This window comes from Malania oleifera, chromosome 1, assembly GCF_029873635.1.
Source record: "Malania oleifera isolate guangnan ecotype guangnan chromosome 1, ASM2987363v1, whole genome shotgun sequence".
NCBI classification, from domain to species: domain Eukaryota; kingdom Viridiplantae; phylum Streptophyta; class Magnoliopsida; order Santalales; family Ximeniaceae; genus Malania; species Malania oleifera.
Genome location: NC_080417.1, coordinates 81,672,347 through 81,816,525, shown reverse-complemented (window position 1 = coordinate 81,816,525; position 144,179 = coordinate 81,672,347). Strand labels below are relative to the sequence as shown.

The 144,179-nt window shown below is 36.9% G+C and overlaps 2 protein-coding genes across 5 annotated transcripts; one reads left to right on the top strand and one right to left on the bottom strand.

Annotated features, from left to right (window-relative positions):
* The first annotated feature begins 32,537 nt into the window (after positions 1–32,537).
* Positions 32,538–41,721, top strand: LOC131157904 (RHOMBOID-like protein 9, chloroplastic). 2 transcript variants are annotated; one of them, XM_058112753.1, is made up of 7 exons: positions 32,538–32,800; positions 32,977–33,504; positions 34,615–34,831; positions 34,931–35,096; positions 35,378–35,548; positions 35,687–35,841; positions 41,391–41,721. In XM_058112753.1, exons 2-7 carry the CDS (start codon positions 32,991–32,993, stop codon positions 41,623–41,625), a joined length of 1,458 nt encoding a protein of 485 aa, XP_057968736.1. In that variant the 5' UTR covers positions 32,538–32,800; positions 32,977–32,990; the 3' UTR covers positions 41,626–41,721. The 2 variants fall into 2 exon arrangements, with proteins under 2 accessions (XP_057968736.1, XP_057969431.1); XM_058113448.1 differs by having other exon boundaries at positions 32,539–32,800; positions 34,934–35,096.
* Positions 41,163–76,499, bottom strand: LOC131159208 (ultraviolet-B receptor UVR8-like). 3 transcript variants are annotated; one of them, XM_058115129.1, is made up of 12 exons: positions 76,273–76,499; positions 76,037–76,181; positions 75,738–75,848; positions 75,585–75,645; positions 75,215–75,333; positions 63,786–63,871; positions 63,116–63,317; positions 60,860–60,913; positions 46,040–46,150; positions 44,277–44,333; positions 43,706–43,922; positions 41,163–41,448 (listed from the first exon to the last, which is right to left on the bottom strand). In XM_058115129.1, the coding sequence occupies exons 1-11, from the start codon at positions 76,299–76,301 to the stop codon at positions 43,713–43,715; spliced, it is 1,185 nt and encodes a 394-aa protein (XP_057971112.1). In that variant the 5' UTR covers positions 76,302–76,499; the 3' UTR covers positions 41,163–41,448; positions 43,706–43,712. The 3 variants fall into 3 exon arrangements, with proteins under 3 accessions (XP_057971112.1, XP_057970310.1, XP_057971904.1); XM_058114327.1 differs by lacking the exon at positions 41,163–41,448 and adding an exon at positions 42,337–42,613 and having other exon boundaries at positions 76,273–76,439; XM_058115921.1 differs by lacking the exon at positions 41,163–41,448 and having other exon boundaries at positions 43,515–43,922.
* Between the last annotated feature and the right edge of the window lie 67,680 nt (positions 76,500–144,179).

Genomic DNA, 144,179 nt, shown 5'->3' with positions numbered 1-144,179 from the left:
AGAGAGAGAGAGAGAGTTGCGTGAGATAGGGGGGCTCTGGATTCCTTAATCTTGAAGGAATTTCATTCCTTCGGGTTATGTTATATTATATATATATATATATAAAATATTATATTATATTAATATATTATTATATATTATTATATATTATTATTATTATTATTATTATTATTATTATTATTATTTTTAGGATCACTACACAACTGCTATAAAACGACTATTTTTCAAAGTATTTAATTATTTTATAACCCAAAGACCATATAACAGTTAGTTCTTCCATTTGCCTATAAATACAAGCTACTAGCAATAAATATACACCCTTTACAATTAGTGAATATCAATCTTGCATTTTGTGCATCATTTATTGCTCAAAAATCTCTTTTACTCTTTATACTTATAAAGATTCATCATAAAGAGATTAGTGTGAGGATTTGCTTTGTGTTGTAATCAACTCATAGAAGGAGCATCACTTGTGTCAACCACATCTTCTCTACTTCTATTTGTTGTAAAAGGGTTCTTAATGAACCGATTTTGAGGGGTTCTTTGTGAACCTTGCTGAAAGGCTCTTGGTGAGCGAAAGGGGATTTGTATTGTTGTTAGCTTTATTGTAATCCCAAGAGGGGGGTGAATTGGTATTTTTAAAAATTTCTCCCCTAGGTTAATCTACTAGCAGCAGTATTACACAATCTTAAGGTCAATCTAGTGCAGATAAAATAAATCAATATATATTCAGCGAAAATTAAACTTCACAAGTAAACTAATTAACCATGCACAATAAAGCAGTAAAGAGAGATAACACCAGATATGTTATCGAGGTTCGGCAATAGTGCCTACGTCCTCGCCTTGGCTCACAAGTACAAAGATTACACTAAGGCTCACTTAATGGGTGGAGCGGCACCTAAATACAATCAGGTCAATTAGCACAGAGCTGATCTTAACCTTTACAACCAATCCTTCCGGGTTGGATTAACGCCCCCTCAGGCCACGCCTGGAATACAACAAAATCACAATACAATTTGCTTATAAATATTATGCTTCTCAATTAAACATATTTGCACTTGTAATATCAAACACACTACAGTATAATAGGATATGATAAACTCAATGTAGTCTCAATGTCTACTCTCAAAGATAATGCTAGTATATCAATCAGAATGTGAGTGTATGTGTTACGATCTTTGTGTCACGATAATAATATCAATCACAAGATGTAGCAACAAAGATCTTTAGCACACAAGCAAATATCTCAAAAATATTTTTCTTAAAAATAAGCACAAGAGATATTTAAAATCGGTTTGTAAAAATTTATTTTAGAAACAAAATACAATACAAGTTTTTGAGTATTGCAATGATAATGCAAAACTCACAAGCTCTAAGGAGTTTTCCTAAGGAAGACTTATTGACAAAGTCTCCAAGAAAAACTTTAAGCTTACTCTCAAATAAAAATAAATCTCAATCAAATAGAGCAGATGAGAGTGTAAGCCTTATAGGATAATCACAAGAGCACTCTTACTAAACAATTTTTGCAATGAGGATGAGTAAGAATGGAAGAGGAGAGCTCGAATATGAGAAATAGGGTTTTTAAATTTCAGAGAGAATTTGCTAATTGTATTTGCTAATTGGTTACTAATCCATGCAAATGAGGGGGTATATATAGACACCCTAAGAATTATAACCGTTTGGGACCTATCTGGTATTTTTGGAAAAATTTAAATAGGGTTAATAAAAATTAACCTTGTTTTAACCTTGGTAAAATTCGAGCAACCCGAGAGGGTCGGTTGACCATTTTTATGGTTCAGTCAACCAGGCTACTCAGTTCGGTTGACCAGGGAGTTTTTGAACTAAAGTGTTGGTCGATCAGCTTTGAGGCGATTTTGGAACCTTCGAGGTTCGGTCGACTAGGCTAAGTTTGGTTGATCGAAGTTGAACGTTCGATCAACCGGGCCATTTTTCAACTAGGAATTTTGTCGACCAAGGCATTGGGATTTCCCCACGTGCCAGTTCGATCGACCAGGACGTTGACGCTTATTTTAAGGATGGTCAACCGACGGGTCAAACTTTTGACCTTGGGGAAGTTCGGTTAACTGAAGTGCTCTGTGTGTTAAGGTTCAGTCGACCGAACACACCAACTTTGTGCATTTCAGTGCTATTCTTCTTATGAAGTCACCCCTATTCACATGATACTTAATTCTAAGATTATGAGGGACTTTTCATGCAATATTTTGGATCCTATGGTTAGTCTGAGGTCTTTAAGCTTTTTAATTTGTCCCAAAAATTCGGCTTCGGTCAACTGAAGGGTGATCCCTAAGGTCTATCTATGGTCTTGAGCTTATTTGTCCTATCATGCATGCAATGCATTAATTATTATAGACCATTATTATTTAAATATTACAGACCCTTAATAAAATGAAATATAAATTACAACAAAAACTTTGGGTCTTCATTTTCTTTCAACTTCATGTGCATCATATGATACTTCCAATTGATCCTGCACACAAACTCACCAGACATTAAATAGTAAAGTATTTGTCATAATCAAAACGGGATATGACCTATAAGGTCAACAATTGTGTAAAGGCTTCTCCTTCTTTGAAGGAGATTATTTAGTGGATTTTGGAATCCTTGAGTGTGTCTCAAGGCGTGGACATAGGCAAGAGGCCAAACCACGTTAACTTCTGTGTTAAACTTTTCTCCCTTGCACTTCTTATATTGTTATTCATCTTATTTATATTGTGATATAGTTGCTTGAATCTTGCCAAGTCTCATTATTTTGTAGAAAAGAATAATAATCCACAAAAGAGTCTATTCACTCCCCTTTAGACACAACTCTAGGGCCAACAAGTGGTATCAGAGCAAGATGCTTGAATTATCAGAGTAAATTCCAGAGTGTAAAGATCAAATAGTGGATATGATAGATGCACCACTCACCCAGGGACAATCTGTTGATTGTCCACCAAGGTTCAATGGAAATAACTACCCAACATGGAAAAATAGAATGACCATCTTCATTCAGTCATATGATCTTGAGATGTGGCATGTCATCACAAAAAGAGACTTCAACTTCACCAAGAACAATGATAAAGACGAAGAAGAACCAAAGTCCATAGAAGAGTTGTCAACCACAAAAAGGAGGTTAGTACAACTTAATTTTAAGACAAATAATTTTCTTTATTGTGCACTGAGAGGAATAGTGTATTCCCAAGAGGGAAGGGGTGAATTAGGAGTTAAAAACCTTTTGCTAATTAAATTTTTTGATTCACCAAATCATATCCCAATTAATATTAAAGGCTTGCATGCAAAATGATCACAACCGTAAATGACAGGCATACACGTGCAGAGATTAAAGCGCGGAAATATAAAGAGTTAGAGAGAGAGAGAGAGAGAGAGAGAGAGAGAAAGAGAGAGAGAGAGAGAGAGAGAGAGAGAGAGAGAGAGAGAGAGTGTGTGTGTGTGTGTGAGTGATACAAAGATTTTAAAGAGGTTTGACTATACTTACCTATGTCCTCGCCTTAGGCAAACCCCCAAGGATTTCACTAACTAGCTTGACGGAGCCAAACCGTTTACACTTCTTACAGGGTGGAGCCCCCTTTTACAACACTCCTTCAATAGGATGGAGCCTTCCTCTCCAGGCGATACCCCACGCCTGGTAAACCAGTCTTTCTAGGCAGACCAACCTCTCCAAGTGATGTCCCCTCACTTGGTCTACTCCTTCAGTAGGGTAGAGCCCTCCTTTCCAAGTTAAGTACCCTCACTTTGCCACAATTCACAACCCGAACTGCGAAGAGCTTGTTTCGAAAAACAATTTGTGTACAATTGAAAATGCTTCTTAAAAGCTGATTTGTACAATTTAAAAATATAAATGCACTCTCAAATGATTTATAAAATGAAGCTTAGTAAAGTATAGGTTTTCTCTCAAAAATATTTTCCAATCAAAAGAGTGAGAGTATGGAAAATGATTTTCTTCAAAAATGACCTTTTAAACTTTAAATACTAAAAAATTTCCAAGAAAAATATATGAAAGTGAATATATGCTCTAGCCTTTCTCAAGAAGTTTTCTAAAAATATTTTCAAATAAAAGAATAGGAGAAACTAGGGTTTTCTTTTTCAATATGATTGACCTTATAAAATTGCAAGAAGGTTCTCAAACAATATATATATATATATATGAATGTGAAATATATGCTCAAGCCTTACTTGAATAACTAAAAGATTTCTCCAAAAAGAATTTTCAGAATAAGAGCGTAGGAGAAATTTGATTTTTGAAAAACATAACAACAATAAATGAAAAGGCCTTTAAGCAATATATATGAAGGATGATATAAGCTCAAGCCTTTTCAAATAAAACCCTCAAAAATATTTTCTCCAAAAATTATTTTCAAGAAGAGTAGAAGAAATAGGAATTATAACGCCCTAAACCCTAAAACCCGATTTGGTACGTTATACCTGAATAAATTGTGCTTCGTGGTGCCTCAAACTCGCCTAGTGAGACTCGGGTGCCACGTAATTCATTTTCCTGTATCTTTTATTCCATTTACAATTACGCAACAGAAAACATAACTACAATCCTCAATCAATATAATACCAGAGTTTTTTTACATCTATCTACATTCCAATATAAACCATTCATCAACCTGTATCTACATATATACATATCTCCAAAAACATAATCTACAACTTCTAGTATTCGCAACTCAAAAGACTTAAAACATAAAACATAAAACATAAAACATAAATTTTTACATCCCAAAAATATCCTCAAAGTATCATCAAGTTTATACCCTTTTCCTTTCTATAACCCATAAATGCTATAATAACCCTGAACTCTCTAAGCTCAATCCCGTGGAGGTCCTGAAAAAGATAAATTGGGTGAGACATATCTCAGTAAAGGAAGAAATAATATATTAAATCAGTGTGTGGCCAACATGAGGTTTGTAAATAACATATGTATATATATTCATCATTTGCAAATCATCGTCATAATTTCTGAAATCATTTTCTGAGTCTGATCAAACACATGCAATGTATTTTACCCACGAGAATACCTAAGAATTGGGGTGATTACCCGCCCATACAAGTAGCACCCCTCTGCTATGATACTTTAGGCAACCAATGGTTACAACTGAAGCATATTAGGGCACTTACAAAGGTTTACCAACAAAGGCTCCCGAGAATAATAAAATTTACCCGCCCATACAAGTAATTTCCCTCTACCCTAATATGTTATGCAGCCAAAAGCTACATTTGATACCTACTAGGGCACTCACCTTTCTTAGCAAGCCCTCGGACGAAGAGTTTGCCCCGTCCATAACATGTACCCATGTTATTCTAGTATGCATACTGATACTACTATAATACATTATTCTGTCTATTATTATTCTGTATCTCTCATCTGTTCATGTTCTTAACTTTGAACTTTCATAATATTTCACTTTACGTGGCTCTTTCCCATTTTACATTGTTCACATTTCACATTTCATTTCCATTTCATTTCATTCTTTTCATTTCATTTCATGCATTCGTACTACAAATCCTTTTAACTGTACATCAGTTAGTCCACATAGATATGCGCTAAATCTGCTACTACAACTCCTTTTAGCTGTTCATTAGCTAGTCTACAGCTCCTTTTAGCAATTTATCATTTACATGGTTGCATTAACAATCACATGCAACATAATCCATATAACATTTTCATTTTCATTGCATTTCTTGTATAACCTGTTTCTCATACACATAACATAATTCAACACCAAAATTTTATTTTACTCATGCCACACAATTTAGCAATATATATATTTCAAACATTTTCTATAAAATAAGCCAACCCTCATTTATCATTCTTATATAAAAAATTTACCTTTAATTTCTTACACAATTGTCTTGAAAATTATTTCACTTTCATCAGTCCATTTTTACACATACATATCTAATAAAACAACCCTAGGCTCAGAAATCATAATTTAAATGATTGACATTTTAAACCCATATGAAAACATATACCTATATACATAACAAAATCCATTTATCCATTTAATTCATAAAATTTGGTTTAATATATATTCCCCCTTACCTGCTTTCTTGAACTACGGCAACAGGAACCCCAGAAGATGCATGTGGTGCTCACCCGAACCCTGAATCAAAAACCCTAGTTTAATCATATAAGCCCCAAATAATCTACTATTTCTGCTTTTCCTTAACCTATAAACCTTTAATAAGCATTTAAAACCCCAAAACTAAGAATCCAAATCCTTACCTCAACTTTGGAGCGTTTCCCGAAAAGTCCAGCTTAGAAATCTACTCCACTAGATGTGTAGAGAATCTTCCCTAGAACACCATAGCGGTCTCTGTTTGTTGATTCAAGCTAAATCTAGACTGGATTTGAAGAGAGAAGGCAGAGAGGATATTTTAGAGAGAGAAAATTAGAGGAAAATAAGTTTTCTTCGCCAAAAAGCTTCCCCAAATCCTTTCATACATGGTGTTGCCACGTGGCCTTGTCGACGAGAGGGTGCATTCGTCGACGAAACTTAAAATCTAAAATTCATTCATTCGGGATCTCTTCGTCGACAAGGGACTGAACTTCATCGATGATTTCTAAAAGAGCACTCGTCGATGAAAACAGGATATTCGTCGGCGAGGTATGTTGTTCTCCCACTTTTAAATCTTCCTCTTTCCCTTATTCTTTATTTATCTATTCCACTTATTATCTTCCTAATTATTTTAATCATTATAATTTTTCAGGTCGTTACAGGAATTTTGGTGCACAAAAGGGTATAAAAATATGAGGGAGAATCAAAAGATGCTCAAATAAGTTTCAAGGTGATTCTCTAACCTTCTCCAAGTGATTTGGGTTGGTATTTATAGGCAAAAATCAATTATAGTCGTTAACTGATTGTTGGGCATTTTAATAATATTTTAAATTCAAAAATTATGACCATTGGAGGCCAAAATGCCTTGAACCCGAGAGGATCGATCAACTGGCCAAAGATCTAGTCGACTAGCGCTAGGGCAATTTTCCTTTTCGCAAGAAACAGTTTGCCATGCTCAAGATCCGGTCGACTGGGCTTCAAACGCTTTAAAGGCCGATCGACTGGGATTTAGACGTTTTAATGATGCCGGTTGGCTAGGCCTTTGCGGAATTAAAAATTTTGGCCATTTAGCATACTTCGGTCGACTAGGCTATTAGCCAATCGACTGGGCCTTTTGTAAAAATGATTTTCTAGCCAAATGCACTATCCGGTTGACTGGGCCTAAAAGGTCGGTCGACTGACCCTTTTGAAAAATAGAGTTTTTGTCTTCTTTTAAGTTAAAAAAACATTTCAAAAACTTTTATAATTTTAGCATTTTGAATAAAAATGTTTTTTATGAAAACTTGGAGTCCTAAGGTTGTTAGCCTTGGTGTATTCCCAAGAGGAGGGGTGAATTGGAATTTTAAAATTTATCTCCTAGGTTAAACGAGATAGTTGTATAACACAACCTAGGATCTTTCTAATCATTCTCCAATTGCGCAGATAATGACATGCGAAAATTAAATCATGCGCAGCATTCACAATATAACATACACGTGCGGTAAATATAAAATGCGGAAATATAAATAGACACATGATGTGTTATCGGGGTTCTACCAATATTGCCTACGTCCCCGCCTCTAGCTTACAAGCCCGAGGATTCCACTAATACTCACTTAATGGGTAGAGCGATATCGGTTACAACCAGGTCAATTAGCGGGGTGACCTCAACCTATTCCTCACCAGGATGGTGCACCTACCTTTCCTAATCGGGTCTAAGCCAATCCGAGACTATTCAATAGGGCTAGTTTCCCTCTTCAGGCCCATGCCTGGAATACAACAAATGATATAAAATTTTTCGTACAAATAAACACTTCTTACATAAGCAAATATGTACCACTACGCACAATATAATCAATGCACCTCAATGATGTGAGAACTATAAGCTCGGTGCTCTACGTGTGTAATCAACACTTAGAATAATGACTTTATCTAATCAAGCACAAGAGTGTATATCAAAGCAAGATTTGAAATACAATATTTGAATATCAAAGTATCATATTAAGGTTTCAAATATGCTAGCTAGATGATTCAAACAACCTTAATAAGATGTTTTCAATGTACTATGCACAATGGATGTTTGAATGCAAGTTTTGAAAATTATTTTTGCACATAAAAATTATAGGCTAAGGTAACTTGCAATGACAATGCAAAAATCACAAGCCACTAAGTCTTCCCATACAAGATTTATCAAATAAAATTGATGGGAGAACTTAAAATTTTACTCTCAACAAAAATCAAACAGTCAATGTAGAAAATGAGAGTATGGGCTAGTGAGATTCAGCACAAGCACTTTAGAAATACTCACAACACTTGAAGGATTAAGAAGAATGAAGTGTATAAGTGTTTGGGAGTAGTATGGGCTAAAAAGGGATTTTTGATTTTGAGAGAATTTTGGCCCTAATAAATTTGCTAATCCTTGCTAATTATTGCAAATGAACATGTATATATAGGCAAGGAGGAATTTTTGACCATTGGGGACTCAATGGGGACAATTAGAAAAGGTTTAAAATAGGTTTAGAAGAATTAACCCAGTTTACCCCTTTTAATTTTTAGTAAAAATTAATTTACTCCGCGAGACTCGGGTGCCCAATCTGAGGTTCGGGTGCCCAAATAGACTCACTCAAAAATTCACTTTTTAAAGGTTTGGGTGCTTGAAATTAGAGTCGCTTGGTTGAACCAAAGTCAGTAGCATTTTGTCCGAGGTTCGGGTGCCTGAAGCTAAGTTCGGTGAACTGAACTAACCAATTTGGTCACCCAAGGCCATAATGAACATGAAGGTTCGGGTGCTCGAGTAGTTGAAAAGTGTTTTGACACAGGTTTGGGTGCCCGAGGGAGATACGCTTAAAATGGTTCGAGTGCCTAAACACAAGTCAACAGTTTGACTTGTCTAGGGATTAGTTATAATAACCCAAGAAATTAATCAGGGCTTCGTCGATGAACACAAGGGTTTCGTCGACAAAGGTTTATGAGGGTCTCGTCGACGAGAAGATACCGAGAGAGGGTTTGTGGCAGTATGAAACTCGTCAACGAGGGGTGCAGGTTCATCGACAAACTCTCTACAGAACTCATCAATGAGATGACGTGTCTCGTCGACGAATCTGAGGCTATAAGTATCTAAAACCCAGATTTTTGAAAGATATTCAGCGTAGGAATCTCATTTTCTCTTTCTAAAATGTTCCCCTCCCCTTCTCTCTTCGATCCCAGCTCCGTTACTCGCCGGATCGAAGATCTGAGGCCACCATGACACTCCTAGTGAAATTCTCTGCAAGTCTGCCTAAGCAGATCGTTGGTGGAGCTGGTTTGAAATTCGTCCCAATATTAGGGTAAAGCAATTTATTTAGTGTTTGCTTTCCCCATAGTTATAAGAAATGTAGTATGCAAAGAAATATTGATGTTTGGTTCTGGGGGATATTGTTTTTAGGGTGTTGAGCGGGAAACCCTGCGATTATAAAGCCAAGATACAATAGGGACTTTTCAGAATCTAGGTAAGGGAAATATGCTATGCTAGAGATTTCTAATATGTATATCAGAGGATTTTGAATGTGTATTTACAAGCATGTAGATCAGATTATTTTTTCAGAATATCATGAATACTATTTTTACGACAGAATTATAGAATCGAAGCATGAGATTTTAAGTATACAATTATGTGGCTTGAGTTTATTATAGTTTAATATGTTGATTGCGAAATTTTATAGATATCCAGATGTACAGTTTATTAACAGAAAGCATGATTTACAGTATTATTCAGAATAACATGATTCTAAACCATAACACTCAGGCAGATATTTCAGATACTATACACATATATTACATGTAGATATTACTGATAGTACAAACAGATATTACAGATATTATACACAGATATTACAGATATTACAAAAATTTTTTACAAACAGATTATACAGATAGATTATATTGTTAGATATACAGTTATAGCACCAAGATGCTACAATTATGTTATTCAGATATTACAGTATTTACAATACATAATTATAGTGTTATGGTTGTTTTGAAATCATGTTAAAAGTAGCAAGATAAGTATATTTGTATATGTAGTATTATATAGTATCGGATCCCTGTGGATATTACAGACAGATACAGACAGCAGAGCATGGTACCGTTACTATTTCAGACACGTGCAACCACATAACTTAGATAGTATGTGGATTCCGTCTAACCGTGCGAGGAGAGATTGCAGTCTCCCCATCATGTTGGGTTCAGGTAGCCGGTTAGACGAGATAGATGTACGATTGGTCCGGAGTGATTGTAGTGGGCTAGATTTATACAGATTGGCAGATGTTAGGGATACAGATCGACTTGCCTAGTAGGCCAACCAGAGTAAGTCCAGCCTATGGCTGCACAACCCTATTATGAGGGGATATATCATGATATGTAGATCCCAGGGTAAAGCAGAAGTTCCTATGTACAGATATATCACACAACAACAATTATATTATTATATTAGCAGTATGCACAGATAGCAAGTTCAGATACACAAATATATATTTTAAACTACATTATATGTGTTTTGTACAGTATACAAGCCTATTCATTTTTTTTTTTTACAGTATCAGTGTTATTTTAGTTATTATATGTACAACTCAGCCGTCATACACTAGTGATAGCATATTTCCTCTTACTGAGCGTTGTCTCATCCCAGTGACTTATTATTTTTCAAGAGATCTAGCTAGGCAAGCAGATCAGGCTTGCGGGTAGAGGTTGCTTTGGTGTTGCCCTTGTTGAGAGGGTAGGTGTATTTTGGTGCCAGTGAGTTGGGGGTAGATCCTAGGTTTTTGATGTTGTCATAGGGTATTACGTGTTGTAAATATACTTCAGAATATTATAGTTTTCTGGTATTGTGTATAGTAGTTCCCAGTTTTAGTATACTGCTGCATAGATATGTACGATGTACAAAGTTTCCTTAGTGCTTCTTTGAGCCTGAGGTGTTATCAGTAGTATTTCAGACAGATGATATTTATGTTATATGTATATAGATGGAAAAAAAAGTTAAATAAATAGCAGTTTGTTACAGTTTGGTATCAAAGCCTAGGTTGCTAGGTTCTGTAGACTCTAGAATGTAGCGGGAACAATACCAGAATATAGGAAAAGAATTTGAGGTTTTATTCTGTGGTCTAAATAGAGGATTTTCGTGGTGATTTCTGTGTTTTTCCTGAGGTGACGATTTCAGGAAAATCATAGTAAACTATTGATGAGTCGTGTGTTTGGGTTGTAGGATTAGATTTTGGGTTAGGAGAAGGGGAGTTGTTAATAGAGAAACTAGAGTTTCATTTGATGAATAGATTAGATCTGTGCGAGAATAGGATTTTAAAACGATGTTTTGTGTATTTTCAAGATGGATCCAGGGAGTTGTGGTACGAATGCTGAAGGTGATAGGCCAGGACCCTCCAGTATGGGAGGTGGAGATACAGATGTCGTTTTATGCAGTGTCACTTAGCAGGTGATGGCTGAGATGGCCAGGAGCGGAGGAGAGCGTGACTGCACGATCGAGCAGTTTATGCGGATGAAGCCTCCTTCTTTTGCTGGAGGACCTGACCCGATTATAGCTGAGAATTGGGTTTAGGATGTTGAGGAGATATTAGCAGTGCTGACATGTACAGACGAGCAGAAAGTGGCATTTGCGACGTTTAAACTAATAGGAGAAGCAAAGCGCTGGTGGAGATCAGCGCGAATGATTGAGAAGCAGAGGTCGGATCCAGTGCTAGTGTCATGGAGTAGATTCAAGGAATTATTCTTCGAGCAATATTTCCTTGCCATCGTTTGGAGCACGAAGGTTGCAGAATTCCTGCATTTGACTTAGGGTTGATGACAGTGACACAGTATGCCGCACGATTTGTTGAGTTGTACCGTTTCGCCCCATATTTGGCACTCAACGAAGAAAAAAAGGCAAGAAAGTTTGAAGAAGGTCTGAAGTAGAGTTTGTTTGAGCAAGTTATCGGCTTTCAGGCTCAAACGTTTGTAGAGGTGGTGGATAGAGCTGCTATTATTGAGAGTGGTATGCAAAGGAGTGCTGCAGCTCAGAGTTAGAGGAAGAGGTCCGCACCTCAGGATCTTCAGGCGAGCTCTAGCCGAGGGCCATGGGAAGGAGATTGTTATGGAGGTGGTTAGGGACGGATGATGAGCCGCGGTGGTTCTTAGGGTCGATAAGCTATTCCTACCTATGCTAGATGTGGCCGAAGACATCCAGGTGAATGTAGGATGGGGGAGGACGTCTGCTACTGATGCGGGGGACCTGGGCACAGATCTTGGTCATGTCAGGGATTACTAGCTCAGGCACCAGCTCCCAGATCGTATCGGGGTGGTTATTAGGCGCCCCGTGGGGGCTAGCAGAGGAATACTGCATCGGCGAGAGTGTTCGCATTGACGCTGGGTGACGCCGATGCAGCTGGAGACATAGTGATAGGTACCCTTACTGCTTTTTCATATAAAGCTGTTGTCTTATTTGATACAGATGCCACCCACTCTTTCATTTCATCGTTATATGCAAAATTAACAGGGTTTGAGGCACAGTTGTTGGATATTGGATGGTTGTAGCTGCGCTGACTAGAATAGTGGTGAGATGTAAGAGGGTACTCAGGGACTTTCCAGTGACTATTCAGGGAAAGATATTACTAGCTGATTTGGTGATATTAGATATGCAGGGGTTTGATATAATTCTAGGTAAGGATTGGTTGGTAGTTAATCACGCTAGTGTTGACTGTCATTTGAAAGAAGTGATTTTCAGACCTCCAGGTGAGCAAGAATATAGGTTTCTTGGTTCATGGGTTCGTTCTTCGCCACAACTTGCTTCATCTATTCAGGCGAGAAAATTAATTCAAGAAGGCTGCCAGGGATTTGTCGCCTATGTAAAAGAATTGTCAAAAGAAGAACTGAAACAAGCTGATATCCCTGTGGTTAGAGAATATTCAGACGTATTTCCAGAAGAATTACCTGGCTTGCCACTAGACCGTGAAGTTGAGTTTACTATGGATCTCCTACTAGGGTTGGCACCAGTATCTAAAGCTCCTTACCGAATGGCCCCAATCGAGTTAAAAGAATTAAAAGATCAATTGCAAGAATTGCTGAATAAGGGATTTATCAGGCCCAGCGTGTCGCCTTGAGGAGCACTAGTTTTATTTGTGAAGAAGAAAGATGAGACCATGAGGATGTATATAGATTACAGGGAGATAAATAAACTGACAATTAAGAATAAATATCCTCTTCCCAGGATCGACGACTTGTTTGGCCAGCTCCAGGGGACTTAGGTCTACTCTAAAATCAACCTGCGGTCAGGTTATCATCAGGTGAAAGTGAGGGCAGAAGATGTCTCAAAAACGGCATTTTGGACGAGATATGGGCATTACGAGTTCCTAATGATGACATTTGGGTTGGCTAATGCACCAGCGGTATTCATGGATTTAATGAACCGAGTGTTCCATTAGTATTTGGACCAATTTGTGGTCGTCTTCATTGATGATATATTGGTATACTCGAAAAGTTTTGAGGAGCATGAACATCATTTGAGGATGGTATTGCAGACATTGAAAGAGAGAAAGTTGTACACGAAGTTCAAGAAATGTGAATTCTAGCTGAGGCAGGTTTCTTTTCTTGGCCATGTGATATCTGAGGCATGTGTATCTATTGACCCGAGTAAGATAGAGGTAGTGGTAAATTGGGTAAGGCCTAGAAATGTTCAAGAGGTTAGGAGTTTTCTGGGTTTAGCAGACTATTATCGACGCTTTGTGGGTGGTTTCTCTAGTTTATCAGGTTCATTGACGCGACTCACGAGCAAAAATGTAAGGTTTGAATGGACTGATGACAGCAAGCAGAGTTTTCAGGAATTGAAACAGAGGTTGGTGACTGCCCTAGTGTTGGCTATCCCATCAGGGGAGGATGAATTTGTGATATACAGTGATGCGTCCCTGAAAGGACTCGAGTGCATACTGATGCAGCACTGCAGGGTTATTGCGTACGCTTCTAGATAGCTTAAAGAATATGAGAAGAATTATCTTGTTCTTGATTTGGAGTTAGTTGCAGTGGTGTACGCTCTTAAAATCTGGAGACATTATCTATATGGTGGAAAGTGCGAAATATTCACGGATCATAAGAGTTTGAAAAATTTCTTTACCCAAAAAGAGCTGAATATGAGGCAAAGAAGGTGGCTAGAACTTATTAAGATTATGATTGCACTATTAGTTACCACTCAGGGAAAGCGAATATGGTAGCAGATGCCCTGAGCAGGAAATCAATAGGACTAGCACTGGTAGCCATAAAGATTCAGCACCCGATCCTGATGGATTTGGAGAGACTTAGCATAGAATTAGTAGAAGATAATCCTCAGGCGTTTGTTGCCAACCTAGTCGCACAACCTACACTATATGAGAAGATAAAGGCCGCTCAGGGTGATGACGCCGAATTGGCAGAGGTAATGGCTAGAGTGCGGGATGGTCAGGGAGAAGAGTTCAGTATCGATGATGACGAAGCTCTGAGATTTCGCACCATACTATGTGTGCCGGCAGATGATGATACTAGAAGAACGATTTTAGAGGAAGCTTAAAAATCACTATATACAGTCCATCCTGATAGTACTAAAATGTATAGGGATCTGCAAGAGTACTTTTGGTGGAGTGAAATGAAAAGAGAAATTGCCAAATTTGTACAATAGTGTTTAACGTGCCAGTAGGTTAAGACTGAGAACCAGAGATCAGCAGGGCAGTTGCAGCCATTGTTCATTCCAGAGTGGAAGTGAGACCACGTTTCTATGGATTTCGTTACGGGGTAACCACAAGTGCAATAGGGATTGAATGCAATTCGGGTGATTGTTGATCGTTTGACGAAGACCGCCTATTTCATCCCTATTAAAGTCGGCCATTCCATGGACATACTGGCAGAAATATATGTTTAGGAGATAGTTCGTGTCCATGGTGTACCAGTATCCATAGTCTTAGACCGAGATCCTTGGTTTACTTCACGATTTTGGAAAAATTTTCAGGAGGCTATGGGTACACGATTAGCATTTAGCACTGCTTTTCACCCCCAAACAGATGGTCAAACTGAGAGGACGATCCAAACATTAGAAGATATGCTTCGTGCATGCGTGCTAGATTTTGGGTGTAGCTGGACACAGTTTATACTGTTGGTTGAATTTGCTTATAATAACAGCTATCAGACTAGCATTGGCATGACACCATACGAGGCATTCTATGGTAGGAGATGTCGTTCTCCTCTTTTCTGGGATGAAGTAGGCGAGAGGCGAGTTTTGGGTCTAGAGATTGTACAACAAGCGTATGAAAAGGTCTGACTAATTAAAGGACGAATTAGTACCACACAGAGTTGGTATAAAAGTTATGCAGACACTCGCCGCCGAGAGTTGGAGTTTGATGTGGGAGATCGAGTATTCATAAGGGTAGCTCCTCTGAGAGGAGTTATGAGGTTTGGAAAGAAGGGCAAGTTGAACCCTAGGTAGATTGGCCCTTTTGAGATACTAGAAAGAGTAGGGTCAGATGCTTACAGGTTAGCTCTGCCACCAGTTTTATCCAGAATACACAACGTGTTTCATGTTGCTATGTTGAAGAAATACGTCTCAGATCCATCCCATATAATTAACTATGCAGAAATAGAGCTTAAAGATTCATTAGCTTATGAAGAAGCACCAGTATAGATATTAGACAGAAAGACACAAACACTGCGCACTAAAGAAATTCAGCTAATAAAAGTTTTGTGGAGTAATCACGCTATAGAGGAAACTTCTTGGGAGCTCGAGGAGCAAATAAGACAGAGATACCCGCAGTTGTTCCAAGAGGTTTAGTGGTAAATAGGTAAAATATAAGTAGTTAGGTAAAGTTCTTTTGTAGGTACATGTATTAATCATGTTAGTAAGTAGTCTTTTAGTTCTATATATGTAATTTCCTAGAACTTAGAATGTAACCACGGTATTCCTCCGCCATAAGTGAGGCTAAGTAATAAAATAAGTAGACCATTTTCCTCAGAGAATGATGTATGATATAAATAGTAAATTTCGAGAATGAAATTTTATAAGGAGGGCAGAATGTAATAACCCAAGAAATTAATAAAGCTTTGTCGACGAACACAAGGGTTTTGTCGACGAAGGTTCATGAGGGTCTCGTCGACGAAGACACGTCTCGTCGACGAGAAGATACCGAGAAAGGGTTTGTGGCAGTCCGAAACTCGTCGATGAGGGGTGCAGGTTCGTCGACAAACTCTCTACAGGACTCGTCGACGAGATGACGTGTCTCGTCGACGAATCTGAGGCTATAAGTAGCTAAAACCCAGATTTTTGAAAGATATTCAGCGTAGGAATCTCATTTTCTCTTTCTAAAATATTCCCCTCCCCTTCTCTCTTCGATCCCAGCTCCGTTACTCGCCAGATCGAAGATCTGAGGCCACCACGACGCTCCTAGTGAAGTTCTTTGCAAGTCTGCCGGAGCGGATCATTGGTGGAGCTGGTGTGAAATTCATCCCAATATTAGGGTAAGACAATTTATTCAGTGTTTGCTTTCCCTATAGTTATAAGAAATGTAGTATGCAAAGAAATATTGATGTTTGGTTCTGGGGGATATTGTTTCTAGGGTGTTGAGCACGAAACCCTGCGAGTATAAAGCCAGGATATAGTAGGGACTTTTCAGAATCTAGGTAAGGGAAATATGCTATGCTAGAGATTTCTAATATGTATATCAGAGGATTTTGAATGTGTATTTACAAGAATGTAGATCAGATTATTTTTCCAGAATATCATGAATACTATTTTTACGGCAGAATTACAAAAAACAAAGCATAAGATTTTAATTATACAGTCGTGTGGCCTAAGTTTATTATAGTTTAATATGTTGATTGCGAAATTTTACAGATATCTAGATATACAATTTATTAACAGAAAGCATGATTTACAATATTATTCAGAATAACATGATTCTAAACCATAACACTCAGATAGATATTACAGATACTATACACAGATATTACATGTAGATATTACCGATAGTACAAACAGATATTACAGATATTATACACAGATATTACAGATACTACAGAAAGTTTTTACAAACAGATTATACAGACAGATTTTATAGTCAGATATACAGTTATAGTATCAAGATGCTACAATTATGTTATTCAGATATTACAGTATTTACAGTACAGAATTATAGTGTTATGGTTGTTTTGAAATCATGTTAAAAGCAGCAAGATAAGTATATTTGTATATATAGTATTACACAGTATCGGATCCCTGTGGATATTATAGACAGATATAGACAGCAGAGCATGGTATCGTTGCTATTTCAGACACGTGCAACCACATAACTTAGATAGTATGTGGATTTCGTCTAACTGTGCGAGGAGAGATTGCAATCTCCTCAGCATGTTCGGTTGAGGTAGTCGGTTAGACGAGATAGAGGTACGATTGGTCTGGAGTGATTGCAATGGGTCAGATTTATACAGATTGACGGATGTTAGAGATACAGATTGACTTCCCTGGTAGGCCAACAAGAGTAAGTCCAGCCTATGCCCGCACAACCCTATCATGAGGGGATATATCATGATATATAGATCCCAGGGTATAGCAGAAGTTCTTATGTACAGATATATCACACAAAAGCAATTATATTATTATATTAGCAGTATGCACAGATAGCAAGTTCAGACACACAGATATATATATTTTAAACTACATTACATGTGTTTTGTACAGTATACAAGCCTATTCATTTTTTTACAGTATTAGTGTTATTTCAGTTATTATATGTACAACTCAGCCGTCATACACTAGTGATAGCATATTTACTCTTACTGAGCGTCGTCTCATCCCAGTGACTTATTATTTTTCAAAAGATCCAGCTAGGCGAGCAGATCAGGCTCGCGAGTAGAGGTTGCTTTGGTGTTGCGCTTGTTGAGAGGGTAGGTGTATTTTGGTGCCAGTGAGTTGGGGGTAGATCCCAGGTTTTTGATGTTGTCACTGGGTATTGCGTGTTGTGAATATACTTAAGAATATTATAGTTTTCTGGTATTGTGTATAATAGTTCCTAGTTTTAGTATACCGCTGCTTAGATATGTACGATGTACAAAGTTTCCTTAGTACTTCTTTGAGCTTGAGGTGTTATCATTAGTATTTCAGACAGATGATATTTATGTTATATGTATATAGATGGAAAAAAAAGTTAAATAAATAGCAGGTCGTTACATCGGTCTCCTGAAGCATTTTAAACGCAGTGGTTTGATCGCTCGAGCACTCTCAACATTTTCAATTTAAGTTCAATTTTATCCTAATTTAATTCCCTTGATATAGTGAGTGATGTTGAGGACTATAAGCACAAAGTGTGGTGTAAGGACCTAGGGTCATTTCTAAGGCCATTTTTCTTGCTGAAAAATTTCGGCATCGGTTGACCGAAGGTCGACCAAAGGGTTATCCCTAAGGTCTTGAGCTTTATAGTTCCTATATGCATGCCATGCAATGATTATTATAGACCTTTCCTACTTAAATATTATAGACCCAATAATAGTGAGATGAATTACAACATGAAAATAGTCTTTAGGGTCTTCAGTCTTCAAGTTTTCACGTGCTATAAAATGATCTTCTTATTATGAACCTACACACAAACTTGACAGACATTAAATACCAAGGTATTTGTCATGATCAAAACGGGATGTGACCAATAGGGTCAACAAAGGTCAATTTAAGGTCATCATTGAGCTTCAATTTAAATTATGTAAGCATGCATGCACAATTAAACCTAATTATTATTACAACTCAAAAAATAAACAAAGTCTTCAAGCTTTGCTCTCATGATGTTCATGGAATGCACCGAGGTATGTTCGTTTAGGTACTTTCACGGCTTCCATTTTGCATTTGTCATTCATGCTTAGAGAACTATAAACCTATTCAAACACTCAATGCACAAATGAGATGTTATGGTTTGTCATAATCAAAAAGGGGATCGGACTCAAAAAGTCAACATGCACTAAGCGATGATGAGTATAAACGCATTTGTGGATGCGAAACCGCAAAAGAAATTTGGGATAAGCTCAAGGTTATCTATGAAGGTATGTCCCATGTTAAAAAGCCTAAAATTTACATGTTTGTAAGAGAATATGAAATGTTTAAAATGGATGAAGGAGAAATAATCACATCCATGTTTACTCTCTTTACTCACATTTCAAATGGATTAAAAGCACTTGATAGGGTCTATTCTATGGAGAATAATGTGCAGAAAGTTCTTCGATCATTGCCAGAGTCATGGCATGCCAAATCAACAGCCATCGAAGAAGCAAAAGATCTCTCCAAGGTATCCCATGATGAACTGATCGGGTCTCTCATGACCTATGAGATTAAAAAGAAAAATATAGCATTAGAGCAGGAAAAGCCCAAGAAGGTAGTGGGTATCACCTTGAAGTCATCAAGTCAAAAAGAAATAGTTGAGGAGGACAAGAGTGAGAGTGAAGATGACATTACTCTGCTCACAAGAAGATTCAAAAGATTCCTGATGAAAAAGAAGTCGAGCAAGTAAAAATGAAAGCATGAGATGCTATAATTGCAAGAAAGTTGGACATAAGATAGCCAATTATCCTGTGTTAAAAAACAAAGGTAACTATCGATAGGGAGACAACAAGAAACACAAAGCCATGAATGCAACAACATGGGGAAAATTAGACAGACTTTCAACCAATGAAGAAATTGAAGAAGAAGTGGCTCATTTTTGTCTCATGGTGGAGGATCAAGAAGAGGTAAGTTTTGATGATGATTAGCTCCTTCATATAATGAATTAAGAAGTACTTGTAGAAAATTATATGATGAATTAGTAGTGATCAAAAGAAAAAATAAACATCTTGAAGATAAACATTCAAAATGTAAACAAAAGGAAACTTGTCTTTGTTCTATTTTAAAAGAAGAAAATGCCTCTTTCAAAATAAAAAATGAGGAGCTTATTAAATGTGCTCAAGAAGATCATGAACTTTTCCAAATAAAAGTTGAAAATATGAAAAGTCAAATTGATAAATTTTAGAAGAAAATATGCTTTTGAAAAAGAAAATTGAGGATTACTACAAAATTATTTATAAATTCACAAATGGAAAAGAAAATTTTGACAAGTTATTAGGAGCTTAGAGAATTGGAATCTACAAAAAAAGGTTTGGGTTATGGATTATCCTCATATAAATCTATTGGTTTTGCTAACCTTTGTGTCAAAAGAAGCTCCTAACCAAATAAAAATAAGGCACCCAAACTAAACCCTTTGCATGTAAATAGAACTTGTTTATATTGTAAAAGAAAAGGACATATTCGTTACTCTTATCCTTTTAGAGGTGATAGAGGAAAAGAAAGTAAGTATAAATGGGTTATTAAGAAAAGTAACGCCTTAGGACCCAAGAGAGAATGGGTACCAAAACATGCTACTTAATTTTTTTTTTTTGTAGGTATGCTTGAAGACCACATCCCAGAGGAATATGTGGTTTCTTGATAGTGGTTGTTCAAGACACATGACAGGTGATACTGGTAAATTTGTCTCTCTCACCTTAAAAAAAAAGGATTCATGACATTTGGAGGCAATGCCAAAGGTAGAATTATTGGCAAAGGAAAAATAGGCAACTCATCATTTACTGTTGATAATGTAGTACTTGTTGATATTTGAAGCGTAACTTATTGAGTATTTGTTGAAAGTTAAGGTGTAATCCCAAGAGGGGGGTGAATTGGGTATTTTAAAATTAATGCATGGAAGCTTAACCAATTTATCTTAATTTGTTTTTGCCAAGTGATCTAAATATTCTTATCACCACAAAACTATTTTTCAGCTAACGACTATACCAATTTTGATATTCCTAAATATGAAACCAAATCACAAGATTTATAATATTTTCAGCAAATTAATATTTATAACAATATGTTCGGCTACACAAAAGTTGATGCTAGAATTTGAGTGATTAGTGTATTAATACAAAGCAATTCCAGAAGATTAAATTTAATTTAAATCCATAGCTACAACAAAGTTTGATTAGTATAGGTATTCAAATCATTCAAGGCATTCACAACTCAAGGTAAAACATTCATAGCATTCACAGCAGATATATCTCAAAATAAATATGCGTGAAAAGTAAAAGAGATGAGGGAAAAAGTGACACCAGTATTTTTACAAGGTTTGGCAACCGTGCCTACGTCCTTGCCTCTTGCAACCTGCAATGAGGATTTTACTATCCCTCCTAGGCGGAAATGCCTCTCTCTTTTAGTAGGCGGAGATGCCTTTACAAAAACTCCTTCAATAGGTGGAGACTTCTCTCTTCTTTACGTAGGTGAAGTTTCCTCTCTCCTTTGCATGGGCGGAGCACCTCACTCCTTCACTAGGCCGAGTCGCCTCTCTCCATTCAATAGGTGGAGCACCTTTTAACAAATAACAACCCTCTTTCTTGCCAATGATCCACAACTGAACCATCAGTTTACAAATAAATCGATAACATATTTTGTACAATAAAGAACTCTCTCAAAAAGTAAATTTGTACATGTAAAAATACTATGATACTCTCAAAAATATCTTTGCTACAAAGCTCAAGAGATTGCTCGGTTTTCTGAATTGAAAGCTATGAACTTTGAAGTATAAAGCCTAAAAAGTATTTTTAGAGAAGGGAAACGGCGCTCAATAGTTTTTCAAACAATAAATCAATGTGCTTGCTTGCCTTAACACGATTAGGGTTAGCCTTTTATAGTTAGGTTTGAAATTTGTATGTTTGCCCAAGTTTTGGTAACAATATATTTCAAAATCGGAAAGATATCGTGCTGTTTGCAAAATATATCGCATGCTTCAGTTGGCTGAACTAGGAGTTCGGTCGCCCGAACCAATTAAAATTATGAATTTTGAAACAGGCAGTAGCCTTTCGGTGAATTGAACTCTAGGTTCGGTCACCTAAACCTGTTTGATCGACTGAACTCTCAGTTCGGTTATCGGAACCAACACTGTCTGGACTTAACAATGGTAATAGCCATTCAGTCGACTGAACCATAGGTTCGGTCGCCCGAATTCTCTGATGCCAGATCAGGTTGTTCAAATTCTTGCATTCGGTTGACTGAGCATAAGCCTCAGGCACCCGAACACCCTAAAATTCAATGTTCTTTATCTTTTTGATTCCAAAACTTATTTGTATCCTTTTTAAATGATATTTGGACTTTGAAAAAATATTTTCCAAGTTATTTAAACAAGTCTCTAAGTCCAATAATTAATCCTAAGAGCTTCACAACAAACATACGTTTATGAAGTACTTACATGAGACTTATGTTACAATAAATATGGAACACTATCTAAGTCTTCATCTCTTTAAGCTTGATCATCATTCAAGCTCATCGTCAATAGCTGTTCTTCATTTTACTTGTGTTATTCGTGGCTTTATATCGTTCATTGTGCTCGTAAGCTGTAATATCTGTAAGTACACTTGATCGCACATAGATTCCTTAGTTTGTCATTATCAAAATGAGATTAAACCTTGTTAGGCCAACATTAGTCAATTATGTGATAAGGGACTTAATATTGTCTTTCAATATACTCCATGTCTCATAAATGATTTAAATGGAAAAACTATTCTAGTAGGACAACGAGAATCAAATATTTACACTATTGGGTTTGATGACATTGAAACTAGCGATATTAAATGCTTGGCTGCAACTAATGAATCTAGTTGTTTGTGGCATAAGAGACTTGGTCATGCTAGCATAGACCTATTGCAAAAATTATCCTCTAAATATTTAGTTAATGGTCTACAAAAAGATAATTATGTCAAAAACAAAGTCTGTGATGCATGTCAGTATGGTAAACAAATCAAGTCATCATTTAGGACCAGAAAGGAAACTTCCATATGTAGACCCTTGGAGTTAATTCATCTGGATTTATTTGGGCCCAATGACATTGCAAGCATTGGTGGAAAACTATACGCATTTTTAATAGTTGATGATTACTCTAGATTTTCTTAGGTAATATTTTTGGCAAATAAAAGCGAAACTTCTAATGCTTTTATAAAATTTTGTAGCAAAATTCAAAATGAGAATGGGCTATCTATTGTTAACATTAGGAGCGATAGAGGACGAGCATTTAGAAATAAAGAAATAGAAATTTTTTGTGATGAACATGGTTATTCACACAACTTCTTTGCACCAAAAACTCCACAACAAAATGGAGTAGTCGAAAGAAAAAATCGAACACTTCAAGAGATAGCTAGAACAATGTTGAATGAACATAATCTTCCCAAGTACTTTTGGGCTGAAGTGGTAAATACTACGTGCTATGTAAGTAATCATGTAGTCGTAAGATCTAAAATTGGTATAACTCTTTACGAAATTTGGAAGGGTCAAAGACCCAACATCTCTCACTTCAAGGTTTTTGGATGCAAATGTTTTATTCTAAATGATAGAGATTATCTAGAAAAATTTGATCCAAAGTCATAAAGGAATTTTCCTAGGATATGATATGAACAACAAAGCCTATAAAGTTTTTAAGAAAAAACCTAAATTGTTCAAAATTCAACTCATGTGGTTTTTGATGAAGCTAATCCTTTCATCCCAAAAACCATAGCTCATATAGATGAGGATGATCAAGTAAATACTTTGAGAATCGAGAAAGAACTTGAATAACTTAAAATAAACAATGAACAAAAGGAAAATTCCCAAAATAATGTGACTGGACATCAAGAATCAAAGTCACAACTTCAAAAAGAAGTTCAGAAGCCAGATGAAGAAGATCAAGAGCTTCCTAAAGCATGGAAATTCATCAAAAATCATCCAACTGATCTCATCATAGGAAATCCATCTAGAGGAGTTAGCACTAGATCTCATCTTAAGAATGGATTCAATTACATAGCATTTGTATCCCAAATTGAACCAAAGAATTTCAAGAGGCTGAAAATAATGAAAGTTGGATCATGGCTATGTAGGAAGAACTTAATAAATTTGAAAGGAACAAAGTATGGGAACTAGTCCCAAGACCCAAGAATACTTCCATAATTGGTACAAAATAGGTATTTAGGAATAAGAAAGATGAAGATGGTAATGTAGTAAGAAATAAAGCAAGACTAGTTACATAAGGGTACAATCAATAAGAGGGTATTGATTATGATGAAACCTATGGTCCAATAGCTAGACTAGAAGCTATTAGAATGTTGCTTGCCTTTGCTTGCTACAAAAATTTCAAATTATTTCAATGGATGTCAAAAGTGCTTTTCTAAATGGATACATAACTGAAGAAGCTTATGTTAAACAACCCCCTAGATTTAACAGTCATGTATATCCCGATTACGTATTCAAACTCTCAAAAGAACTTTATGGATTAAAACAAGCACCTAGAGCATGGTATGATTGGTTAAGTAAATATCTCTTGGAAAATTATTTTTCAAGAGGCCAGTTTGAAACTACCTTGTTCTTAAAGTACAAAAAGGATGACATGTTAATAGTTCAAATTTATGTAGATGATATCATTTTTCGTTCTACAAATGAAATCATGTGTGAGGAATTCACTAAGTCTATGCAAGAGACTTTTGAAATGAGTATGATGGGTGAATTAATCTTCTTCCATGGATTACAAATTAAACAAATGAAAAATGGTATTTTCATCAATCAAGCCAAGTAGGTAAAAAAAAATGCTCAAAAAATTTGGATTAGAAGACGAAAAGTCCAAATCAACTCCAATGTGCATAACAATCAAGCTTGACATAGATGAAAACAGTAAGAAGGTTGATCCAAAACTCTATAGAGGAATGATTGGTAGTTTACTATACTTAACATCTAGTAGGCCATATATCATGTTTAGCGTAAGTCTATGCGCTAGATTCCAATCATGCCCTAAAGAATCTCATTTGAGTGTTGTTAAGAGAATATTCAAATATCTCACTGGAACTTGTGACTTAGGCCTATTTTACCCCAAAAATGAATTCCGTGTACTACATCATATGATTAGTTATAACGTCTTGCCAAGACACGGTGGACGTGACATGGTGGACGTGACACGGTGATACATGGATATATCTTCACCATGTATTGCGTATGGCATTATCATAGGATTGATCTACCCTCCATTATTGTGCAAATTATGCAAGACAATATGCGAAAGAAGAATGGGTGCCTACTGTTTGGACGACTCCTTACATACATATTCTCCCACTATGATGTACTATTCACAAGTATTGAGAAGGTAAGTCCAAAATTTGATTATGAATATTCCGAGTTCACCCTGCGCTGGATGCACTTTGTCCAAAATGAGTGATCATTGATCTGGATTGAGGAGGTAGAAGAAACAATTCAAGAGGAGGACATCAGACCAAGACCATCTTATATCCCTGATGAATATATGGACGAACTTGAGGGTAGTAGACCGGCTAATGACTCCATTAGGCAGCGCTTTGATAGGATAGATGCACGCATCAGTTCATTAGAACTGGGTTTTGATTCAAGTTCCAATTCTCTGGAATAGGGAGTTAATGCATGCCTCAGTTCACTAGAGTAAGGGATGACCACTTGCTTTGACAACATGGAATCTAGTTTAGCTAGGATATTCGATTTTTTTAGGTGAGACAACTAGAACCTCTCTTTTTTATGATGATCAAAGGGGGAGAAGTAAATTGGTGGTGTGTTGTTTTTTTGTGGTGATTTGTTAGTTTTTGTTTGGTGTATTTGTCTTTGTAGTATATTACGAACAAATCTGTAATGTTGCTCAAAATGTTATTAATAAAATGTTCAGATTTGTTATTGATTCTATTTTGATTGAAGTTTAGTTCATTTGTTGTTTTGTCTTAACATAACATGAACTTTCTAGTTTGAATAAATTGCATAGCTCCAATAAAATATCAAGTTGAATGATTTATTTATGCCTTATATACATATAGTAAGGGGGAGTAAAATTTTTATCTTATTAAGGGGAGCTTGAAATTATATCCTGAAAGAATACCAATGATTTGTCATCATCAAAAAGGGAGAGATTGTTAGCCTTAGTGGCTACATAATCCTAATTGTCATATTTTGATGATAATAATCCATTAGTGATTCTAAGTTAAACTAATCTTTGCACATCAAGTTAGTACAGGTACAACATGAAGGTACTAGATTAAATGCAAAAATCAAGTGAACATTTAAGTAAGAAAGATCAAAGCAGACACTCACTCGGAAGAACTCAAGCACAACCAACTAAAGCAAATGAAAGTCATAATGTAAATGGGAATGTTTGAGGTAGGAATTGATTGTAACTCTTGTAGTTCTAATTCGTGCAAGTTTCTTTAGCAAGAGTAGAGCAATTGCATGAGCATGCTAGTATATAGGATATCACCAAATTCTTAGAACAAAACTTAATGAGTTTTCAAATGCATTTCATAAAGAATATCCTATAATCAAAAGTATTTTCATAAGGAACGAGTTTTTCATGATCTTAGTATTATAATTTTTCATATACTTGGTCCCGGTTAAGTTTAAACATAGATTAAACATCCAAGTAAAGAAATAGGACAAACCGTTCTTAGTATTATAATTTTTCATATACTTTGTCCTGGTTAAGTTTAAACCAAGATTAAGCACCGAAGTAAAGAAATAGGGCAAAGCGTTGACAGTTTGGCCAAATGCTTCGACGGTTTTAGGCAGTAAGTTAAATGAAATTTGGCTTGAATGAAACCGTCTATGGTTTGGGGGAATCCATCGACGGTTTGCGTTGGATTCTGAACCCAATGGCCATAAAACAACTAGTTTTCAAAGTATTTAATCATTTTATAAGCCCAACGACCATATAATGGCTAGTTCTTTCATTTGTATATAAATACAAACTACTAGCAATAAATATACACCTTTGACAATTAGTGAATATCAATATTGCATTTAGTGCCTTATTTATTGCTCAAAAATCTCTTTTACTCTTTATACTTGTGAAGATTCATTACTAGAGAGATTAGTGTGAGGATTTGCTTTGTGTTGTAATCAGCTCATAAAAGGAGCATCACTTGTATCAACCACATCTTCTCTACTTCCATTTGTTGTAAAAGGGTTCTTGGTGAACCTATTTTGAGGGGTTCTTGGTGAACCTTGTTGAAAGGCTCTTGGTGAGCGAAAGGGGATTTGTTCTCCGATTTTGTAAAGGCTTCTCCATCCTTGAAGGAGATTGTTTAGTGGATTTTGGAATCCTTGAGTGTGTCTCAAGGCGTGGAAGTAGGTAAGAGGCCGAAGCATGCTAACTTTGGTGTTAAGCTTTTCTCCCTTGCACTTCTTATATTTATTGTGTTATTCATCTTACTTATATTGTGATATAATTGCTTGAATCTTGCCAAGTCTTATTATTTTGTAGAAAAGAATAATAATCCGCACAAAAGTCTATTCGCTGCCCCCCTCTAGGCACGACTCTAGGGCCAACACAATTGATAAACTATTTTCCAATACAAAATATCACATAATGCATAAATTGTTTTCAAATTTGAGTGGAATCTTAATCAATGCACCAAAATGAAACTGAATGCTTGAAGTAGAGATGCATGTTCTTTTGAATTCTAACTTAATTTATCTTTTGTGAAGTTTGGAAGGTCATTTCGGTTCATTTTGATCAATCTAAGGAAAAATTTTGAAAAGGGTCAGATCTAGACTTGGGATTCGCTTAGTTTTGAGTATAGGATCCATTTTGATATGAGTCAACTTGGTTATGATTTGAATCCAAGGTCTAGATTGAATTCAAGTCAACTTGATTAAGAACTAAACCATCGATCCATTTTTGAATTCGAGGTGAACTTGAATTGAATCGGGATGCAAAAAAATAAAATAAAATAAAAGAACAAAAGAAGGATTCCCTATTTGAACCCTACGTCTAAATAAAGATAAAAAAGCATAAACACACCCGCTACACAACAACTAGAACCTAACCACATACGGATCAAAGAGATTGTGCGCACAGATGCAAGGAAGCACATAGATGCACGCACATAAGGAGATCTATAGAGATTCAGGGACACATACAAATACATGTGGTGTTAAAATAAAAAATAAAGGAACAAATGTAGAGGGTAGGGGGAGAGAGGGCTTACCTCTATAGCTTTTGAAATCACGTTCTCACCAAGTGGAGGGGAAGATGGAAATCGTGCATAACAGAGTTGGAGTTGGCCATGACTACTTATGAGAATTAGGGTTTTACTTTTTGAGAAGAGGGTTTCAAAAGGGAGAAGGTAAGGGTTTGAGAGAATGGTGCGCACGAGGGTTTCCCCCCATGTTTGGGTATTGGCTTGAAAGCCAATACTGATTTATTCGATATTAATCGACTGGTAAGATTGCCACAATCTGGGCATGCCATGTTTTTTCCACTAAAATCCCTACCCAATCTAGATATGTCACGTGTCCTACACTAAAAAGTCCTCATCCACTCACCTTATGGTAGTTGTCCACCATTAAAGGGCACCCCACTAGGTTTTGTGCCAATGGCATGAATCTAACATCCCTTTAGTGGATAGTTGAGTCTCTACGACGTGGCCTTTATCAAAACCATTGATACTAAGCCATTCGATTTGGTGACACATTTCACAATCTAGACTTCAAAATCTAGCTATCAAATCATGGACATGTTTCATAATCCAAACCTTTCTCGTAATGTTTGACACGTGGCCCAATTTAGTCTTGATGAGTCACCAACTTATACATTTTGCTTTGTGGCTAAGGTTAGGATGACATCGTCATCATTAGATGATATCATCTTTATGTTAGCTATACTGGGTGTGACTTTCCCAGTATGTCACGCATCCCTATTTCTTTTTGAAATAAGAATTTTAAAATCCCATTATAAAAAAATAATTTTAAAACACCAAAAAATCATTAAATAATTTAAAATGCCAAAAAATTAAAAATATAAAATTTTTTGGGTTAGGAAATTCATAAAAATTAAGCTTAATAAATAGAGAAATTTTGAGAAGAATCCTTTAAAAATCACAAAATGGTGGAAATTTTTTTTAGGGAAAATTCCAAGAAATTTCTTGACCCCTTTTGACAATTCTAAAGTGTATTTTGATATTTGTTTGATTCTTCTTACATGATTTCTTTTAGACCTTACATATTTTTTACATACTTTTCTTTACCTTGCTTGTGCATGTGTGTGTGTGAGTCTCTCATGAAGAAAAACCAATAATTAGGATTTTTAGACCTCACTTACACTCTGAGGGGTGATTATCTAACAAAATCACCTAAAGTCCAATCAGTGATCTTGTTAGACTTTTTGATTATGCTCGTTATTCTTTTATTGAGTCTACTCATCTTGTTTACCTTTGTTTCATGTTTTCTTGTATATCTCGCATATTCTTTGCATGTTTTTATTTATCTTGCTTGCGCATGTATGTTCGTGAGTCCCTTATGATGCATACTTCCTATTCAAGGTATGTAGACCCCACTTTACAATCAAAGGGACAATTAGTTTAGCATAATCACATTGAGTTACTTGGTGATTTTGTTAGACTTTTTTATTTTGCATATAACAACACTAAACTTTTTTTTTTTTATTTTTTATAATTTGTTCGTCGCCCATATTTGCAAATAATCCTATGTTGGACCTTGGGGACTATGTTCGTGCATGTCCTTGGGAATCTTGAGGTGAGGGTGGTCTCTATCTTGTGCATATCCACCAATAAGTCAATGACTAGGTAATTCCTTCCAAGAAATTGGAAACAAACATGTTAAAATCAATCCTATGATGGACCTTAGAGGATATGCTTGTAACATGCCTTTGGGGATTGAGGTGAGTATAGTCTTTGTCTTCTACAAATCGACCCAATATTAAAAGGATGGTAAATGAGCAAAAAACAAAAAAACAAAAACAAAAACAAAAACAAAAAAACAAAAAAAAAACAAAGTATTAATTAGTGGAATTCAAAGGTAATCTTATGTTAATTAGGTACCATTCGTGGAACGAGTGCGTAGAGGGCTCTAGTGCCTTTCCCTCACGTAACTATGCTCCTAAACCTGATTTTAATGATTTAGGCCTTGACTATCAATTTCATTTGCCTTGGGTATAGCTTAGAGACCAACTAATTGATAATAGTTGGGTAAAATAAAAGGTTGGTGATGACTTCATGGATTTTATTTCCCAGCCACCATAATTCCCAACACCTATTACATTTTTCAAATAAGGATTGTCATTCCCTGAGTTGATGTGATTGAACCCTCTCCTTACGATCTAGGACATGTCGACAACCTCCATTTGTGAAGCAAACTCTTTGTCCTCACTTCTAATACCTTCATTTATAATTTGAATTTTTCATGCCTAATGACATGCATTTTCTTTTGGTAAGTTCAATCATTTGCTCTTAATTATTGTTTTAAACTTATTATTGATCATTTTGAACTTTTCTTATATCATTGAGGAGTAATTTATAGCTACACCTATTTTAACGAAACGCTCAATCATCGTCAATTGTGGTTATTAAGGGATGATATACATTGTTGGCCACAACTAGTTTAAACATTTAGGTAAATTGATATTCTAACATAATATTAGAGCCAAGTTGCTAAGAGTCTCTACATTTTAGTCTTGTTATCTACATTTATTGTTTGTTTATTTGGAAATAAGAATTATCTTGCTCCTTTTATGGGTTTTGCCTATCGTTTGTTCATCTCTTCGCATGTTGTTGAGTTGTACATGTGGGCAAGTGTTAATGCATGATATACGCTTGTTGGCCCACAACCTATTAGCTCAAGCTTTTAAGTAAAGTGGTAATCTAACAATGGTTATAATTGATCAATTTGAAGTTCTCTTTGGTTATTGAGTGATCTACGATTTCGTTGGTTCCAACAAAATCTTTGTTCAAAGGATCATCAAGAGGTGCTTATGGCATGCTAGATAATGCAACAATTGCCTTCACCATTATACATACCTAATTTTGTCTGACCCTACTTCAAGTCCTTAGAAACATTATTCAAGGTCTCTCTATCCCTTTCTAAGGGGCAGGTGAGTCATTTTTCTTAAATAAGGTCTCTCCCCCATTTTCATTGCATTTTCTTTACATTCTTGCATCTTTTTCCTCTCTAGTAAAGTAGTTTCTTTCTAGTTGAAAAAAGAACTTTCAAAACCCCCTTATTTGTTTTCATTTAAGTCTTAAGAGATTAGAAAAGAAAAATAAAAAATGTTCTCCCTTGAGTACCATAATACAAAAAAAATTCCTTTTTTCTTTTCTAATTTCCCCTATTTCCCTTTGTTTTGGTGGAATCTTAACTTCTTTTTAGAGCTTTTACACACTCAATCTCCCTCAAAGCTTCATTCTCTTCATTCATCCTCCCATTTCTCCTATTTTTCCAAAAATCAAAACACAAAGGGGTGAGGTGCATGTGCTACACCCATACTACCATCAGGACATTCTCACCTTCATAACACGCATAAAATTGTCAAATTTCAATCACAAAACATCACAGAGAACACAAAAACATGGCAAATTCACACAAACATCAAACTCAAGGCACAAAATGTCACTTTCACCAAACTTGATTCAATTTTTTAAAAATTGCAACTCAATTAAGTTCTAAATTTTAAATTGTAGCCCAAATGAACCTCAATTTTCACAATTAGGGCTCAATTGACCATTTTTATTTATTTTTAATTAAATCTAACATTGTATTATGCTATTATTCTATAATTTGTAGCAAGAAACTTAATGTAATCATTAAATCAATATTATAATTTGAGTGAAATAATAAGTTGTCTTTTTAATTTCTATACTTTTAGTTTATACCATTAAGGACTTAATGGAAGGCCATTTTATCCATGGAGATTAGTCGGTTCATTTGAGACCTAGATAATATTAATTGTGAAAAAAGTATATATTAATTTTAAATTATTTTATATTAATTATAAACATGAAGACATAACTACTTCAAAATAAAAATTCTTGAAATTTCTTTTAGTACTGAGCTTGTGATGAATAATAGTTATACAATGTGTAATATCAATTCAACATTTTATTTATGTAAACAATTTTAATTTAATTCACTAATATTTTTAGAGTCAATTAGCATGAAAGAAACAATTGGATGAAACCAATAAGTACAAGTCCTTAATTGTGTTAATTAGATGTATACATATAAAAATAGATTTTGATTAATAGTATAGAGACCAAGTTTTGGTTAATCAAGCCAAGATTTAAAGTAGGATTACTTTGACCTTTTCAAATTACAAGTTTTATTTGGCCCATTTTGCAAACCAAGTATATTAAAAACTTCGCTTTGACAACAATTTTTTTTTTTTTTAGAATTTTTCTTCTTCGAAACATGACTAAGAAATTAGGGATTAAAATTAAATTATAAAATTCTAAACCTATATGAGGTGGTTTGATGAGGATAGAGTACTGTTAAAGTGGAGTTGGTCCTAGGCAGCCTAAAATATTTCCGTTTTTCCACGAGGTTGGTGGTGAAATCGGGTGCGTGACGCGTGGCAAAGACCCAATGGGCCAACGAGGATAACGCTACCATTAATAGGATTTCATGGGCGAGCGTCATCTGTTTGCGCTAATATCCTCCCATGTAGTAGTTAGCGGACAACTGTTTGGTGATTATAACATAATGCCCAGACGTAATTGCTAACAATCTGCCTCTTCCCACCCCTGGTTCTCTGCAACTGCAAGCCCCCCGGTCCTCTCAGAATCACATTACCGTTTAAACTACGCATCTTCCCCTCCAAAAACACCTCTCTCTCCCTGCGCCTATAGTGTGGGGCTCGTCAGTTGCACGGAGGCACAATAAACTTGGTAGTCTGCCTGTCAAGGTAAGAGATTTATATATATGCGTGTATTAATCAAAACTTGCAGATTCTATATATATATATATATATATATATATATATAGAGAGAGAGAGAGAGAGAGAGAGCAACAAAACGTTTGTGTTGTCTTCCTTTGAACATATGTACGTAGCTTGTGATACCATGTTTTCTAATGCTTCAGACGTACGTGAGTCCATGGCTGCGACTTCCTTATGCTTCAGAATGTCCTATGACAAGGATCAAACTCATTCCAATATGCCCACCAAAATTAGACAGAAAAAGAGAGGCTTCATCTCCCAATTATGCAGTAATGCCAACTTGCAGGGGGATGTTTCCAGCAGGTGCCTTCTTTCAGTTTCCAGCAGGGACCCAGGATGGTCCACGGCCTTCCAGATCATGAGTGGATTACCCTTTCCTCACAGGGTGGTTGGGGCACAAGGCCATCCCATTAGGCCCACTTCGGAAGCAGCTTCCCAATCCCCCACACAAGTTCTATGCATGCTCCGCTCTGCAAGGCGGAAACCCAACCCCAATGAGAAGCAACTCAGGTCACTAGATTCTTATTTTGAAAAACTTCAGAATGAGGCCGATCAGGCCTCTTCTGATTCATTAAGCAAGACGCCGGTGGAGTTTCATAGCAGAGGTGGTCAATTCAAATCCAACATGGATCTAGGCTCTCTAGACCATTCTCTGGAAAAAACTAATGCAGGTAATATTTCATATGCGAGTGTTTATGCGCGCGCGCGCACATATATAGGAAATTGATAACCTTCTTGAAAAATCAGTCCCAGAATTATCCTGGTGAGACACACCTGCATATAAAGCCCATTCACATCCTATATCTTTCCGAGATACTTTCAGAATTGATTTTTTTCGGAAAGCCTATGTATGTGTGTGTAGGCGCTGTTCATTTATTTATCTACTAAGAGGAAGACTTTATGTTCTACTGTTGATTCAAATTCCTTGCCTGCAAAATAAAATTGGCTGTGAAGGAATTCTGGTTACACCGCTGCCTAAGTCAGCCCCCAAGGAATTTCCCGATTCACCAGAACTAGCACAAAACTATTTTTGCAACTTTCTTGAGTTCAAAATTTGCACAAACAGATTCCAATGACTTTTGTTTTTAACTGTTGGCATTTCAAGAACAAGGTGAATACCTGATCCCATAAGGCAAGAATTTAAATCTATGGTTGAAGTAATTACCACAATAGTCCTCACCTGAACACAGGCATGTGTGTCATCTAGGAAACCCAGTCCAGTGTGGCTTCCAAGTGTGTTTGGAAGAGATCATTTTTGGGACACTCATCAGGAAATTCTAATTCTAGGAATTCACAACAAAATCTAATTTTTATAAGGACCTGCAAGGCCATGTGTCCTCCATCCAATAAAGCGGTGCCATGTAAGCAGTGTGACTTAATACAAGCTTATTTGGTGTCATTTTGTTGGCCGGGGACATATACTTCAGGACATAAAAGTTTTTCACATAAATTAAGGTTTATTTACCCGAAGATTCTGAACCTCCTTACATAGGGTGATAAAACTGCATTTTACATGTGCTTCTGTTACTTGTCTCTGTTCAACCATGACAGATAAGAGTACAAATATCCATAATCTTTATTTTTTTACTTTGAAACATTAGCTAATTTTTGTCACATATATCTTTCAATGTCACCTTCAACAAAGATTTTCGTAACAATTAACATTCTTAGAAATACCAAGTGAGACTTCTTTTTCTTTCCCTCTCAAGAAGCAAGCGATTTTCTCCTCAAATAAAATGAGTTTTTCTTGTTTAATATCACTAAATATTTTTCCATTTCAGATGCAGAACCAGAAAATTATGCGCTATCTAGTTTAGAGGAAGAAATTATCGATGACTGCAATCCAGCAGAAGTGCCATTTTCTGTCAGTGATGATTCTAAGAGAGCCAATGTGGGGGTATTGAAAAGTCAGATGAAGTTAAGAAACAAGAATGGTGAGAGAGCAGAGAATTCTGAAGATCAACAGGCATATGATGACCCCTCTGAGTTTTACCTAATGTAAATTATCTACCTTTAACTTGAAAAACCTGTGCATGCGCGCATATGTTGTAGCATGACTTCTCTGGCAACTGATGCTTCTGTATCTTGTGGGTGCAGAAGTGTACTGGCGGCTATAAACATAGCAGTTTGTATTTTTGAAATGGCAAGTCCTGTAAGGAGCTCTGATTTAGAGTTGTTATCAATCCCATTGATATATGGAGCAAAGATAAACGAGTTGATCCTGGTTGGAGAGTGGTGGAGGCTACTCACGCCAATGTTTCTGGTACAAGATTAACGACTGGGTCCGTGTTTCTATTCTATTTCTTTTTCAGCGCTTAAATTATGCCAAGTCACACTAACCCAGTGTTCAGGAGATTGGAGTTCCAACATTCAATTTGGATTTAGATTTGTCCAACACAAAATTGCATTTTGTACATATCTAAAATCCAAATCAATGCTTCAAACTCATGTATCAAAGTCTCTGTAAAAACAGTTATTTCATCAGGATTTGTAACTACTCATTTCTTTCCATTGTCCTCTAAAAAACATATTTGGTGCATGCAGCACTCTGGAGTTTTCCATGTGACCCTAGGTAGCTGGGTGCTTCTTACATTTGGCCCAAAAGTTTGTAAAGGATATGGGTTATTCACATTTTACCTGATTTATATTCTTGGAGGAATTTCGGGCAACCTGACTAGCTTTTTTCACACCCCAGACCCAACTGTTGGTGGCACGGTACGTTGCATTGCACCCTTTCTGCCTCTCCATGAGTTTTCTCCCTCCACAAGTTTGCATGAGGTTCATAAGCACAGCATCATATAGTCTCTATAATTTATGTTCTTCATGTGTTTAATGGACTATTTATTTGTTCAGGGGCCGACATTTGCGGTAATTGGAGCTTGGCTCATTTATCAAATTCAGAACAAAGATGTAATTGCAAAGGATGTTTCAGAGAGTTTGTTCCAAAAGGCAATGATCGCTACAGCAGCTAGCTTCATATTAAGTCACTTTGGGCCAATTGATGACTGGTTAGTTTTCTTCTACTTCAATCATAGCTACTATTCTTGCTAATAATTCTCTGCTCTTTTAAGGTGAAAATTTGAATTTTAAAACAACAGGAAGCCACAGCATAATATTGCAGCAAACCATAGAAAAATAACAAATATCTGGAACACTGCTAGAAAAAAACAAACACAAAAAGGAGCAGCAATAAAAACAATAAATAGCTTTATAATGACACCACTATATGGTCAACAATCATCTACTTTAAATCCCCCGTGTTACTCTGCCCCAGAGCAGCTCTGCAATACATCAAACCTCATCTTCTCATCTTCAACCTCCCTAAAATGCTCACCTTAAATTTAAATATACTGTTTCTTTCCATCCAAATACAATAAACAGAAACATTTTCAGAAAAAGCACAAGATATCCATCAACCTACACCCTGAGTTTTATTTTATTATCTTCTTTATTTTCTACTCAAACTCAGTTTTCAAAAAAAAATCACTAATAGAGAAGAAAATACAAAGAGGATGAGAAATCCTCACATTACAAAATACAAGGATAAAAACTATTACAGAACAGAGAAACTAAGTTAAAAGGGCCAACCAATCCCGCTGCAATCAGGGATGGTTGTATTACCAAACCATCCAAATTGAAGACCTTCAATGGTGCAGAAGAAACAACCCTCTCCCAGATAAGATCTATAAATTTTGGGACTCGGATTTGGATTTTTGTCAATTTGGATAAAATATAGCACAAAATTGTATTGACTTTTTTCCAAATCCACACATCCAAATATAAGCCCTGAAATCCATACTCCAAACAGTACCTATTTTTATTTTCTCCTAACATGTTCATTTCCATTAAAATTTAGTGCAAAAGGCACTCACCTCTCCTAAGGTTTGCCAAAAAGACAAGGACCACCCTTAAGGTTTTTAAATCCCTCAGACTTCCCCTCAAGTTTGAATCTATGGACATCCATACCCCCGTCATATCAACTTTTGTTTATATTCAAACAGAAATTAAAAAAATAATATACATTTGCTAGCTTCCTACACATGATGTGGGTTAAAAAAAAATTTTCTTCTATTTCTGCCCTTATTAAGCCTTTAAAAATATTTTTTTCCCCTATTTTCCTCTTAATTATATGCTGCTAGCATGGTACAATTTGGCTTTGAAAATGTTTAACCCCCCTTATTTGCCCTTATTAAGCTCATTTTATGTTGCCTACCTTCAAAACAAAAGAGACATCTCTAATCTCTATTCAATTTTACATCCGTATCAAATTGAAATAAAAATAATAAATTTTTGGCTCTCATTGATTCAATATTTACAACCCCCATCAAATTTCCTACAATTTTACCTATGATCATAACAAAATATTTTAAGTATATTTCAAATAATAGAGTAAAAATTCCAGCAACTTGTGGGTTGAGGGTTGAAGGCATAACTGGAAAAAAAAAAAATTCACATGTAGGAAGCTAGTGATTCCTGAGGGTTGAGGGCATAATTGAAAAAAAAATAGAAATTTCTTTTTTTAAATTTCTGTTTGAATACTAACAAAAAGTTGACATAAGGGGGTTTGAGTGTTCACAAATTCAAAGTTGAGGGAAGGTTTGTGAGATTTTTACAACTTCAAGGGAGGTTCTTGTCTTTTTAGCAAACCTCGGAGAGGTAAGTGTCTTTTGCCCTAAAATTTAAAATAAGTAATACGATTAGTATAAGCCATGGTTTAATCTTTTATATCTAGTATAAAGTATTACAAATTCTAGGAATAACCAAAGTCTCATTTTGATATGGGATGATTTAGGATGGTTGATTTCTTAATGAAATGTGGATAAACAAGATCTTTCTTATCAATTTTTCAATTATTTAACTATTAGTCCCCATTTTAGTATTTTTTATTAATATTGGTATCGAAATGGATTGACTTTTTTCTCAATATTTACTATATATATTTTAATATTCATAATTTATTCAAATGAACATAAAGTAAATATTGAATATAATTTCATAGTTTTTTTTTGTCCATTCTATTATGCATTAATTGGAGGAAAAAGCTGGAAAATAAAGGACAAATCCAACACCCTCCCAACAAACAAAAAAGCTTAATACACAAACACGAAGCCACAGATCACTGAAGAAATAAATGTGCATGATCCTCACTATTAGAATACACATAACACACGAGGGAAATGGGACACAAATGGCCTACCAACCTGCAACAGATTGTTACTGTTAACTCTACTAAGAATAGCAATCTACACAAAACCCTAGTGTAAACTCTATTAAGAATAGCAATCCACACAAAACACTTTACCTTCAAAGGAACTTTAGCTCTCCACAAATGATTAGCCCGAGGAAAAGAGTGAAGCAAACGGTTTAAATCAAAAGCTATGTTTTAAAAGTCTCAATCGAGGTTTGCCTTCAAGCTTGCCTCAATGCAAGACACGCCTAAAATGCCTTGAGGCTCAATCTAAAATACCAAATTCCAAAAAGACTTGACACATTACATGTTGAGACTTACACATTTCTACAAAAGGCACACTTTTTCCACTTTTTTAATTGACGTTTAAGCATTTTGAATGTGTGATTCTCAAGTTAGATTTGACTATAAAAAACTATATGTTTATGCAAAATGAATGTCATACTATTGAGTTGATTTCTAAACTCTTGAACCTCAACATTTCCATCCAAAATAATTGAGTCGTATTATAGATCATGAAAATAATTCGAACTTTGCAAAAACTCACAAGCTTAAGAAAGTTTTTCCAAAATAAATTTATGAATTAAATCACAAGGGAAAACTCTAGCTTACTCTCTATAAAATCAATATCAAACAAGTATATGCAATGAGAGTGTAAGCTTCAAGAATGATGTATGAATATATGCAAAATAATATGAAAACTCCCTTCTCAAGTTGCAATCAATTTGCAAACAATGAGTATAACAAATGATTCTCCTCAAAATGATTTTTCAAATAAGAGTGTAAGGAGAATGAGTAATATGCTTTAAAGATTTGAAAGAGTATGAGCAATGGGAGTATAAAAATTTCAAAGGATTTTTTGCTAATCAATATGTTAATTGCTTGCTAATTAGGACAAATGAAAGGATATATATAATTTTTGCCAAAAATCTAATTGCTGGGGACATCGAGGGTATTTTGGAAATTGTTTAATTATGTTTAATGAAAATTAACCTTGTTTAACCCGAGAGGTTCAGTCGACCATATACAAGGTTCGGTCAACCACTTTAATAAGTTCGGTCGACCGTGGCAATTTTGAACTACAGGTATAGTCGACCGTCTCAGGGCGATTTTGAACCCTTCGTGGGTTCGGTCGACCAAGACAAGGGACGGTCGGCTACTCATCTAGGTTCATTCGACCCAGGGCTAAAATGAACTACACATTTGGTCGACCGAGCAGTTGGGGTATCAGACACTTTATGGTTTGGTAGACCCAGGACGATACGTTCAATTCAAAACAGTCGACCGAGTGAAGTCAACATGTTGACTTCTGGCCGGTTATGTCAACCAAGACATTTAAAACATCTAGTGGTCGATTGACCGAGGCTTGGTCAACATATTGACTTCAACTTGGTTTGGTCGACCGAAGCGTTTATAACGCAAATCGGTCGGTCGACTGAGGCTACTTAAAAATGAGCATTTGTGCCTTGTTTAGCCCCTGTGCTTTTTAAACCTTGGTGAACAAGCTTATGACATTTTCCCTATGGTCAAACTATGGCCTCTTAAGCTTATACATTCCATCATACATGCAATGCAATTATTACAAACCAAAATGCAATACAATGAAACACAACATGTCTTCTTCTTTTACTCTTCATTTTCCCATGGAATATGCCAGGAGTATGTGCTCTTTAAGGTCTTTTAGGCATCTACTTCACTTTCATGTGTGTGTTCTAAATGATTAACCTGTTCAAGTACTTAGGCACACACATTAGTAACTTGCGGTTTGACATTATCAAAACTATGCATCGGACTCAAAAAGTCAACAATCCTCTTCCCAAAACCTTTGTTTGCAGTCAACATATGGTGATATATCATAAGATGAATCGATGATCCCTTCGATACTTGGTCCATGCATGAGGATTTGGCTTGAAAAGCCCCACACACCCTTTGATGGTCGTTAAGCTACTGTTCTCTTGCACCTGGTTGATACAATTCCCTCCAATAGGGCAATCACTCGTGGGCTTGTAAAAGCCTAATTTCTTGACCCAAACTTCACCAACCCAAGAATCTATTCACGTGCGAAAGCAGGCCTTACCAAAAATCCTTTAGGCCCAAATCTTGTAACAACCTTGGGATCAAGCCCAACCCCTTTTGGTCCAAGAGACCCCAAATTCCCCTTTAGCCCATTCAATAAGTCACTTGAGAGTTGAAAAAATATATGTTCCTCATTCTGGGTCGTAATATCCTCCCTTGAAATCCACGGTAACGACATTTATGTTGTCCTCCATGTCCTTTCTCCATAAGAAAACCTATGTGCTTGACAGCCCTAACCATGAGAAGCACAAGGCTTCACCACATCTACATAATTAGTCTTGTGGTTCAGCATATTGGATAGTCTGTCCTATCCTATCTCCCCTGATGAACCTTCTTCAGAAGTATTGTGAGCTCCAAAATTAGTACAAACCCAATTAACTCCAGACTTATCCCCTTGTGTTCTCATTGACCTCCTCAAAAGCACATCTTCCAAAGATTTAAAAAGAATCACAATCCCGAAACCTCCAATTCATCCAGAATATTCGCAAAAAAAAATAAAAAACCCAATTACCCTATAACTTTTCAATGACTATGGAACATCCCCATTTGTTCATTTAGTGCTTCACCAATGGAGAACCTCCATGATTTCTAAGCATTCAATACCATGCGTGATTAGTTTTTATAGATCAAAATTCTCTTAATTGCTCGCAAACCCATGCACACTTGTTCCATGGAAGAGTCCTAAAGAACCACCTATTTCAAGCAAACTTCAATATGCGCACACTCGAAGCACCCCCCTACTCAAACTACAATTTTTTCCTTATATGCAGTAGAAGATCAATCCCAAATGGAAGCTTAGCTTTCATGAAGACAACATAGAGCCCCTTTGTTGAAATGAGACAAGGAAAAATTTTATGTGGTGTTCCTCAAAATAGATGCATTGGATGATCCTATGCAAACAAAGTTTGAACTCTAGTTCTCAAAGAAAGTCACTAAATAAAATTTTGTCTCTGCAAATACTGTTTATTTCAAACCAAATTCTCCATGGAACCAAAGGCAAGCATAGAAGAACTTTCTGCTTTAAATGAGCAAGTGAATAAATATAAAAACATTTGGAGAGAAAAATGAAGGGACATGAGCATGTCTTGATTTCTAGATAACTTGAATGTACAAGTTCATCATGTAAATTGGAGTAATCACAAAAAATTATATACATTTTTAGGAGACTCATTGCAATTAAATGGTTCGACAAACAACACAAGACTTCTTAGTACTCCTGTGGTTTTCATTTGATAAACTAACAATCACAACCTATCTGAACTTCAACCGTTTGTTACTGGCTGCATGTTGCAGGGCACACGTTGGTGCAGCTTTTACAGGTGTAGCTTATGGGTTCTTCACATGCCCAGCTCTGCAGATGGATAAAGCATCGTCAAAAACAGGACAACAAGAAGGAACCCTTGGACAAGCTAATCCTTGCAAATCACTCACCATATTTGCCCTCTTCATTCTTGCTTTTAGTTCCTTAGTTTTCTTACAGGAACCTCCTCTTATCACAATAGTGTCCAACAACTTTGAATTCAAATGACATCAATAAGAAATGTACTAGCATTCCGAAAATTCATGCAACACGAGTGTAACTAAAATTCAGTGAGAAAGATATAATGTAGGTATGTTTGGATCAGATTTCTCTTTAATGGCTTGTTTTCCTAGCGTTATCATTTTACAGACAATTTTTCCAATTTGGAAACTAACTCAGAAACTTATTTAGGACTTCTGTATGAAAATTTCATAAATGTGCAACAACAAAAAATGAAATGGAAATACAGTCATGCACACACAAATTTCATACCAACCCCAAAACTCATTCTCTGCAAGGTGGTTATGCTGACTGTTCAAAACATAATCTTTGAAAGCAGAGTTCAAAAATGGAATAATTTTTTTGTTAGTTTTCGCTACGAGATCTGAAATTTTAGAACTCTGTTTTAGTAGCTCAAAACATTTCTAGGGTTACAGTCTATCATATCATCTAATTGCATTAACCGCATTGCTATTAAAACAAGACAAAGACTTAACTAGCTTGCAGAAATTCTCAAAAAAACCAACTAGAACTTAAAAGGTTAAAAAACTAGGAACCTTGGCTTTGTATCTTTCAACATTATGCGCTTAGGCAAAGGTGTGAACATAGGCCAGCACTATAAATAAAAATAAGTGGTCTGACATCCCTTGCTCGAGATCAGCCATAGAAATATAAAAATTTATATAATGATCAAATTTAATGCTAATTAAATATAAATCATTAGATATAAAAATATTTTATTATATAAAACTAATATAGACTACCTTCATCAAGAATGCTTAGTTTCAGGCCTTAAGTTTGATTGCACAACATTTGAAATGGAAATATAAATTATGACCAAACCCATCCCAACAAGAATACAGAACCAAGCCCGTCTGATTACCAGGCAGAGCAGCGTAACTGGGAATAATCAGTTACAGCTGTTAGAAGAAAAGTTTGTCAATTTTCTCTCCAAACGCATAACACGATTATCAGGGCACTGATAATTTTCATTTTCCTGCCACAAATGGAAGTTCATAAGCATGTGTGTGCATGCATACATGTGTGTATGAGAGAGATACAAATGTTTACAACAGATCCCATTATGCAGAAAGTTTGCATATTGAGTGTTTTTAGACCTCCTAATAATTAGGATGCAAGAATGTACTTTTCCAGCAATGCTTGACTCAAAGGTTGAGCTTATGATTATTCAATTATTTTGACATGTATCCAATTAATAATGCTGCTAGCTAGTACTGTGGCACAAAGATTGGTGATGACAGCTATTGTCCAAGTGTTCTCTTCCTGCCACAAGGAGCTTTATAAGCACGTGCACAAACATGCATGTGTGTGTGTGTGTGTGTGTGTGAGAGAGAGAGAGAGAGAGAGAGAGAGAGAGGGAGATGTTTACTAGAGATCCCATTATGCAATAAGTTTGCATATTGAGTGTCTTTAGACCTCCAAATACTTCAGATGCAAGGATTCACTTTTCTAGCAATGCCCGACTCAAAGGTTGAGTTTATGCTTAATTCAATTAAATCAATACAAGTAGAGATCAGTGTGGAAACAGTGGCAAGGCATGAACTAGCTGCCTCAAAAGCTAATGAAACTAAAAAGGGGATTCTAATTACTAACTTCTGCAAGGGCCACATGCCTCAAAAGCTCATGAAACACAAAGGGGATTCCAATTGATAACTTCTACAAGGAAGGGCCACCAACCACTGTCTGTCCAAGTAGTTGGATTCTCTCATGTTATTTACTTTGCATTCTTTCTTGGTTTGGTTTTTCACTTGATTATTCCTTTAAAATATTTAACCATCCACTTACTTTCACTTAGAGAACACAACCTCTTTTGTGATTCTATAACAAGAAAAGATCCAAATCCTCTTTCCAATACCCAACAGGACAATACAAAAATCTAATCAAATTGTCATTTATACATTAATACAAAATGACCTTATATCAAAATGTACAGTTTTACATGATAATTGAGAACAATGTCCATAAGTTTGTGTTTACCATACTTCAAAGCTACTGTTTATATTCATTGGCAATTCAAAATGCAGTACTACATAATTCTTGAGAAATAGGTTTGTGAGTAGGGGCTTACCATTACTTCAAAGCAACTGTTCAGATTCATTGGTCTGCCATTCTACTACTGCTAGAGTATGGCGGCCACCACAAGCAACAAGTTTAGCACACCAACATCCTTCAGCTCCACTACCACTAAGATTCATCAGAGGAGGGAGGTTGATGGGAACTTCATTTGGATGACCAGTTGTCACTTTTTTACCATATCCAAGACGCCCATGGTCACCCCGTCCAAACTGCCAAATTGCAGACGGAAAGCAGTAAGCATTTTTTGTGATGTACCTGCTTTTGATAGTGACAATCATGTCACCAATTAACTGATCCAAAAACACAAAGCTCAGACAATACCCTGATTTTACTGGAGGAAAATCATACGGGTAATAATGACACGATCAAAATAGCATAAACAAGTTCAAACTTGATAACAAAAGATGCCATCAAAAAATTTGGACAGACCACAACCTACTTTAGGACAACATTTTATAAGGCACATGACAAGTAGAAAAAGGCAAAAGGATAGGACAGTTTCTTATTCATTCAATAAACTTCCAGGTCAAAATTCTTTCCATTTCATGCAGTTAGTGACTCACAGAGAACATGTGTCCATCACGCGTTAATGCAACTGAGTGTGTACCTCCACAAGACACCTGAATCACAAGATGAGTCAATTTCAGGCCATTCAAAAGAAGCAATAATAATCAGTGTTGTTAAAAATTTCATGGCTATAGAAACAGAAGGATGGCCCAGAGAATAGGGCTCATCCCATCCTGTTTTTTAGCAGAGTTTTAAACCTCACTATCCACCTCCCCAGTTAAAACAAAAAACAGAAAAAAACAACAAAAGAATTGAAAAACAGATGGAGGGAGGGAGGGAGAGCTAATCACTAACAAAAAGTAAGAGGTATCACTCCAAATCATATACAAAATGTCATTTACAGTGCAAAAAATTATCTATGTTTTGTGAAAAATGACATTTGTTTGACGGTACTAAAGATGATCCATGTTTTGTGACAGAAAAGGCTGAAAGCCGACATAAATGCGATTTATAGAGAACAGACTCATTTTCAACATAATTCAAAACATGATGAATAAGGATTTATTCCAAAAGCTGTTCATACTAACGCTTATCAAAATGCATAAATGTCTTGTACATGGTTCTAAATAGAAGTAGCAAGTAGCGTAGCATAATGATAACAGTTGTGGCAGGAAGCGTGTGTAATTCAAGCACAATCAATCTTATATTCATATGTATATTGGTTTATTTGCATCTTTTAAGCTCTCAGCCCTTTTTTAAAAGAGTTCTTGAGCATTTTGGATCCTCTAGTTCAACTCAATAAAGTTGTTTACCATTAGTTTTAAACTGCTATTGATAGAGAAAATGTGCATTTTTTTTTTCACTTTTCATTGATCATGTGGTAAGTTTAATAATTTAATAAAAGAAAATACATTATACATGCCATTAATCTATTAGGCACATAAGAAATGCAAATAATGCCATTATATACCTACAACTTAAGCTTTAAAATTAAAATACATATATATGTAAATATAAATATATATATATATATATATAAAAGGGCAGCCCGCTGCACAAAGCTCCTGCATATGCAAGGTCCGGGGAAGGGGTAGACCACAATGGATCTATAGTACGCAACCTTACCTTACATTTTTGCAAGAGGTTGTTTCAACACCTCGAACCAGTGACCTCTAAGTCACACGGCGACAACCTTACCGTTGTGCCTAAGTTCCCCTTCTAAAATTATAATATATAAATTTATCATTAAATAAATAAAGTACTAACTTGAACGGAACAAAACTAGAAAGAAAAGGAAGTTGAAGTTGAAAAATATAGAAAAGAAATATCAAATTACAAATATTATCAAAATAAATATTTTTTTTAAAACAAAATAATGTTCATATCAAATTGTTAATTAATATATATATCTTGTAAATATTAATAAAAAATAAATAATTGTTGTAGCATCATCCTCATTATAATCTTCCCCACTCCCTCTTCACATATCCTATTGAGAAACTTAAAATTAAAAAAAAATGTCGTAAAAATCCTATGGTTATGTAACGATCGTCGTGGCTGTTACGCAACGGTAGCAGCCCGTTAGCTCTGTAGGTCTGGGAGATGAGCCACCAGGTAAAAGCCTAATGCTCCATAGACTTTTGTAAGATGACATGAAAGCCATTTCTTTTATCATAAATAGTGATAATACCTCCAGCTAGTGTAATGGCTGAAGGAAATATTAAACTCTTTTTTTTTAACTAAATGTTGGCCAAATCCCTAAATTTAACATAGCCATTCCAATTGTTGACATGGTCTAGTCTACAGATAGTGATAGTACCTGGACTATGTCCTCCCCAACAAGAAGTTGGACTTTTTGAGGAACCATTTTACTGCTCTTGTCATCTCCAAATCCAAGCCTCCCATGTTCTCCCCTACCCCAACCATATACCTGTGATCAATGAATCAAGCAAAGAAACAAAAATATTATATCAATCAATAAAATAGAGATACATAAAATCAATTTTATGCCCCTCAAATTCATAGCACATGCTCAGAAGGAAAAGTTGTTTCCACAAACTTCATCACTTCAGAATTTAATTCCGGCAGTTCGTGAGCTTTAATGTTTCTCATACAGCCAAAAGTCTTAAGCATAATAAGCATCCTCCTAATACACAAATGCATATTTTTCTTTATTTTTTTAGCATTCTAACGGGTGAAGTTATTAGCACTGATAGATTTCCATACCTTGTGTTAGATTACCATATTACTTAAAAGCTTAAGTTGTCAAGTTGTGAGCCAACAATATATATCAAGCTTTAACACTCGCCCCGCATGTACATCACATGGAGAGATAATTACAAGGCATATAATTTTTTAAACACGAAACAATAAATGCGGACAACAAGACTAGAACCCAAGACCTCTTGGTAACCAGCTCTGATACTATGTCAGATTACCAGTTTACCTAAAAGCTTAAGTTGTTAGGTTGTGGGCCAACAATGTATATCAAGTGTTAACACCTTGGAACTCTTACGCAAGTTGAAGAAAAAATTAAGGAAGATGTAATGTATAAGTTAAAGTAGATTGGGTAAAATAGAGAAGTGCTTTAGGTGTACTGTGTTGATTGTAGAACACCGTTATATTTGAAAGGAAAGTTATAGACTACTATAAGACCAGCTATGTTATATGGATCAAAATGATGGGCAATTAGAAACAACATTTCCAAAAAGTAAAGTTTCAGAAATAAGAATGCTAAGGTGGATGAGTTGTGTAACTCTTAAATATAAATTACTGGTCATTCGGTATCACTCAAAAAGTATAATAATAATAATAATAATAATAATAATAATAATAATCAAAAACTAAAACTAAAAACAGAAAACCAACAACCTATTTGGTTAATATTTCTAAAACTAAAAAAAAAAATTTAAAAACTTGACTAAACAAATGCTTATTTTTGTCCTTGAATCAAATAACAATTAAAAATATGATTAAAACAATAAAAAGTACAAAATAATACAACTGAAAACTATAATAAAAATAAAAATTATTAAAAGTATTTTATTTGATTATTAGATTTCAAAATTCACTTTACAAGAATAATCTTATTGTCCATGACCGTTAAAAAATAGTTAAAGAAAAACCATAATTGGCTTTTATTATTTTTAATTTTTTTGGGGTTATTTTTATTGACATTTTTATTTTAATCATATGATTATTTTATTTTTAGTTTAATTAAGAAATATGTGTAAAATGAATGACTAAATCCAAAAAAAGTTAATTTTGGATATTAAATATTATGGAAACAAGTGACTACTAGTTTTTGGCTAAAAAAAAAAGGGGAGTGTTGGGTTTTGTCTTTTTCCCTCTCATGTGAACTTCTTTCTCCCCTTTGTGCACTCGATGCCAGGGAAGCTTCTGCAGTAGCCAATACTGAATCGTTCGATCTACCATTATATAAGATCAGAGGGTTTGCATCCTTACTCGTGGTCGAGAACAATATCTCTCATAGCGAGTGGGTTAGGTTTTCCAGAGAGGCTGTGTCATGCAGGGGCAGCATCAAGGATCTACAGCCATGGAGAAATTAGAAGGGAGGAATGAAAGGGAAGGGAGGAGAGAAGAGATACTAGGGGGGAACTTGCATTCAATTAGCAATTCAAATTCCTCAATAACTGCCTACATCATGGTTTTCACACACTATTTATAAGAAAGCCTCTTTACATAAATTACACAAACCCCTAAAACTACATTACATTACAAACATACCTCTACTTTACACAAATATCACAAACAGCCCCCAAATACACATAATCCTATACTAATTAATACTAAACACACATAATAAACTGCTAACTTAACCTTACAATTCCTTAACCCTACTCTTCTTAATTATTCTCCAGCAAGGATCCTCCCATGGTCTTGCTTCTTGTCCTACATCATTGCTTTGGTTCGCTATTGGCATATCTATTATCAGTCGCACGCAAAGGGGGTTTCGATCGGTTCGATTGGGTATCACAAAGCTCGGTGTCCATTAAATGGATGAAGGTAGGAAAGCTTTTGGAAGTAGCGTTGGGATGGAAAGGGAAGAAGATTTCAATCTTTATTCCTCGAGGTGTAAAAGGAGAAGGTTAGCAAAGATTCACAAGTGCCTTTTGCGAAATATCAAAGGGTTTTCTTGAGGAAATTGGGAGTGTTGGTGCAGATAACTCTTCACGACGTAGATCCTGGAGTCAGGTGGTGTTGGAAGGCAAAAATAGCATGGATGATGGATGTTGTAAACAAGCCTATTCCATAAAGAAAGGTATGAAGGTTGGGAAACAAGAGCTGTGCGGCTAACATGGAGACAAGTTGCATCGAAATGAACCTAAGGCAATTGCTAATCAGTTGGCTTCGATTGATAGGAGCGAGAAGGAAGACAGGGTTTGCGATCGAGTAGAAACGATCAAAGAGGTGGCTAGGGCTGCATTCAGGAAGGAGGCAATGAGGAGATTTGGGCCAGGTTGCATGTTTCTCATTTTGGACCAGGGCCACGCAATTCAAATGGATTAAAATAGAAGCTCAAATTATTTTGGATAAAATGGATTTAAAGCCGAGTAATATTGGAGGAAACAAGGTGCATTTGGATGATGGCATAAGTCAAAAGGTGAAGGGCCAAAAGGAATTACCAAGTTTGAAGAGTTCGGTAGATTATGATGAAAAAAGTTTTAAAAGCGGGTTTCTTGGTTAATTTCATTTAGTTCTACTTTGTGATCTTGTATTTTTTTGTTTTCTTTTTTCTTTTAACTTGGTGGACTTCTTGTCACCCACATGTTGTACCTTCTCCTCTTTCTATCTAATATACTTTCTTTTGTTATCAATATATACATATATATATGTGTGTTTGTGTATGTATTCTGGCAACAAGTTGCCAAAACAACAAAAACCATAAAATCTAGTTTCATTTTTTTACAAACAGCTAAAAACAGAAACAGAAATAGAAACTGAAAACTAGCAACATAAACAAATACATTTTCTTAATTTGTTACTTCACTGAACAGAATTGAAAAAAAAAAAAAAAACAGCAACAGTACCAAACAGACCCTTAACAAAATGAACATATTCGCAATAAGTTAAGCATAGAATTTGTAGAAGATAAGGGAAGCATGGTTAAGATGGTTTGGGCACTTGCAAACTAGACCAAATAATGCACCAATGGAGAGAAGCAAGCTGGTAAATGTTAGTAGCAGTTGAAAGGAGAACAGAACTATAACAACTTGCGCTAAGATAGCAAGGAACTGTCATCCCTTCAATTGTCAGAGGTTATTGCCCAAGATCGTGCAAAATGGTGGAAAGGAATTCATGTAACCGACCCTACCTATTAAGACTTGAGGCGTGGTTGTTATTGTTGTTGTTTTCTTAAATTTTGAGGTAAAACATGTCTTAAAACACTACAATTGATTGCCAAGTACAATGTGAGAAGAAATACTGAATATTATGACAGAATCGAAGGCAGCAGTGGCTGCTTTAAGGTTACAGTTTCTCCTTTCTTTCACTATGAATTATTGGGAATCAATCAACACCGAAAATAACATGGGCACCATCATATATTTACCATACGAGCTAAACTATGAATCATTAAGGAAAACATATGAGATGTCATTTCACTTTAAAAAAAAAAAAAAGAAACTAATTAGGGAAAGAGAAGATTTAAGAGTCTTGTAATGATCGACATAAATTTGAATGAGCTGACTTGATATTTTGGCGTTATCCCAACAAAGAAGAGCTTTTAGATTTTAATTTCTTCAAATCTCTATAACATACTAACATACATAAGAATTTCAAGAATGCGACATCAAACAAAGGATTGTTAGACCATCGCAACTACTGAATCATAGGATGATTATGAGGATGTAATTCATGCTAATAATTTCACTAGTTAAGTAACTCAAACATCATGGCTAATTTTTGCTACCCATAAGATTATATATCAAGGAATTTTACAAGTTACATGGGAAATGAAGCAAATTGTCCATTTCAATGGTTTCTTACTTGCATTAGATGGAATCAAAATTATTACACTCATGTTATCCTTTTAAATAGTGCATTAAATAACATAGCGAGTATGCATGAAGTTTTAAAAAGAATGAAATAGTTAGCCATGTTTCTACAATGAAGAAAGGTTTTTTCTCATGCTAGGGCTAGGTGCATTAACCAATTTATGTTATCACCTGACTTTTGGAAAACAATTTGAATGGTTCGCAGTCACGAATAAACATCTCAACTATGCTTACACAACAGAAATCCTTCAAAGAGAGGCAAGGAAAGCAGAGAGTATCAAGTGTACAATCCTAAGATCACTCTCAAGACCTCTCAAACAGCCATCTGGCAAGGGCAGATTCCACCAAAAAGTGATTATTTGAAATAAACATAAACCATTTGGAGAGTTTTTGAATTATTCCAAAACTAAATACAAGGGGGTACATCCAAGCCTAGCTGACACAATTACAGCAGCGATGGGATATTCGCTAAACCTCTCTAGCGAAGGCTTGACGATGATACTCCAACAACAGCCTGTGATAGAGACGCCTCTGTTTTAAGTTCCGTATGGTTCTCCTTGAGGATGAAAAAAAAATAGGAGCTTGTTCTGAGTTTTAGCCATGTCTTCTTATATTAAAATTGAAAACTCCTACTACCCTTGGGTAAAAACGACGAGAAACTCGAGAGATTTCTCGATCATATGTTTGGTGTCCAATAAATTCAGACACATGATTGTCATCAAGAAACTATTATGTTCCAGGAAAGGAGTTTCAATGAGGATTCCAGAGGGGAAGGATGCTTTGGGCTGGTGGTTTTTTTTGCAAATAGCTGATAGAGCATGAAGGTAAATTATAACAATACTCCACAAAAGACCCTAGTTTTTTTCTTGAAAAAACTGTGGATCAAGAGATGCACTGAAGGGCAAAAGTCTTGATATAACAAACTCCTAAATGAGCGATGTTATGCGAAGATGGTGAAGAAAGGAGGTTCTAGTAGTCTGAGTTGGGACAATTCCACCAATACCAGCCGTGAAACGCAGCAAGGGAAGTCACTAAAATTGGAAAACGTGAAGTTGGGAGGTAGTGATTCTCAGGCAATATCCAGGCCCAAATCTGATTTAAATTTTAAAAATTATTCTCCTAAAGGAAATGGATAAAGATATGGGTTGAAAGTCATTAAACTTGACAATAACCTTTATATTACACAGTCTGGGGCAGGAGGCCTACGCTTGAAGCCTGTCTTCCTAACCAGACCAAGGATGGGTAAATGGGCTGGCTTAGTTTAGGTGGAAAAGGAAAAGGCCACAACAACTAAAAGCCCAAACCAATCGACACTAACTGACCACCTGTCAACTGGCACTCCCCATTTGTACTTGAGACATGAAGAAGCACTTGCCTTGAGTATACGTCACCTTACACCTTCATTGACTAGCTTTATCCTGCCATACTTCACTTTTTCGTTTAAAGGGGCTCTTTTGAAGGATGGGGACCTAGATGTAAAAAATTTGGAGAAGATGAGAGCAGCTATAGCAGGGATATCAGAGGTGCAGACGAAACTAAATGAGGACGATTACACTTTGTCCATCTTGAAAGATTTACTAGCTTTGCAAGAGAAGAAAAGTGTTGGCCTACCAAGGCTTAGAATCGTGTTCTGATGATAAGAAATCAAGGGTACTTAACATTTTTTGTTTAAGTAAAGTTTCAGGGCTCCAATGCTTTCATAAAGATCAAGATAAAGTGCTTGAAGAGTTTCAACAAAGCTTGTAAGCTATAAGGACTGATGAAGTTAAAGCTTAATGAAGATAGAAAGCTTCAAGTTGGATATAGAGAGCAAGCCAAAGCATGGAGACTTAGTTCTTAAGATAGTTTGATCATATATAAGTCTCATGTAAGTACTTCAAAAATTCAATATTGATGCATGAAACTCTTAGGAAATTTCAAGTGACTTAGAGACCTGATTTTAAGTCATGGAAAATATTTTCATAAAGTCTCACTTACATTTTCCAAGATCAAAGTAAAGTTTTTGAAATCAAATTTTGAAAAACATAAAGAGTTGCAAGCGAGACAGGCGACTGACATTTTTATGCTGATAATTTTAAGCAATCAAAGCCGAGACAGACGAATGACCATTTAGAGCACAGTCGACTGACTCTAACACTGAGTTTTCAAAATACGCTAAACTTAAAAGGCTCAGGCGACTGACCCTCTGGTCACAGTCGACTGAAGCTTATGTTTTAACTTTAAAAAGTGTTGGGAAAGTTTTCAAAACTGATTTCTTGACTCCCAAACTTGGAGAATACTTGGGAAATACGGCAAGAAACTTGGGAAAACGGTAATATGCTTTATTACTCTATAAATACTTCTTATTTTCACAAATTACACACAGCAATCAAGCACATACGAATTACATATTCAGAGTTATCTTGCTGAAATCTTTTCAAAAGTATTGGTGTGCTATTGCTTAACGAATCCACGAATCTCTGATCTATTCTACTGAGATTTTCAAATCTAATCAGAACCTTAATGGTATTTATCTGAGCTTCATATTCTATATTGTTTATTCATTGAAGTATATTGATTTCAATTGTACAAATCTGCTCTAACTGAGAATGCTTTCAGCACGAACAAAGTTGTTCCTTGGTTTCTTGTTTGTTTGATGATTCAGGATTGTTGAATTGTTGCCTAGCGAGAGGGGATTCTCATTAGAGAGGCAAACTCCACCTTTGAGGGAGAGAGGTTGTAACTTCACCTAGTAACGAAGTTGGAAAGGAATCCTCACAGCGTGTTGCTTGGGGCAAGGACAAAGGCCGCTAGCTGAACCTTGTAAAAAATCTGGTCTTCAGCTCTTCTTCCCTTAATCTCTTTACTTTATTGCAAACATATAATCTGCGTGTATGATTATTTGGTTGTTGAGAATTTGCTGCATATTGGAAGTTTTGCTGAAATACTAATTTAGTTCATATTTGAAATCAACAAACGTTATTGGTTGTTTGATTGGTTAAATTCTGAATATTGAAATTTGAAAACACAGCTGGGATAAACATTGTGAATTTAAATTAATTTATTGAAGATAAAATACAGAGCACTTTTAAGATCAAATTTCTGAAAATCTATCTTGATATTTTTCATTAGAAGTTGGATAGTGATATTGCTGGTATTGTGATTGTAATCAAGTTAAATTGAAAAGGGCTTGTGTGACTATTGGAAATTAATTTGAAAAGGGTAATACTTAATTGAGGTATTTGTAAACCAAAGTTTAAAAAGAAATTTTAAAAACCTAATTCGCCTCCCTCTTGGGAATACATCTTAATTCTCAATTGGTATCAGAGCCCTAGGTTGTAGTAAATCTTAAACTAGAAGCTACATAAAGATCCCTATGGCACACCTAGGTGTATCCCCTTTTGGCGAAGGTCAATCCTCATCTAGACCACCTATCTTTTGTGGTGTTAATTACACCTTCTGGAAACAGCGAATGAGAATATTTTTGCAAACCATGGATTAGAAGGTCTGGAAAGTAGTCACACATGGCAACCTCATCCCCACTAAAAATGTAGACAACAAAGGCATACCTAAGGAAGAAAAAGAGATGATTGACAATGACTTAAAAATGCTGCAGATAAACTCTAGTGCAATGAATGCACTATATTGTGCCTTAGATGTCAATGAATTCAATAGGATCATGGGATGTAAATCAGTTAAAGAAATATGGGATAAACTTGAAGTAACTTATGAAGGAACGGTTGACGTAAGGGATAGTAGAATTGACATGCTTACCAGTGAGTATGAGGCGTTTAGGATGAACCCTAAAGAGACCATTACTAGTATGTATACTAGGTTCACCCACATAATAAATTCTCTTAGTTCATTAGGGAAAAGCTACTCTACTTATGAGATGATTCGAAAAATTCTTAGAGGACTTCTGCAGATTTGGGAACCTAAGGCCACTGCCATAACGGAAGGCAAAAATCTTAAGAATACCTCCTTAGATGAATTGACAGGATCGCTCCTCACATATGAGATGGCGATAAATGAAAGAAACATTGAAGGTATCAAACAAAAGAAGTCAATAGCTCTAAAAGCTGCAAAAGAAAGCTTTAGTTAAGATGAAGACAACGAATTAGATGATGACGATATAGTCTTATTCACTAGAAGACTAGGAAAATTCTTCAAAAAGAACAAGAAATTTACTCGAAAATTCAGAGGCTCGAAATATGATAAAGGAGAAACTAGCAAGAAAGAAACAAAGAATGAACCTCCTACATGTTATAATTGCAAGAAAGTTGGACATATAAAACCTAATTGTCCATAGCTAAAGAAAGACGCTAAGAAGAAAAAGAAGGTAATGAAAGCAACTACGTGGGATGAATCAAGTTCGAGTGAATCAGAAAATGAATCAAGTGATCAAGACGTAGCAAACCTTTGCTTCATGGTGAAAGACGACGATGTAAATTCCTACTCTAGCTCATTTGAAGATTCTAGAGATGAATCGTGTAGTGACTCATGTGAAAGCATGCCTTCATATAGAGAAATTCAAGCTGAACTATTTTCCTTGCATAATAGGTTCATAAAAGTAACCAAAAGAAACATAGCATTGAAAGAACAAAATGAAAAACTAATGAACCAACTAGACACATCAACATCAGCTGAAAAAGAAAAAGGACTCACTTATTGATGAACTCATGAGTAAAATCAACAACATGTCTCAAGATCTAGTAAACTTGCAAGTAAATGGTAAATATATAAATGACTTAGAAAACTGTGATCTCAAGAGTAGAATTGAGGATCAAACTAAAATCATCTGCAATTTTACTAGAGGAAAGGAAAACTTTGATAAACTAGTTGAATCACAAAGAATGTCTTTGGATAAAGAAGGTATAGGATTCAATGGAGTTGAAAACAAGAAGAAAAAGAACCTCTACATGGGCCACTTCATAAAAGCCTCAAAACATTTGGCAAGCACATCTTCCTCAAATGCATATGAAAACACTATGTGTTTCTTGTGCTAGAAAAAGGAGCACATAAAATTTGAATGTCCTTACAAGAGAGAAAAATGTTAAAATCAAAAAAGAATGGAGAGTCAAAACTAAAACTAAAACTGAATCAAAAAGAGCTAAGAAGGTTTGGGTACCAAAAGTAACACCTTGAAACCCTTCTTGTAGGTATGCTTTAGGTCCACCCCATCAAAAGACAAATGGTACATGGATAGTGGATGTTCAAGACATGACTGGAGACAAATCCAAGTTTACCTTATTAAAACTAAAATATGGTGGACATGTCACCTTCAAAGACAATGCTAAAGGCAGGATAATCGGCATCGGAAAAGTCGGTAAGGAACCCTCTTTAATAATTGATGATGTTTTATTGGTAAATGAGTTGAAACATAATCTGCATAGCATTAGTCAATTCAGTGACAAAGGTTTTGATGTAACCTTCAAACAAGATAATGCATAGTTGAACAAAGGGAAAAACATGACAACTTGTTCATTGCAAATAGGGTTGACAACGTATACAGCATAAATTTTGAAAAATTGATTTCTTGGGAAGTCACATGCTTCACAGTTGTGAATGAAGCCAGCTGGCTATGGCATAGGATATTAGGACACGCTAGTATGGATCTATTATCCAAATTAGCTAAAAGGAATTTAGTCAAAGGACTACCCAGAACTAAGTTTGTAAAAGACAAGGTATGTGATGCTTGTCAGCTTGGAATGCAAACTAAGACAAGTTTTAAAAGGAAGAAACACATCTCCACTTGTAGGCCTTTAGAACTTATTCACTTAGACTTATTTGGCCCCACCAGAACACAAAGTCCAGGAGGAAAGCAATACGCATTCGTCATTGTTGATGACTACTCCAGGTTTACCTGGGTACTTTTCTTATCCTCTAAAGACAAAGTGTGTAAGATGTTAATCAACTTATGCAAGAAGCTTCAAAACGAAAAAGGGTACGGAGTTTTAAACATTAGAAGTGATTGAGGTAGAGAATTCAAAAATAAAGACATTGAGAAATTTTGTGATAAATATGGAATAACTCACAACTTTTCGGCACCTCGCACTCAACAAAATGGAGTTGTTGAAAGGAAATAGGTCACTTCAAGAAATGGCTAGAACCATGCTAAATGAGCATAACTTACCTAAGTATTTTTGGGTTAAAGCGGTAAATACTACATGTTATGTGATGAATAGAGTCTCCATTAGAACTAGCCTAGAGAAGACGCCCTATCAACTTTGGAAAGGAAGAAGACCAAATATATCTTACTTTCACATATTTGGGTGTAAATGCTTCGTATTGAATGATAAAGAGGACTCAGGAAAATTTGACGCAAAATCAAACAAAAAAATTTTCTTAGGATATGCATTGAATAGTAAAGCCTTTAGAGTCTACAACAAGAGGACCCTTTTCAATCATAGAATCAGTCCATGTAGCTTTTGATGAGGCAAATCCATTCTTTAAACCATCTGATATTGAAGAAGCTGAAATAAAACAAGGAGTAGAAGACTTAAAAATTCAAGAAGTAAAGGATGAGAATAAGGAATCAAGCTCATCTTTAGATAATAGCCCACTAGATCAATTAGAATTACCTAAAGAATGGAAATTCGTAAGGAATCACCCAAAGGATCAAATCATCGGTGAACCTTCACGAGGAGTATCCACTAGGCTTTCATTGAAGAACATGTGTAATCATTGTGTGTTTCTATCTCAGGAGGAACCTAAGAATTTCCATTCTTTAGATAATTCTGATTGATCTAGGGCTATTATCTAAAGTTGAGCTTGATTCCTTACTCTCATCTTTTACTTCTTGAAGGAACCCATGAGCCACAAGAGGGCAAAACACATCGAGCGCAAGTATCCCCTGATACGAGATATCGTGCAGAGAGGTGATGTAATGGTGATCAAGATTGCATCGGCAAGCAACTTGGCAGACCCGTTTACAAAGAGCTTACCAGCTAGGACTTTTGATAATCATGTAGAGGGAATGGGAGTGAGATGTATGGCAGCATGGCTTTGAGTTTAAGTGGGAGATTGTATGGGATTTATACTGAAAGACATGCTTTATGTAATCGGTTTTAGTATTTATTAATAACTTCAGTTATTCCATTTTAATGAGAATCTTTGTGAGCAATGTTTGTCTGAAATTATTTATTTAATGATTATGCATGTGTGTTTTTTATTCTATATAGTAGGTGATCTAGTGTGTAGAGTACGGCTTATATACAGAAGATTAGATCATCAGTTCTTATAGAATATAAGTTTATTGTTCACAGTCTTAAATGAAATTGGACACACTATGGCAGGATTGTAGCACAAGGTTTTAATAGGTTTGTCTTGACTATTAGGAATGATACAGTTCCAACTCCTTGTGCTAGTACACTTTGTGTGTATTCAACAGGATCATCTTGGGATAATTGTTTTTATACTGACTATTAATACCTCATGGTTATTATGAGTGCTTATACTCTTAATCCTGATGTGATTATTGGACATATGCATATAGTGTTTATTACTTTGATTCATAGAAGAGTGAGATTCTTTATGGGTCAAAAAACTCAGTGAGTTGGGTGATGACATTATGTGTATGGTGAACATTAATTACTGATGGAATCCACGTCCCAGTATTGGGATTGATGATATCCCCTTGAGGAAGCTTATAAGTTTTGATTGTGTCAAACCCTGCAGGTGGATTTTGAATCCAACACATCAAATAAGTTAAGTGGAACGTCTCAGGGAATTAATATGTCAATTAATTAAATTTTCAATAATTTAATTTAATAGACGGGTATCTGTAATCTTTATGTGAGGAGATAAATAAGAATTTAATAATAGGAGCTCAAAATTTAATTTCGAATATGACAGCGAGTGCAATTATAATTCTTTAGTGGCATGAATTATAATTAATGTAATTAAAGATGAATTCGGCTCGGATTAGGAATTCTTAATTATGTGAGAAGCCCTAATCATATTTGCCCAGAGGTCCCTGTTGTAGCCTATATACACGCGCTCCATTCAACAGCTAGGGTGAGACGAGCGAACTCTCACAGAGGCAGACATTATCGTGAGAGAAGAAAACCCTAGCAGCCGCTTACGAGCCCACTCTCTCAGGAGCAAGGCGTGTTCAAGGAATACAGTAGAAGATTCCTGGTCGTCTTCAAGAGCTCGTTTTCGTACTTGGAATCTCATAGTTATAATCCTAATCACGTAATTAGGGTTTGCATGATCAGATTATTTTTTTTATCCGTATGCACTAAAGCCGGATCTTAGGGCTATTCCGCAAGTCCCTTCAAGATTGGCGCTGGATTGAAATGCCTCCAGGTGGTTTGAAGGAGCCGAAATTAAGGTTAAAACAGTGGCATAAGCTTGCAATAATGAAGGCCCTGAATCTGGATCCTTCTCAGCATTGCTATAAACCAAGACCTGGGAGAGGCCAAAGGTTTGCCCAGACCTATGCTGTTATTCTCAACAATGTTCACAAAAGATTGTGCAAAAGCAGACAGCTTCCCCACCCCATGAAAATCTTGTAGCGGGTCAGTTTTCGGGAGCAGAAGCAAGGGTTCTCTGCAGCAAGGGCAGGCACAATGGGGACAAGTCTGGGCTGTGACTGGCTTCAACAAGGTCTCAGGGGCTGCAACAGAAGTTGAAGTCTTCAAACCCTCCCAACTCGAGAAGGGGGGCATGGGTCTATGGTGCTGCCTAGATATGGGCTCCCAAAAAGAGGGTGGAAGCAGGTGTTGGCTCAGTTCAGCTACTGCATTCAAAATTTTAAGATACCCCTTCAAATTGAAACCCTTCAGGAAGACCAAAAGTCTCCAGACACCACTGTTGGTTTCCAAGAGGGAGATGAACCTGTCATACTTGTTCGACTTTAGGAGGAGCAATAGGGTTTTCTCCTTGTTCCACATACTGCGAAACCATGAGGGTGAGAGGGGCCCTCTTCTCGAGCTCCAGAAATATTCCCAGGCACGAAGGAACCAAGCAAGCTCCTCCAAATCGAGAAAGATGGAGGTGCGGCAACCATTACGAAGTTCAATGAGTGACAGAATGTCGATTTCCTCCCCATCAATGGCCAAATCAAAGGTCTTCCTCTCGATCCACACCGAGAGCTTCGTGCCTGCCATGGTCAGGGCAGGGTAGACCCCACAGTCACAGGGAATGAAAACCAAAGATGCGCAGGGGATATCGCAGCGCAGGGAAAGTTATCGTAGAGGGTTTAGGGTTCACAGAGGGTTTGGCATTTCTGGCCAGAGAGAAGGGGAAGGCAGTGGAAAGAAAGAGGGGGGGAGAGGAAGTGTAGGGATCTTCAGGTTTAAGGATGCCTCCCATCGTGGTGAGAAGGATGAGGAATCAGCAAAGGGAAACAATGGAGAGGAGCATCATGACCATTCACCTACCACTGGGCCTTCTCAGTTGGAGAGAGCAGACCCTATAGTTGCCTGTGATGCAAGTGAGTAGAAAAAGAGTGCCCTATACATTGAGAGAAAAATCATTGTTTGCCTCTCTTAAGTATGGAAACTAGTGTAGGTCAAATTCTCCAATTCCTTGATTTTTAGCATCCAAAAAAACCTTGTATGATTAAAGTAATTACAAAAGAGAGCTTTTTTAATTATTTTGGGCCACCTGGGATCAGGAAAATTGAAAGTGAACATCACAAATTTATGTTTTTTGATAAAAACAAAAAAAAACCAAAACAAAAAAAAAAAAACAAATCCATCAAAAATTAGAAAAGTACAAGAGGTGGAGGATAAGGCATCCTCTGCAAAAACAAAAAATTAATTACAACGGCACTGCCTTCCAATCTCTTTGAACATTGAACAGTGTAAACCCCACAAAACCCCAAATGAATGTGCCAGAAAGAAGCAAAAACAGTAACTTTCTTCCAAAGCAAAATCAGAGACGTCTTCTGTTCCTTGAAAGAGTCCACAAAATTGCAAACACTGCACAAGTCCATTAGCCCTTCCCTCTTCTACTCTCCCCAAAACCTCAAAATATCACCAACAAAAAACCATACACATTTTGGCGAGTCACTCATTCCCTTCCAAATAGCAAAACGAAGTATTTCAAAGATACCTTGCCGACCAGCTATGAAGGAAAAGATGAACATTAGTCTCATTTGACCCACAATACAACATACAAACATCTTACACCTGCATTGCAGGCCTTGTAAGAACTTATACAACTTTATCTACATCTACTCTTAAATGCTCATGGGATCAACACATGAATGATTCAATATGAAACTAAACCCAAGCATGATGCAAGCCAAAATAAGGTGTCTACAACCATGAAACCAAAATCCAACCCATTGATTCCATAAAAAGGTCCCTAATATTTTGATGAAATTTCTATTGGTAACTAAACAGATGCAGAAGAGATTCAGATTTGAAATTTTAGGTGACAATCCTCGCTATTTTTACACATGAAGTAGTGAAGCACTATGGAACATAATTTAAGGTCCCTAGACTAAAAGGTCATCATTTGAGGCTCTAAAGCTGGTAAGCAATATTAATAGGCATGCCCATCAAATAAAGGTACAATTTCAACACCTTAACACAAAACATGAAGATGTGCTCAATCAATTGATAGATAATAACACACAATATAGTGGCACTACACCACAAAACCTTTCAAACAAACAAGACAGTCAGTACCTCTCCTTCATCTGTCAATGCAGTAGAATGCCATCCTCCTGCAGCTATATCAACCTGGATGTGCATACAGATAAAACGCTCATCAGAATGACAAATTATAAAATGATAATAGAAATATTGATCTACACATGTAGCCATAAAAAATATCAAAATCAGAGAATGTAAAATATGATGGCCATAAAAACTCAAAACCTCGAAAACAATATTCCTATTTGATAAAAAAAATAAACAGAATTTTGTTAGTTTCAGTTGCTAATATTATCAACAAGAACATATTGCATAGGATCCTTCCATGACACAGGTAACTAATTATATGTGAGCAAACTAATCTTTGTTTTTTTTTTTTTTTAATTCAAGCAACTAAGTTTGGGTATTTAGATGTTGGGCATTCCATCTGTGAGTTTGTTCCACAATGGAAAAATAGAGTGAAGGATGGGTGGGTGCTTATATACATGGTTAGGCCCAAGACCCAATAGGCTTAAGCTTTTAGGTCAAATTGGTGCTCACCCATGCAGATTAAACCCGCTTAGGACCACCCCAGGTCCTAACAAGTGGTATTAAAGCCAATGGTTCATAACTCTAGGTGAGCAACATTGTCAAGTTGAGATGCGAAGCTAATTCTCCTAACATGCTAATAGTTGGAAGACCAAGTATGTGATGGAGGCCAATAAGAATTATCTAGGCCTATTAAATGGATCCAAATAGGGACAAGACATGAGTTAGGATTGGTTTGGAGGCACGTGAAATGCAATTCAAGGTACGTAAGGTGCAAGGATGAAGCCCACTTGAGCAACTATTGGAGAATTGGGCTTACTTACACAAGGAAGACGGTTATCACTCAAGGGGAAGAGTTTGAATTGGGCTTGAGTGTTCATGCATGTGTTTTCGCGAATAGACACGTGGAAGAGCAGCAGCGATGATTGGAGTCCCATGGTTTTGTGGCCTTTCTCATGGTTGAGTAATTGCTCCTAGTTGGTAGCATGACAAGTTATGGCTTCCGTTGAAGAGGGAAGTTGTTGGAACTCACAAGTGAGGAGGAGATTGTTGAAAATTTCACTTGTGAGTTTAGCCCACATTGGAAAGTTTGAGTGGATGATGGGTGTATATATGCACGGCTGGCCCCAAGATTTAATCTTTTGGGTCAAGTTGGAGCTCACCCATGTATACCAAGCCCCTATGAATACTCCCCTAGTCCTACCATCAAATAATACACATGAGCCAAAAAAAAAAAACATTAATCCAAGTAGCTAACATTTTTTCTCCTTAACCCAGGTTCCTTAAATATGCCAAGTGAGAGCTCAACCATTTCTAACAATCAAATCATTTAAAACCTTCAGCTTAGAGGAGTACACCTAGTTTTAGGAGTTTGGATAAGCACATTTATGCATACACACATACTAGTTTGGCTTCTTTACCTCAATTTGTAACCTTCTCATCATGCTAAAAATTGTCAAGAAATGGAAATATAAATGCATGAATAACAAAACTACAAAAATTTTGGTTGTTTTTCCTTTTCTGGTCTGTTTTTTCCATTTTATTTTCAATTAAGAATCATTAGAATCTCATAGAGAGACAAAAATTAATTTTAAAACAGGAAAAAAAATTGCTTGATAAGCAATAACCCCTGGGTTGCAGATGAACACAAAAATCAACTGAGCAAAACTGTATCATAAACGAATGCAGTGATCAAAATATCTATGGTCTAAATAAGTAACATTCTCCAAACTCAAGTTTGAATCCAAACAATCAGGTGAAGTTGAGAGAGATAATTTGGATATATTTGTTCAATAAAACATTGTTAATGAAAAGGAACAACTGTTGTATAAATACTTGAGTTATTGACTCATTGTTAAGGGCACAATGTGGTGTAAAGGCACCAACACAACAAATCAACCTAAATTTTATTTTATATATATATATATATATATATATATATATATATGCAATCCTTGTGACAAAAATAGATCGAAGGCTTGAGGCTTTAAGTGCACGTTGGTCAAGGCAAGCCACTAAAAATGCAAGCATGTATCAGCATAGAAATCAGATGCATCCTGATTCCTGGCTTGCTTTCTTAATTTTTCTTTAAACATTATAGGATCACATTCATAAAGGAAATTGGAAAATAATTTTTCATGAGAGATGGCAATGTATAAGAAGCCTCTTATTTGGATGAAATTGTAAAGTACCACAGATAGTCGCCAGTCCTACTAGAAATAATTAAAAAAAACAACAGAGGTCAGCTGCTAGAATACAAACCAAAGTAAGATCAGACAGCCCTTGAACAGGAATAGGTTGCGATCTAGGCTGGGTATCCCCAGTTCCAAGCTGTCCATATTCGTTGTTTCCCCATGCCTGTAAGGTACCATCCTCCAATAAAGCCAAATTATGGAAAGCCCCGACTGCAATTAGCTTCACTTTCTCAAGACCTTGTACTCTAACAGGAGTGGAGATCTGCTTTCTATTTAGAAAACAAATAAACTAAATTATTAACAATAAAAATAAATGAAACACTTAATGTACAAGAATGTGGAAACTCTAAAAATGCATGCACATCCCAACATATCAATAAGCTCATTTGGTTCGCAGAATAGCTATTCCTTGGAATATGATGGAATATAGTGAAAATTTTGGGAATGTAGGTATAGCTATTCCTTGTATAACCATTATTATTTCATTCAACATGTAATAAGAAAGGAATAGACATTCCCAGTGTGAAATTTGGGAACGTTATTCATTGTCTATTCCTTGTTATGGAACAAAGTTTCACATTGTTATTTGTTTTACGGTCTCAACATAATTTTTTTGTATAATTAATTGTAACTAATCTATTATAACTAATCTACACCTAGTAATAGACATTCTGCGAAACAAATGTAGGGCAAGTGATGCAAAGGAAATAATTTGAAAATAAGTCAATAAGAGATACATGTCTCCAGGAGGCCACGGCTGGCCCCATGTCCATACATGCCCTTCACGTGTAAGCACAACACTGTGAGTTCCTCCTGCAGCTACCTACAATATCAGCAACTCGAAAATATTAGACAACTAATTAAGCAATCAACATCTGTTATGTGCATGCCATTATAATGGGAAAGCTGGGACTCAGGACCTGCACCATCACCATCTGACAAACTAATTACACAAGCCATTGTTATTTGTTACATCAATGTAAACACGGGTTGCTTCTTTCTCCTTGCAAATAGAATATATGATGAAAAAAACATAAAATATTCTCTAAACAGCCATGTAAGGAATGACCTAGACAGCCGTGCAGGGGCAACAGTGCCAAAGAGAAAAATTTAAGCATTTTACGTTCAAGTACAGAAATTGAAATATTCAGCAAAAACAATAAAACAATTTATAATACATTGTAAAGTTAGGGATGGAGGAGAGAAGAAGAGAGAAAAAAAAAAAGTGGCAGTTTTCCTGAAGCATACGTAAAGCTCCAAACATGCCCTTTTATTTATTAACGATAAAAAAGACTTAAAAAACAAAAATACTCCCATTCACACAACCTAATTACTAAAATAACACATTTTCTTCTAACACTCCCTCACCCCTGAGGCCCCCAAGCTGGAAGTGTACAAATATCACCTCACCCCAGCTAGTTACAACTTACAACCACTTGAAACGGCAGGCTTAAATAAAGGTTTCATGAAAACATCACCCCAAATCCACATAATTCTCAAAAGGAGTCCTCACGACCTTCTTCAACACAACATCCCTCACAAAAAGACAGTCAACTTCATTGTGCTTTGTCCTCTAATGAAACTAGATCGCTAGCAACATACATAGCAATTTGATTATAACAAAACATATCACCAAGAATCCCATCTCTGACATAAGAGACTTTAGCCACATAGGCTCACTCACAGCATGAGCAATAGCTCAGTATTCTACTTTAGCACAAGATCTTGCCACAGTAATTTATTTCTTGCTAAGCCAGGTAACATGATTACCTCCTACCCATGAATGCGTAGTATTAAGCAGTAGGCCTCTGATCATCATCAGAGCCAACCCAATCCGCATTTAAGTATCTCATCTCACAGTTTCTATTACATTTATACATCAAACATCTGCCAAGAGAGCCTTTAGATATCGTAAAATCCTATAAACGACATCCATTGTGCTTGTTTGAGATTTTCCATAAGCTGATTCACCACCCCCACAACAAAACTATGTCAGGTTTAGTGACAGTCAAACAACTTCACAACCAACTACATATATCGACATTTGTCTTTAAAGTCCGAGCTACCATCCCTAGACAACTTCACGCTAGGATCCGTAGGAGTATCGACTTGTTTAGCTCCTAACAAAATCTCACTTAGCAAGTCCATGGTATATTTTGGCTGAAATAAAGTCAACACTTTCCTATGTTGTACAATCTCAATACCAAGAAAGTACCATAGAGTACCCAAGTCCTTGATTTGAAATTTTTCTTGAAGCCACTACTTAACATTTGCGATCCCACTCTCATCACCACGACTAATGATGATATCATCAACATAAAAGTACCACATCTGTCTTGTTTTTGCAAACAAAGATCTAATGATCAATGTAGCACTAGTTAAAACAAAAGGCAAAGACCATTACACTAAATTTGTCAAACCAGGCTCGAGGAGGCTACTTTAAACCATAAATGGCCTTACGCAACCAACACACTTTACCATCCCCGCCACCGCCACCACACCACCCCCGCCCCACAACATACCCAAAAGGTTGCTCAATTGTATACTTCTTCATGCAGATCTCCATAAAAGAAGACATTCTTCATATTCAACTGGTATCAAGGTGATGCAAGGGCAGCATCAAGGTTCAGCAGCCATTGGACAATTTAGAAGAAGAGAGGAAGGAAAGGGAAGGGAGGAGAGAGAAGATACCAAGGGAACTCACGTTCAATTGACTCATCAATAACTGCCTACATCATGGCTTTCACACACTATTTATAAAGCCTAAACCCATAAAATTACACAAATACCCCTAAAACTACATGAATTACAAACAAACCCTTACTTTACACAAATATTACAAACAAGCCCCCAAAATACAAATAACACTATACTAATTAAACTAAAATACATAATAAACTACTATTAAACCCAACAATTATCAATCCAATTCTTCTTAAATAGTCTCCAACATGGATCTTCCCAAGGTCTTGCTTCTTGTCCCACATCACAAGGCTAATCAAAATTCACTACCAATGAGATCAACATACAACTAGAATTTTGTTGAGCAATAGGAGAGAAGGTCTGAAATAATTAATAGCCTACTTCTTAGCCACCAAACAAGCCTTAAGTTGTTAAATAGAGCAGAAGATATTTGATAATGTAGACCAACGACACCTAACCAACTTCTTATTAGGAGGAAGATCCACCAAGCCCTAAGACCCAAGGCATCCATTCCTACATCCATGGCATGCTTCCATCCAGGGATATCAAGCTCTTCAACATATAAGGAATGGGTAGAAATAGAGACAAGGCAAAAGAACACATAGCACTCGGTAGGGTGAAGAGCTAGAACATAATAAGCAATAAAATAAGAAACTAAGAACTGCTGATTACATGTTCTAGTACCTTTTCGATGAGCAATGGGCAAATCCAAGACACACTAGGATGGATCTCTAGAACTAGAAGTTGAAACAAGTGATAGGTACAAAAGGTTACTGCATGGCGGTAGTCATGTTTATGATTGCTTTTCATTATTCATAAACCCTCTATTGTTTCTTCGGGTCAAAAACTGATGGATTTGGAAGAGGAGCAGAAGATTTTTCAAAAGCGATAAGGGTAGGAACAAGAGTTTCAATACACCCGCGGGGTGGAGGATGGGATTAGAGGACCATTAATTGTTGATAGACTCAAAATAGATTCTTCCAAGGAGGACCCCACAACACTAGAGAAATTAGGTGCTCCTTCAAAAATGATGATGTTGGCACTAAAATATTTCTTGAAAATGTGGGGATCATAACATCTACGTCCTTTCTAAGTTCTTAAACCAATAAAACACATTTAGTAGCACAACGAGAGAACTTGTCTTGACCAGTACGTGGAACATGAACAAAACATGTGCACCCAAAGGTACAAGGCACAACAAAGAACATTGATGTATTTGGGTACACGATGGAGAAGGAAATTTGTCCCCTAGAACATTGGAGGGCATCAACCATCAAGCAAAAAATTGTAAGAAGAGCATCAATCCCAAAGGTTTTAGGAACACGCATATGAAGAAGTAAAGACTGTGCTATTTCAAGTAAATGTATATTTTTTCATTCAACCACTCAAGGATGAATAATTCCTAGGGCCAACCAAGAAGGACGAAGCTCGTTTTGAACAAATTTAAGTGCACTATTGGATCAGAAAAATTGAACATCAATGCCAAGCTAAGTTCTAATTTCCTCGTAAAATTGAGTATATACATCTAAGAGTTCAAGTTATATGCGTAAATTCATCTGCAGACATAAAATATTGATGACTAGTCAAATCCTAGACTCTACACAGACCCCAAACATCTAAATGAATAACAGGAAACAATGATTTACTACGAGACTCGATTGTAGACGGAAAATATGTCCTAATATGATTTCCAAAGAAACACCATGAGTAGAAATATGGGAAGTTGTATGACAAGAACTGGATCCACCCCAACCACTATCAAAATAGTATAGACCATCCTCCACAAGCCCTCACCAATCCTCTTCTTCTGAATAACGCAATGAGAAAAAGAATGTCACAAAACAATTATGAGATTTAGATAATTGACTAATTGATAACAAGTTCAAGGGAAATTTAGGCACATATAACATAGAGGAGAGAGAAATAGAAGGAACTGAAAGAATATTGTCACAACCAAAAACTGATGTAACTAAACCATCAACTAGAGTAACTTTAGAGTGTAAAATAGTGGGTTTCAAGGACTAAAATAAATTAGGACTATCTGTCATATGAGAGGACGTACCAAAATCAATAACCCAAGGTGAGGAGGATGAAGAGACAAAAAGCCTAATTGTAGTTGAATGGGCCACAATAGCACTAGATATATAATACTTTGGAGTTGTTGACCCATCAAAACAAGATTGTTATACTCCTCTTGGAATATAGTAGATGATGCACTCAACTTCCTAATGGAGCGTCTAGGTGCATTTGAAGTGTCAAGAGTAGAGTCACCCTTGGAAAAACACTTGTAGGCCCAAGTCGGTTGCCCAATAAGATCCCTATAGCGATTGGTAGTATGGTTGTCCTTGCCATAATGTGTGCAAATGCAAGAATTGCCATGACGAACTTCACTTCCTAATGCACTACCACTGCCACAATTACAATCCAAACCTTGTCCTCATCCTCCAAAAATTCCTCTACCACTGTTAGAGGCAATAATCATGGCTGAATTATTACAGGAAGAGACTTGAGAAGAAGTTGGGCAGGACATGCCAGCACAAAACAGCACTTCAGAACTTCAAAAATCCAGAACTTCAAGAGGCAGCTATGACCACAGAACTGAGGTTACAACTTACAATATCCCAGGAGAAATTACTTAACAATGAAGAACAGTGTAGATCACAACAAATCACTGCAGGCACCTAATAAACATCCTGGCAGCAACTAAAGGCATTATGGCTCAAAGCAACTGGAAGCAAGTGCAGGCAAGAAGAAGTCATTGAACACCAATCTAAAACCAACCAGCAATTGATACAAGATTGCAAGCAATCACTCATGAAAGCATGCAGCAATAAAACAGCACCTTCATGTCAACGAATAGCAGAACAGCAGTCGCATACAAAAAACAGAGTAACTGACTTCATATCAGGAAACCACTACAAACACACATAGCACCATACCACCAATGCTGCACAGCCTAACTGAGATGAAAATGTCCCTAAACAACTCTCAAACCAACCAGAAAATCATATTTGAGAACTCATTAGGGGAAGATAAGATAAAAACGAAAAACAGTGTTTAAAAACAACTCAGGATAAATCAGATAGAGGAGATTAAAGCTCTGATACCATGTTGTAAAGTAAGAGAATAAGAGAAGAAGAGAATAAAAGAAGAAAAAAGAGGCAGCAGTTTTCATGGAGCTTGCATATGGCTCCAGGTATGCCCTTTTATATATTATTAATAACAATTAAAGATTTGAGGACAAAAATACCCGCACTCACACAGCCTAATTACTAAAGTAATATGTTCTCTTCTGACATTATAGAATGCAGTAAAATAATAAAATTCAAATAACAAAGAGTTACAACAACGCAAGTTTTCAAATCATGGATCTAGCTGTGATTGAAAAATTCCAGATTGTCTTGTGAAAATTAACAATCTGATTCCAGAGAAAGAACACTGACAATACAATGATATATTATAGAAGAATAAGCTCATTAAGAGAAAGGAAAGAAAAATACAAGAGATGGAGGATAAGTGATCCTCTTAAGAACAGGGAAAAAAAAAAAGAAAAGCAAAGAAAAACAGAAGCAATTACATGACAACCCCTTTCCAATCCCGCTGGATGTCTAATAACATTATTCCTTGAAAAAAAAAATGGCCCCCAGGAGGAAGAAACGATTTCAGAGAAAGAGAGAGAGACGACTTTTCCTAGCAGGTATGACATCTTCTGATTATGCCATTTTAACAAGATTTGATAACTAACCCCAACCCCCAGGGGAAAAAAGAATTGGCCAGTGGCAACTAGGAAGTGGAAATAAATAAGAAATAAACAGATTGGATGACAAATCAAATAGTTGTAGCAGACTGACTTGAAAAAAAAGAAAAGTATGGTTTATATAGTTTGGCATGTTGGCCATGTAGGGTAGGTATAGTACAGCTAATTAATTAACCAAAAACAAACACATCACCGACTTGCAGTAGCCACACTAACACAAACTAGTAACAGATTACATTAGAGCCTACAAGTTCCAATTCTTACACAGGTTCAATTTTCTTTTGATGCAACTAAATTTACTTCAAAATTGTACACGGGCTCATTTCATCTGATACAACCCAAATTTCCATCAGGATCAAAATCTGCCTAACGCCTTCTCTAATGGCCACCAATATATATATAAAATAGCAAAAGAAGAGATTTCGTTAATAAGAGAAGAATTACAGAGAGGAGAATAAGGCATCTCCCCATCAGACTTCTGGAAAAATACCAAAAACGAAATTAAAAAAACAAATAAATACTATGAAATATCAATGCAACGAATTCCTCCATTCTCTCTGAATTCCGAAAGGCTAGCTACCTTAAAGCATCCAAAGCAAATGCACCATAAAGAAGCCAAGTATTGAGTCTTTTCCCAAACCAGTGGCCGATTCAATTTTTTCCCTCAAAAAATCTGTGCATTACACTCCAACCATAATCCTCACAGCACTACAGATATACCACATTTCCAAAGAACAGCCTTATCCTTCCTTCTTCCAAAACACCCAAAAGAAATAGCCAGCAATCCTTCCACTGACACAGGACAAACCCAAGCTTCTCTGAACACGCCAAATAATTCATTCCAGATGCTCCAAGCAAAATCACAGACTATTAGTATTTTTTCTATTAACAAAGCACACAAACATCTGCAGATAAGGCCTTCAAAGGTCTCCTTATTTGCAGCATATTATTAGTATTCTTTTATATCAAGCAAAATCAACTAAATGAAAGCCTTAATCTTTGGAGGAGCTTTGGATTAGTATAAAGGAAAACAAGAGTTGGAACGGGTCCAAAACTCAAAATATATATATATATATATATATGTATGAATATATTTACAAGAATATAATCCCAAATTATCCAAAGCCCAAGACCGAGTATCCCTGGCTTAAGAAAGATGACAATTGTTTATTAACGACAACGATGAGGATAGTTCCAACAACTCTCCAACATTTAGAGATCTTTTGAAATGAAAGTTCCAAGAAACCAAAGGGCTAACCGAATCAACCACAGTGAAAGAAATCATACTATCATGCCCTGAGCTCAATCAAAACAGATAAGGACAAGATGTGGTTAGCACATCATTTCTCAACAACAAATCTTTCCACTGAGAACCCCTCTCCACCACAAAATTTATGTGAGGAGTGGATAAGGGATAAATCTGAGAAATGGATCTCCATGGACTCTCTGAAGAACATCACAGTGGTATCCCACCCATTCACACCAACCCATGCTTACTTCTAATCACTTTATGCCAAAGGGGATGATCTTCTAGGAGAAAATGTCATAACTATTTACTAAGAGGAGAGCGATGTTTTTAGAAACCAAATTTCCAAGACCAAGTCCTCCCTCCATTTTAGACCTGCAGACCTTATCTCACCTTACTAAGTGATCCCAGAAACCGCCAACTCCAGACCACAACAAATATCTCATTATTTTCTCAATTTGCAACCCCCACTGGAATTTTAAAACTTGACAAATAACATAAGGGGATACTAAATAAACAAGACTGAATAAGGGTGATTCTACCCCCAAGGGAAAAAAGTGCCCCCTTCCAACCATCCAGCCTCTTGGCCACTCTTTCCACTAACGGGTTTCAAAACTCCATGGATCTAGGACTACTCCCCAAGGGGACCTCTAAGTAAGTCAAAAGACAACACCCACCTTAGAAAGCCACATTCCAACATGCTCAAGAGGCACACTAATATTAGCTAGTCCACTTTTCCCCAAATTTATTTTTAGCCCCGACACCCTCTCAAAGACATGGAAAATACCCAAAATACATCTGAAGGAATTGCTATGATTATCTAGAAAGAAAATAGTATCATCTGCAAACTGAAGATAAGAAACCACCACTCCCTTCCCCCTCCCCCCACTTCCAAATCTTTCACCAACCCTCGATCCACAGCCCTATCCACCATTGTACTTAACACATCAGCTACTAGGACAAGTAGAAAAGGGGACAGTGGGTCCCCTTGCTTGATGCCTCTCAAAGCCCTACACCAAGACTTAGGTTCCCCATTCACAACAACCAAGAATCATATATTAGATAATAAACCCTTTAACCACTAGCACCAATGCTCACCAAGACCCTTTCTCATAAAACATTTGTCCAAACAACTTCGACAAAACTTTGTCATAAGCCTTCTCAAAATCCTATTTGAATATGAATCCCCTCTTCTTCCTCCTACAGATATCCCCCACCACCTCATTAGCCACCAAAATGGCATCCACTATTTGGCCACCAAAATATCTCCATTTTAGATTTCCCACAAAAAACTCTCAGCTTTTGTTCCCCCTAGAAATGATAGATGATGCCACACTATGCTAGCTTGATAATATTATTAAAAGAAAAAAAAGAAAAAAGAAAAAGAAAAAGCTACCTTGATATTAACTGCAGATGGATTTTGCCTTTAAATAAGAAACTCAACCAAGTAATCTCATCACACCAACTCCCAACTATAAGCAATACACAAAGGTACAAAAGCTGCATCTAGATTCTACAAAAAAATCCAGATCCCTAAAAAACACATGGCACATTGGCAGCAAATCCCCAACAGATGGAACTGAACCACGTAACCCTCCACCAACTCACAAGGTCAATCTTGGTTGTAAGCGCAATGCCATGTTCTAGCTGTAGCAGTTCTTGTGATTGGTTTATCATCCGTTATCTGTATCCAACTGGATTGCGGCATACTTGGTTTGAATATCTAGTAAATCAACTGATCAAGGAGGCCAGGCACAAACTGGCAATCTCCCTGACTATTCACAGTTCAACTGAATAGCAGCATCCTGCATCATACATAACGCAGCCATACTTTCCCACCATAAGGAACCTTTTCCAATCCACAATTAATAAGAAAACAGCAGTTCTTAGTTTCAGAATTTTCCTCCACCTCCAAAGAACAGTTTTTTGGAATCAGTACCTCTAATAGTGAACAAGACCATTAAAAAAAATTAAAAATCTGCAGAGTGCAGACATGAATAGGAGCTTTAATCCATTCATCAATTCCTTGTACCCAATCAACCTTTTATGGTACAAAAACATCCTTGCAATTAATTTTGGTAGCATTCCTCTTTCCACAAAAGAAAGTTCTAAATTTTATTACAATTTGCTGCTTCTTTTAAAAAAATTGAAACACTTGACCAATAAAACAAAATCCCATATAGCATAGACTAAACTAGTAGCAATCTACCAGCAAAAGAAAGGTTTTCATTACATCAAATGATAATCCATGAAGTGTTAATCCTGTATGAAATTTTCTTAAAAGGAAGACCATCCTTTAGGCAGAGTTTCCTGGGATGGATGATAGTCCCACGTATTAAAAAGCAATTTAACCTCAGACAATTGAAGATTATCAGGAATCCAATTCTTCACTCTACGCAGCCCCAGTCAAAAACTACTGAGCTTTCAAAAGGTTTGGCAGTTGCCCCAGCCATCCTAGCAAAACCTTCAAGCGCTACCATGATAGTATTATATGAATCAACATCAGATTTAGAAAGAAACTAACAAATTATCTGAGTGCAAGTTTGGAAAGAAAGAAAGTAGGGAGTACATAAAATGCTCCACATGTATCACCAACTAATCAAGGCTGTTAAAATCGGATCCTTTATAGGGTGGCTGGGTTAGCGGGACAGGATTATGGTTTGGGATAGAGGATCATAAAATTTTACCAACTAGATAAAACTAGTTTATAAATACATAAATATGTTATGTTTTCATAATTTAATAGGTATAAACCTAGAAACTTGGCAAGCATGTGTATAAAAGCAAGAAACTAACAACAAAAGCAGCTCAAGTGATAAAATTTCTCGCATAACAAGGAGATCAAGGTTCAAAGTATGACATTCCTAACTCCATTAAACAACTTAAAATGGAGTAAAATCATAAAAATAAAGAATAACATAACGTGTAACATAAATCAATATACACAACCATATAACAAGTATATCAATCAAACTTCCATGTGCACATGAACAAAGTAAAGCAATTAAGCTTCCAATTTTTTTTTTATATAAACAAAGGAATTTATTAGAAGAGATAAAATGTACAACAAAATAAAAAGGTGGAAAAGAAATGAAAAACCAGGAGCTTAAGAAATCCTCTCTTTACAACAATAACAAAAAATTACACTAGGAGATCATCATAATCTGAAATCCAACTCAATGAAGCAGAGCCAACCAGTCCCGCTGCAGGTCTTCCAGAGAAACAAGATGAAAACAGCCAATAGCCAACACCCACAGTGACACAAGATAAACGACTTTGCTCCAAACCAAATTATTAGCTGTGGCTGCCCCTTTGAAAATTCTCGCGTTTCTCTCCAATCAAACACACCAAATAAAATCCATAATAGTGCATCGCACAAGACTTTCCTATCCTTCCCTTTTCCAAAACCTCTAAAAGTGATTAGAGCAAAAAAGCTTTCAAATCGGAGGAACAAATCCAGTCTTCACGACATATACGAATATACCAAGTAATTTATTCCAGACAACCCAAGTAAACGGGCAACGAAGAAAAAAGTGTGAGCAAGTCTCCCTACTAGTCAAACAAAGGACACAAACTTCCAGTGATAGGCCCTTATTAGGCCTTCTCTTCTAAAGCACATCATTAGCATTAATTCTATCGAAGTACCACAGTTCAAATAAAAGCTTTTATTTCTTAGAGGGCTTTAGCTTTCCGATCAAAGAGTACAAACCAAAAGGATTATCACTAAGGTTGTAAGTCAAATAAGAGAAAAAATATTTACTACAGAAATCCCTAGAAGGATATAAACTCCAAACCCTTTAATCATTTCCCAAATGAATGTGAAAAAAATCAAGCAAACTGGTTAAAAGAGCCAGCTCTTCAATCTCTCTATCATTGAGATTTCTCCCGAAGTGGAAATTCCAAGAGAGACTATCCCCTTGCAATTAAACTTCTAATCATAGTCCTTCTTCATTCATTTCTTAGTCCATATTATCAAATATTCATAATTTTTTAGGGCATGCAAGGCTCTTGCTTCTCTACACATGCCAGTCATACAAGTCAAATTTGGGAGGTTTCAAAATTTCGTGTCCATTTGGCATGAAATATAATCCCATCTTAAGAGATATCGCAACACATAAAACATAGATCTCATGCACTTAGTTTTTTTAACAGAAAATGCATATTCATTTCCCATCAAGGACATCCTTGGTATATGTCAAAGGTTAATGACATCAGAGGAAGCCAATAACTTGATTTTTCCTCACTCACTTACATCTAAGAGCTGGAAGAAAAATCTGTGATATTATTTGCAGCATTTCTTGCACATGGTAAAGCCATTTGATAAACCCCAATATTTTTATGCAAATTTTCTAATTTGGTTACTTTTAATTGCCTGTAATTTAAAATGAAAAAGGTTTGGTGCAAAGGTAGCTTAGAAACAAAACACTAAAACAATCAACAAAACACGCTGAGCAAATCACCTGGCATACTGAAAGCTTTGGAGCACAGCGCTGAGGAATCACAATATCTCTTCTCAAAGGCCTACCAGCCTCATCTTTTCGCTCTAGTTCCTCACCACACTGCCCATACTCATTCCCACCTGCAGCAAACACACATATAAAGATACAAATCCACATCAACTAATTGGTTCATTTGAGGAAAGCACTTCATCATTTCTTTTTTCTTCTTTTTTTTTTAACAGAAAATATCATAAAATTCAAGTATTTATTTTGCTTCTTTTTCTTTCCTCAACTTTCTAAGGAGCCAAGAAAAAAGAGAAGAAAACTCTCTCTTCTTTTACTTAATTTTTTTCAGGCGCAAAACAGAAAATGATGAGAAATGGCGGCATACCCCAAGCATAAGCACGGCCTTGATTATCAACAGCCAAACAATGCCAGCCACCAATAGCCGCCTAAAATCCAGAATCCACTAGTAAATTTCATGAGAAGGGTGCATATCACCAATTTTTTGACATTTAGAATCAAGCTTAGATTTTGGGGTTACCTGCACAATCTTAACATTTGCCAGAGCTTTAACCTGACTAGGAATATTCTCAGTTTTAGTTTCAGGCGGGTGCCCAAGGGTTCCTCTCTGGTTCCATCCCCATGTAAACAACTAACACCCAGCACATTCAACAAAAATACACATTCAGCACAAGTTCGTATTAACAAAAGGCATAAAATTGAAACAGAAACCTATCAAGTCAAGACTGCAAAGCAGCTGTAAACATACAACAACCAGACACTTCATATTATTTTACAGCAACACAGAAGCCGCAAGGACTACAAGAGAAAGAAGGTGACCTTGCCATCCTCGCATATGGCGAGTGAGTTCCTACTACCAGCGACCACAGAACGTACTCGCTGAGACTCGAGAGCCTTCACCACGCATACCCATTCTCTCTCTTCGTTGTTGCCAATTCCCAACTGCCCATCTTCCCCAGAGCCCCTGCGGACACCCAAAAAAATAAATCTTTTCTATGTAAGCAATATCAGCAGGCACACAAACAACGAGCCGATATAGTGAGAGAGGAGCCAACCATGCGATAATGGCGGTTTTGGTAGCCATTGGGATAATGGTAAAGATGAAAGATGGCGAAGCACAATGTACGGCAGAAGGCACGCGCGCGTTCTGGTGCGCAGTGTGTGCTGCAAGCGGAGAAAGGCCAACCCGTTCCAATCGAGTGCGTCTCCCGATTTATGACAATTTTCATTTTGGTCTTGAAACTTCAAATTTTCACAATTAAATCCATAACTGCTAATCGTTGCTTGGTCACGGGCCGACTATTTTCACCCCATAAAGTGTCCTGTGGTGAGTTTTTTTTTTTAATTTATAATTAATTTATAATAATATATTAAATAATATCATGTTTGGGAAAATTATTCTTAAAATAACGCTCACGTAATCTCGCTACTTGATCCAGCAATATTTAATCGATCAGGGGAATTCGTGTGCGTAATCTCGCTACTTGATCCAGCAATATTTAATCGATCAGGGGAATTCGTGTGTTGATGCGTGACAGTCAAATCTTGCTAGACCATCCAGCAAGATTTGTATGAACGTGTTTTCTCTCTCTCCATTTCACTCCTTGTTTCTTTAATCTCTGTTTCTTTACTCTCTGTTTTCTCTCTCATGACTTCAAAAACGCCACCAATGAGCTCCCAGCAATCCCTTGTTACGACTCCTCCAACACCACCTTCGTCCAAACCGACCCCTCCACCTTCCGCACTGTCGTGCAGAGGCTCACTTGCGCCGCCGCGAATGACCCATCTGCCGAAAAGCTCCCCGTCATCGTCCTGGCAAGGCATGCCGCCGCCAAACTTGCGTTTCCGACACCCTAGAGAAAATGGAATTCTTGTCGATGGTGGTGTCACTGCCTGTATCCGCCTATGCAAGATTATCCGCCTGCAATGGCTTCTACTTGTCAGGGTCATCCTACTGTTTGAATTTTAATGCTTCAACTTTTAAACTCCTTATTATAGCGTGCAAATTTATTTATTTATTTTTTCCATGTAACAAAAAAGAAAGCGCCAAACCCACCAAAGTAGAGGCAGTATGTTTATGTGATATTGTAAATTGCAGCTTCTATAGAAACCCAGGAAAATAAAATAATAAAAATAATTGAGAAAATGAGGTTTTTGGTGGGAAGGGGAGAAAATCGGGGATGGTTTTCTAGAGGGAATAGAAAACTGGCGATGGTTTTGAATTATCGCGGAGCAATAACAAGTAAAAGATGAAAAACGGGTTGGTTAAATAGAAAACTGGCAACGATTTTCTGGAGGCTAGAAAAAACTGGCAACGGTTTTTTGCGCAAAGGAGATATAAAGGAAGACCTGCGAGCATTTTTCAAAGGAAATCTAAATTCTTCCATCTTCTCTCTGAAAACCTACGATTTCTCCCTTCTATTTCCTTTGATTCTTGCTCCATTAAGGTTTGTTTCGATGATCTGGAACCACCACGAGATTTGTGGGATCATTCTTTGCAAAGTTACTAGAGCAGATCGTCCATCCCAAAATCAAGGTAAGTATGGTGTTTAAGTTTTATTATTAATATGGATTATTTAGGGCCTAGGGAATGATAAAATAGTGTTTATTTGAGATTTGAGTTGATAAACTCGAGTTTTTCAATTAGGGCGCGGACATCGTTTGGGGTCTTTTTGGGCGTAATTTATGAAATCAGGTAAGGGGAATTAATTATAGCAAGTTTTTATTAATTTTAAATCGGTTAAATTCGAGTTTATGAATATATATATATATATATATATATAGGTATGATTTTCTGTACAGTAAAGCATTTGGAAAATAATGAATTTTGATATTATATATATGGGGTAAAATTGCATGACAAAGATACAACTTTCATAATTTAACTAGATACGATTATGGGTCATTGTGAGTACTGATTGGTGAGTAATACAATTTATTTGTGAATAAATATTAGTTGTGAATACTGGTTGCTTGTGATTACCATGTGATGAATACTGTGTTGTGTATTAATGGGTCATTGTGTGTGGTTATTCGTGTGTATCACAATATAACGTTGGTAGGCCTGAGGAGTTCGTTATATTGCTTATATATAATCACGATATATGTTGGCATGCCTGAGGAGTTTGTATATTGTCATTATATATTAGGGTAGAGCATTGGTAGGCCTGAGGAGGTTGTTCTACTAATATACTACGGGAAGGTCATGGGGATTGGTACTGGTGATTAGTGGTGTCTGTGTGAGTCATGTGTTACAGAAGCCGGAGTGGTGCCTATGTGGACCATGTTATATCCTGTGTGGATGTGAATCTTGTGTGGACCATGTATTTCTTGTGTGGATATGGACCCTGTGTGGGTGTGAATGAAGTGTGCGTGTATCTTGTGTGGATTGGTTGTGATATGCGTATATGCATGGATCTTTGTGAAATGATTAGCATTGGATGTGTGCAGATTTAATTACAAAAGTATTTATGACAAAGTAAAGTTCTCCACCCGAGGGCTTGCTAAGAAAGGCAAGTTCCCTGGTAATTTTTAGTTGGTGCCAGAGCAGAGGGAAGCTACTTTTATGGGCGGGTAATCTTCCCTATTCTCGGAAACTTTGCCTGGATATGTAACCCGAGGGCTTATTAAGTAAGGTGAGTGCCCTGATATTAGTATTAGAGTAGAGGGAAGCTACTTGTATGGGCGGGTAATCTTCCTTATTCTCGGGAATTATCACTAAAAATAATTATGTATGTGTGTATGATATCAGATGTCAGTGTTGTTATTAATGATGCATTTTCTCAGCTGCTATTGATAGTGAATTACAATTAAATATATATTTTGTATTTATTTAAACTCTCTACCACATACTGTTATGATTTATTCTTCCTTACTGAGATGTGTTTCACCCTAGCAAATGATTATATTTTTAGGTCCATCAGGTGATCGAGCTTAGAGCTCTGGGCAGGGTAGTAATTTTGGTAAATTTTGGGGTGAATGTAAGAACAGTTTATGTATAGTTTATGTTTTTAAATACTGAGATGTGATATAAACAAGTGGATGCAGTTGTTATAGATAGATTATGGAATTTAAATTGAGGTTGTATATTTTATTTCCGCTGCATGATTGTGGTGTATGGTATCAAAACACAAGCGAATGAAACACGTAACCTTCGGGCCCCACTTGGTGGGTTCGGGGAGTTATAAGGTGGTATCAGAGTCTCATAGTTCTACACACTTTAAGGATGATTAATACTAGAGTATAGGTTCGAGTTAAGATAAGGATAAGAGTGGGTAGGTTAGCTGGAATAGTGGTTTGGAAACTTGGAGGTAGAGATCCTTTGATGGTCTTCTGTATTTTTCCAAGAATGACGATTTTTGGAAAACTACTGTAAATCCATTAATGGTTTCATTTCAGAGTTGAGAAACTGGAATTTGGGCATGTAAGTCGGAACGTTAGGTCGATTGAGTATGTTTATTGTGTCAGTGTTACGATTGTGTGGTAAGACGATATCAACAAATTGTAGATTAGAACTTTTATGCTAAAGTAGCTTTTCATTTTAAAGTTGTTTCAGTTATGATAAATGAGGAGATTCTAAATTTGTTTATATCCTATCTTCAGGATGGATCCTAGGGGGAAGGACGTTGATATCGGAGGAGATAAACACGTGGATACCTCTAGTGAGGATGATGTTGATGTCTCAGCGGTGCTGCGTGGCATAGCACGTCAGGCACTGGCCTGGTAGAAGGGGGGTTGCACCTTTCAGTAGTTCACCCAGACAAATCCGCCAGCTTTCGAAGGAGGTGCAGACCCGATCATAGTTGAAGATTGGATTCAGGAGATGGAAGAACTCCTAATTGTTCTACACTGTACTAAGGCGCAGAGGGTACAATACGCCACCTTTAAACTGGTGGGGGAAGCAAAGAGGTGGTGGAGTTCGGCAAAGCTAGTAGAGGAGCAGCGTCCAAGGCATACATCTATTACCTGGAGCCGTTTCAGGGAGGTCTTCTTCGGTAAATACTTCCCAGTTGCCACTCGAGAGGTGAAAGCAGAGGAGTTTCTACATTTGACCCGGGGGTCCACGACTGTGCAACAATATGCAGCTAAGTTTGTGGAGTTATCACGCTTTGCTCCACACATGGTCCCAGATGAGCCATTGAAAGTTCAGATGTTTGAGAGAGGATTGAGGCAGGGGATACGCGCTCAAGTAGTAGCATTGTTGACTCAAAGTTTCTCTAAGCTGGTGGACAGGGCTATGGCAGTTGAGGTCAGTAGATAGGAGAGTGAGGCAGAAGCAAAACAGAAGAAGAGATCCATATCTTCCAGCTCACATACCGATGTCCGACAGGATTCCTGGAGGGGAGATCAAGATGCTGGGGGTTAGAGGTTAGATAAGGCTGATTGAGACTACCAGGAGAATTCATCTTGCCCCTTTTATGCCAGATGTAATCGGAGGCATTGGGGGGAATGCTAGGGTGGAAATACCGTGTGTTATAGGTGTGGCAGACATGGCCACATAGCTCATGATTATCGTGCTCCACTGAGTTATGCACCCGCTCCTAACCAGAATATGAGGAACAACCCAGTGCCTCGTGGTAGCGGCGGCCCAGCGCATGTTTATATGCATGGTACGACTAAGGGGGACAATGCTAGAAGCCCAGGTAATATATTTATGATTGCATAAGTGGTAGTATTGATTGATTTTAAAGTGATTTGATGGTTTATATGTTAGAATAAATTGAACTGTGTAAATATGGTTAATTAGCTTTTAAATTGTGAAAAATGATGGATTAACAAATTTTGAGGATGAAATTTTATAAGGAGAGGAGAATGTAGAGACCTGGGAAAATAAAATAATAAAAATAATTGAGAAAAAGAGGTTTTTGGTGGGAAGGGGAGAAAACCGGCGACGTTTTTCTGGAGGGAACCGAAAATCGGCGACGGTTTTGAATTACCCCAGAGCGGTAACGGGTAAACGGTGAAAAACAAGCTAGTTAAATAGAAAACTGGAGACAATTTTCTGGAGGCTAGAGAAAACTGGAGATGGTTTTCTACGTAGAGGAGATATAAAGGAAGACCTACGAGCATTTTTCAAAGGAAATCTAAATTCTTCCTTCTTCTCTCCAAAAACCTATGGTTACTCCCTTCTATTTCCTTTGATTCTCTCTCCATTAAGGTTTGTTTCAATGATCTAGAACCACCATGAGATTCGTGGGATCATTCTCTGTAAAGTTACCGGAGTAGATCATTGAGTTGGGATTTTGGGGTACCATCCCAAAATCAGGGTAAGTAGGGTGTTTTAAGTTTTATTATTAATATGGAGTATATAGGGCCTAGGGAATGATAACATAGCATTTATTTGAGATTTGAGTTGATAAACTCAGGTTTTTGAATTAGGGATCGAGTGAGTGTCGTGGACATCGTTTGGGGGCTTTGCGGGCATAATTTATGAAACCAGGTAAAGGGAATTAATTATAGCAGATTTTTATTAATTTTAAATCGATTAAATTCGAGTTTACAAATATATATATATATATATATATGGGGTAAAATTGCGTGGCAGAGATACAATTTTCATAATTTAACTGGATACGATTATAGGCCGTTGTGAGTACTCATTAGTGAGTAATACAATTTATTTGTGAATAAAGATTGGTTGTGAATACTAGCTACTTGTGATTACTACGTGATGAATATTGTGTTGTGTGTTAATGGGTCATTTTGTGTGGTTATTCATGTGTATCACAATATAACGTTGGTGGGTCAGATTTGTGTTTACGTCCCAAAAAGAAAAAAAAAACATAAAACCAAAAAAACAAAAAAGCCATGCCTACACAGATGGACTTCTTGAAATCTTTATAATTAATCTAGGTACACAAACCAAATCTGAAATCGACTTTCATTTCTGCCAGAAACAAAGTCGAATCCCAAAAGCTCTTGTGCTTGATCTTTAGATTTCTCACGCTCTGTCGCCGCTCATGGAGTTTGAAGGGCAGCTGACGGGGACCCATTTCTCCTACGGCAAGTTTTGCGGCAGCGTGCCTTGCCGAGAAGGTGACGGGGAGCTTTTTGGCAGATGGATCGTTCACGGCAGCGCCGGTGAGCCTTTGCATTATGGCTCGGAAGGTGGAGGGGTTAGCTTGGACAAAGGTGATGTTGGAGGAGTCATAACAGGGGATTGCTGGGAGCTTATTAGCGGCATTGTTTGAAGCCATGAGAGAGAAAACAGAGAGTAAGGAAATAGAGACGGAAGAAATAGAGAGTGAAATTGAGAGAGAAAAGAGCACATCCATGCAAATGTCCATGCAAATCTCGCTAGATGGTCCAGCGAGATTTGGCTGTCACGCGTCGTTACACGAATTCCCTTGGTCGTTTAAATCTCATTGCTTGGTCCAGCAAGATTTGTTTAAATCTCGCTGGACCAAGCAACGAGATTACGTGAGCATCATTCTGGGAATAATTTTCCCGAATAGGGTACTATTTAATATATTATTATAAATTAATAATAAACTGGGAAAAAACTCATCATGTGGTGCTAGCTAAAGCACTTTTACTTATCTAGTCAACCTATCATTTACCAACATTCATCCACGAAAAACTGTCATTAGCATTCAATGAAATGGTAGCGGAAATAGTAAACAATCATGAAAGCAGTGGCAAGCAAGCAATAAAAATTGAAGCAACGTAAATCATTAAGAACACCTCCGCTGACATTGTGTGTTTAGCGAGGAAGGTAAGTAGGCTAAACACATTGACAATAGCTAGTGAGTTTTACAAGACTAATGAACACTCACCCTCCTCTAAAGAGGTTTTTATGTAAATATCATCCTGACACTAGGAAACATCAAAGTGACCGAGGAGTCATATTGCCTTATTTGGCATACAAAGAACCTATTAGTAGAAAATAACCCTACATTAGTATTTACATTATGGAAACTCATCCCAAGCACATGAGACAATAGGTCACAGGCAAGCATAATGCCTTGAACAAGCTTAGCTTATGACACTCCCCCACTTATGCGGTCGACATCCTCGTAGACTTTGGCGCTAGGTACACTTCAACTTTGTTCACTAAGAACTCATGTCGCTTCTTCCTTGAGGATATGAACTCTATGTCTACAAGAATCTCTTCAATTTCACATCTTTCAGGTTGCATTGTCTTTAACTCTACTATGTTTGACTGACTAATGCTCAGATCGTCAGTGTTGGCGCTGAACCACTTTAGGCAATTGACATGAAACACATGATGCACTTTCATTCGATTAAAGTGTTGCGGTCTTCTCCCCTGATCTGCTCACTTCTTCATTTGCTTAAAAGCTTTCTCTAGATACGCTCGGGCAAACTCTACATTCTTTCTCCATTCTTTGGTGAAGATGTACGCTTTAGGACTCTTTCCTCTGTACGACTCACCCACAGTGTGAGGTAACAACGGCTACTGACTTGTAGTAAGATCAAAAGGGCTCTTGTTGGTTATTGAGCTCCTTTGGGCATTGAAACATAATGAAGCCACGTCAAGTAGTTGCACCCAATTCTTCTGGTTGTCGTTGACAAAAGGGCACTAGTACTTTTCTAGTAGCTCTCTGAATCTCTTTGTCTTTTTTTCTGTCTATCAGTGATAACTCGAAGAGATGTAAAGATGTGAATCGAAGATCCTGAAAAGTTCTGTTAAGAAATTGTCAATGAATAATAAGTCTCGGTCACAAACAATGTCTTGGGGAACACCCCAATATTTCACAACAGTCACAAGGAACAATTATATCGTCTCCTCTGCCGAACAGTACTTCGGTGCAGCTATGAACGTATCGTACTTTGAAAACCTATCTACAACAACAATTATAGACCCTACATCTCCCACTCTGGGCAAGTTGGTGATGAAGTCCAGCGAGACATGAAAACTAAGGTGTAGTCCCAAGAGGGGGGCGAATTGGGTTTTAAAAGTTTCTTTTAACTCTTTTTATGGCTTCACAACTTATTGTAAGTTAATTATTCAAACAAGGATGATTTGAATTACATTGTCACCTAAAAATCACTATTCACTTTTAAAACTTTAAGAATGAGTAAATTGATCTTGCAGTAGTGTCAATTAACACCCAACCAAAGATTTTGATTCAATCAACACAAACCAATGATTCAAAATATAATACTCTCGGCTTTTGAATAATTCAATCAATCAAAACACAAGATACTTAACAAATTAAAAGAGCTACAACACTTCCTTGATTCGGCGTTTGCGAAAACTCAACTTAGAGTTTTATATAAAGCCTTGTATGAATGAATATTGGTGCATTTCTTTTAACCAAGATTTCCGCAAACGATTAATCAACGTACTCCCTTTAAGGTTTCTGCAAAAGATTAATCAACATACTTTCTTAAATTAAAAGTTTTCTCAATCTCAAACTTTCAGCTTCTTGCACTTGAACACACAACAACACAATTTATAAATGTAGAAAAATCAAAGAGAAAGGGTAGAGAGTGAGATCGAGTTTTTTACGAGGTTCGGCTTATACCCAACCTACATCCTCGCCTTAGGCAAGACCACCTAAGGATTCCACTAGAATGTTCCTTTGCGGGCAGAACAAACCATTACAATCCCTCCTTTAGGGTGGAGCCCCCTCCCCAAATGATACCCCATACTCAGTACAATGATCCAATAAACCTGAACCATCAAAGAAACAAGGAAACAAGAAAGATTTATTTTGTACAATAGATGCTCTTAGATAGAGCTGCTTAGTACAAATATAGCTCAGCTAATACTTCAAATTAAATATCTAAGAGAAACTGAATTGAAGCTCCAGAATATATCACCGGAATTATTCTTTTGATATTTGTAACACCCAATAATAACTTTGATACCACAAAACATAAAATAAATCAACCCGGACCCCAAAAGAAACCGGGAATATACTTGTCTATACATACTGACTGTTGTCCCTACTTCAAATTCAGGAACTCTTCCACTGCGGCCTCTCTAATAATGGTTGGAAAATATCTATCGAAGAATAATTCTTTAAATTGATCCAATGTCATAGCTATCGGAATCGTCCTCTGATACTCCAGGAGTTTTACAACAATCCACCACCTCTCTGCTTCCCCTGTCAGTTTACAGGTGGTGAAAAGGACCCTCTGCTCCTCCGTACACTGCAACACTACCAACACCTTTTCAATCTCTTGCATCCAATTTTCGGTGACTGTAGGGTCAGCACCTCCCGAAAATGTTAGAGGATTCATTTTGGTGAATTTATCTATCGTGCACCCATGGCCTACTGACGGGCCTTCATGCTCTTTGGAGCTCCTAGTGATCTCAGCCATAACCTTATGAGCTACGCTGCATAGTACTGCATCTGAATCAGTCCCGCCTGCACTCAAAGGCCTGCACCATCACTACCGCTCGCATAGGCACTACTTCCTCCGGGGTCCATTCTGAAAAGACAATAAACATGGCTCAGGGACCTTATTCTTATAATTTACACATCTACCCAAAATCCCTTATCTTGAAATCTTTTTCTTAATTCAAGATTCAGTCCTACACTTTAGAAATACAACCCGACAATAGTTTACTATGACTTTCCTGAAATCGTCACTCCAGGAAAAACACAAAACCCACCACGAAAGTCTTGTCTCTAACTTGCAAAACAAAACCTAAAATCCTTTCCTATACTCTGGTATTGTTTCTGCTACACTCTAGAGTCTACAGAACCTATCAACCTAGGCTCTGATACCAAACTGTAACGACTTGCCTATTTTATTGTAAAACTTTTTTTTTTCATAGTAACATTTAATATAATAATCCTGATATCCTGTTCAGCTGATAAAACATAATCAACCTGGACCCATGGGTACTAAGGATATACCTGAAATATAACTTTGATACCTAAGCAGCGGAAAACGTAAATCATATACATATCAAGTCATCCAACCAACACAGTACCAGAGTTTTACCAAACCTGTCATATACATATACACATCTCAAAAAGGCCAAAAAGTGCCCTAGGGTCATAACCCAAAAAAAAAAAAAAAAACCCTCAAACCCTAGCATAATGACTTACCCTTCTGACAGGATAAGACAGTCGACCTCTGACGTTGCGGAGCTCTATCCGCTCTTCTATCTATGTCTCTTGAAATGTTTATATAGCTGGAGTGAGACACCTCTCAGTAAGGGAAATAAACTAACATCAGTGTGTGGCATCATGGGTATTTTCATGTTATACATATAGCAGTACATAAATCATACGTGGTAAAACTGTTTGTATCATCTTTGAAAAAACATAATTTATCATAACATGGTATAACATACTGAGTTTCTATACATGAAAATCATCTTATATAACAGTACATGAAATAACACCCTAGATGGATAGCTAGCTGGTGTCATGTCTTACCCCCACATGACTAGGTTGTGCGACCTGAAAGCGGGACCAAGCAATGGTTGGCCGACCACGCTAGATCAACATAAGTCTGTAAGTACGATGGGTCTGCCCCTCCTGACCCAGACTAGTAAAGGGATGCCTGCACTACCATAAAACCACATCGACTGCCATTCTCCCACAGTCCCTTACGACATGTGGTAGCACTAACATATACATGATTGTGAACATATAGCTACGGTACCATGCTTCATGAAAGCCTAAACCAAGTCATACGGGTTTTGATAACATATAGTAAATCTCAGATAATGATACATAGTTGTTTCATAATAATATTTGTCAAGATAATATTTTCATGAATTTTTTTGCATATCATAACATAAAAAGCATTGCCTACCACAGTGATAGCAGACGGTTCTCCCCACTCGAAACTTTCCCAAGTGTCTTTTTCCACAAGTCTGACAGACAAGGAAATTCTGCACCGCCTGAAACTCACGACCTCCAGTCTCTTGCCTCTCTCCTCTGCCATAGTTTCCTCTCCTCCATTGACTTTGCCTAGATCCCTGCTGGAAGCCTAAAGGCGTAGATCTCTTCTTCTGTCCCTGTTCCTCTACTTCCATCCGCTCACTGGCCTCAGCCAATTCTGCTTTGTCGACCAACTCAGCAAAATCTTGTATCTTTAACACTACTACCTGCTTGAATATTCCACACCCCGATCCTCTTTCAAACTATGTCGCCTTCTTTATTTCATCAGAAACAACATACGGGGCGAAGCGGGACAACTCTATGAACCACGCCGCATACTTCTGGACTGAAAGCTGTCCCTGCTTCAGATTTAGGAACTCTTCCACTTTGGCCTCTCTAATAGTGGCTGGAAAATATTTATCAAAAAATAATTCTTTAAATCGATCCCATGTCATAGCTATCGGTGTCATCCTCTACAGCTCCAAGAGTTTCGTAGCAGTCCACCACCTCTTAGCTTCCCCTGTTAGTTTGTAGGTGGCGAAGAGGACCCTCCTCTACTCCTTCGTACACTGCAACACTGCCAACACCTTTTCAATCTTTTGCATCCAATTTTCGGTGACTGCAGGGTCAACACCTCCTAAAAATGATGGAGGATTCATCTTGGTGAATTTCTCTATTGTGAACCCATGGCCTACTGACGGGCCTCCCTGCTCTCTAGAGCTCCTAGTGATCTTAGCCATAACCTGCTGAGCTACGCTGCGTAGTACAGCATCTGAATTAGTCTCATCTACACTCGAGGGCCCTACACCATTACTATCACTCGCATGGGCACTGCTTCCTGCAGGGTCCATCCTGAAAAGACAATAAACATGGCTCAGCCACCCCTTATAATTTACACATCTACTCAAAAGCGCTTATCTATACCTCTTTTTCTTAATTCAAGATTCAGTCCTACGCTTTAGAAATACAACCTGACAATAGTTTACTATGACTTTCTTGAAATCGTCACTCCAGGAAAAACACAGAAACCACCATGGAAGTCTTGTCTCTAACCTGCAAAACAAAACCTCATATCCTTTCCTATACTCTAGTATTGTTTCCGCTGCACTCTAGAGTCTACAGAACCTAGCAACTTAGGCTCTGATACCAAACTGTAACAACCTGCCTATTTTACTACAAAACTTTTTTTTTCATAGTAACATTTAATATAATAATCTTGATATCCTATTCAGCTGATAAAATATAATCAACTTGGACCCATGGGTACTAGGGATATACTTGAAATATAACTTTGATACCTAATCAACGGAAAACATAAATCATATACATATCAAGTCATCTAACCAACACAGTACTAGAGTTTTACCAAACTTGTCATATACATATACACATCCCAAAAAGACCAAAAAGTGCCCTAGGGTCATAACCCAAAAAAAAAAAAATTAGACCCTAGCATAACAACTTAACCTTCTGACATGGTAGGATAGTTGACCTTTAATGCTGTGGAGCTCTATCTGCTCTTCTATCTGGCTCTCCTGAAATGTTTATATAGCTGGGGTGAGACACCTCGCAGTAAGGGAAATAAACTAACATCAGTGTTGTGACATCATGAGTATTTTTGCTTTATAAATGTAAAAGTTTATAAATCATACGTGGTAAAATTATTTGTATCATCTCTGGAAAAACATAATTTATCATAACATGGTATAACATACTATGTTTCTATACATGAAAATCATCTTATTTAACCGTACATGAAATAACACCCTAGATGGATAGCTAGCTGGTGTCATGTCTTACCCCCACATGACTAGGTTGTGCGGCCCGAAGGTGGGACCTAGCAATGGTTGCCCGACCATGCTAGATCAACATAAGTCTGTAAGTATGATGGGTTTACCCCTCCTGGCCCAGACTACTAGAGGGACACCTACACTACTGATTACGTGCTTAAACTACGTAATAAGATGTCTTAATTCATACATTGAGGCTTATATTTTTAATTAAATACCTAATTATTCTCAATATTTCAACATCATGTTTTATTTATAATATTTGGATTTTATTGAGTAAATTATTAATTTTTGATATTTTTTATCACAGGGCGATTATTGGAAGCTGAAACGGACACTATTTTGTAATCTATATGTAATTTTCTCGTTCGAGCTCCAATCAAGACGATTCAAAATTCTATGTAAAGTAGAGAAAATTATCTACAAATTTTGTTTTTTAAGCTTCAAGAGATATGGGTTCTAAAATGGTCAAAATTTCCCTCGTTGGATGGGAAACGCAATAAAGAAGAAAAGGAGAAGTAAAAGAAAAAAAAAGAAAAAAAAATATAACACTTACCTTGATGTGAATTGGCCATGCAGCCGGGTTCAGATCCTTAAAGGTGTAGGTCATGCGCTAAGGCAGCTTCCCCCCTCTCCATTTACATTCTTCTTTTCTCCTCACTTCTCACGGCAACCCCCTCTTCTTTCCCTTCTCTCCCTCTCTTCCTTTCCTCTGTTTTCTTTCCCTCTCTCTGACTCTCCATTCTATTCTCCTCTCCATGCTACCGAACCCAGCCCCAACTCTCTCAACCCTCAACTCTCCCTATCCTCTTCTCCCTCTCTTCCCTTCTCTCTTCTTTTCTCTTCTTTTCTTTCTTGTTTTTCTTTCCTTCTTGTTGCCTCCACCCTGCAGTTCTACTCCCCAAAACTGTGTTCCTGCTACCTGCTATTGCCAAACCTCCATGACTACTGTTGTTCTGCTCCATTACCCAAGAGCACCATGGCCTGCTGCTGCTGGACCTTCTTAACCCGAAAGCCACCTCTTCCTGCAGCTATTGTAGTTACTGTCCTCCAAGCCGAAGTCCCATAGCTGCTGCTGTCTATGGCTGCCGCTACTGCTGAAGGAGGTACCTGAGAGCTCCTCCGTAGTTCTTGTACTGCTGCCCCTACTCTATTCCTTCAACTTCTGCCTCCTGCTGCAGCCATGAGCACACAATCAAGCTCCCCCCTACTAGATACTGCTGTTGCAAGCAACTCGAGAAGCCAGCCACTTCTCTCTCCCTCCCTCTCTCTCTCTCTCTCTCTCTCTCTCTCTCTCTCTCTCTCTCTCTCTCTCTCTCTCTCTTTCCCTCTCTTTCTTTACTCTTATTTTTAAATACTTGAATGGTTCTATTAATTTTTCAGTAAAATTTTTATTCAAGTTTTGAACTCTTGAATCTCTATTGGGTGATTATTATTTAAGTTATTTAATTTCTTTCTCTTATTAATTGATATTAGCTTTAGATTTAATTTTTTTTACTTGCATTAATTTTTAATTGGTTAGAGTTCGGTTTAGTTTCTTGAAAGAAAAAAAAATAAAAGAAATAAAACACAAAAATAAAATAAAAAATTCTTCTTTAGGATTTAATTTTGTTGACTTCCATTTATTTTAACTTCGGTTTAATTATAGTGGAATTTTTATCGTGTTTCTTTTATTATTTAGTTGTTAAAGTTCTAAATTTGGTTAAGTTCTTGATTGCAAAAAATATTTTTTCCTTTTTTTGAGTTTGTCTTCGCTTAAGTTTTTAATTGCATACTTCAGTTGTGTTTAAAGTTATTATTTTTATTCTTTTTCCGATCCACACATGCTTATGGATTTTTTGTAGCCTACATACACCACTACACCTTCTTACACTGTTTTACCTAATGACGAACTTAACTTCATGATGCAGTGCGAGAGGGCATCATTGATACCTCAGGTTCTATGGGACGGAATCTGAGTGTTCTTATCGGCACCTGACAGAGTTTGAGTTGACTTGCAATATTTGTTTCTTTCGTGCTAGAACTGATGAATTTACTAGACTTCATTTATTTCTTACCTCTTGGAAGGATAGGGTGAAGATGTGATTTAATTCTTTAAGACCTCACTCTATCTTCAATTGGGCTGATATGGAGCGTGAATTTCTGCATAAGTTTTGTCCCTCATAGAGAACTCAATTTTTGCAGGAACATATCATTCAGTTTATGCAGAAAGGTGACGAGACCTTTCGGGCTTGCTGGGAGAGGTTCAAAGATCTGCTAAGTACTTGTCCACATCACAGGTTTGAATCATGGAGGTTAGTTAATTATTTCTATACAACTCTTACTCCTGATTGCAAACACTTTGTTCATACCATATGCAATGGAGAATTCTTCAGTAAGGAACCGGATCAGGCACTATCATTCTTTGATTACTTAGCTGAAAGTGTCCAACAATGGAATACACAATACAATCAGGCACTCATGGTAGTACAACATATGAGCCAACATATTATCCAGACACTCTTTCACCTCAGTATTAGCCACAACATATCCCTCAGAGCTGTGCACCATCAGGATTTTAGTCTAATGCAGCACCTGCTCCACCGGAGAAGTCTTTTAAGGAAGCTTTTCAACAGTTCATGCAGATTCAAATCATAACTAACAATCAGTACACTCAGGCCATAAATGAATTGTGGGACACCATTAATGCGATGAGCACGCAGTTGGATATCTTAAAAAAAGGGGAATTTTCGATAGAACCTCAGGCAGTCCTCAAGAATACCAACAACAACAAATACATAATGTTTCTCTTGAGACAGCGGATGCCGTTATTACTTCGAGAAGTGAGAAAGAAGTTTCCCAACCTGAGATGCTCATTGATAGACAACCAGTTGTCTCGACACCTGAAGTTACGGCTGAGACAGATGAAGTTAAAGAAAAATAAGAGGAAACGGGCCTAGAGGTGAAGAAGTCAGTTAATGGGGAGGCTGAGACTAATAAGGAGTACCAACATGGGGTACCTTATCCTTAGAGCTTGGAAGTCATGGAATTGTCACTCCCAATTGGAATAAATGTCAAGGAGTCCAATGCTGAAACAAATCCCCGCAGTGGTAAGATGATTGGTACACCCGATAAAGAGGGTGAGCAGAATGGTGAGAATTTAACTTTCAAGGAACCAGGTAAACTTTTAATGCTAATGCTTCTGGCGAACCAAAGGTAACTATTTTGACACCTGTGCCTCAAAGACCGGTTCTTAAAGAAGTGAAATCCCTGGAAAATATACTGAATAACAATCCCTTCTTGTTAAAACAAGGAAGACAATTTGCACATATTTTGTCTGGTACCTTTGAACATAATGATTTATTTGAGGCTAACTTTTGTGCAGGTAACAAGACAGATTCATTGTGGCGACTCAAATTTGGAGACTCACTGATTCAATTTATAAACCTGCACCCACCAGATGAAATTCCTCTAGAGTCTTCGCCAGACAGACTATGATGTTTTCTTTCCCTTTTTTCATTTTGTTTTACCTTATTTTATTTTAATTAATTTTCAGGTACATTTTCCTATAGTTCAACTTTTATTCTCCATTACTTCTCCACACAGGTACGCCCTACTTCTTATGTGCACATTTTTTTCTATTTTTCCCTATGCTTTCACATTAAGGACAATGTTCCACTTTAGTTGGGGGGAGGGGTGAGAATTTGCATGTGACATTGTGCACGTTTGCTTGCTGGGTTTTGTATTAATCAATAAAACAAAAACAAAAAATAAAAATAAAAAAAAAAGAAGGAAAGAAAGAACGAGTATTAAGGAATTACACTGACTTATGCCATGATTAACACTAACTTATACTCTTCACATACTTGCATATAACCTAAGAATTACATACTTGAGTCATTTATGTGTAGTTTCTCTTTATATGATTTTGTAACTCCATGAAAAATTGATTGGTAGTACACTCATGTTAATTTGGCTATATAAACTCTTGTATTTACATGGTATCTCATGAAACTGAAAATACACGTTCACGTGACTTGTAGCACTTAGGGTTTCTTGTGAGCACTGAGAGAGCGCCCGTGATGACTATGACACCTTGTGAGGTATTGTTGAGTCATTTATCGTTCTTTTGAGTTTTTGACGTCAGCTCAGAGTTCATGAAACTTAACTTTTTTTTTTTTTTTCCTCAGATACTCTTTGTACACTAATCTCTGTTTTTGACTTGCTAACCTAGAGGTGACATCTTGTGGGGAGATAGAAACCAAGGTCTTGTAGCCTACTCAAGATGTGAAGGATGAGCCACCCCAAGAGATAGACTTATTTCATGGACTATTGTTCGAGCTTAATTCCCATTGGTGGTATGAAGATAACAAAAGAAGTATACTGATTCTCCTAATTGACAATGAAAAGATAGAAATTGAAGAATGAGTAGAAGAAAGAATAAGAAAATTAGAAATGCACATGAAATGGAAGATTAATACCTACTCCATAGAAATGCATAAAAAGTCATGGACACGACACATGGTCTCCATATATGAAGACTCTTCAACCGCTTAATGCTTCAGATGTATCCACACCATGTTTGTGAATAAGTTGATCTAGGGTGGTCTTGGTTGGATATGGCAAGTAGGTGAGAAGATACTAGGATGAAGGACCCAACACCTCACAAATAGGTTGGATCCTTTTTAGACTAGTCCACTCCATACATTGCGTTTGTTCCTTGCAATATGTGGGATGTTTGATCATGACACTCCTCCTTACATATGACGAGTGAACCCATTCTTTTTGAGTGTTTTTGAGGGTATACCAGTTAGGCTGAGCCAAAACGATCATTCTGTACATGTCCACTGGTATCCTAGGTGTAACGAGTCACACACATCACACATACGTCGAGATTTCACCTGTTTATACTTGGATTTATATGACCACATTAACTCTGAATTGTACTTCCAGTTAACTTCATGTGAGTATACTATTCTTAATTGCTATATAACGATGAAACTTGCATGAATGACTTACTTCAAAGTTGTGTGCATTGTATATGATGAGCTTGTGTGAAATTTGATTATATTCTTGATTGTGAAATGGTATGGTTATGTCACATGTGCAATCATTTCATGTTTGTTGGAGTTAATATTTGTGAGCACCGCCCTAGAATTCATTGACGTTATTTGCTAGAGACTTGCAAAACGTTAGTTTGGGGGTGTGATTACCCGCTTAAACTGCATAATTAGGTGCTTTAATTCATGTATTGAGGTTTATATTTTTAATTAAATATCTAATTATTCTTAATATTTCAACATCGTCTCTTATTTATAATATTTGGATTTTATTTAATAAATTATGAATTTTTGGTATTTTTTATCGCGGGACGATTATTGGAAGCTAAAACCGATGCTACTTTGTAATCTATGTGTAATTTTCTCATTCAAGCTCAGATCGAGATGATTCAAAATTATGTGAAAGCTCAAAAAATTATCTACAACTTTTGTGTCTTAAGTTTCAAGAGATACGAGCTCTAAGATGGTCAAAATTGCCCTAATTCGCTGGGAAACAGAATAAAGAAGAAAAGGAGAAGCAAAAAAAGAAAAAAGAAAAAAAATATATATAACACTTACCTTGATGTGACTCGGCCATACAGTCGGGTCCAGATCATTGAAGGTGTATGCTGTGCGCTAGGGCAGCTCCCCCCCCCCCTCTCCCTTTATATTCTTCTTTTCTCCTCACTTCTCACGGCAACCCCCTCTTCTTTCCCTTCTCTCCCTCTTCTTTCTCTCCCTCTCTTCCTTTCCTATGTTTTCTTTCCTTCTCCTTGACTCTCCATTCTCTTCTCCTCTCTGTGCTAACCCCAACTTTCTCAACTCTCAACTCTCCATATCCTCTTCTCCCTCTCTTCCCTTCTCTCCCTTCTCTCTTCTCTTCTCTTCTTTTCTTTCCTACTTTTGTTTCCTTCTTGCTGCCTCCACCCCACTGTTCTGCTCCCCAAACTCGTGTTCCTGCTACCTGCTGTTACCAAACCTCCACGCTGCTGCTATTCTTCTCCCTCACCCGAGAACACCACGACCTGCTGTTGCTGGACCTCCCTAACCTGAGAGCCACCTCTTCTTGCAGCTGCTGTAGCTGCTGTCCTCCAAGTCAAAGTCCCATCGCCACTGCTGTCTATGGCTGCCGCTGTTGCTGAAGGAGGTACCCGAGAGCTTCTCCCTGGTTCCTGCACTTTTGCCCCTACTCTGCTGCTTCAATCTTTGCCTCTTGCTGCAGCCTTGAGCACACAATCAAGCTCCCCCCTAACCAGATGCTGCTGCTGCAAGCAACCCGAGAAGCCAACCACACTCTCTCCCTCTCTCTCTTTCCCTCTCTTTCTTTACTTTTATTTTTAAATATTCGAATGATTCTGTTTATCAATAAAAATTTCATTCAAGTTTTGAACTCTTGAATCTGTGTTGGATGATTATTATTTAATTTATTTAATTTCTTTCTCTTATGAATTGAAATTAGCATTAGATTTAATTTTTTTTACTTGTGTTAAGTTTTAATTGATTAGAGTTTGGTTTAGTTTCTTGAAATAAAAAAAAAGAAATAAAATACAAAAAGAAAAAAAAATTCTTCTTTAGGATTTAATTTTGTTGACTTTTGTTTATTTTAACTTCAGTTTAATTAGAGTGGAATTTTTATCGTGTTTCTTTTATTATTTAGTTGTTAAAGTTCTAAATTTGGTTAAGTTCTTGATTGCAAAAATTTGTTTTTCCTTTTTTTGAGTTTGTGTTCAATTAAGTTTTTAATTGCATACTTCAGTTGTGTTTAAAGTTATTGTTTTTTTTCTTTTTCCGAAATTCAACGCATGTTTTGATTTTTGCTTAGCTATTAAACGTAGGATTTCCATTTCTCATTGTCAATTTAGTGTGTGTTAGGATTTAGAATTTAATTTGCGCATTCTTTTAATTCGTAAAAGGAAATCTCAAACAATCCAAAAAACCAGAATCTGAACTGTGTTTAGTGACCCTTTTTGTTTTGTTTTGTTTTTATTTTCTGATTGGAATTACGTAAAATTTGGAATTAAACTGCATTCCCTGAGGAGACGATATGACCCTTGGGCTAAATATTACATGACTGAACTTCTATACTTGGGATAGCTTCTGAGCTGCTCTTTTTTCGAGTGAGTCAACTACCATAAAGCCACATTGATTGTCGTTCTCCCACAATCCCTTGCGACGTGCAGTAGTACTAATATACATGATCGTGAACATATAGCTATGATACCATACTTTGTGAAAGCCTAAACCTTGCAATTCGGGTTCTGATAACTTATAGTAAATCTCAAATAATGATACATAACTGTTTCATTATAATATATGTCAAGATAATATTTTCATGAATTTTTTTGCATATCATAACATATAAACCACAGTGTTTACGCTAACGTAGTATATCATGTAAAACCACGGCCCTTACGCTTGCATAATAAATCATGTAAAACCACGACCCTTACGCCGACATATTTTAACATACATAGTTTTGAAATCTCTGTACTTTTTTAATACCATACTTTAAACATAGTTCTTGCACCATTTTTAATATCTTCCTGAACATAGTGATAATATGCTTATTCTTGGAAAATCACAATATTCTAATACAATACCAATTCATAAAAATTATACTAATGCCACACAAATATGAATAATGTTTTAAGCATAAAACCTGATCTGAAATCATATTTCCTGATAAATAACATTAAATCTATTTTCCTATTTAACTGTAGTATTCCCAAACACTGTGCTAATACATACATAGTTTCAGAAAATAAATGCTGTAATATAGTAAATAATTTCATGAAAATTTCTGACTTAGTTTATCCTCTTACCTGACTATTGAAAAACCCACAAATTACTCCAAAATTACACATGTGGTGTTCCTAGCTCAACACCCTGGAATCTTCCCAGGTGTAACGTGGGGGCTTCAGATCATCGAACCGACGAAGAACCGGGCCGAAAACCTAGAGAGAAGGCAGAGGGGGTTGAAGTTAGAGAGAGAGAGAGAGAGGATTCCTACATGTTTCTCGTAGGAAAAATGAATTCTTGACCTCATATAGAATACTTGTCCACATGGCCTCATCGACGAATCACATCTCCACGTCGACGAGTCCAATCGATAGTTTTGTCGACGAACACCTTCTTCTCTTCGACGAGTTTCAGGCTCTAGAAGAAGTTCTCGGTAATTTCTCATCGACGAGGCATGAGTTCCCTTCGATGAGCCGAAAAGCCCTGCTCGTTGACAAACACTTCTTCACTCGTCGACGAAACCTTGCTGAAATCCTTTTTGAAAAATCATTTTCTCTCCATTCTTTTATTATTTAATTACTATAATCCTTCGGGTCTCTACAATAAGTAAGTTTAAAATTCAATAAGTCACAATCAAGTATATTATTGCTCATGTCAACATATATGCTTATGGTCTCATTCTCCTATGTTCTCATTTTTCTCATTATTCTTATTTTTGCTTTTACTCCCCCAAGCTATATCTCATGCCAAGATTATGTGTTTTACGTATTTGTCACGCTCTACTTTCATGTTTGCTCTCTAAAATTTCTCTCCCCTTTGACATCAATTAAAAAGAAATGAGGAGCATTGTCACAAAGAGTCTTAGGATAGCTCATAAAAAGCATAGTCATATAATTATTAAAAATTACACGAAGTCATAAGCAAGGGAGTTACAAGCCAAATTAAAAGAAAAGAACAAGTAAACAAAGCAACACAAAGACTAAGCCAATACATAGAGAAGACTTTCACAAAATAAATCAAGCATCAGCAGCATCATCATCATCATTATCATCAGCTTCAGCATCCTTTTCATCACCCTCCTCACTTCTGTCCTCAGATTCTTCATCAGATGAAGCATCACTGCGAGGGGCAGAACTGGTATCCATGGGATCAACACTGCGAGATGAGCTAGCCTTATACTGCTCTATGCAAGTAAAGCGTTGGTCAAGTGAAGAGCAGGTAGTGTGGAGTGAGGTTATGTTCTCCTGAAGTGATTGGAGGCCTGAACGCATATCTCTGCTAAAAGTAGTGAATTCATGATGGAAGGGGATACCAAGAAGGAGTGTCAGCTGGAGGACCTTGGTCCTATTTTGGAGGAGGAGGAGGTACAACTGCTGGCCTTTGAGGTCATCCTCCTTTCAAAAACTAACCCTGATCATGCTTTTCATATCCCATTTTCTTGAGGGTTATGGAAGTGAAAAGGTCATACCTAGTACGCTTGATGAACAATTTAGTAGGGATAGTAACGTTGAGTTGAGCAAATATAAGGTTTAGAACACCACCATAAGGAGGAGTTACTTGAGTAGCTTCCAATTTAGTCTACATCCATTTCAAAATTAGGCTAGAGAGATCAAGTTTCTTCCCTTTTAGCAGACACCATAGCACAAAGCAATCTACATAGGAGAGGTGATCATATGAACCAGCCTTTGGAAGAATGTTGTTTGTGATGATTTTATGAAGTATTTGAGCCTGAAGATTCAGCTGTTTATACATAGGAGGATGGCCAAAGTAAACAGGTTCGTCTACCATAATCAATAGAAAAAATTCTTCAAGTATGAAACCTTGCTCTAGAATCCATGTTTGAGCAAAAGCTGGACATTCAAATTCACCCAGGGTAATATGCAAAATAGGAGCCAAGGTTTGTGGAGTTAAGACTATCTTCTTTCCTCTAACCTCAATGGTTAGGACATTTTCTCCATGGATCATATTTGCATAACAAAAATTTACTAAGTTGGGATACAATGTAATGACCCGGGAATTTAAATAATTAGAAAATATGATAAATGAAATGGATTAATAGATAATGAAGGGAAAATGAAAGAAATTAGAAGGAAAAGCAGGCCTCGTCGACGAATGTCCTGTATTCGTTGACGAGTGTCCTTCTAAGCTCATCGACGATGTCTGCTTCTCATCAACGAAGAAATCCTGAGAGAGAATTTTGGAAACCCTAAATTTCGTCGATGAAGGTATCTTCTCGTTGACGAAGACTTTACAGCGCCTCGTTGAAGAATCGATGTGTCTCGTCGACGAAGCCCTGCATATAAAAAGGGTTTTTCTTCATTTTCAGCGTGGATTCTCGAACACTCTCTCCTCTCTTTCTCTCTAAAAACGATCCCCCACCCTTCTCTCTTTGATTTTGGGCTGATTTTGACCCGATTTGATGATCCAAAACCACCACGAGGTTCATGGGATCATTCTCTTCAAGGTTGTAGGAGCTGATTGTTGGGTTGTGAGGTTTGGGAAACATCCCAAAATTAGGGTAAGTTAGTTATTTTTGGATTTTCTTAAGGAATGCTGTTATTTGGAGTAGGAATTAGTAAATAAGTATTTTATTTAAGATTTAAGTTAATTGGAATTTATTTTAATTAAGTTAGGATTTTTGGATTCAGGGTCCAAGCGAACGCAGCGGGTATCGGTTCGGGGATCCTGCCAGCGTAGTTCGAAAGTCAAGTACAGGGGAAATTTATATATTAAATCAGGTTTTGCATGAATTAAAATGAATTATGTGTTCTTTTTGTATATATGTTTATATGTGGGTTTAAAATGCTAGCCATGAAATTTATGTTTTCTAAGCCTAGGAATGTTTATATAGTTATGTATATGTGAAAGTAAATTAATAAAAGTGAAAGAGATTTTCTGAAAAATTAAATAAGAAATGAAATGTATTTTCAGTATATCAATGTTAATTATGTGTTGGCTTATTTTGTAAGGAATGCATATGAATTTTACTACTAAAACTGTGTGGCATGAGATTCTGTGAAAATATATGTTAGATATATGAGATGCAGGTTAAGTAAGTAAAGCTTTACGAATAAAATATGATATGGACAATGTTGTTTGTATATGTGAAAGTAAATGAATGAAAGTGAAAGAGATTTTCTGAAAAATTAAGTAAGAAATGAAATGTATTTTTAGTATATCAATGTTAATTATGTGTTGGCTTATTTTGTAAGGAATGTATATGAATTTTACTACTAAAACTGTGTGGCATGAGATTCTGTGAAAATATATGTTAGATATATGAGATGCAGGTTAAGTAAGTAAAGATTTATAAATAAAATATGATATGGACAATGTTATTTGTGTATGTTAAATGCAACCATGTAAATGTAAGACAGCTGAAAGACAGTTATGTTAGCAGATTCTAGCGCATTTCTATATGGAAACTAACTGTAGCAGATTCTAGCGCATATCTATGTGGAAACTAACTAATGATGGCTAAAGACCAGCTGTACTACCAAGTAATGAAATGAAATGAAATGTTATGCAATGAAATGACAATGGAATGACAATGCAATTAAAAGAAATGTGAAACGTGAACGATACAAATGGGAAAGAGTCACTTAAATGTATAATGACAGAAAGGAATGATGTATTATGATATTAGAAGTATGTATGTACGTAGAATATGTTATGATTGGGCAAGACGAACTCTTCACCTGAGGGCTTGTTGAGAAAGGCGAGTGCACTAGTAGCTTCAGATGTGGCAGTAGCTGCATAACATACTAGGGCAGAGGGAACCTACTTGTATGGGCGAGTAGATTTCCCTATCTTTTGGGCCTTTGCCGGTAAACTATTGCTGAATGTGTGAGTACGAGATTAATCTACCACTTGAGGGCTTACTGAGTAAGGTGAGTGCCCTGGTATGCTTTAGTTGTGACCTTAGGGTTACCTGAGTATCAGAGCAGAGGGGTGCTACTTGTATGGGCTGCTAATCACCCCTATCCTTGGGTAATCTCGTGGGTTAAATATTTGCATGTGATTGTGTAGGTTTAGAAAACGATTTCAATGTTACGTGATGATTTGGAAATGTATTTAAAATGATGTCTACTTACCTCATGTTGGCCACATGCTGTTTTAATGTGTATGTTTCTTCCCTTACTAAGAAGTGTCTCACCCGAATTTGATGATTTCTTTTTAGGACATCCTCGAGGTCGAGCTTAGGGAGCTCGAGGGTATTTAGCATTTTTTGGAGGACTATATAAAGAAACAGGGTATATGTTGATAATATTTTGGGAATGTATATGTTATGTTATAAGTCTTTATGTTTTAAGTCTATGGAGAAAAGAATGTTTGTGAACATACTGGAATGTTATGAAGTATGTATTTATGGAAATGCAGGTGATGGTTGGATTTTATGGATTTCTAGTTAGGATATAGCAAACTCTGGTATTATGGAATGTTGGTATTATAGAACTACGTTTATGGAGATTATGTTTATGTTTTTTTGCTGCGAATGTATGTAAGGATTTATGATTTATCAGGTTATTATTAGGCATAATGCACTGAACCCGGGTTTTAGGGTTCAGGGCGTTACATACAATCCTTTGGATTGATAAACTACAAAATTCTTCCAACCGATATTCCTAAACATAGGTAGGATTTCCAGAATTTCTAAATCAAAGAAGGTGGTATCTATGACCTTACCAAAAATTGGTTCTGTAGAATGGAGATGAGTTCGATATCGAAGCTTTGATTAAGGAGTGACAAGCCATTGTTCGATGCTATTATCATCTCTCCCGGAAGAAGATCCTCAATTTGTCGTAGTTTTGGTGTGAGGCATCTTTGATTTTGGAGGATGAAACAAATTAGCCAAGTGAAACCCTAGAATCCATGGGAAAAGGTGTAGGAGTGTGATTGGGAGGCTTTGATTTGAGGGATTTTGACTTAGGAGTCAAGGGAAATCAATATTAGAAGCCTCGGGTGAGTGATGGAGTAGGGTTCAGTAGCTTGGAATCTGAAAAGTTAGAGTTTTTTCGTGCTAAAAAATATATAGAACCCGCGAGGTCAGGCGGCTGCAGATTTGGCTCAGTTGCTTGACAATTTATGAAATTAATTTTTTAGCAGGCAGTGGCACCTCAGTTGCCTAAGGTCTGATGGCTCAGGCACCTGAGCCTTCAATTTACACTATTGAGTCACTTTAGCTTCCAAGCTCAATCGCTTGACCCCCTTAATCTTTTAAATCTCTCTTTTTACTTAACATGAAATCTTCCTAAATCACTTCCCTACTATGTAATAACCCAAGTTCTCTTCTAATTGATATAAATTTTTCTTCGGAAAGAAGTTTTGTGAAGATATTCGCTCATTGGTCATTTGTATTTATAAATTCAAGTAGTATATCTTCTTTTTTAACGTGATCTCTTAGAAAATGGTGTCTTATGTCAATGTGTTTAATTCTTGAGTGTGAGATTGGATTTTTAGAGATGTTTATTGCACTTGTGTTATCACACTTAATTGGTATGGCTAAATACTCTAGATTATAGTCCTTTAATTGTTGTTTCATGTACAAGGTTTGTGCACAACAACTCCCAGCTGCTACATACTCAGCTTCAGCAGTGGATAAGACTACAGAGTTTTGTTTCTTAGAAAACCAAGATACTAAGGATCGTCCTAGAAAGTGACAAGTACTGCTTGTACATTTTCTATCAATCTTACAGTATGCATAATCGGCATCCAAATAACTACTCATTTCGAATCCGGGGTCCTTAGTATACCAAAGTCCTAAATCAATTGTACCTATCAAGTACCTTAGGATTCTTTTCATAACTATTTGATGTGATTCTTTAAGTGCTGATTGAAACCGTGCACACATGCATACACTAAACATTATATCCGGCCTACTAGCTATTAGGTATAACAAACTTCATATCATACCTCTATAATATTTCATATCTACTGGTTTCCCTTTTTTATCTTTATCAAGGCTTATGAAAGTACTCATGGGGGTACCTATTGGCTTACTACTTTCCATGTCAAATTTCTTTGGCATTTCTTTTATATATTTGGATTGAGTTATAAAAGTTTCATTCTTTGCTTGTTTGATTTGTAATCCTAGGAAGTAGTTTAATTCTCCTATTATGCTCATTTCAAATTTTTCTTGCATATATTTAGCAAATTTCTTACATAGATCATCATTAGTTGCACCAAATATGATATAATCTACATAAATTTAGATTATGAGCATGTCATCTTTCTTAGTTTAGATAAATAAGGTACTATCAACCTTTCCTCTAGAAAATCCCTTTTCTAGTAAGAATCCACTAAGTCTTTCATACCAAGCCCTAAGGGCTTGTTTCAAACCATATAAAGTCTTAGTTAACTTGTACACATAATCAGGTTTTTGGATGTCCTCAAAGCCTGGTGGTTGTTGTAGAGACCAAAATAAATTATAATGATTAAATAATAAAGAGGGAGAAAAAGGAAATTATAAAAGGTGAGGGGGTAATAGCAAGTCCTCGTCGACGAGCACGAAGTGGCTTATTGGGATCGTCGATGGAGACACGTGTCTCATCGATGAGAAGATACCGAGAGGGTATTTTTTAGCTCTAAATTTCACCGACGAGGAATAGGCATTTGTTCAACGAACTCCCTTCTTGGCCTCGTCGATGAAGTGACGTGACTCATCAATGAGTGCAAGTGTATAAATAGTCTAAACTCAATTTTTCTGCAGAAATTATGTGACGAAACCCTCCCTTCCTCTCTCTCTCTCTCTCTCTCTCTCTCTTATTCGTCCCCTCCCCCTTCTCTCTAAGATTCTGGGCCGGATTCTTGCCGGTTCCACGATCCGAGGCCACCACGACACTCTTAGGAAAGTTCTCTTTAAGTCTGCTGGAATGGATCGTTGGTGGGGTTAACTTGGAATTCATCCCAAATTCAAGGTAAGACTTTTTATTCAATATTTGGCTTTCCTACAGTTGTAAGAAATGTAGTAATACTAAAGTTTTATTTAGGGAGATATTGTTTTCAGGGTGTTGAACGGGGAACCTTACGAGTGTAGGACTAGTCATTGTAGTGACTTTTCAGTAGTCAGGTAAAGGAATAAACTAAAGCAGTAATTTTTCATGAAAATTATTATTATTTAATAGCAGTTTAATTTTCAGAAAGCATGTATTATATATGAGTACATTTGTGAAAATATATATTTGGGAAAACACTACTGTTACATAGGAATATGTATTTTTAGTATGAAATGTCAAGAAATGTGATTTCAAAATAGAATTCATGATTTTATTCAGTTAGTGTGGCATGAATATAATTTTACGCATATTGTATTATGTTAAGCTAATTTTACAGAAAAAACATGTTTCAGTTATTTTCAGGAATAACATGATAATATAGTAAACCATGATTTCAGAATATATGATAAACAATACATTTATTCAGATCAGTATGTATGTTATGTTCGGCGCAAGGCCGCAGTTTTGAATGTATTCGGCGCTAGGCCGTAATTATTTGTGTTATTACAGAATTCAGAAAAAGCTATCAATCTAATTATGTTCAAACAATATATTATCATGTACTATATGTTATCAGAACTCGGATGATAGTTCAGATTAGTTATCAGGAGCACGATACCATAGCTATACAGTTCAGTTTAGTTCAGACTTCTGCTAATTGCCCCTGCTAGTAGAGGGGGTGGGAGATGGATAGTCGATGTAACTTTCAGTGTAGAGTTATAGACGTCCACATGGCAGTCCGGACCAGGGTGTGGCGGACCCATCGTACTTACAAATATTTTTGACTCGGTAGTGGTTGGCCAGCCATTGTCGGGTCCCGCCTTCAGGCTGCACAACCCGTCATAGGGGGTAATACATGACATCAGCTAGCTATTCATCCTGGGTAAATTTTAGAATTACTAGTTATATCAGATGATTTCGTGAACAGTGACATGCAGTATGATTTAGTATATTTACAAAATGATATGTTTATTCAGTTATGATATTATCAGTTTTTCTAGCATGTGATACGTACTATGTATTTATTATAGCATGCAAATATTCATGTTATCATACAACTGTATTTAGTTTATTTCCCTTACTGAGAGGTGTCTCACGCCAGCTTAAACCATTTCAGGGAACCCAGAAGGACAAGTGGACCAAGCCCTGCGCTATTGAGGCGATTGTATTACCTCTCTATGAGGGTGAGTTTTTGAACTAGGGTCAATAGGTTTTTGTGTTAGATCCTAGTTTCATCTTTTGGTGACTTTGAGGATTGTATATTTAAACAGTATGTGTTCGAATGTAGGTAACTCTGGTATAATGTATCTTAAGGTTTGGTGAATGAAATTTATATTTACTGTTGCTTAGGTTTCCGTTGTATATGACAGGTGTGTCCCCGTTACCCACGGGTTCGGGTTGACTTTATTATATGATTAGCCAGTGGTATCAAGGTGTTTAATGTGATTAATTATGTGGTAAGTTAAACAGGTCGTTATAGTTGTGCTACATATACCTCTTCATTTATAAAACCATTCAAAAAGGCACTTTTTATATCCATTTGATACAATTTGAATTCCTTATGAGATGCAAAAGCTAAAGGCATTCTTATTACTTCCATTCTAGTTACGGGAGCAAATGTCTCATCATAATCTATTCCTTCTTCTTGGTTGTATCCTTGGGCTACAAGTCTAGCTTTATTTCTTATAACAATTCCATTTTCATCTTTTTTATTTCTAAATACCCACTTAGTTCCAATGATTGAACGGTTATTCGGTTTGGGAACTATATTCCATGCTTTATTTCTTTCAAATTGATTTAATTCTTCTTGCATGGCTTTTATCCATGAGTCGTCACTTAGAGCTTCTTCAACATTCTTTGGTTCATCTTGAGATAAGAAAGCATAATGATTACGTAGATTTTTCAAAGAAGATCTTGTAGTTATACCTCGTGATGGTTCTCCTATTATTTGATCTTTTGGATGATTTCTTACATATTTCCATTCTTTGGGTAATTCAATATTTTCTACAACATCATTATTTGATTTTGCTTCATTTTCTTCTTCTTTTGCTTCTACTATGTTTAAGTCTTCTAGTTTTTGAGTAGTTTGAACTTCTTCACATTTTATTGTTTTATTGAATGAATTTTCTTCATCAAATGTTACATGAATTGATTCCAAAATTGTAAGAGTTCTTTTATTGTATATTCTAAAAGCTTTGCTCTTTAATGCATACCCTAAGAATATACCTTCACCAACTTTTGCATCAAATTTACCTAAATCATCTTTATCATTTAATACAAAACATTTGCATCCAAAAACATGAAAATAAGAAATGTTAGGTCTTCTACCTTTTCAAAGTTCATAGGGAGTTTTATTTAAACTTGATCTTATTGAAACTCTATTTATCACATAGCATGCGGTATTTACTGCTTCAGCCCAAAAGTATTTTGGTAGATTATGTTCATTTTGCATTGTTCTTGCCATTTCTTGAAGAGTTCTATTCTTTCTTTCAACAACTCCATTTTGTTGTGGAGTTTTAGGTGTTGAAAAATTATGATTAATTCCATATTCATTGCAAAATTTTTCAATTTCTTTGTTGTTGAATTCTCTTCCTAGATCACTCCTTATATTTAAAACACTATATCCTTTTTAATTTTGAAGTTTCTTGCATAAATTTATTAACATGTTACAAGCTTCATCTTTGGAGGCAAAAAATAGTACCCAAGTAAACCTAGAGTAATTATCAACTGTGACAAAGGCATATTGCTTAACTTCTATACTTTGAGTTCAAGTAGGACCAAAAAGATCTAAATGAATAAGTTTTAATGGTCTACCAGTAGAAAAATGTTTCTTCTTTTTAAAACTTGTTTTAATTTGCTTTCTAAGTTGGCAAGCATCACAAAATTTATCTTTTATGAATTTTGTATTTGGTAAACCTTTGAGTAACTTCTTTCTAGATAAGTTTGATAATAGATCCATGCTTGCATGCCCTAGTCTTCTATGCCAAAGCCAATTGGCTTTATTTATTGTAGCTAAGCATGTTACATCTTAAGATATTAAGTTTTCAAGGTTTATACAATATACATTATTTACTCTATAAGTTGTGAATAGAATTTCATGTTTTCATGGATTTTGAACTATGCACTTATCTTGCTTAAAGATTATGTCAAACCCTTTGTCACTAAGTTGACTTATGCTTAAAAGGTTATACTTTAATCCATCAACTAACAAAACATCATCAATTGTAAGGGAGGGTTCTTTATCTATTTTACCAATCCCGACGATTTTACCTTTAGCATTGTCACTGAAGGTCATATACCCTCCATCTTTTTTAACTAGGGTGGTGAACTTTGTTCTATCTCCGGTCATATGTCTTGAACACCTGCTATCTAAGTACCATTTTTTCTTTGATGGAGTGGTCCTAAAGCATACCTACAAGGAAGGATTTACGATGTTATTTTTGAAACCCAAACCTCCTTAATTCTTTTTAAGTCATATCTATTTTTAGTGTTCACTTTCCATTCATTTTTTATTTTGACATACTTCTTTTTAAGTGGACAATTAAACTTTATGTGTCTTTTATTCCTACACAAGAAGCAAGTAGTGTGTTCATGAATATTTGTGAATGATGTACTAGCATAGTATTTTGCTTCTTTTACAAAATATCCCATAAATAAGTTTTTCTTCTTTTTGTTTTCAATTCCATGTAACCAATTCCTTCTTTTTACTAATCATCCTTTGTTGTCCAACCATCTTTTCAAAATTCTATTTTCCTTTAGTAAAATTATAAATGATCTTATCTTTATCTTCAATTTTACTTGTAAGTTCACTTATTTCTAAGTCTTTCTTGATTTTACCATTTACTTGTAGTTTTACTAACTCTTGAGACATGTTGTTAATTTTTTTCATTAGATCATCAATATGAGATTCTTTTTATTTTTTAACTGTTTTAGAACTTTCTAGTTGATTCTTAAGATTTTCATTTTGTTCTTTCAAGGCAATGATCCTTTTAGACACTTTAATGAACCTATTGTGTAAGGTGAATAATTCAGCTTGGATTTTCTTATATGAATGCATACTATCACATGAATCATTACAAGACTCTCCACTAGATTCTTCCGATGAACTATAGTTGCTGTTTTAGAACTTTCTAATTGATTCTTAAGATTTTCATTTTGTTCTTTCAAGGAAATGATCCTTTTAGACACTTTAATGAACCTATTGTGTAAGGTGAATAATTCAGCTTAGATTTTATTATATGAATGCATACTATCACATGAATCATTACAAGACTCTCCACTAGATTCTTCCGATGAACTATAGTAAGAGTTTACCTCAACATTGTGCGCCATAAAGCACATGTTGGCTACTTCTTGTTCACTTGATTCATTCTCCGATTCGTTTGAGCTCGTATCGTCCCATGTAGCTTTCATTGCCTTCATTTTCTTCATTTTGTCTTTCTTCAGCTGTGGACAATCTGGTTTAATGTGTCCGACCTTCTTACAATTATAACATGTAGGTGGTTCATTCTTAGTTTCCTTTGTATTTGTTTCTCCTTTGTTAGTTTTTGATCCTTTAAACTTCTGAGGGAATTTCCTACTCTTTCTGAAAAATTTTCCAAGTCTTTTAGTAATAAAGGCTACTTCTTCATCATCTAATTCTTTGTATTCATCTTCATCACTAGAACTTTATTTGCCAGCCTTAAGGGCTATTGATTTCTTATTTTTATTATTGTTCTCTAAATTTCTTTCGTTCATCGCCATCTCATATGTGAGAAGGGATCGGATTAACTCATCAAGGGAGGTATTTTTCAAGTTTCTTCCTTCCGTGATTGTTGTGACCTTAGGTTCCCATATTGGAGGAAGTCCTCTAAATATTTTTCGAATCATTTCATATGTTGAATAATTCTTCCCTAAAGCATTTAAGGAATTTACTATGTGAGTAAAGCTAGTATACATGCTAGTAATAATTTCATCAGGATTCATCTTAAAGGCTTCATACTCGCTAGTGAGCATGTCGATTCTATTATCTCTAACATCTAATGTTCCTTCATAGGTTACATCTAGCTTGTCTCATATTTCTTTAGCTGACTTATATGTCATGACCCTATTGAATTCATTAACGTCTAAAGCACAATATAGTGCATTCATGGCACTTGAGTTTACTTGCATCATTTTATAGTCATTATTGGTCAAGTCTCATTCTTCTTTAGGAGCTTCTTTACCATCTACTAATTTAGTAGGAATGTAGTCACCATGTGTGACAACTTTCCATGCTTTCCAATCCATAGTTTGAATATATGTTCTCATTCTTTGTTTCCAAAAGCTGTGGTTTACGCCGTAGAAAATAGGGGGTCTAGTAGAGGATGGTCCTTCGGCAAAAGGGGATACACCTAGACATGCCATTTAGACATTTATATAGCTTCTAATTAAGATTTGCTATAACTTGGTTCTAATGCCAATTGAAAACTAAGATGTAGTCCCAAGAGGGGGGTGAATTGGGTTTTAAAAGTTTCTTTTAACTCTTTTTATGGCTTCACAACTTATTGTAAGTTAAGTATTCAAACAAGGATAATTTGAATTACAATATTAGCTAAAAATCACTATTCACTTTTAAAACTTTAAGAATAAGTAAATTGATCTTGCAGCAGTGTCAATTAACACCCAACCAAAGATTTTGATTCAATCAACACAAACCAATGATTCAAAATATAATACTCTCAGCTTTTGAATAATTCAGTCAATCAATCAAAACACAAGATACTTAACCAATTGTAAGAGCTGCACCACTTCCTTGATTCAACATTTCCAAAAACTCGGCTTAGAGTTTTAAATAAAATCATGTACGAATGAATATTGGTGCATTTATTTTAATCAAGATTTACGCAAATGATTAATCAACGTACTCCCTTTAAGGTTTTCGCAAAAGATTAATCAATGTACTTTCTTAAATTAAAGGTTTTCTCAATCTCAAACTTTCAGCTTCCTGCACTTGAACACACAGCCACACAATTTATAAATGCAGAAAAATTAAAGAGAAAGGGTAGAGAGTGAGACCGAGTCATTTACGATGTTTGGCTTATACCCATCCTACGTCCTTGCCTTATGCAATACCACGTAAGGATTCCACTAGAACGTTCCTTTGCGGGCAGAAAAAACCGTTACAATCCCTCCTTTAGGGTGGAGCCCCTTCCCAAGCGATACCCCATGCTCAGTACAACAATCTAATAAACCTGAACCGTCAAAGAAACAAGGAAACCAGAAAGATTTCTTTTGTACAAAAGATGCTCTCAGATAGAGCTGGTTAGTGCAAATATAACTCAGCTAATACTTCAAATTAAATATCAAAGAGACTGAATTGAATCTCCATAATATATAATTAGAATTCTTCTCTTGATATGAATCAGTAACTCAGAGGTTTGAGCTTAGAGAAGAGTGATTAGAGACTCAGTATATCTCAGCAATTCTTAATATGAATGAGTAAGCAAGAGAGTTTTGAGAGAGAAAGAGCAATATGGCTTTAAAACAGATTTTGAATTCTTGGTACTGATTTGATTTGAGAAATCATGTATTTATAGGCTCAAAAAGTGTTTAATTCGTGTTGCCCAAGTTACTTGGAGTGTTTCCCAAGTTTATACAAAGTTTGGGGTACAAGCAATATAAATTTGAATTATAAAAAATTTAAAAATAATAGTTGTTAATGAGGGTCAGTCGCCTAAGGCTTCAGGATCAGTCGCCTGATCCTTCTAAACATAGTGTAATTTTTCAACTTGAAACAGGGTTTGGTGCCTGAGGTTTCAGGGATCAGTCGCCTGGACCTACATTTCCTGTTCAAAATTAGTTCAGGAAAATCTTCAGGAGCCTGAGGTCAAAAGTTCAGTCGCCTAAATAGTTATAAATATTGTTTTTTTTCATGTTAGTTTCAAAACTCTAAGCCATATTTCTTTGTAACTTTTAAAAAATATTTTTCGGAGTTTTCAAAATAAGGTTTCTAAGACCCCTAATGAGCTTCAAAGCATTTCAAAATGATATTTATAATGAAGTACTTACATAAGTCATCCTAAAGACACAAGAACTCTTTAAGCTTGAAGTCTTCATATATCTTTGCTTTGAATCCTCTTAAACTTAAGCTTCAGTATTCTTTAAGCTTCCACATGTTTTGAACATCTTGGTCCTTTTGAGATTTCTTTTGATCACTTTGTTGACGGAGTATGGCTTCATGGTACTTGTGATCTTGAACTTTCATTTCTTTGATCCTTTTGAACTTTGTCATACAATGTTTCCTGAAATATCATCACTCAAATAACAACTTGTTAAATTAAATTTTATTTGTTATCATCAAAACAATATTTGAAAGCCATGTTAGGCCAAAAAGACATTTTCCCATGATTTGGACGGTACTGGTAAGGGCTCCCACATCCTTACACTCTTCTTCTGCTTTACCTTGTCTTGTAGGCAAGTGAGACAAGTTCGGGTATAATGAACCACATCATCACGCATGTGCAGCCAATAATACCTATGCTTTAGTAGTCCTTTCATTGGAGTCATTCTCCACAAATACCCCTCAATGAACTTCTTGTAATAGCTAGTAAGGCCAAGAAAGGAACGCACCTCCTTCACTAGGGGATCTTCCATTCTTGAATTATCCTTACCTTCTCCATATCCCTTTGGATACGACCTTGCTCAACCATATGACTAAGGAATTCGTTGCTCCGCCGAGTGAAGGAACACTTCTCTTTCTTCACATACAAACTATTTCCCCTTAGCCTATCGAACACCTTCCGTACATGCTCTTCATGTTTCCTATGAAACAACACCTATGCTCCCAATAGTGCTTTGGAAGGGCGAACACATCCCATTTCAAACCCATTAAGTTGTTTCCCGAACTCTGCTAACTTTGGAGGCCCCATCCAACATAGCCCTTTACTAAATGGTTTCACTCATGGCGACAACTCAATCTCATGTTCCAAAGTTTGCCGTGGAGGCAAGTTATGGTATCAGAGCCTAGGTTGCTAGGTCCTGTAAACTTTAGTACACAACGAAAAGGAATACTGAAGTATAGGAAGGGATCTTGATGAGGATAGGAAATGGGTAGATCAAGTTTTTAGTGAGTCATTATTGAAGGTCAAGATGAGGATTTAGGGTTTTGTCTCACAGCCTACAGGCAGAAATTCCGTGACAGTTTCTGTGATTTTTCTTGGAGTGATGATTTCAAGAAAGTCATGGTAAACTATCGTCGGTTTTTATTTCTGAGTGGTAAGACTGAACCTTAAATTAAGGATAAGGATGTTAAGTTGATTGGTGGTAAAAGGATATTTTAGGGTTCATAGTTAGATTAATGTATTAGTTGTGTTATGAAGCTAGGATTCTCAGACTGTAGTGACCCAACGAATATTATTAATTAAATAATTAAAGGAAGGAGAAAAAAAAAAGGAATTTCAAATAGGACTCAGCAGGGTCTCGTCGACAAACGCAGCATGGTCGTCGACGAACTGGCTTCTCAGGCTCGTCGACATGGACGCGTGTCTCATCAACGAGACATTACCGAGAGGGCTGATTTCTGGGCCTAAAATTCATCGATGAGGGGTAAGTGTTCATCATCGAACTCCTTTCATGGACTCGTCGATGAGGTGACGTGTCTCATCAACGAATCCGCACTTTATAAATATGCTAAATTTGGATTTCAGCGAGAAAATTTTCATGCAAGGCTCTCTCTCTCTCTCTCTCTCTAGGTTTCGTCTCCCTCTCATTCTCTCTAGATTTTCGGCTTCGTTCTAAACCGATTCGACAATCGGAAGCCGCCAAGTTACTCCTGGGAAGATTCTTTACAAGGCTGCTGGAGTGGATTGTTGGTTAGACCAACTTGGGCACCATTCCAAAATCTGGGTAAGTTGGGTATTTTAAGTTTTATAAGGTATTTGGTATTTCTAGACTGAGGAAAGTGTAGTACATGGAATAATACTGAAGTTTTATTGGCGAAAATGTAAATTTCAGGGTGTTGAGCTGGGGAACACATAGGAATAGGTTTGGTTAATTTTGTGGGCTTCTCAATAAGTCAAGTAAGGGGATAAATTAAGTCATCATTTTTCATGAAATTACTTGTTATTATACAACATTTACTTTTTAAAAAATATGTATGAAAATACTGCTGTTGAATAGGGAAATGGTTTTAATACATTTTATCAGGAAATACGATTTTAGTTCAGATTTTATGTTAGAACATTACTTACACTTGTATGACATAAGTATGATTTTTCCATGAAAACTATGTTATACCAAAATATTATGTTCTCTTCAAAATAAGCATGCTATGGCAGTTTTCAGGAAAACCATAAAAACAGTACAAGAACTATAGTTTTTTAAATAATATGTTAACAGTACAAAAATATCATGATTCAGTATGTTATGTTTTATGCCAGCGTAGATGCCATGATTTATACGATAAGATATGCTGACGCAGATGTCGTGATTTATACGATATGATATGGCCGGCACAATACATGCTATGATATGCTGGTGCAGATGCTGTGATTTATACGATATGATATGGCCGGCGCAGATACCGTGACTTACATGTTATGATATGCCAGCGCAGATGCCGTGATTATGTATGATATGTCAAATTTCATGAAAAATACTATCATGTCAAATATTATTATAAATATGAAACAACCATGTATCAATATATGAAACGTACCATATGATATCAGAACTCGGATGGCTTAGTTTAGTTTCACGAAGCACGATACCGTAAATATATGTTCAAGTTTATGTTTATGTTAGTGCTACCACATATCTCAGATAGAGTGGGGGAGATGGCAGTCGATGTGGTTTCATGGTAGTGCAAGTGTCCTATCCTACTAGCAGTCCGAACTAGGTGGGCAAGCCCATCGTACTTATAGACTTATGTTGACTTAGCATGGTCAGCCAGCCATTGCTAGGTCCCGCCTTCGGGCCGCACAACCCTGTCATATAGGGGGTAAGACATGACATCAGCTAGCTATCCATCTTGGGTATTATTTCAAGTATTGTACAGTTATATAAGATATTCTAAATGATTATAGGAATTAGTACGATATTCATTATGATATTTACTATAATATGATGAACCATGTTTTATTCAAAAAATATAGAGATAGTTTTACATGTTATACAATTAAGTACAGTTCATGTATATGTCACGATAATACTCATGTTGCCACACACTAATGTTAGTTTATCTCCCTCACTAAGAGGTGTCTCACCCCAGTAATACAAACATTTTAGGAAATCCATGTAGAAGGGTGGATAAAACTCTGCAGCAGTAGAAGTTGACCAAACTACCCTGTCAAAAGGGTAAGTAGGTGAGCTAGGGTAAGATGCGTGTTGGGATTATGAACCTAGGATACTTTTTGGATCTTTTTGTAAATGATTGTATATATATGACAGATTTAGTATAACTCTGGTATGGTTTCTAGTTTTGTATGAAATATATGTAATTTTATGTTTTCCGCTGCTTAGGTATCAGAGTTGTATGACAGGTATATTTCTGGTACTCAGGGGTCCAGGTTGATCACGACTATGGCAGTTTGGTAGGTTATCAGAATTATTATAAATATTATTATGGGGAAAAAAATACATGGAAAAATAAGCAAGTCGTTATACAGACTATGTTGTTATATTTTTAGGATGGACCCTGGAATGACAATACGAATGTTGATGGTGGTGATGATGTAGGGCCTTCCAGTATGGGTGGCGGTGATTCTAATGCGGTATTGCGCAGTGCCGCCCAGCAAGTGAATGCAGAGATAGCAAGAAATTCAGGAGAGTAGGGCCACCTACCAACTCACCAAGGCTACACAATCGAGCAGTTCACTTGTATTAATCCCTCGTCATTTTTAGGAGGAGCCGACTCATTTATGGCAGAGAATTAGGTCCAAGAGATTGAGGAGATGTTATCAGTTCTCCCTTGCATCGAGGAACAGAGAGTATCATTCGCTACTTTTAAGTTGACAGGGGAGGCCAAATGCTGGTGGAGGTCAGTGAAGTTTCTGGAGGAGCAGAGGTCGGTGCCTTTGGCTTTAACTTGGAGCCGCTTCAAGGAGACATTCTTCGAGCGGTATTTCCCTGCTACTACCAAAAATTTTAAAGCGGCTGAATTTCTAAATTTGACTTAGGGCCACCAGACGGTCCAGTAGTACGCATTTATATTTGTAGAGTTGTCTCGATTTACCCCATACATGGTACCGAATGAAGAGAAGAAGGCGATGAGATTTGAGGAGGGCCTGAGATAGAATACCTAAGAGCAAGTGCTGGCATTGCAAGTACAAACTTTCTTAGAGCTAGTGGATAAAGCCACAGTGATAGAGATTAGCCTGTAAAGAGATGCTAGGATACAGAGTCAGAGGAAGAGGCACACGCTTCCTGAATTTCGAGCAGGCACCAGTCAGGGTCAGAGGAGGAGATATGATGGGGTCCAGCGGCAGATAGTGGGACGTCGAGCCTCTCAGGGTGATGCAACACCTCCTATTTGTATGAGGTGTGGTCGAAGACATTAGGGGGAATGCCAAATCGGGTTGAATGCCTGTTATCGGTGTGGTCAGGTTGGCAATATTGCGAGAAATTGCCGGGCATCGCTAGAGAATCCTGTAATGACTTGAAATTTAAATATTTAGAAAATATAATGAATAAAGTGGATTAAAGGAAAATAAGGGATAAAGGAAGAATTTTTAAGGAAATAACAGATCTCGTCGATAAAAGTCCTGTATTCGTCAACGAGTGTCCTTTTAAGATCATCAACGAAGTTTGTTTCTCATCGACGAAGGAATACCGAGAGAGAATTTTGGAAACCCTGAATTTCGTTGACGAAGGTATCTTCTCGTTGACGAAGTTCCTATAGCGCTTCGTCGACGAATCGACGTGTCTCATCAATGAAGCCCTGCCTGTAAATTGAAATTCTTTCATTTTCTCAGCATGAAAAATCAGCAAATTCTCCTTCTCTCTCTAGAAAACGACCTCCTAGCCTTCTCTCTTCAATTTCGGACTGGATTTGACCCGGTTTGACGATCCAGAACTACCATGAGGTTCTTGGGATCATTCTCTTCAAGGCTGTAGGAGCTGATCGTTTGGTTGTGAGGTTTGGGAAACATCCCAAAATCAGGGTAAGTTAGTTATTTTGAGATTGTCTTAAGGAATGTTGTTATTTGGAGCCTAGGAAGTAATAGATAAGTATTTTCCTTAAGATTTAAGTTAATTGGAATTTATTTTAATTAAGTTAGGATTTTTGGATTTAGGGTCCAAGTAAACACTGTGGGTATAGGTTCAGGGATCCTACTAGCTTAGTTTGAAAGTCAGGTAAGGGGGAAATTTATATATTAAATCAGGTTTTTCATGAATTAAAAATAGATTATGTGTTATTTATGTATATATGTTTATATGTGGGTTTAAAATGCTAGCCATGAAATTTATGTTTTCTGAGCCTAGGAAAGTTTATATAGTTATGTATATGTGAAAGTAAACGAATGAAAGTGAAAAGGAATTTTCTAAGGAAGTAAGTAAGGAAGGAAATGTAATTTCAGTATATAAACGTTAAATGTTGGTTGGCTTATTTTTAAAAGGAATGTATATGAATTTTACTATTAAATTGTGTGGCATGAGATTCTGTGCGAATATATATTAACTATACGAGATGCAGGATAAGTAAGTAAAGCTTTATGAATAAAAATGATATGGACAATGTTGCTTGTGTATGTTAAATACAACTATGTAAATGTAAGACAGATGAAAGACAGTCATGTTAGCAGATTCTAGTGCATTTTTATGTGGAAACTAACTATAGCAGATCCTAGCGCATATCTATGTGGAAACTAACTGATGATGGCTAGAGACCAGCTGTACTACGAAGGAATGAAATGAAAATGTTATGCAATGAAATGACAATAGAATGACAATGCAATGAAAAGAAATGTGAAACGTGAACGATACGAATGGGAAAGAGTCACTTAAAAGTGAAACGAAATGTAAAATTAAGTTATAAACATGAATGAATGTGTATGAGTGTATAATGACAGAAAGAAATGACGTATTATGATATTAGAAATATGTATGTACGTAGAACATGTTATGATTGGGCAAGGCGAACTCTTCGCCTGAGGGCTTGCTGAGAAAGGCAAGTGCACTAGTAGCTTCAGGTGTGGCAGTAGCTGCATAACGTACTAGGGCAGAGGGAACCTACTTGTATGGGCAGGTAGATTTGCCTATCCTTAGGGCCTTTGCTGGTAAACTATTGTTGAATATGTGAGTACAAGATTGATCTAGCACTTGAGGCCTTACTAAGTAAGGTGAGTGTCCTGGTATGTTTTAGTTGTGACCTTAAGGTTACCTAAGTATCAGAGCTGAGAGGTGCTACTTGTATAAGCGGGTAATCACCCCTATCCTTGGATAATCTCGTGGGTTAAATATTTGCATGTGATTGTGTAGGTTCAGAAAACGATTTCAATGCTATGTAATGATTTTCAAATGTATTTTAAAATGATACCTATATACCTCATGTTGGCCACACGCTGTTTTAATATGTATACTTCTTCCCTTACTGAGATGTATCTTACCCAAATATGAATGTTTCTTTTTTAGGATATCCTCGAGGTCGGGCCTAGAGAGCTCGAGGGTTTAAGCATTTTTTAGGATTGTAAAAGGGAAAGGGTATATTAAGATAAACTTTGGGGATGTAAATATTCTATGTTTTACGTTTTTATGTTTAAAGGTTATTGAATAGAGAATGGAATGTTTGTGGACATACTAAAATGTTTTGGGGGATATGTATATATGGAAATGCAAGTGTTGGATGGTTTTTATGGATTTATAAATAGAAAATAGAAAACTCTGGTATTATGGAATGTTGGTATTGTAGAGCTTTGTTTATGGAGATTATGGTTTTTTTTCCGCTATGAATGTATGTAAGGAGTATGGATTATCAGGAAATTATCAGGTTTAACGCATCGAACCCGGGTTTAAGGGTTCGAGGTGTTACAAATGCACCCACTCCAAATCGTTACATGGGAAACAACCAAGCACCCCGAGGCAACCAGCGGAGGAATGCTACCCCGGCGCGACTCTATGCACTGACACCGGGAGATGCAATGGCGGCCGGCGACCTATTGACAGGTATCATTTCCATATTTTCAAATAAAGCTATTGTTTTGTTTGATTCAGGGGCCACCCACTCTTTTGTATCTTTGGGGTACATCAAGTTATGTGAGATAAAAACTTAGATGTTAGATACCGAACTATCAGTAGCCACACCGACATGATTAGTCGTGATATGTAGAAGGGTGCTTAAAGACTGTCTAGTGGATATTCAGGGAAAAGTGCTACCAGCCAATCTAGTGGTATTTGACATGCATGAGTTTGACATAATTCTGGGAATGGACTGACTAGTCGCCAACTACGCCAGTATTGATTGTCATCAGAAAGAAGTGGTATTCAGACCTCTTGGAGAGCAGGAGTAAAGATTTTTGGAGTCGTGTGTGCGCTCCTCACCATAGGTATTGTCAACTATGCAAGCGAGAAGGCTACTGGATGGGTGTCAGGGATACTTAGCTTGTGTAAACGAAGCACCAGAAAAGGAATTGAAATTTGCAGATATTCCAGTAGTAAGGGAGTTCTCAGATATCTTCCCAGAAGATTTACCTAGATTGCCTCCCGACCCTTAGATTGAATTTGTCGTTGATCTACTTCTAGGGACAGCACCGATATTTAAAGCTCCCTATAGAATGGCTCCAGCCGTGTTAAAATAATTAAAGAAGCAGTTACAGGAATTACTAGATAAGAGATTTATCAGACCTAGCGTATCACCCTGGGGAACGACAATTCTGTTTGGAGAGAAGAAAGATGGGACGATGAGGATGTGTATCGACTATGGAGAGATAAATAAAGTGACGCTTAAGAACAAGTATCTGCTCCCTCGCATTGGTGATTTGTTCGATCAACTCTAGGGAACACGAGTTTACTCAAAGATTAATCTTCGATCCGTGTACCATCAAGTGAAGGTCAAGGCAAAAGATGTTTCAAAGACAGTGTTCCAAACTCGACATGGCTATTACGAGTTTTCTGTCATGCCATTCGGACTAACGAATGCTCTTGCTGCATTCATGCACCTGATGAATAGGGTTTTCCATAAGTATCTAGACTAGTTTGTAGTGGTCTTCGTTGATGATATTCTGGTCTATTCAAATAGCCTTGAGGAGCACGAGGATCATTTGAGGATAGTTCTTCGATTACTGAGAGAAAGGAGGTTGTATGCCAAATTCAAGAAGTGTGAATTCTAGTTGGAACGAGTTACTTTTCTGTAGCATATAATATCAAGGAAAGGTATCTCTGTAGATCCAAGCAAGATAGAGGCAGTAGTGGGCTGGGCAAGACCGAGGAATGTTCAGGAGATCAAAAGTTTCCTGGGTCTGGCAGGATACTATCGACGGTTTGTTGAAGGATTTTATAGATTATCGGGTCCTTTGACACGGTTGACAAGGAAAAATGTGAAATTTGAGATGATTGTGAGTAGAGCTTCTAGGAATTGAAGCTCGTCACTACACCAGTTTTGTCTATTCCATCAGAAGATGGTGGATTTGTGATATACAGTGATGCGTCTGAGAAGGGACTCGGGTGTGTCTTGATATAGTAAGGGAAGGTCATTGCATACACTTCTTGGAAATTTAAAGAATTTGAGAAGAACTACCTGACACATGATTTGGAGTTGGCTGTAGTGGTGTATGCATTGAAAATCTAGAGGCATTATCTGCATGGTGAGAAATATGAAATATTTATAGATAATAAAAGTTTGAAATATTTCTTCTCGCAAAAGGAGTTAAATATGAGGCAGAGGAGATGGCTGAAATTGATAAAGGATTACGACTATACCATCAGTTACCACCCAGGGAAGGCTAATATGGTAGCTGATGCTTTGAGCCGGAAGTTAAGAAGTGCCTCAGTATCAGCAGTGGTGGCGCAACATCAAATCATAATGGATTTAGAAAGATTTGGTTTGGAACTAGTAGAGGGTAGCCATCAAGCGTTTATCGCTAATCTAGTTATTCTGCCGACTTTACCAAAGAAAAGTAAAACTGCTCATATGCAAGATGCAAATTTAGTGAAGATCAGAGATAGAGTGCAGAGTGGACAGGGAGCTAATTTTAATATTTCAGATGACAGGGCTTTGAGGTTTCGTAGTAGGTTGTGCGTACCCGATGACGCAGAAATTAAACAGACCATTTTGGAAAAGGCGTCGTTCCCTGTATACGGAACATCCAGGAAGCACTAAAATGTATAGGGATTTATATGTATCCTACCAGTGGAGTAATATGAAGAGAGAAATTGCCCAATATGTAGAGCAATGTTTGACTTGTCAGCAGGTGAAGGCCAAACATCAGAGATCGGCGGGACAGTTGCAACCACTTTACATCCCCAAATGGAAGTGGAGCACATTTCTATGGATTTCGTCATAGGGTTACCGCTGACACTTCATGGAGAGGACATTATTTGGGTAGTAGCTGACTGATTAACGAAGACTGCCCATTTTCTTCCCATCAGAGTTAACTACTCCATGAGTAGGTTGGTAGAGCTATATATACAAGAGATAGTTAGACTCCATGGAGTACCAGTGTCCATCGTTTATGACCGAGACCTATGGTTCACATTTCAATTTTGGAGGAGTCTACAGGGAGCTTTGGGTTCTCAATTGATATTCAGTACGACATTTTATCCTCAAACCGATGGACAGATAGAGAAGACTATACAGATACTAGAGGATATGCTACGAGCCTGTGTGTTGGACTTTGGAGGTAGTTGGATCTAGTATATGCCACTGATTGAGTTTGCTTATAGTAACAGCTACCAGGCCAGTATCGGGATGGCACCGTATGAGGCATTGTATGGTTGGAGGTGCCAATCTCCATTATATTGGAATGAAATTGATGAAAGATAGATTTTGGGGCCAGAGATAGTACAACGGAATTCTGAAAAAATCAAGCTTATCCAGCAAAGAATTAAAGCAGCTCATAGTAGACAAAAGAGCTGTGTAGATACTCACCGGAGGCTACTGGAGTTTGGCGCAGGGGATCGCATGTTTTTGAAAGTTACACCAATGAAAGGAGTGATGAGATTTGGTAAGAATGGTAAGCTAAGCCCTAGGTACATTGGGCCTTTTGAGGTATTGGAAAGAATCGGTCCAGTTGCCTATAAGTTAGCGTTACCCCCAGTGTTATCCAGGATCCATGACGTATTTCATGTGTCTATGTATAATAATAATAATATATATAATAATAATATATATATATATATAATAATAATAATATATATATATATAGGGGGGTTGAAATCTCAATTGTGATTTCAAGCCCCCCTCTCTATTCCGTTCTCTCACCCTCTCAGAACCATCTCTATCTCTCTCTTTAATAATGTAATATAATAATATATATACTATGTATAATCTAATCTTCAATCTTCCGATTGAAGATCCCTGACATTATCCCACTCCCTCTCTGATCCACTATCTCTCTCCCTCTCAATTTCACTAGCTTTTCTTTGCAAAATTAAAGAATAAAAATCATTCCTTGGTCCTAGTTCCGCTCTTCAAAAATTTGATTGGGGAAATTTCGTCTTCTGCACGCCGTAGGCACCACTCCAGAGTTAGTGTAAGTGGGCTAGATTATGTTAAGTTTTATTTTAAAATATGTCTGATTTAAATTAATTATTTTTATTTTAATTATATCCATATGTCTGGGCTAAATTATACTGCGGGGATTTGATCATAACAAGTTTTTTTTTTTTTTTTTGTAGAATATATTGGAATTAAATTAAACTGCGGGGATTTGAACACAATTTTATTTTAGTTATACTCAATTAGATTTAAGTATATGAATTTGATGATATTGGTTTTATTTAAATTTATATGTGAGTAAAATTGAAGTAGGTAGATTTGATCATGTCCGTTATTATTTAAATATATTTGAGTGAAATTAAATATGTGGAATGGAGCATACCCGCGTTTTTATTTAAATCTACTGGATATATATTTATAAAATTTTTTTAGGTAATTTATGAAATTATAATTATTATACAAATCGTGTGGCATGAGTTTATTTTATTTTATCGCATAATTGAGCAAGTTGGGGATTTTTACGGTGTATAATTTATATGTGATTTATTACAAATATTGATGGGATTCGGAATAAGGATGATATTTTTGTAAAGATTTTATATTGAGAATATTAATGAGATTATGATATTAATTTAATTGCATAAATTGCAATAATATATTTTAAGAACCCTAATGGACCGGATGTTGTAAATGCTCGGTACCGTAGTTACAGAGGAATATTAGTTTAGCCACATTATTGTGGAAGTGTTGGCGGTGGATAGTCGATTTGGCCTGAGGAGGGTTCTACCCACCTATTTCCAGATCAGGAGGTGGTGGGCAAATCGATCTTATAGACGTAATGTTTTGATTTAGTTTTGGTTGGCTAACTAAGCTAAATCCAGTCTTCGGACCGCACAACCCGTCATAGGGGTTAAATATGACATGCATCTGCCAAAAAGGATTTCTTTTGTACATGTTCGTATATTTATGTGAATATGGTCATTTAATAGGCTTAAATGATGTTTTGGATAAAAGTACGTATATTTATTTAAATATGTGATCTACAGTTTACAAATGCAATTTTCATTAAAGTAAAAATTTTAAATATATTTTTATATTGTAAAACTCATTTTAGCCACACACTGATAATAATCTAATCCTTACTTAGTGAGAGGCGTCTCACCCAATTATTATTATACATTTCGGATACCTTGAGGAGCATAACCGAAATCGGAGTAGCGTAGCCAAAGCGTGGTTGGGATAAGAAAGAGCGGCTTTGATTAAATATTAAATTTGTTATTTTTTGTATATCTTAGAATTTTTAAGGATGTATTAAATTTAACATTTGATATATTGTGGTGATAAGGTTATTTAGTACTCTAGTATAATATATTCGAGGTCTTCCACTATAAAAATAAGTTCAGGTTACTACAATAAGGATATTTTATCTTGTATTCATCCTTTGTAATTAGTGACCTTGCCTCCGTTAAAGCAAGGGGGTAACTGATGTCCTTGCCATTGTAAAAATAAAGGGTTTTAGAACTTCAATGTGATTAGCCTTCGTGTCCGCATGTCTTGGGTGATGTCATTGGGTGACATGGTGTGATCCTAGTCGTCCGTTATGTATTTTCCTTGGATGGCTGGATCGTTGCCACATTAGCGATCCATGCCAAATCCACCAAGCCATTTGCCTTTTGCCACGTGGCAGGTGACGTTGCGCTGACATCACCATGCCATGTGTCACCCACTGGATTTTCAAAAAAATAAAATAAGAGCCACCGTCTGTTGTCACTTGTCGCCACGAGCGATTGATGTGTGGCAACCCCAGTTATTTTCCTACCTTCCTTTCCCCTGAATCATGTCAACTTGGGGCTGAATGTTGACCTGGTTCAAACCGATTGAACCGATTTGACTTCTTAAACCGCCCTAGTTTTGTAATATTAATTTACTTTTAATTCATTTTTCAAAAAAATTGGAAAAGTAGTAAAAAAATCATAAATATTAGAGAAATATTAGAAAAAAAATGATTCATTTTTAACTCGAAGGATTAAAAAATTAAAATAAAAATAAAAATCTCAAAAATTTTAAAAATTAAAAATATTAATTTAAACATCTTGAAAAGTTGTAGAAAATTTCTAAAAAATGGATAAATTTTTTGGGAAAAGTTTGGGACCATTTTTGCTCAATTTTAATCATTTTCCTGTGGTTCCCATTATATGATTTTTTATGCCCCATTTGTCGTATGAGTGCATGTTTGGGCTCTTTTTCTATAAGTGTGTGTGCCCGCATACCTGTGTGTGCATGTTTACTACCTGTATGAGGAATATAAAAAAATTTGGGGTTTCTTTGATCCTAAATTATCTTCTGTGGGACGGAGATTCTAGCAAAATTACTTTACCTTTCATGACAGTAGTTCTATTAGAATCTCTGAATTATGATGCACACCTTGCAAGTATTTTTGCATGAGTTGTGATTTTAATTGCATGTTGTGAATAAGTTTAATTGTTTTATTGTCCTTACATAACTTATTGTGTCATTGAATGAAAGCCTTAAAGAATTCTCCTTCAATCTTGAAGGCTATGTCTTTGCAAGCCTTTGAGGTTAAAATGTAGGAAGTCTTTGTCTTATGCAAGTCTTCCGGGTAGCCAAAGGTTAGGTATAAGTACTTTAAAAATAAAGAAAATTTTAAATAAATAATCCTCAAAAGGATAACTAAGAGTTGTGTTCTTCACATTCTTTTGGGGGTCCTGAGGTGAGGATAGTCTTTATCCTTCACAGTATCCAATATTTAAAGGTCAGGTAAATAAATAAGTAGAAGAATTGAAGTCTTGATTGGTCAATTTTGAAGGTAATCACACACGTCCGCTGGATGGGTGTAAAGGGGTGTTAACACCTTCCCTTTGCATAATCGTACTCCCAAATCCAAATTTGGTAACTCAGACCTTTGACTGTTGGTTTCCTTGGACACAGATGACCAATAAACTGATAGTATGTTAAATAGGTGTTCTAATTGCACCTAAAATAAATAGGTTAGTGGCAACTCCATTTTTTTTAATGTAACCCTTTTTTCAATCTATATATTATATTTGGCTTCATATCATATCTCATAATATTGAGCTTGGCACTCGATTCTATCACCTAGGTTCAGCCTTTAAAAACGTTGCAATAATATGGTTTGACGCCAAACAAGGAGGTACCTTTGTGGTTTCGTTATGACCATTAAACGTCTTTGTATTGTCCAAAATTATGTAAAATAATAGTTCTATTATTTTTTATGAATAAGGGGTACCGAAAAAAAACAAAATATCTAGAAAACAATCAATTAAATAAAAAGTATTGTTGGATTAAAATCCATATAATTTTAAAACTTAATTAACCATGAGAGTGCAAGGTGGATATGTACATTGATCATTGATTTGAAGTGTCTTTTATTAGAATGATTAGTTATTAAGTGTTTGGAACTTATTTGAGGATGGACGCTAATTACTTACTTGCCGCTAAAAACCTTATTTAAATGTGGTTTTAAAATTTGAAATTACTCAATAAGTTATAATTTAGTAAGTTGAGTAATATTTCAAAACTAACTCATAAGTAAAATTGTTAATATTTTAAACTATAACATAAATTTGTAATTTATCTTTTATAAAAATCAACGATAACTAAATTATAATTTCTATAATTGTTAATCATAATTGAATTAGTTTTTATTTTTTTTATTGTAGCTGCTAATGTAAGTTGATACATACCATTCTTGTAATGCCCTGAAACTGAAATTAGGGTCCAGAGTGTTATTTGAAAGATATCTCTAATACCACCTCGTGACGCCCCGAACCCGCCAAGTGGGGTCTGAGTTCCACATGTTCTATTACATGTATCTAACTCTCTATCAGTTACGCAGCGAAAATAATAACAATTCCTTAATAATATACCAAAATTTCTACATCTATATACATCTCAAAAACATAACCCAATATCCAATATTCACAACTCTAACAATATAAATATATTACAACCCCAAATATTATAACCAAAGTTAATACCTCTATCTCAAAAACGCTACAATAACCTGAGCTCTCTAAGCTCAATCCCGCAGAGGTCCTAAAAAGATGAAATTCAACTATCAGGTGAGACACATCTCAGTAAGGATGGAATACATTAAATCAGTGTGTGACAATCATTCTCTGTTCCAACACAAAGACATGCAAGGTATTTTACTCATACCACACAATTTAACAACATATTTCATACGTTTACTATAAGATAAGGCAACCTATAATCATTGATCATATACTGAAAATATACATTTAATTTCTTACACAAATATCCAAAAAATTTGTCATTTTAACTTTCTATTTTAACAAATAATATCTAGTAACACAGCCCTACGCTCAAAAATTTACAATTAAAATGGTCGGCTTCTCAGAACTCATGTGAAAATCATATACATATATACATAATATTTCCATTTTTCTCCAGTTATTTCCTCAAAAATCTTGATTTAATATATTCCCCTTACCTGATTTCCTGAACTACGCCAACAGGAACCCCAAAATGATGCCTGTGGCTCTCACCCAAACCCTGAATCAAAAATCCTAGTTTAATCAGATAAACCCCATATAACCTACTATTTCAACATTTTCTCAACCCATAAACCTCAAATAAACGTTTAAAACCCAAAAAAACTAAGAATCCAAACCCTTACCTCCACTTTGGAACGATTCCTAGAAAGCTCAGTTTAGAAATCTGCTCCGCTAGATGTATAGAGAATCTCCCTTAGAACACCATAGTAGTCTTCGTTTGTTGATTTGGGCTGAATCTGGGCCAGAATCTTAGTGAGAAGGTAGAAAGAGGCATTTTGGAGAGATAAAAACGAAGAAAATTGATTTCTTTGCGAAGAAGCTTCCTCAAATCTATTTATACACGATGTTGCCACGTGGCTTCATTGACGAGAAGACAGGATTCATCGACGAACCACAGAAGGGAATTCGTCGACGAGAGGATTCATTCATCGGCAAAACCTAAAATCTGAAATTAACTCTCTTGGGATATCTTCGTCGACGAGGGACTGAACTTCGTCGACGATCCTTAGAAGAACACTCATTGACGAAGACAGGAGGTTCATCGACGAGGTCTACTATTCTTTCTTTCAAAATTTTTCCTTTTTCCCTTATTATTTATTTATCAATTCTATTTATTATCTCTTCCTAATTATTTTAATAATTATAATTTTCTAGGTCTCTACATTCTCCCCTCCTTCAGAAAATTTCATCCTCGAAATTTTGCTAATCACTCATCTTCACATTTTTACGATTGTTAACTCACTATATCCCATACAATTCAATATATACAACCATCCGAAATTATATATTAACTACAATCAAATAAAACCTTCATTATTTTAAACATAAAATCATACCTGCCCCCTTGGCTTTATCTGCCTCGTTCAGGATCATTGTGTACACTCGTGCTGGACTACCTCCACCTCAGGGTACTTGTTGATTTCCTCGGATCTGGTTTGGTGCAGGTCCATTAGACAGTAATTCATGTTAGTTCCTCCTAATGTGCCCCGGTTTACCGCACCTATAATAGTTAGGACCCCCAGCTCGACATTCACCCTTATGCCTCTTATTACATTTCTGACATAAAGAGTAAGACAAACTATCTTGATAACCAGAATAACCTCGATCTGCTGTCTCATGTCTCGGGCCCATACTATGTTTCTCTCTCTTCCACGATCCCTGACTACCCTTGGCTAGAAAACTAGACGATGTAGGTCTTTTCCTCTGTTCATTGGTTCTGTACCGCGCTGAATGCTGTTCTTCAGCACCGAAACCTTGTCCACCAAGTCAAAAAAATTTTGGACTTGGAACCCTACTACAAGCTCATAAACCCTTCATCTCAGCCCTTTTTCAAACTTCTTGGCCTTCTTCACCTCGTTCGGGATTAGGAACGGAGCAAAATGCGACAATTCAACGAAATTAGCCGCATACTCCCCCACAGTCATACTCCCCTGTGTCAGGTTACTAAATTCTTCAATCTTTTCCTCTCTAATAAAAAAGGGGAAATACCTATCAAAGAATAGCTCCTTGAATCAGTCCCACGTTAGAGCGATCATTACTAACCTCTGTTCCTCTAGTAGCTTCACAAAAAGCCGTCAGCATTTCACATCCCCTGCCATCTTAAATGTGGCATAGCGGACATTCTGCTCATCTGTGCAACTAAGTACTTTCAGTATCTCCTCAATTTGCTGAACCCAGTTCTCTGCAGTCACTGTATTATGTCCTCCCTCAAAAGTAGGAGGGTTCAACCTCATAAACTCCTTGATGCTACAATCCTGATCTACCACTGGATAGTTTTGTCCTTTAGTATCCTCCCTCATTTCTGCCCTGATGTGTCGGGCTATACCCCGCAACATCATGGAGGTATCAATATCCTCTTCATCTAAAGTCTCTGAATCATCTTTTCCTTCAGCCGCTACATCCTCATCCCTAGGATCCCTCCTAAAAATAGAACAGAAAGGAGATAAGAATTCCATTATCATATCCCTATCAACACAATCATTAATCTAAATCCAATATACACCCAACTTTTCAATTTAGGAGTAGTCTCACAACTCAAAAATGAAATCATCTAAGGTTTACCCTAGTTTTTCTAAGGCCATCGACTGCTTTAGAAAAATCACAGGAAATCGTCGACATATTTCCGCCTCCAGGCTACAAGACAAAATCCTATACTTCTTAACACCTAACCTACCCATTTCCTATCCTCATTATCACCTATTCCTATACTCTAGTATTAATCATTCTTAAGTCTGCAGAATCCCAAAACCTAATGCTCTGATACCAAAATGTAATGCCAACTCGAACCCGAAACTAGGGTCCAGAATGTTATTTGAAAGATATCTTTGATACCACCTCGTAATGCCTTGAACCTGCCAAATGGGGCTTGGGTGCCACATGTTCTATTATCTGTACCTGACTCTCTATCAGTTACGCAACGGAAATAATAACAACTCCTCAATAATATGCCAGAGTTTTTACATCTATATACATCTCAAAAACATAACCCAACATCCAGTATTCACAACTTTGAAAACATAAATATATTACAACCCCAAATATTATAACCAAAGTTTATACCCTCTATCTCAAAAACGCTACAACAGCCCAAGCTCTCTAAGTTCATTCCCGTGGAGGTCCTGAAAAGATAAAATTCATCTATTGGGTGAGACACATCTCAGTAAGGATGGAATACATTAAATCAGTGTGTGACAATCATGAGGTTTAAGTACAACATATATATATATATATATATATATATTCATTATTTTCAAATGAAACCACAATTATGAAATCATTCTCTATTCCTACACAAACACATGCAAGGTATTTTACCAACGAGAGTTCCCAAGGATAGGGGTGATTACCCGCCCACACAAGTAGCACCCATCTGCTCTGATACCTTAAGCAACCTACGGTCACAATTGAAACATATCAGGGCACTTACCGTACTCAATAAGCCCTCAGGTGGTTAGTTTATCTCGTGCTCACGCCGTAACGCCCTGACCCTCTAGATGGGCCCGGAGTGCTACTATACATACATAACATACATACCTCTGATACCATACATATACAACCCGCCCAAATAAAGGAAAATCGGGTGTTCCATACTGATCTGCATAATCATACACAGCTGAAAAACATAAACATAGACCTTCTACTATTAACTTACTAGAGTTTCTAATTTTTTCCTCACATTCATCCATACATACTAAAACATAATTTGCTATTACAAACCCAAAAGGTAACTTGGACAAAGCCCAGTACATATACAGAAACTTACATGAACTATTAAAACACTATACCCAGAATCCCTCTAGAAGTCTAGGACCGGTTTCTTGCAAGACCTAAAATAAGATTTTCATATTGGAGTGGGACACTTCTTAGTAAGGTAGATCATATTACATCAGTGTGTGACTACATGAGTTTATTCCAGTAGAATATAGTTATACATTTAAATCATTCTCAATCTTGCAATATAGAAGATATATATACAATTTATGCAAAAGATAGTTCGGCGCATTACAAACGAGAGTTCCCGAGATTAGGGTAAGGTATAGGCTCATACACTGTACTTCCCTCATGGCAAGGGTTGTGTGGTCCGTAGACCCTGACTAGCCCTGGCGGCCACCACACTAGTAACGTACTTTTCTCCAGCCTGACTTGGCCTTCACCATCCCGGTACGTAACCAGTGGTCCATCGCACCAATCGACTACACATAGATACCCACACTCAAGAATAATGTGTGGTTGCACTGTATCTCTTTCTAGCAACGATATCGTGTTCTCTTAGTAACAAGCTTTCTAAGGCGGTTCATATACCATACATACAATTTATAACAAAAGCACCATAACCTGTTTTCATTCCATAAAGCATTAAGCAATTCCATTATCTTTCACAATTTCATTCATTCATTCATTCATTCTTTGGTATAAACCGGCACACATAGCTCTCGGTTTAACCATGTGCATACATCTCTTGGTAATTAACCGGCATCTCTTTTATACATTTTTTGATAGCAATTTGGAACTCTAGTTCCCATATCTCATACTCATATTTCTCAGTTCAATACACTTACATTTAATATCTCATGCCACACTCATTTGGTTTAGTATGCAAAAGTATAGTAAATGGTTCAAGAGGATTGTTGATTACATATATAATAGTAATAATAATAATAATAATAATAATAATAATAATAAATATTAATAATTATATATTTTATTAATTAAAATGAAAATAAATTTTAATTATTATTTTTTTTCTTTTTATTTTTCCTTTAAATTTAATTAATGAATGAATTAATTAATTTTTTTTTTGGAATCACTCCACTAATCTTGTATAGCCCTTTTTGGGGTTATTACATTCTCCTCTCCTTATAAAAATTTCATCTTCGAAATTTACTATTCACTTGCTTCCTATTCTTAGCGAAAATACTTCCAATTTTATTAATTACCCCCACTTATGGTGGAGGAATACCGTGGTTACAACGAAGTTTTTTGGAGATTACAACTATTCAAAATTCTCCCAAAGCCATTCACGTTCCAAAATTAGAAACTCTATCTATCTTACGTTACACTATACAAATAAAAATATACAATATTATTCCTTTTTATTCTGACTGGATCAACTCTAAACTCCACTAAATAAGTGTGGATATCTTTGACGCATCTGATCCTCTAGTTCCCAGGAAGCCTCTTCAATGGCATGATTGCACTATAAAACTTTTACCAGTGGAATCTTCTTCTTGCGTAGCTCCTGTTCTTTCCAGTTTAGAATCTGCACTGGCACTTCCTCATAAGTTACAGTGTCTCCCAACTCCAGTGCTTCATAACTGATCACATGAGAGGGGTGAGGGACGTATTTCCTCAGTATAGAAACGTGGAATACGTCATGGATCCTAGACAGGACCGGTGGTAATGCCAGTCGATAGATAACTGGACCCACTCTTTCAAGAATCTCGAATGGTCCAATATACATATGGCTCAGCTTACTCTTCCTCCCAAACCTCATAACTCCCTTCATCGATGCCACCTTCAGGAATACGTGATCTCCTGCATCAAACTCCAATTCTCACCCATGAGTATCTGCATAACTCTTCTGTCGGCTCTGTGCTGTTCGGATCCTGTCCCTGATGAGTCTGACTTTATCCTGACTCTGCTGTATCAGCTCTGGTCCCAATATCTGTCTCTCCCGAATCTCATCCTAGTACAATGGGGATCGACACCTCCTACCATACAATGCCTCATATGGTGTCATCCCAATGCTGGCCTGATAGCTGTTGTTATAGGCAAACTTGACCAATGGCATATACTGTATCCAATGACCTCCAAAGTCCAGCACACATGCTCGTAGCATGTCCTCTAGAATCTATATTGTCCTCTCCGTTTGCCCATCTGTCTGAGGATGAAAACCTGTGCTGAACGAAAATTGAGAACCCATGGCCCATTGCAGACTCTTCCAAAAATGAGATGTGAACCGTGGGTCTTTATCTGAAACTATGGACACTGGGATGTCATGGAGCCTAACTATCTAACAGATATATAACTCAGCAAATCTGTCCATGGAGAAACTAACTCTGATCAACAAAAAGTGGGCAGTCTTTGTCAGTCAATCCACCACTACCCAGATAGCATCCTGTCCATGCAATGCCGGCGGTAATCCTGAGATGAAATCCATCGCTATATACTCTCACTTCCACTCAAGAATATGGAGTGGTTGCAATGATCCTTCCGGTCTCTGATGCTTAGCCTTCACTTGCTAGCCCATCAAACACTGATCCACATACTGGGCTATCTCCCTTTTCATGTTGCTCCACCAGAAGGACTCTCGAAGATCCCTGTACATTTTAGTGCAACCTGGATGAACAGCATACAAAGACCGATGTGCTTCCTCCAAAATAACCTTCTTGATCTCAGGGTCGGCAGGAACGCATAACCTGGTATGGAACCTTAAGGCTTTATCATGTAAGATACTGAACTATGTTTCCTGACCCTCCTGTACCTTCCCCATAAGCTTTACTAGTTCTGCATTATTTCTCTAAGCTATTTTAATTCTCTCCTATAGAGTTGGCTGCAAAACCAAGTTAGCAATAAACGTTTGGTGATTGCCCTCTACCAGCTCCACATCGAGCCTCTCTAGATTCATCTGGATCAGATGCTGAATCTCCACTGCAGACACAAATGAATTCACTGATTTCTGGCTCAAAGCCTTAGCGACCATATTAGCCTTTCCTAGGTGGTAGCTGATTGTGTAGTCATAATCCTTTATTAGCTCCAGCCATCTCCTCTACCTCATATTCAATTCCTTCAACGTGAAGAAATACTTTAAGCTCTTATGGTTAATAAATATCTCACACCTACCCCCATATAGATAGTGCCTCCAAATCTTCAGCGCGTAAACAACCACCGCCAATTCTAGATCATGGGTAGGGTAGTTCTTCTCATATTCTTTCAATTGTTTTGAGGCATAGGCTATCACTCTCCCTCGTTGCATCAACACGCATCTGAGCCTTTTATGTGACGCATCACTGTAAATTACGAACCCCTTTTCCCCTAAAGGAATCATCAACACAGGCGTAATGATGAGTTGCTGTTTCAATTCTTGGAAGCTCTGTTCGCATTCATTAGACAACTCAAGCTTCACTCCTTTCCTGGTCAATCTGGTCAACGGTTTGACAATTTAGAGAAGCCCTCAACAAACCTGCGATAGTACCCATCCAATCCCAGGAAACTCCTGATCTCGTGCATATTCTTTGGTCGTACCCAGTCTACTACCACCTCAATCTTACTCGGATCAACAAAAATACCACCCCTGGATATAACGTGTCCAAGGAAGGTAACCTGTTCCAGCCATAACTCACAATTCTTAAGCTTCGCATACAGCACCTGAAGCACTATCCTCAGATGTTCCTCATGCTCCACTAGGCTCTTTGAAAACACCAGTATATCATCAATAAATACTACCACAAACTAATCGAAATACTGGTTAAAGACCCTATTCATCAAATCCATAAACACTGCAGGAGCATTTGTCAACGCAAATGGCATAACCAGAAATTCATTGTGTCCATACCATGTTCTAAATGCCGTCTTCGGAACATCTTCCGCCCTGACTTTCACCTGATCGTACCCGGAGCGTAAGTCTATCATAAAAAAGATCCATGTCTCTTGTAACTGATCAAAAAAATAATCGATACGCAGGAGTGGGTATTTATTCTTAATAGTTACTTTATTTATTTCTCGATAGTCGATGCACAACCTCATCGATCCATCCTTCTTTCTCACAAAAAAAACCGATGCTCCTCAGGGTGACACACTGAGCCAAATAAACCCTTATCTAATAGTTCCTACAACTGTTCTTTCAATTCTTTTAGCTCTATCGGTGCCATTCTATACGGCGCATTCGAAATCGGCGCTGTCCCTAGAACCAGATCAATAACAAACTCTACCTCACGATCAGGAGGTAGTCCCAACAAATCCTCGGTGAATACATCAGGAAAATCTCTCACCACTGGGATATCCTCCACCCTTAGCTCCCCTTCTGATACTGCCTTCACACAGGCTAAATATCCCTAACGACCTTCTAATAGCAATCCACGTGCCTGAATAGCAGATAGTAACTAAGGTGGGGTGTGCACCCGTGATCCCACAAATCTGTACTCCTGTCCCTCTGGAGATCTGAATACTACCTCCCTCTGATGGCAATCAATGCTAGCATAGTGGGCAGCTAGCCAATCCATACCCAAGATTGCCTCAAACCCATGCATGTCTAAAACCACTAGATTAGCTGATAAAGAACTCCCCTAAATACCCACTGGACAATCTCTGAGTACCCTTCTACATATCCCTACAACCCCAATCGGCGTAGCAACAGACAAACTAATATCTAATCGTTGAGGCTCAAACCCACACAATTTCACATATTCTCGGGCGATAAAAGAATAAGTCGCCTCAGAATCAAACAAGACAGTAGCTTTAAATGACAATATTGAAACAATACCTATCACCACATCTCCAGCCACCTCAGCATCTCCCGACGTCAGTGCATACACTCGTGCCGGAGTAGTATTCCTCTACTGTCCACCTCAAGGTGCCTGATAGCCTCTTCTGTATGGTCGAGGAGCAGCTGCTACTGCTGGCGGTGCCTGACAGTTCCTCACAATATGCCCAGGCTAGTGGCATTTATAGCAGACAACCTCCCTCGCTCGGCACTATCCTGGGTGCCTCCTCAAACATCTAAGACAAGGAGGGGGCATCTGTCTGCCCTGAATTGCTCGATCTCCTCCTCCCTGTCACCATTTCCCTCTGCTATCAAATCTCCTCCACGACCCTTGACTGGACCCTACCTGAAAATTAGAAGGCGCGAGCCTCTTCCTCTAGCTCTGTGCTGCTCCGCCTCTCTGTAGGCCGCTCTCAATCACTGCCGCCCTATCCACTATCTTTGAGAAGGTCTAAACTTGGAAGCCTACCACCTGCTCATATAGGTTCTGCCTCAGGCCCTCCTCAAACTTCCTTGCCTTCCTTTCCTCATCTGGCACCAGGTACGGGGCGAATCGGGACAACTCAACGAACCTTGTTGCATACTGTTGCACCCTCATAGATCCCTATGTCAGATACAGAAACTCTGATGCCTTTGCACTCTTGACCGCAGCTGGAAAGTACCACTCGAAGAAAATCACCCTAAAGCGACTCCACATCATCGCTATAAGGCCCGACCTCTGCTCCTCAAGCAATCTCATTGACCTTCACCAGCACTTTGCTTCCTCAGTCAATTTAAATGTAGCAAACAACACCTTTTGCTCGTCTGTACATTAGAGGACTGCCAGTATGTTCTCTATGTCCTGAATCCAGTTCTCTGCTACCAGTGGTTCCGCTCCTCCAGCAAAATACGAGGATTGCATACACGTGAACTGCTCGATCGTGCAGCTCCGCTCCCCCAAACTCCTGGCCATCTCAGCCATCACCTGCTGAATGACGCTACGCAACACTGCGTCAGGGTCTCCACCACCTATACTGGAAGGTCTTACTCCATCACCTCCTGCATTCGTGTTACTATTCCTCGGATCCATCCTGCAAATTGAGCAACTAATTTCACCATACAATTACTATCACACAACCCATACACTGCAATAATTCATAAATTACCCTTCTACGGCCATTTATCTTCACATCTATAATCCCCATTTAGGATTCAATCCTACCACTCAGAAATAAGACCCAATGATAGTATCCATGGTTTTCCTGAAATCGTCACCCTAGGAAAAACACAGAAACAACCCCGATACTCCTGTCTCTAGGCCGCAAGATAGAACCCTAAATTCTCACCTCATCTTCTAACAACCACTAACTCACATTTCAATCTACACATCTCCTATTTCCCTCGAAATCCACTCCTATACTCTAATATTGTATTTTGTTGTCTACTAAAGTCTGTAGAACCTAGAAACCTAGGCTCTGATACCAAACTGTGACACCCCGATTTTCGTACAATTTTTTTATTTAAAATAATATTCCATAAATAATCACTCGTCATCAGCAACATCCATAAATCGTCCACGTCAACAACCCTATTACCATTCATATGACCCAACTCGCATTTGGTACTGGAAAAAAAGTTATTTCATTCATATAACCTAACAGCGAAAGACGATATATACATAACAGTCAAAATACAATACCCATAGTATCAACATACATATATATATACATCACCACCCCATACTCAAAAACAACTCAACTCTAGGGGAATTACACCTCCCCTAGTCCAAAACTCACCCTGTATGTCAGGGTCCCATCTCCCTACGGTCACGGAGCTCTATAGCCTGGCCTATCCCTGTTCCCTAAAAAATTTAGATAATTTAGGTCAGACACATCTCAGTAAGAAGGAATAAATTATTTACAGTGTGTAGCCATATGAGTTCAGTTATAACACACTTTACTTTTTAAATCATCATTTCATTTGAGAAAATACACTGATATACACATTCTTATAATCATATAGATTACAACACAAGCTTTTATTAGCTTTAAAACCATTTCTCAAATTCAATGATTTCCAACCCGTATTTACAGCAAAGTTCCTAAGAATAGGGAATATTACCCGCCCATACAGGTAACTTCCCTCTGCCCTAACACATTATGCAGCTAGGTATGGCCACATCTGATACCTATCAGGGCACTCACCTTACTCAGCAAACCCTCAGGTAGAGAGTTTCACTTCGCCTCGATTATTTATGTTATTAACTCACACAAATCTATTTCTCAATTTTATCATTCTCTATTTCTCAATTTCCATTATTTCTTTCATTTCTCATTTTAGCCCATTTTGTCATTCTTTCACTTTTCGTTTTCATTTTACTTTCTGGCTCATGAGTATCCTTGGTATCAAATACTAACATCGCGTCTGTAACTCATGGCCACCCTGAGGATCTTTCTTTCCATGCCATGCTTCCCCCCATGGTCAAGGTTGTGCAGCTCGGAGGTGGGATCTAACCGTGGTTAGCCGACCCGGTTAGATCAAAATATCATATCACATATCGCGTCTGTAGTACGATTGGCTGGCCTATAGCCCTGATCCAAACTCAGGGGGCCCAACAACCCTACAAAATGGCTCAATCAACTATCATGTCACACGTTCCAAGAGTCCGTGTGGTTGCACTACACCACTAGCAACGGTACCGTGCTCAATATCACAACCATCCATCAGGGTTCACTACCATATACCCACAATCATTATGCGATATTGGCATTTCATCAATCATATTTCAATTCCATATTACAGTATTCATATGTCCCATTTCCACATTTCAGTATGTCCATATCAATATACATCATTAATCACATATCAGTATATCTCAATTCATTTCAATATATATATGTTCTCATCATTTTCTGTGCACATTCCATCATCTCATAATAGTACATATCATATTTCACATATTTCCACATTTCCCAAAATACTCATATCAGTAATTTGTAAAATCTCATTTTTCATGCAAATAATTTCTCCTCACATACAAATACCACATTTCATTATTTTCCACTAATCACATCAATCATTCTCATTTCAATATTTTTTCTAGAAAATACCCATTGTTATATTTCACATTTTTCAACACATGTCATGTGTCACACAGTTTTCATCTAATATTCATAATATATCAATTTCACACTCAAAAACATCACAATTTAACATTACTCAAATGCCACACAATTTATCTAATATTTATATCATAATAACTTTCAGGAAAAATATCATATGCTCATTTTCACATATTAATTCAAACAGTAATTCTAAAAATACTACTATAATTTATTCCCCTTACCTGATTTACTGAGAGTCTCATTAGAACCCAAATCCTACCCCTTTGGCGCCCGAAACTCAAATACTGAAATTCACATTTTCCCTAGATTAATTAACTCATTTTCCCAAAATAATATCCATATAATTTTCCCTAGCCTCCATATACCCCAAATTAACATTTAAACTATTATTTAACACTCCCACCTAATTTTTCGAATTATGCATGCGGGTCCCGAAATTACACCCGCGGCGCTCACCCGGACCTTAAATTCCAAAAATCCTACTTCAACCCCAGATGTTTAATATCCTAGCATTTCTAAAATAATGTTAATTAAATGATAATAAGCCCCTTAATAACCCCCTTATCCCAAATTTGGGGTTATGCCCCCGACGACCCCATGAGAATTCCATTATGCTAGACTTGTAGAGAATTATCCCTAGATTCTCGTGGTGGGGTATGATCATTGATTGGGCTTATAATTTGCAAGAATTTGAGAAAAAATGGGAGATTAGCTTACCTCAGGAGATATGCCTACACCGCTCCTACCACCAATTCGCTCCGGTAGAAATGACGGCAGCGGAGAATGGAGTCCAATGGTATCTTCCGATTTTCGATCGGACGAGAATCCATCACGAAACTGAGGAGAGAGGGAGAGAGAACGAGAAGAGAGAGAATGACTGAAGGGGGGGCCTTCCTGTGCAAAGACCCTCTCTAGGTCTTTTCTTTTTCCTTTTGAAATCCTCCTAAAGGTTCAGGAGGATTGTTGGTTACATATATAATAATAATAATAATAATAATAATAATAATAATAATAATAATAATAATAATAATAATAATAATAATATATTTTATTAATAAAAATAAAAATAAAAATAATTTCAAATTATTATTTCTTTTTCTTTTTCCTTTAAATTTAATTAATGAATTAATTTTTTTTTTTTTTGGAATCACTCCACTAATCTTGTATAGCCCTTTTTGGGGTTATTACAAGTCATATCGTACATATAAACCTAAACTACAATTCTGCCGGTTTAGATTTAGAAAATAACTTATGTAAACAAATCCCCATACCTATTTCCTGAAAAACGACCCGAAACGAACGAAAACTTAAAACCCTAGTTTTTTGAATCGGTCGAACAACGAGATCCTACGAGTTAGGAGAAGGGACAGAGAACCGAGGAGCACTAGCGGAGAGTTCTTGCAGCTAGAGAATGAGAGAAAATCGAATCTCAAATTTTATAGAGAGAGGAAGAGAGAGAGAGAGTTAAGAGTTACATAAAAAATACATAACTTAGATCTAAAGTAACTATAAATATCTCCTCTAAGATATTTATATATATAAATATCTTAAAATATCTACTCCAAGATATTTATTATTATATTTATTTATTTATTATTTTATTATTATATATATATATTTTCGGGTTACTACATTCTCCTCTCCTTATAAAAATTTCGTCCTCGAAATTTGCTGACTGACTCCCACTACATCCACTGGATTACTACTGATCTGTTGGGCCAACTTTGCGAAGAGCCGGTGGCCACCCATATAGTAGCCTCGTACCAAGTTTATTACCTACCCTCGCTTATGGAGGAGAAATATTGTGGTTATACATAATGTCTCAGGAGATTAAAATATTCACACAAAACTCTCCCGGAAACCATACATACTCTAAACATGAACAAAACATACATACATAAAACCACTTACCTGCTGCTCTACTTATTTGACTAGCTTTGAGCATCTCTGAAAATATGAGAATACTTCTGACATATCTCTGACTCTAACTCCCATGAGGCCTCTTCTACTGCATGATTATGCCACAATACCTTTACTAGAGGAATCCTCTTCGTACGTAGCTCCCGCTCTCTATAATCTAGGATTTGAACTGGTATTTCCTCATATACTAACGTATCCCCGAGTTCCAACGACTCGTTACTAATCACATGCGAAGGATCTGGTACATACCTCCTAAGCATAGACACGTGGAACACGTTGTGAATCCAAGATTATACGGGAGGTAATGCTATCTTGTACGCCATTGAACCGACTCTTTTCGGAATCTCGAATGGCCCAATGTACCTAGGGCTCAGCTTGCCCTTCCTACCAAACCTCATCACTCCTTTCATCAGAGCAATCCTAAAAAAATATAGCATCACCTACCTTAAACTCTAGCTCCCATCGGTGTGTATTTGCGTAGCTCTTTTGCCGACTCTGAGCTACTCTGATCCTCTCCCTGATAAGCTTGACCTTTGTAGAAGTCTGCTGAATCAGTCCCGGTCCCAAAATTTTTCGCTCACCCACCTCATCTCAGTATAAAGGAGACTGGCACCGATGACCATACAAAGCCTCATATGGTGTCATCTCTATACTGGCCTGATAACTGTTATTATAGGCGAACTAAACCAATGGCAGATATCTAATCCAACTGCTACCAAAATCCAGTACGCATGCCTGTAACATATCTTCTAATATTTGGATGGTCCTTTCTAATTGACCATTTGTTTATGGGTGGAATGCAATACTGAATGTGAGTTGCGATCCCAAAGCATTATTCAAACTCGTCTAGAAATAAGAGGTAAATCATGGGTCTCGATCTGAAACAATAAAAATTGGGATGTCGTGGAGTCCTACAATCTCCTATACATATAGTTTTGCCAGCCTATTCATGGAATAACTGACTTTTACTGGGATGAAATAGGTTGTCTTCGTCAATCTATCAACCACAACCCAAATCACATTCTTTCCGTGGAGTGCTAATGGCAACCCTGTGAAAAAATCCATGGAGATGTGCTCCCATTCCATTTAGAAATAAGAAGTGGTTGCAACGGTCCCGTTGGCCTCTGATGTTCTACCTTAACCTGCTGACATGTCAGCCACTGCTCTATGAAACGCGCAATCCCTCTTTTCATGTTAGACCACCAGAAAGATTCTCGGAGATCCCTGTACATCTTCGTACTCGCCGGATGTACTATGTAGAGCGAACGATATGCCTCCTCTAGAATGACCCTCTTAATCTCAGTGTCATTAGGTATGCAAATATTGGTGTGTAATTTCAATACCCCATCATCTGAGATATTGAAATCCAGCTTTAAACCATCCTAAACGCATTCCATAACCTCTACCAGTTCTGCGTCTTCCTTCTGAGCAACTTTGATTTTCTCTTGCAAAGTTGGCTAAATAACTAAACTGGCAATGAACGGCCGTGGATCCTTGTCCACCAACTCCACTCCCAGCCTCTCGAGATCCATCATGATCTGATGTTGTACCACAACTACTGAAATCGACATACTCACTGACTTCCGACTCAATGCATCAGCAACCACATTAGCTTTTCCTAGGTGGTAACTAATGGTGCAGTCATAGTCTCTTATCAAATCAAGCCATCTGCATTGCCTCATATTCAACTCCTTCTGTGAGAAGAAGTATTTGAGGCTCTTATGATCTGTAAAGATCTCGCACCTTTCACCATATAGGTAGTGCCGCCGGATCTTTAGTGTAAAAACAACAACTGCTAACTCCAAATCATGTGTAGGGTAATTTGTTCTTGTACTCCTTGAGTTGACGAGAAGCATAAGCGATAACCTTTCCCCGTTGCATCAAGACACACCTAAGTCCCTTCTGAGATGCGTCATTGTAAATCACATAGCCATCTTCACCTAACAGAATGGTCAATACTGGGTTTGTGACTAAACATTTCTTCAACTCCTGAAAACTCTGTTCACACTCCCTAGTCCACTCAAATATACTATTCTTCCTTGTAAGTTGCGTCATAGGACCTGATAGTTTAGAAAATCCCTCAATGAACCAACGATAATACTCGGCCAGACCCAAGAAACTCTGAACCTTATGCACGTTCCTTGGTCTCGCCCAATCGACTACTGCCTTGACCTTGTTCGGTTCCACTGCTATTCCTTCCTTGGACACTAGATGCCCTAGAAATGCTACCTGCTCTAGCCAAGACTCGCATTTCTTCAATTTAGCGAATAGTTTCTTCTTCCTGAGTACCTGAAGAACCAATCTCATATGAGTCTTATGCTCTGCTGGACTCCGTGAATAGTCCAAAATGTCATCAATGAACACCACCACAGACCTATCTAGGTACTCGTCGAACATCTTGTTCATCAGGTCCATGAATGCGGCAGGTGCATTCATCAAGCCGAACGACATAACCAAAAATTCATAATGGCCATACCAGGTTTGAAAGGCTGATTTCAATACATCCTCTAACTTCACTTTCAACAGGTGATACCTAGATCGTAGATCAATCTTAGAGAAGATCTGTGTGCCCTGTAGCTGGTTAAAAAGATCATCAATTCTAGGTAACGGGTATTTATTCTTTACTGTCATCTTGTTAATCTCTTTGTAGTTGATGCACATCCTCATCGACTCATCCTTCTTCTTTACAAAAATTACCGGTGCTCCCTAGGGTGAAACACTTGATCGGATGTATCGCTTATCTAGTAGCTCTTGTAGCTACTCCTTCAATTCCCTCAGTTCTGCTAAAGCTATACGATGTGGAGCTTTCGATATTGGTGTCATCCCTAGAGTCAACTCTATAGCGAAATCCACCTCGTGATTAGGAGGCAATCTCGGTAAGTCCTCAAGAAACGCATCTAGGAACTCGCTTACTACGAGAATCTCCTCCAACTTAAGTTCTCATTTTGGTGTTTCTTTCACACACGTCAGGTACCCCTAGCATCCCTCCAAAAGTAACCTCCCAGCCTGAATAGCTAAAAGGATCCATGGCGCAGAACGCACACACAACCCTACAAACTTGAATTCCTACTCCCTAGGAGGCCTGAATACTACCTCTCTCTTGTGGCAATTGATGCTGACATAACTAGATGATAGCCAGTCCATCCCCAGAATGACATCGAAGTCATGCATATCAAACACAACTAATCTGACTGGTAATACTCTCCCCTGAATCTCTACTGGGAAATCCCAAATCACCTTACTACATACGACTACTGACCTTGAAGAAAATTGTTTAGAATCTTAGTACCCTACATATTTGCTATAACTATAATACTATAAGATTCATTTCAATGAATTAACGTTCCTACCAATGACAAACTCTGCTAACTTGATACTCTCATTCTAGCTCAAGTTCTGCCCCTCCACTCGGAAATAAAACCATCAATGGATTGCCGTGATTTTCTGAGCCCGTCGATTGATCCAAAAAAACATAGAATTCCATCAATGGATTTATGTTTCCAGACCTACTAAGCAAAACTCGAAATTCCTATCCTCATCCTATACTTTGGTAAAGTCTAGTCTACAGAACGAGGACGTTGCATTCTGTAAGCGGGGGAGAATGTGATACCTCGTGGAAGAAAGGTCTTTAAAGGATTTGATATTACTACCCATATCAACAAAGTGCACCTTTCTTTTCAGGAGCTTTCCCATAAGAACTCCATGGTTAAGCGTGTTTGGCTTGGAGTAATCTTAGGATAGGTGAACTTTCGGGAAGTTTTCTCAAGAAGAGTGTGAGTGAGGACAAAACACACTGAAAAAAGACACGTGTTGGTTTGTGATGCCAATCATTAGTTCGATAAGGCCCACCCCCCTATTGTTTGGTCCAGGTAGAAGAGGAGAGACGCAGTGCTTCCTGACAGACCCAAGTTGGGGCATTACAAAATGGTATCAGAGCAATTACCCATGCAAAAGTGTGATGAGATTCACATTGCCTGGGTTTGAAAATGTGGGTTCGCAATGAGGATGTTGTGTTCTGTAAGTGGGGGAGAATGTGATACCCCATGGAAAAAAGGCTTAAAAAGGATTTAATATTACTACCCATATCAATAAGGTGCACCTTTATTTTCAAGAGCCTTTGTAGAGACCCGAAGAATTATAGTATTTTAATAATAAAAAAGGGAGAAAAGGAAATTTTAAAAGGGGTCTACGTCGATGAAGCAGCTTATTGGGATCATCGACGGGGACACGTGTCTCGTTGACAAGGAATTACCGGGAGGGGTCATTTCAGGGCCTGAAATTCGTCAACAATGAATATGTGTTTGTCGATGAACTTTCTACTTGGCCTCGTCAACAAAGTGACGTGTCTCGTCGACGAAGTCAGTTGTATAAATGGCTCAAATTCGGATTTCAGCAAAGAAAACAACATGAAAATCTCTCTTTTTTCTCTCTTTTCGGTCTCCACCCCTTCTTTCTTGAATTTAAGGCCGAATCTTTGTCGGATCGATGATCCGAAGTCGCCACACTACTCTTGGGAAGTTTCCCTTCATTTCTGTAGGAGTGGATCGTTGATTAGGCCTACTTGGGAACCATCCCAAATTTTGGATAAGTTAGTTAATTTCAGTTTTATTAGGTTTTTGATATTTCTGGACTGAGAATAATATGTTAGGTAAAATAATACTGAGATTTTGTTAGGAAAATATCGATTTTAGGGTGTTGAGCTGGGGACCACACGGGTGTGATTTTAGAGTATTTCGTAGGCTTTTCCATAAGTCAGGTAAGGGGATTCAGTTATTTTATGAAAATATATTTACTATTTTACAGCATTTAATTTCAGGTAAATATGTATAATGTAGGATTATGTTAGAAATTATGCTATTGATTAGTAATATGGTTTTCATGTATAATATCAAAAATATGGTTTTAAAACAAATTTTATATTCTGAATATTTTTCTTTTTATGTGGCATAAGTAACATTTATCATGGAAATTATGATGATGAAATATTATGTTTTCAGTATAAACATGTTATTACTGCTTTCAGAAAATATTAAAATGATATAGGGATTTTCAAACCGAGGATTTTATATGATATGTCGGCGTAAGGGCCGAGGATTTTATATGATATGCCGGCGTAAGGGCCGAAAATTTTATATGATATACCGGCGTAAGGGCTGAGGGTTTTTATGATATGCTATGCCGGCGTAAGGGCCGTAAATTTTATATGATATGTTATGCAAGGTTTTATGAAAACATTAACATGACAGATATTATTATGAAATAACCATGTATCATTATTTGGAAATATATTATACGTTATCAGAACCTGGTTGGCTTGGTTTAGGCTTTAACGAAGCACGGTACCGTAGTTATATGATCACAATCATTTATATGTTAGTGTTACCGCTTGCCGTAACGGGCAGTGGGAGATCGGCAATCGATGTGGTTTTATGGTA

Bases quoted from the DNA above. Each gene is read 5' to 3' on its own strand.
- LOC131159208 (XM_058115129.1), bottom strand. From the start codon at position 76,301: ATGGCTACCAAAACCGCCATTATCGCATG. The intron at 76,182-76,272 runs GTTGGCTCCTCT...GGGTGTCCGCAG, and splicing joins AAAACCGCCATTATCGCATG to GGGCTCTGGGGAAGATGGGC. The intron at 43,923-44,276 runs GTGAGTCACTAA...GCAATTTGGCAG, and splicing joins GTGATGGACACATGTTCTCT to TTTGGACGGGGTGACCATGG.
- LOC131157904 (XM_058112753.1), top strand. From the start codon at position 32,991: ATGGCTGCGACTTCCTTATGCTTCAGAATGTCCTATGACAAGGATCAA. The intron at 35,097-35,377 runs GTACAAGATTAA...TGGTGCATGCAG, and splicing joins TACTCACGCCAATGTTTCTG to CACTCTGGAGTTTTCCATGT. The intron at 35,549-35,686 runs GTACGTTGCATT...TTATTTGTTCAG, and splicing joins ACCCAACTGTTGGTGGCACG to GGGCCGACATTTGCGGTAAT.